The following is a 103,859-nucleotide window of genomic DNA, read 5'->3' as shown; positions in this document are numbered from 1 at the left end:
TTCATCCTTTTGTATGTGGACATCTTATCCAGTTTTCACAAAACCATTTGTCAAAGAGATTGTCCTTTCCCCTATTGAATGGTCTTGGCACTCATGTGGAAAATCAACTGACCATATCAATTAATATACAACAAAGGAGGCAAGAATATACACTGGAGAAAAGATAGTCTCTTCAATAAGTGCTGCTGGGGAAACTGGACAGCTGCATTTAAAATAATGAAATCAGAACATTCTCTAATACCATACACAAAAATAACTCAAAATGGATTAAAACCTAAATGTAACACTGGATGCTATAAAACTCCTAGAGGAAAACATAGGCAGAACACTCTTTGACATAAGCCACAGCTTTATTTTTTTGGATCCATCTCCTAGAAAATGAAAACAAAAATAAACAAATGAGACCTAATTAAACACATACACTTTTGCACAGCAAAGGAAACCATAAACAAAATGAAAAGACAACCTATGGAATAGGAGAAAATATTTGCAAACAATGTGACTGACAAAGGATTATTTTCCAAAATATGAAAACAACTTCCAAGCTCAATATAAAAAATGAGCAGAAGACCTAAATAGACATTTCTCCAAAGACCATCTCCCAGATGGTCAACAGGCACATGAAAACATGCTCAAACTCACTAATTATTAGAGAACTGAAAATCACAAATACAATGAGCATGGTACCACTTCATACTGGCCAGAATTGCCATCATCAAAAAGTCTACAAATAATAAATGTTGTTATCATCTGCTAGTTCCACTTGTACTCCCCAAGGACAGAGTTGTAAGCAGAAATTCAAGGAATTCAACAGAATGCTTAAAAAACATTCTGAATATGATTAGTTTTCCTTTAGGGAAACCTCAGTTTTCTGAATTTTTCAAATGAGAATTAAATCTATTAAATATTATCCTGGTTTTTCACTACCAATAAATGTCAGATTTTCTGTTATTGTCAAAAAACAAATAAAAGGAAGCAAAAAACAAAAAATAAATGCTGGAGAGGGTGTGGAGAAATGAGAACTCTCCTGCACTGTTGGTGGGAATAAAAAGTGGTGTGGCCACTATGGAGAACAGCATGGAAGTTCCTTTAAAAGCTGAAAGTAGAGTTATCATACGGGGCTTCCCAGGTGGCTCAGAGGTAAAGAATCTGCCTGCAATGCAGGAGATGCGGGTTTGATTCCTGGGTTGAGAAGATCCCCTGGAGGAGGGCATGGCAACCCATTCCAGTATTCTTTCCTGGAGAATCCCATGGACAGAGGAGCTTGGCAGGCTACAGTCCATAGGGTCAGAAAGAACTGGACATGACTGAAGCAACTGAGCACACATGCATGCACACAGAGTTACCACATGATCCAGCAATCCCACTCCTGGGAGTATATTTGGAAAAGATGAAAACTCTAAATCTGAAAAGATACATGCACCCCAATGTTCATAGTAGCACTATTATTACAGTAACCAAGACATAAATAACAAGCAACATAAATGTTGATATATATGGAATGGAATATTACTTGGTCATGAAAATGAATGAAATAGTGCCATTTGCAGCAACATGGATGGACCTAGGATTATCCTACTAGTGAAGTCATAGAAAGACAAATATCATTATATCACTTAGATGTGGACTCTAAAAAATGATAGAAATGTATTTACAAAACAGAAGTAGATTACAGACAAAGAAAACAAACTTATGGTTACAAGAAGAGAAAGGGAGGGGAAGAATAAATTAGGCACCTGGGATTAACAGATATACCCTACTATACATAAAATAAACAGTAAGAACCTACTATATAGAACAGGGAACTATATTCAATATCTTATAATAATCTATAATGGAAAAGAATCTGAAAAAGAATATATATGTATATATTGTACACTGTTCTGAGTAGCATGGTGAAATCTCAGAATATATATGTTTATACATGTAGCATAATACCCTCAAGGTCCATCCATGTTGTCACAAATGGCAGGATTTCAACCTTTTTTGTGACTGAGTAGTATTCCATTGTATATATATTCAACATCTTCCTTATCCATTCATACATTGATGGACACTTAGTTTGGCTACTGTAAATGATGTTGCAGTGAACACGGGGGTGCTTGTACCTTTTCAAATTAGTGTTTCTGTCCCATTCAGAAAATACCCAGAAGTGGAATAGCTGGGTCACTTGGTAGTTCTGTTGGTATTTTCTTACATTTTCTGTCTCTTTGTTGAGGTTCTTACTGTGTTTGTCCATTCTTTTCCTGAGTTTGGTAAGCATCTTTATGTCCATTACTTTGAACTCTTTATGAGGTAGACTGCTTATCTCCATTTCGTTTAGTGCTTTTTCTGAGATTTTGTCATGTTCTTTTTATTGGAACAATCTCTGTTTCTTCTTTTGCTCAACTCTCTGCGTTTGTTTCAGAGAGGGCAATGGCACCCCACTCCAGTACTTTTGCCTGGAAAATCCCATGGGCAGAGGAGCCTGGTAGGCTGCAGTCCATGGGGTCACGAAGAGCCAGACACGACTGAGCGACTTCACTTTCACTTTTCACTTTCATGCATTGGAGAAAGAAATGGCAACCCACTCCAGTGTTCTTGCCTGGAGAATCCCAGGGACGGGGGAGCCTGGTGGGCTGCCATCTATGGGGTCGCACAGAGTCGGACACAACTGAAGCGACGCAGCAGCAGCAGTAGCTGCGTTTGTTTCTATGCATTAGTAAATTGGTTACCTCTCACAATCTTGAAGGAATGGCCTTACGTAGATGTCTGTGGGGCCCAGAAGTTCAGTCCCACCTGGTCACCAGAGCCAGGCACTCAAGGGATGTCCCCTATGTGGGTTGCTTGCACCCTCCTGTTGTGCCAGGGCTATGGTTACACATAAGCCCTTCAAGAGTGGGTTTCTGTTCTCTGTAGTTTTACAGTTTTCCTGGATTATTACCCATTTGTTTTCAAAGCCAGGACTTTGAGGGTCTTTTCTTTCCTGTGCAGGATCAGAGTTAGAGTGCCTGGTGTGGAGCTCAGATCCCTTACTCCTCAGGAAAAATAAAGAATTTCTGCTATTTTGCTATTTGTTTTCTATATGTCTTAAAGCTTTTTTATCCCTCATTTCCCTTTGTGTTTGGTTGATTTTGTGTAGTGACACATTTAGGTTCCCTTCTCATTTCCTTTTGTGTACATTCTATAGATATTTTCTTAGTGGTTACCATGGGGAAGACATTTAACATCCTAAAGTTATAATAATCTAATTTAAATTGATATCAATGTAACTTAAATGGCATGTAAAAACTCTACTTCTATATAGCCCTGTCCTCCATCTTTGTTACAAATGAAAAATGCAATAATACTGGCCTATACATTTACCTCTGTAGCTATCTTTGTGTTGTTCATTATTTCTTCATATGGCTTTGAGTTATGCTCTAGTCTTTTTTCATTTCAGCCTGAAGGATGAGTTTTAGCATTTCTTGTAGGACAGGTTTACTAGTAATAAACTCTCTCAGTTTTTGCTTATCTGGAAATATCTTAATTTCTACCCCTTTTTGAATGATAGTTTGACCACATATAGGATTCTTGCTTGACAGTTTTTTTCTTTCAGCACTGTGAATAGATAACCTCATTGTCTTCTGGCCTTCATGGCTTCTGAAGAGAAATAGGCTGAAATCTTATTGAGGCTTTCATGCACATTATGAGTCACTTCTTTTGGTGATATTTCAAAATTCTCTCTTTGGCTTTGTATTTTGACCATTTGACTATAATGTGTATCAGTGTGGATCGCATGAATTTACCATGCTTGGAAGTTGTTAGCTTCTTGGTGTTTATATAGATTCATGTCTTTCATTAAATTTTGGAGGTTATCGGTCATTTATTATTTCTTTAAATGTTTTTTATTCCCTTTTCTTTCTCTTCCTTCCATCCAGGAATCCCATTTTTCATATGTTAGTATGACTGATAGTGTCTCATCAGTTTCTTAGGCTCTATTAATTTTTTTTCATTCTTTTTCTGCTTTTCAGAATGGATAATACGAATTAATCTATCTTCAATTTCACTGATTCTTCTTCCTCAAATCTTGCTAAAAACTCTCTTCTCTAGTGAAATTTTTCAGTTATTGTACTTTTCAACTCCAGAAGTTTTTTGATTCTTTTTATAATTTATATCTCTTTATTGATATTCTCTGCTTTATGTGACATTGTTCTACTGTTTCCTTTACTTCTTTGTTCTTGGTTTCCTTAAGTTCTTTGGGCATATTTAACACAGTTGATTTAAAGTCTTAAACTGTCTAGTCTTGGTCTCAGCTCCTTTAGTGACAGTTTCTATTAATTTCTCTTTTTTTCCTGTGAATGTGCCATTCTTTCTTTGCCTGTCTTGTAATTTTTGCTGAGAATTGGATATTTTGAATGTTACAATATGGTAACTTTTGAAATATGATTGTTCCCCTTCCTCAGGGTGTATCTTTGCTCCCTATTGTGGCTTGTGTTTGTTTAATAACATTTCTAAACTATTTTGTAAAATCTCTACATTAGTGCCCCCATGGCACCCCACTCCAGTACTCTTGCCTGGAAAATCCATGGATGGAGGAGCCTGGTGGGCTGCAGTCCATGGGGTTGCTAAGAGTCAGACACAACTGAGCGACTTCATTTTCACTTTTCTCTTTCATACATTGGAGAAGGAAATGGCAACCCACTCCAGTGTTCTTCCCTGGAGAATCCCAGGGACAGCGGAGCCTGGTGGGCTGCCATCTATGGGGTCGCACAGAGTCAGACAAACCTGAAGCGATTTAGCAGCAGCAGCAGCATGCTAAGTTTCATTTTGCATGGTTTCAGCTACCCATAATCAGCCATGATCTGAAAATATTAAATGGAAAATTCCAGAAATAAACAATTTATAGGTTTTAAATTACACACTGTTCTGAGTTCAGTTCAGTTCAGTCACTCAGTCGTATCCAACTCTTTGTGACCCCATGAACCACAGCATGCCAGGCCTCCCTGTCCATTACCAACTCCCGGAGTCTACCCAAACCCATGTCCATCGAGTCAGTGATGCCATCCAGCCATCTCATCCTCTGTCATCCCCTTCTCCTCCTGCCCTCAATCTTTCCCACCATCAGGGTCTTTTCCAATGAGTCACCTCTTCGCATCAGGTGTCCAAAGTATTGGAGTTTCAGCTTCAACATCAGTCCTTCCAATGAACACCCAGGACTGATCTCCTTTAGGATGGACTGGTTGGCTGTCCTTGCGATCCAAGGGACTCTCAAGACTCTTTTCCAACACTACAGTTGTTCAAAAGCATCAATTCTTCTGTGCTCAGCTTTCTTTATAGTCCAACTCTCACATCCATACATGACCACTGGAAAAACCATAGCCTTGACTAGATGGACCTTTTTGGCAAAGTAATGTCTCTGCTTTTTAATATGCTGTCTAGGTTGGTCATAACTTTCCTTCCAAGGAGTAAGCATCTTTTAATTTCATGGCTGCAATCACCATCTACAGTGATTTTGGAGCCCAGAAAAATAAAGTCAGCCACTGTTTCCACTGGTTCCTCATCTATTTGCCATGGAGTGATGGGACCGGATGCCATGATCCTAGTTTTCTGAATGTTGAGCTTTAAGCCAACTTTTCTCTTTCACTTTCATCAAGAGGCTCTCTCTCTTCTTCACTTTCTGCCCTAAGGGTGGTATCATCTGCATATCTGAGGTTATTGATATTTCTCCCGGCAATCTTGATTCCAGCTTGCGCTTCCTACAGCCTAGCGTTTGTCATGATGTTCTCTGCATATAAGTTAAATAAGCAGGGTGACAATATACAGCCTTGACCTATTCCTGTACCTATTTGGAACCAGTCTGTTGTTTCATGTCCAGTTCTAACTGTTGCTTCCTGACCTGCACATAGGTTTCTCAAGAGGCAGGTCATGACGTCTGGTATTCCCACCTCTTCCAGAATCTTCCATAGTTTATTGTGATCCACACAGTCAAAGGCTTTGGCATAGTCAATAAAGCAGAAATAGATGTTTTTCTGGAACTCTCTTGCTTTTTCCATGATCCAGCAGATGTTGGCAATTTGATCTCTGGTTCCTCTGCCTTTTCTAAAACCAGTTTGAACATCAGGAAGTTCATGGTTCACATATTGCTGAAGCCTGGCTTGGAGAGTTTTAAGTATTACTTTACTAGTGTGTGAGATGAGTGCAATTGTGCGGTAGTCTGAGCATTCTTTGGCATTGCCTTTCTTTGGGATAAGAATGAAAACTGACCTTTTCCAGTCCTGTGGCCACTGCTGAGTTTTCCAAATTTGCTGGCATATTGAGTGCAGCACTTTCACAGCATCATCTTTCAGGATTTGAAATAGCTCAACTGGAATTCCATCACCTCCACTAATTTTGTTCATAGTGATGCTTTCTAAGGCCCACTTGACTTCACATTCCAGGATGTCTGGCTCTAGGGGAGTGTTCACACCACTGTGATTATCTGGGTCGTGAAGATCTTTTTTGTACAGTTCTTCTGTGTATTCTTGCCATCTCTTCTTAATATCTTCTGCTTCTGTTAGGTTCCTACCATTTCTGTCCTTTATTGTGCCCATCTTTGCATGAAATATTCCCTTGGTATTTCTAATTTTCTTAAAGAGATCTCTAGTCTTTCCCATTCTGTTGTTTTCCTCTATTTCTTTGCATTGATCGCTGAGGAAGGCTTTCTTATCTCTCCTTGCTATTCTTTGGAATTCTGCATTCAGATGCTTCTCCTTTGCTTTTCGCTTCTCTTCTTTTCACAGCTATTCGTAAGGCCTCCTCAGATAGCCATTCTGTTTTTTTGCATTTCTTTTTCTTGGGGATGGTCTTGATTCCTGTCTCCTGTACAATGTCACGAACCTCATTCCATAGCTCATCAGGCACTCTATCAGATCTAGTTCCTAAAATCTATTTCTCACTTCTACTGTGTAGTCATAAGGGGTTTGATTTAGGTCATACCTGAATGGTCTAGTGGTTTTCTCCACTTTCTTCAATTTCAGTCGGAATTTGGCAATAAGGAGTTCATGATCTGAGCCACAGTTAGCTCCCGGTCTTGTTTTTGCTGACTGTATAGAGCTTCTCCATCTTTGGCTGCAAAGAATAAAATCAATCTGATTTTGGTGTCGATCATCTTGTGATGTCCATGTGTAGAGTCTTCCCTTGTGTTGCTGGAAAAGGGTGTTTGCTATGACCAGTGTGTTCTCTTGGCAGAATTCTATTAACCTTTGCCCTGCTTCATTCTGTACTCCAAGGCCAAATTTGCCTGTTACTCCAGGTGTTTCTTGACTTCCTACTTTTGCATTCCAGTCCCCTATAATGAAAAGGACATCTTTTTTGTGTGTTAGTTCTAGAAGGTCTTGTAGGTCTTCATAGATCTATTCAACTTCAGCTTCTTCAATGTTACTGGTCGGGGCATAGACTTGAATTACGTGATGTTTTGCCTTGGAAACAAAGAGAGATCATTCTGTTGTTTTTGAGATTGCATCCAAGTACTGCATTTCGGACTCTTTTGTTGACTCTGATGGCTACTCCATTTCTTCTAAGGGATTCCTGTGCCTAATTTATAAATTAAACTTTATCATAAATATGTATGTATAGGAAAAAACATAGTATATATAGGATTTCGTCACTAGGGGTCTTGGAACATATCCTTCATAGGTATGGGGGGAACTACTGTAGTGTGTAATGTGGCCAGTCAGGTTTGTATTCCATTAACTGAGTGGTCAACTAGTATTCTGACAGAATTTGCTTAATTGTTTGGAGTCAAGAAAAGAAATACAGAAAGGAAAAAAGAGAAAAAAAAAGTACTCTCCCAATGTTTGTAGATTGGCTATGTGTTTGGGGACTGTATAAATGCTTAGCCACTACATTTAGAACTCTGCCTTAACTGTCGGTTCCTGTTTGCACAAATCCTGAAGATCAGGTAGAGGTGAAAGCTTAGATCTTCTCATGGTCTTTTTTGAACATGAGTCCAGCTGTTGGTATACATGTAGCTTTCTCAATTCGCTGGTATATATGAGAACTGTTGGAACATTTCCTTTCTGAACTTCTTTTTTCCAGGCTTTTCAAGCTATTTCCTATCCCTACTGTCATCCCTTTCCCTGGGCTACTCCAGATAACACTTTTGCTTTTAAATGCTTTTGGCAAAAGCCACCGAGGAAGCCATGGGAATGCTCTAATTCAGGTGAAATAAAGTCAGGTCCTTATACCAGACAGCCACTAGTCAGGTTGAAACAAACAATCACGATATTTGGGAAAGAAAGAAAGTGAAGTCGCTCAGTTTTGTCCAACTCTGCAGCCCTATGGACTGTAGCCCACCAGGACCCTCCATCCATGGAATTTTCCAGGCAAGAGTACTGGGGTGGGTTGCCATTTCCTTCTCCAGGGGATCTTCCTGACACAGGGATCAAACCTGGGTCTCCCATATTGCAGGCAGATGCTTTACCATCTGAGCCACCAGGGAAACCCATAATGTTTGGAACAAGGTGTGTATTGCTCATTCTGGCAATATCAACCTGAGCCAAGAGTGCAGGACGTCATTCTTCATTGCCACCACTGACCTGGGGAGTGAAGAGTTGGTAGGCAGGTGATTGAAAGCACCAGAGCACTCTTACTGCAATGTAGCCACTTTTTTCTTCACTAAACTTTCCACTGCTTGTTGTATTTTTTAATTAGATTCTAGAATTCTGCAAAACTTGACAGATTTTGATGTCTTATTTCTTTTTGTGTAGATACAACCCTGGAGTTCCCTATTCTGCCATTTTTGGTGATGTCACTCAACAGCTACAGTTGCTACAAACTTTTGTTTCCAGAGTTCTTATAAAGTTGATTTTGACAGTGTTTGACAATTTGCTTTTTTGTGAAGGGAAGGATTTTTGACGTTTCCTAATCTGCCATTTTTTCACAGATGTAACTCAAACACAGGATTTATGTTTTAATCAAGAGAAATTGCCCATCTCAGTATTTTATCTCAACAGAGAATCATTGCTAGAAGGACACAGGGTCTGGCTACTCTGACTTCTGCATGGGCCTCGTCTTGGTTCTCACCTCCAGTATTTTCACTGGAGGAAACTCTGTCTTATAGAAGATAGGCCTTATTAAAGTGACCAGCAGCAGTTCTATTAGAGTAATCCCAACATCTTTAAAGTGATTGTTTAGTTTTTCTTCTCTTTTTCTTTCCATTAGCACATTTTCTTCCTTGCACTTTTCTGTATTTTCTGATTTATTTTTGCAATTAATATGCATGTTAATAATAATCAGAAAAAACAATTGAGCTTTTTAAAAATCAGGTGAATATCTTGTTTCACAAATGGAATAAAAGAAATTTAACTAATATTAATAAGAAAAAAAATCCAAGTTCCTTACTAAAGCTTATAAACAAGTTACATTTTTCAATTCTCTTTTCACCTGAAGAAAAATATAAATAGTTGCAATATAAGTTTATTATATTATACTGTTTTAGAATTAATAGACTAATAATACTTCTGCCTTTATTTAGGTCATAGTGGCTACACACCTGAAGGAATGTGGGTTGGACTAATATTCAGTAAGCATTCTTCAATGTATAACCTATTGGAATTATATTTAACTCAATGCTCAGATTAAAAACAATTTTTTTTTCATGGATCACAGTCAGGTTTAGAATAAGCCAACAAGCATTCAGGGTTTCTCTTTTTCCCAGATATTTTCAGTAAAACCTCATTTCCTCCCATAATTACATGCACATTCACATACACAGACATAGTTACATAAGCATAGATATACATTTACTTACTTTTACATAATAAAAAATCATCTCAAGAGTATATTTCTGTCTCTGCCCTACATTCAGATCCATTTCTGTGTGGCTAAGCAAAACCAAATTTAACTTCAGCTCCTGTTGCCTTGGCCTAGAGTTACAGTTGAATCTCACTTCTCAAGGCCTGCACTATAAGGAAGAAACTTTTTTAAAAGGAAGGAACGAAGAAGGGGAGGGAGGAAGTAGAAGAGAGATTGTCCCAGTCTTTGAATATTTACTCTATTTTGAGGATGGAGCAACTTTGCTAGGAAAATTACCCAAATAAGATAGGCATCCTGGGAATAAATTTGCTGTTGTTCAGTTGCTCAGTCATGTCTGACTCTTTTGCAACCCCATGAACTGTATAGCCCACTAGGTTCCTCTGACCATGGGATTCTCCAGGAAAGAGTACTGCAGTGGGTTGCCATGCCCTCCTCCAGGGGATCTTCCTGACCCAGGGATCAAACTCCTATCTCCTGCTTTGGCAGGCAGATTCTTTACCACTGTACCACCTGGGAAGCCTATATAATATATACCCCTCACATAATATATAACTATATAGCATACAAATTAGAAAAATGAACATCTCTGAAGAAACATGGGCAAAGCATTTAAGTAGGTGGTCAATATGTAAAAAAAAAATTATTCAACTTTATTCTTGTTAATTACCTATGGATATGTAAATAGTTTCAACCTTTCTGGAAAACAGTTTGCCAACTTTGTTAAGAGCCTTAAAATGTTCAAACTTTTTGACTTAGTCTAAGTCCACTTCAGAATAACTACCCTAAACAGTTTACCTGAAGTGCACACAATATTTTATGGGCAAAGATGTTCTTCACTGGGTTATTTGTAATAGGAAGTAAGTGAAAAAGATCTAAATGTGCAACATTTGGGGGATATTGTGATGAGCTTTATGATCCCTACATACTATGAAGCCATTCAAACATATTGAAGAAGAGTGTAGCATGACAATCAAGATAATAGTTTTTGGAGACATCTGAATTCAAGTTTAAGCACCATCACTGGATGTGTGACTTTAGGCAAATCACTTAACAGTCTTTCTAAGCCCTACTTTTCTCATCTGTAAAACAGGGGCAATAACAGTTCTAACCCATAGGAACTCTGTGAGTACTGAATGAGATTATTCATGTGTCTAGCACAGTGCCTGGCAGATAGCTTAGTAAACAATAACTCACAATAACTCTTAGGATGTAGGTTCTCATAGATGAGAAAATGGGAGCAGAGAGAGAATGGGTCACTTATCCAAAGCCACACAGCTAGTATGTAGTGACCTGGGATTCAAATACAGAAAGCTTGACTTCAAAAACCCATGTTCATAACCACAACAGTAAAATGTTAGTTGTTATTTATGCCTTTATTGCTACTGCTGCTTAATGACATGGGAAAATGCTTATGGAAAAATGCTGAGTAAAAAACTAGAATACAAAATTATATGTGTAGTATATTTTTCTTCAAAATTTTTGTTTTTATACATAAACATGCATGGATAAAAGACTGGAAGAAAAATACCCCAATATATTAAAATGATTGTCTTTTGAGTGAAATGTTCAGAACAATCCTGGCACATAGAAAATGTAGAGTATTATCATTAGGATCATTTGTTTTGATGTTCTAAGATATAAGAAATGGTCTAGATGTGAATTTAGTTTGTATTTTTCCTGCTCAGGACTCACACTTCCTGAGTCAGAATTCACATCATTAATTCATCAGTTCTAGAACACTCTTACCCATTACTTCTTTGAATATTACTTTTTTCCCCATTTGTCCTCTTTGTCTCTTTACCTCTTTCATATTTTTAATTCTTTATCTCTCTGTGTTATATTTTGTACATCTGTATTCCAGTTTACCACTTTTTCTCTTTAACTGTGCCCAATCTATGGTTTAATCTATTCATTGAGTTTTTAATATTAAAACTTTTTTTGAACTTGTAGAATTCTCTTTCAAAATTATTTGATCTTTTTAAAAAAATTTCTTGTTCTTTTCTCATTTTTCCCCTTTTCCTCCTCTTATTTTTTAAAAAATTTTAAGTATTTTTTGGTCACACTCTGAGGCATGTGGGATCTTTGTCCCCAGACCTAGGATCCAACCATTCCCCTTGCGGTGCAGAGTCTTAACCACTGGACCACCAAGGAAGTCCCTTGCTCCTCTTATTTAGTCATCAGAATTTACCCAATCTACCTTGCAATTACATTTCTAACTTAATCTATCAGGTCCCTACTTTCAGTCTTACCCTTTTTTGGACTTTGTCACTGGTGTGATTGTAATCTTCCTACAAGAAGATTGAAATACTTCAGGAATACTTTAGAGGTTCACCGTCACCTTCAAATTAAAATCTAGCGTAGGGACAATGCTGTGAGTTTTAATGTATCTACTTTTCAATTTTTCCAACTGCTTTAATTTTTTGGAAAAAATTTAATCATTCAAGAACACACAAAAACATGTACATGGGGTCCACATTCTCCCGTTTTCCTCACAGTCCAGTATGGCTTGGTATGGCATTGTCTTTATTTAAATTTTTTACATTTTTGTTCATCATGGATTTTTGCACTAATTTTTAAACTATTACATTATTTATTCTGATCACTGAGTTTTTTGGCATCCCTTTAAATTTTGCACACAAGGTGAATGTCTTACTTACCCCACCCTTATCCCATCCCTATTTGATGTCTTTAGATATATAAATAATCCATTTGTAACTAATGGGCATCTGAAATTATTGTAGCTGATATAGGATTTTTATTCCTAGAAGTTGTTTCTATCACCTCTCTGCTTCTTAGTATACATTTCAGAGTTCTGAAGTGGGGAGAAATTCTATCTTTAAAATAGTATTTATTTTTAATAGGGAATATAGTCACATGATTCAAAATTCAAAAGGCACAGAGAAAAGATACATAGTAAAAAGTCTCCCTGTCACTCCTACCTTCTAACCATCCAGTTCCTCTCCCTGAAAACAATGTTAACAATATCCTTCTTCCCTGGTGCCTGAGACAGTAAACAATCTGCCTGCAATGCAGGAGACCTGGGTTCGATCTCTGGGTCAGGAAGATCCTCTGAAGAAGGGAATGACTACCCACTCCATTATTCCTTCCTGGGAAATCCCATGGACAGAGGAACCTGATGGGCTACAAAGGGGTTGCAAAGAGTCGGACATGACTGAGCGACTAAAACTTTCACTTTCAAGAGATAATTTATGCTTATTCAAACAAATGTGTACATCTATTTTAATCCCCCCTTTTGCACAAATTGCAGCATATTGTGACTTGAATCTTGCTGCTTTAATTTAACAATATGTATTGGAGCTCATTCCATATCAATATATAAAGTGGTTCCTCATTTTGTACATGGTAAGTGTTATCTGTAGGATGAATTCTTAGAAGTCAGACTTCTGGAATAGATTTAGTAGTGTTAATCGCTCAGTCATGTTTGATTCTTTTCGACCCCACAGACTGTAGCCTGCCAGGCTCTTAGGTCCGTGGGGATTGTCCAGGCGAGAACACTGGAGTGGGTTGTCATGCCCTCCTCCAGGGGATCTTCCCAACCCAGGGATCGAACCCAGGTCTCCCATGTTGCAGGCAGATTCTTTACCATCTGCACCACCAGAGAAGGTAATTAGTCCTTTGTTGAAATTTTTCAAATATTTATTCCCCATTTGTTTTCCTGTTAACTTTGCTTATGGAAGCTTTTGCTGTTCAGATATTTTTTTATGTAGAAAAAATTAATAATCTTTTCTTTTTTGGCTTGTGAGTTTTGTGTGAACTGGGGAAGCCCACTAAAGAATAAAGACCAAGAGAGAGCTTGTTAATCACCTTATCAGTAAGGAAGAGAATATGAATCAGAGTTGACTGTTAAAACTTGTAAAATTCTGAACCTTTGCAATTACCCATATTTATTCTGTGTGTTGTCCCATGGCTATTCTCCCATGGTAATTCAAAGCAAAACTCTTAATATCTATAAGAAAACCCTTAAGATGTGCTTGTCTTATGGAGAATGGGGTGAAATAGGAATAATAACTAATCTGATGGGGAAAAGAACCTCAAAGTGTTGGCAGTTTTAAGAAAAAAAAAAAAGAAGAAGAAAATAAAGCATCCCTGGAATCTGCCTGAGGGAATGGAAAAAAAATGCTTGAAAAGAAGGGATCAACTCTTTCGACCTGGTGGTGTATGCAGCCAAACAATGATGCATAGGTGTTCAGAAAAGCAACTAGGCCATGCTGATGTTTCTTTTGTAGTATCAAGGTACATCCAGCAATATCATGACCACCTGAGATTTTTAATTTGAATAATACTGTTTTAGTGCACAGGTCAGTCATGTTATGTAGCAAATGGTTTAAGCTATAAGGAAATAACTATAGGTCCGAAGTTTGTTGTTGTTTAGTCACTAAGTCGTGTCCAACTCTTTGCGACCCCGTGGACTGTAGCCCTCCAGACTCTGTCCATGGGACTCTCCAGGCAAGAATACTGGCATGGGTTGCCATTTCCCACTCCAGGGGATCTTCCAACCTATGGATTGACCCCACGTCTCCTGCATTGGCAGATTATTTCTTTAACACTGAACCACCTGGGAAGCCCCAGGTCTGAAGTACAGTTTAACAGTAGGCTCTCTATGTCCACAGGTTCTGCTTCTGTGGATTTTAACCAACTGCAGATTGAAAATATTTCGGAAAAAATCCAAAAATTCCAAAAAGCAAAACTTTTAATTTCCTGCACTCTGGCAATTATTTACATAGCACTTACCTTGTATTGTGCATTATACATTATCTAGAGATAATTTAAAGTATATAGGAGGATGTGTATAAATTATATGCAAATACTACATTTTCTATAAGGGACTTGAACACCTGGAGATTTTACTTTCTGCAGGAGTGGGGGTGTGTGTCCTGGAACCAATACCCCTGGAGGGATGCCTTTATGGCTGACTCTTCAACCTCTTCTTTTTCTTTTTCCTTGTTGTATTTCTACTCATTCTTCCTTATCAGAATACAGAGTTAAAACTCAACTAGTATATTTTTTCCTCTTAGCTTGCTTCTAACTTTTCCTTTGAAAAGTTTACTTGTCCCTTAAATTTGGGGGCAGAGAGAAATTCCATGGGTTACCCAGACATTGAGAATGACCATTTGTATAACTTGCTTCCTGTAAGGTAAGTTCTATTATCCTCCTCTCTTCCCAGTCATTTTTGCACCCCTTTGAATCCCAAGGCATCATCTCATTGGCATATTTTTCTATCCCCTACCTCTTTCCCTATCATGCTCTCTACTTTACTCCAGTTTTCTCCTCTCACAGCTCTCATATTTCTAAAATGTGCCCTCTTGTCCATCCCCACTTTCACTCTGAATTCAATCCTCCAGCCTCTTGCCTGAACTAGCAAAATAAATACACTTACTATTCTCCCAGTCTTAATCCAACTACCACAGAGCTGCAAAAATGATCTTTCTAAATGTATATAAGAGGGTAAGGGGAGGATTTTCATTTATTCTAAGCAATTCTATATTGTTTGAAACTTTTAAAACCATGCATTTAGTACTTCTGTCATGAAACAAGCACAAATATCATATTATTCCACTTTAAAATTTTCCAACAGCTATCCAATGGTTGCAAGATAAAACTCAAACTTAACATTACAGTCTCCTTTAGCTCTATCACTTCATCAACGAGCTTCACAAAGTGACGCCTTGCTTTTCTCTTTTTCTCCCAGACAACAACTCTGCTAGGTTATCAAAGATGCTCAGTTCTGGGACTTCCCTGGTGGTCCAGTGGCTAAAACTCTGCATTCCTAATGCAGGGAGCCCAGGTTCCATCCCTGGTTGGGGAGCTAAGATCCTGCATGCCACTCACCACAGCCAAAAAATAAAAAATAATTAAAATTGTAAAAAGATGCTCAGTTCTGAATAATAATATCTAAAGTATCTACAGTGTGTCAAGCACTTTACATATAATCTCATTTTTCAACCCTGTAAGGCAGGCATTACCATCTAATTTTTTTTTTAATGAAGAAACTGAGGATCCAAGGTTAAGTGACTTCCCCAATGGGACACAGGTACTGGCCGAGGTAAGATTTGAACCCAGTTCTGCCTAATTCTAAAACTTAGGCTCTTTCCACTCTTCCATGCTATTTCTAGAATGAAATGTTCCCAGCATTCTGGCCCCATCATCTAGAGGAACATTACTTCTTATCTTTAACACTTTAGGAGGCAGCTTAGTATAGTATTTCAGACTATGAGCTCGAGGCAAACTGCTGCTGCTGCTGCTGCTTCAGTCGTGTCCGACTCTGTGCGACCCCAGAGACAGCAGCCCACCAGGCTCCCCCATCCCTGGGATTCTCCAGGCAAGAACACTGGAGTGGGTTGCCATTTCCTTCTCCAACGCATAAAAGTGAAAAGTGAAAGTGAAGTCACTCAGTCGTGTCTGACTCCCAGCGACCCCATGGACTGCAGCCTACCAGGCTCCTCCGTCCATGGGATTCTCCAGGCAAGAGCACTGGAGTGGGGTGCCATTGCCTTCTCTGAGGCAAACTACCTGGGTTCAAATCCTAGCCCTACAACCAACTAACTGTGTAACCTTGAATAAGGCAATTTCTCCAAACTTCAGCTTTTCCATCTGTAAAATGAGTACAATAGATCTTCTCACTCAGAATTGTTTTTAAAAGATGATCCAATATAAAATACTTAGTACAATGTGTGGCAAATAGTATGCATAACTTCAATAAAGCATAGCTATTATTATCATTATACTGCAGGTTCATCTCAAAATTCTGTTGTCCCTTTTGTTCATCTAGAATTCCTGGTCAGTACATCTGAATCCTGATTTGCCATACCCTAATTGTCCCTTCTATGCATTTCTGTGTAGCGTAATTATATTGTATAGGCTTTCCTTTTTGAGTGATTTTTCCAAGACATAGCTCTAGATACACTAATTTTAATTCATACATTAAACAGCTAATTGCTCAAATGCTGCTCACTTGTTAGGGTGTTAAGAATGCAATGATTTAATTGTCAAGTTGCTTTAGCATTTCTTATATAAATGCTAACAATAGTAATTCTTGTATTGCAGCATTCACATTTTTTTGCCCTGTGTGTAGTTCTACTTGCTTGTCTTCATAGTGGAACCTCAGGATGGCCAGAGTAACCTCCTCGTGTGTATTCTAATCTGCTCTTCTGTTGGCTCACTTTCTGTGTCAGGTATTAAGTTTGGACATTGCCTTGAAGTGAAAATCGCTCAGTCATGTCTGACTTTTTGCGACCCTTTCTTTTAGGGAAGCCAATCACAAAACCAGCCCTGGGCTGGATACTATTTGTCTTGTGCTTTGTATAAGCATTCAGATAAACTATCTGAACAGGGCCTTGGGTATTTTCAGTAACTATGCAGTCATTCCATGTAGTATTTCCTTTTCCCTACTGCTGTCATGACCTCTTTTCAAGAAATGGTAGCCTATGGCCCTCAACAACTTTAGTGGTACCTCCTGTGGCTTCATTTCCACAGCTCTTGGCCATTTTTCCTATATACCTTTTAAGATATTCCTTTTGGTCCATACCTATTGTCTTTTGTGAATGAAGTGAAAGTCACTCAGTTGTGTCCAACTCTTTTGTGACGCCATGGACTATATCCTCTGTCCGTGGGATTTCCCAGGCCAGAATACTGTAGTGAGTTGCCATTCCCTTCTCCAGGGGGATCTTCCTGACCCAGGGGTCAAACCCAGGTCTCCTGCATTACAAGCAGGTTCTTTACCATCTGAGCCACCAGGGAAGCCCCTATTGTCTATGATCAATAAATCTAAACAATACCCTTACTCCTCCATGGAATGAAAATGAAAGTTACCAGACTTTTTTTCCACCAATCTCTTTTGAGTCCAGCAAAATGACAACAAAAAAATGAGGCTGAGAGTATAAGGAACCTTAAAAGAAGCCCTACTGGGAGGACTGAATTAAAATCTCCCTAGGCCCAAGTTTTGTACTAAGGGAAAATGGATTAAAAAAGGGCTGTCGACTGCTTTCCATGTAAAGGCTATTTTACATGGGGTTTACTGAATTGTTTAACTCATACTCCTCATGATTTGTTAGCATAAATACCAAGTTCTTGCTTGATTTCCGTGTATCAGTTATCCCTGATGCTCATTCCTGTGCAAGGGCCTTAGGGATAGTATGGTTCCAGTTTTCACAGTATGCTTGGGTAGACCCTAGAGACAGTGCCTTAGTCACCAGGGGGAGCTGCTGCACAGGGAGGGGGAGGAGTCAAGAAGGCCTCCAGATACCCCCACCACCAGAGCAGCTTTGTGTTTCTATTTTATATCTTAAGATTCCTTTTCGCTTAAGGAAAAGTCTACTAATCCAGTCCTCTTGTTTTACAGTTGAGGTTTGAATTTTCTACCCTCAATATTTGAAATGAGGACTTTGATGTCATTACGGCTGACAGTACCCTTTCTATCAAGGTTCTGAAATAAATTTCTGAGACTGACAAACAAGAGCTCAAATTGTTGCTCTTGGACTTAACCTCCAAGAGGATGTGGGCAAATGGTCTACTTTTTCTTTCCCCTTGTGTCTAGCAGCAGCGAACATATACTTGGTGCTCAAGTGTACTGCCTGAATATGACAGACCCACTTTCTTACTATGTATGTTAGCTGAGCAAGCAATACTACTTTGTAAGAACAGACAAACTGGTTTGTGTCCAAAGGTAATGAAGAATAAGAAATATTGATACAGTAAAATAAGAAATGATACAGTAAAAAAAATACATGTGTATGGTAGTTGTTCAGTCGTGTCCGACTCTTTGTGACCCTATGGACTGTAGCCCACCAGGCTCCTCTGTCCATGGAATTCTTCAGGCAAGAATACTGGAGTGGTTTGCCATTCCTTCCTCCAGTGGGACACGGACATGAACTTGGGCAAATTCCAGGAGACTGTGAGGGATAGGGAGGCCTGGCATACTGCAGTCCATGGGGTTACATAGAATCACAACTTAGTGACTGAACAACAACAAAAAAAGATCAGTACACGTCCCCAGGCCCCATCTTCAATCAGTCTCTGATGTATTTCTTACTATCCTGCATTGGCTCAGACAGTAAAGCGTCTGCCTGCAACGCAGGAGACCCGGGTTCGATTCCTGGGTCAGGAAGATCCCCTGGAGAAGGAAATGGCAATCCACTCCAGCACTCTTGCCTGGAAAATCCCATGGACGGAGGAGCCTGATAGGCTACAGTCCATGGGGTCGCAAAGAGTCGGACACGACTGAGCGACTTCACTTTACTCACTTTTCCTTCAGCCACACTGACTTTCAGATTCTTCTACTACACTGGTGTTCCCTCCTTAGGGCCTTTGGACTTGGCATCACCCTTACCTGAAATGTTCTTCTCTCAGATACCTACATGGCTTGGTTACTTAGTTCTTTCAGGTCTCTGCTGAAAGGTCACCTCCCCCAGGAGGCCTTCTCCTACCATCTTTAGCTAAAATAACAATGCCCCACAAACATTCCTTGACACTCTTACTCTGCTTCTTCTGCATGGCACTCTATATTGACACATGGATGTGTTTGTGGCCTGTCTCCCCTCACGAAAACAGAAGCTACATGAAGGCGGGGACTATTTCTGAGCACTGCTGACATCCTGGTCCCCAAAACGGTATGTGGCAGAATAAGTACTTAAATGTTTATTTTATTGTGTTTTCTAGAGTTTTCAAACTTTCCTTGTAGTGCCTATATGGTGGGAAGTTAAGCAGGGACTAGAGGCTTCTAGAAATGTGTATTTCCCAATCTTCATGGATTGGCACTAGAGGCTCCCAGCAAGAGTTCCAATTTAGGTCTACATTCCATTCCACTAGGATGTGAAGTAAGAGGAATGGAATCCAGTCTCGAGAATCTCTTCCACTACACTCAGGGAACTGACCATCAGTACTGAACTCCTTCCCCTCCATCTCATTTCAAAGTCCTCTTTTCTCTCAGAAAGGTCAGGGGTTGCTGTAATACCGTGCCATAACTTGCACAGAACAGGTACCCAGGCTGACTACATTTCAGCCTTGGAACCAGCCCACTTGGATCCAAATCTCTCCAGGGTGCAGGTGATAATCAGAATAGAAAGCCTTCTCAGTCACAGACTTGAATCTTGTAGCCTTTATTTCAGTCATTAAAAGACGCAGTAAATGGAAACTACACTGATTTACATTAGGCATGCACCTCGACCTGATACTGCTGTTAGTTTCTGACTGGTCCAAATCTTAATTTTTTTCATTGAGGCACATCGTTAAAATTTTTTGAACCCTGATACACAGGGTAAGTTAACTTCTTCCTTGTGGCAGTTTAGTATGAAAATTACGTTCACTGGCTAGATTCCTTTAACTAAAGGCCTCTAGACTCTCAGGCAACCTGTACTAGCTCGAGATCATATGTCATATAGATATTTAAGTGAATCATGGTATAAGGGAGACAGAGAATCTAGAAAGTTGAAATATATTTTTTCCAGCACTGATAATTAAACACTGGATAAGGAGGCCTACAGTTGAGTACCAAATTACTCTTCCCCTACTGCTGCCATTTCTGAGAGACACAAAGATGTATACTGATCTCCCCAAAAATCTGAAATGAATCCACACAAATAACAGATTATTACCTATCTGGTCCCAGTATCAAATTATAGAGCAATTCCACTATTAAAATTATAGGAAGCAGTTAATGGGACTACAAGAAAAGCATCATCCCACAACAGCAATATGCATCTAGTAGAGTTTTTCATTCATCTGTCAATTGTTTCACAAGATTAGCATTAAAAAAACACAACCCCAAATACATCTGACCCTCAAATCCCCCACATCAAAAATTGGTCTTTGTTCATTCTCAGATGACAAGATGTCCCAAGAGTGACAAAGGTGGGGGCCAACTCCCCCATAGCCTTTTCTTCAACTACCCCATCAACTGCTCTTCATCTCTTGAACTACCTTCCTTTTCCAAAGAGGTAATGCTGAGGTCAGTCAGAAAGGCTTTCTGAGAAGACTGGCTTGGATTTCTGCGTCTGTTCCAGTCGATTCAAGATGAATTGGCTTGTGTCAATGAAGCGCTCAACGCAGTTCACAAAACAGGCCTCAGCCCGACTGTCCAACTTTGGCCCAGGCTTGTCCATGCACTTTTCCTGCTCAGGACAAGATACAGAATCACAAAGGGAACTTGGCAAAAAAAAAAAAAAGGAGGTGGAGCTTCTTGTTGCTTAGAGGAAAAACTTCACCTAAAAACAGTATCTGATATGTTAATCACAGTTCACATTCAGCAGTTTACTGTGTGGCAATTTTCCACAGCCTTAAATTCTTACAGCAACCCTATGGAACAGATTCAGTTTATTATTAATCTTCATTTTACAAAGAGGGAAGCTGTGGCACAGAGATAGTAAGTCAGAAAATGATGGTGCTGAGATATTACAGAGCAAGACAAATGACAAAATGCAAGGAAAATACTAGGGAAGTTAACCCTTTGCTGAATTTGGTTACAACTCTACAATGCTGCTTACATTAAATGCCTTTAAACTAACTGCGGGATAAATGGGTGAAAGGACAGATCATTGCAGCAAGACACCATAAAAGCTACCAAAGGAAAAAAAAATATTTATGACTGGAGATTCTATAATATCTACTTAAGCCAGAGGCTCTTGAATCCTCTCTCTCAAGACGAATGGAAAATTGTATGAATTTTCCTAAAGTGCCCACTGCTTTCAGATTCTTAAAGGAGTCTTGAACCACACGACTGCCTGGTCCAAATGTAACGAACCAGATATTTAAAAGAATCAAACCGCTCTAGTTCAAGGCAGATGGGAGCTAAGTAATCATTTGTTGAGGGTCAGAGTCCAGCGATACCATAAGTTTATAGTTCAAATGAATTTCGTTCATTATTCTGTTGTGTACACAAGCCTCAGTCTTTCCACTTCCAAGGAAATTTATCTTTGGCTTCTGAATTCTGTGAATTTTGTATGTCAAGGCAGAGTAGTTATGCTGTCCTTGGCAGCCAGAGAACACTTTGATTCCAAGCTGCAAATAAATGCCTTCTACCCTTTTGCCAAAGTCCCCTAACAGGGCATACTCAGTTCCTCAACCTTCAGACCTGAAACGGCTTGGTATTACACAACAATCCAACAAGAAGGCAAAAAAGTGTGTATGTTGGTAGAGATTACTCCACTTTTTTGGTTCGTGGGTTAGAGTCACTCCTCGGCAGGGACGGTTAGAGCAACTAAGTAATTACGGCAAACTCTGAGGAGTGCAGGGATGGGAGATTCACTGATTCTCTGGGACTCAGGATACCAAACATTAAATACCAATAGTGGGGGCGCTCATCAGTCCTGGTGACCAGCACTAGGTAGCTTCAACCTTGAATGCCTACAGTTCTGGTTGAGACAACAGCATAAATCTTCTACAATACCCAATCCTCTGCACTAAAAAAGCTGAGGTCCGGAGCGACACCCCCCTGAGAAGCGGAGTCACCCTTTTCCCCTCCCGGCTTGGCCTGAGGAACCTAAGGAAACCAAGGGGTTCTGCCGGGTCCTGTCCCTTCCCCGAATTCTAGACGTCGGGGCGAGTGCGCGAGGCAAGGACAGGCAAGTAGGTACAGTGGCCAGGTCCCAGCCCCAGGCTCCTCACCCAACAAAGTTCCGTCATCTGGTGCACCAGCTGCTGGAAGCGCTGCTTCTGAGTCTCCACCTCAATGAAATGCTGCAGCTGCGGGTCTACCGAGCCCAAACCCGCCGCGGAGGAAGACGAGGAGGAATCCATCCCAGCGCGGTCACGCGTGCGGAGACGAACTCCACACCAACTCACCGACCTTCACGTGTCTCCGCGGCGGAACCGGAACCACAACCCGCTGCCTCTGGGACCGCCCCGCGCGCGCACTGCGCGGGCGCGGGGCCCTGTGCGGGGGCCCGCCCCCGCCCCCACCCCGTCTCGGGCTCTGGGCTCTACTCCAGCTGTCCACGCGCCTCGCTCCGCCCTGTACGCGACCCTGCGGCGGCGCCGTGTCTGCGACCGGAGGTCTCAGGACTGTCCGCCCAGCTCCGTGGCGCTGTTGAGACGTTATTTCAAAAAGAAAGGTTAAAAAAAGGAAGTTACTTCGGACCATGTGGCCCGTTCGCTACCGGCCCAACAGCCCCGCCCCAGTCGGGTTCCAAATTGACCCACGCTTTCCCCGCTGCCGCGCTGGTGCTCGGCAGGGACTGCTGGGTCCGTAGCTTTGCTGTCCTGGGCCCCTGGCTCTAGTTCTTTAATGGAATTTACCCCGCCTGACGTAGCAAAAAGTGGCGCTGGCAGATTTTGTCTTCACCTGTCAGATTTATTCCGATGGTATCTAATGCCTACCGCATGCCAGGGTGTGAGCTCTGGTTTGTGATCGCTGTCTGTGATTCAGATGCTTCCCTGGGGGTTCAGCGGTAAAGCATCACCCTGCAATACAACGGACCATCTACAAGGCAGGAGACGAGGGTTTGATCCCTGGGTCAGGAAGATCCCCTGGATTAGGAAATGGCAACCCACTCCAGTATTCTTGCCTGGAAAATTTCATGGGCTGAAGGGCCTGGCAGGCGACAGTCCATGGGGTCGCAAGAGTTGAACACGACTTAGCAACAAAACCACCACCACCACCACCACCACCACCTGATTCAGAAGCAGAATCTACCAAGAGCCAGAGGGCCTAAAGGGGCTTCCCTGATGGCTCAGATGGTAAAGAAACTGCCTGCAATGCAGGAGACCTGGGTTCCATCCCTGGGTGGATAAGATCCCCTGGAGAAGGGCATGGCAACCCACTCCAGTATTCTTGCCTGGAGAATTCCAGGGGCAGAGGAGCCTGGGGCTACAGTCCCTCCTATCGCAAAGAATCAGATACAACTGAGCGACTAACACAGAGGGATTAAATGTGGAGAATCCCATGGAGTTCCGAAAGTAGAAATGTGACACACCAATCCCACACAGCAGTTTCCCGGAACACTGAGATAGGGCGCTTCCAGAAGGCTGCATGATTAATCGAAATAGCAAGAAACCTTCATGCTTTCCAGTAATTTTATTTTATCAAAACACCCTCCCCTTCCATTTTTATGACACCATTTTATTCCTGCCAAGTTCTACCTCCCCCCCCCCAGCTCTATTGCCTACCCAAAGAGCTGTTGGACCCCCATTGTGAGGCTATTTACATCCCTCCCTCCCTCCAAATGATTCAATCCCACATTCAGTCTGTTTTAATACTTTTGGGAAATTTCCTCTCTGGGGGAAAATACCAGGCACAAAAATTCCTTGGCCTTTGCTCAGAAGGTATTAATAGTATCCCAGGGAAGAGATAGAAAGGCATTCCTATATATGGAGAGGGGCCTCTGTGTATTCAGCAAGGGCACAAAGGGCCTGGGATTTCCTCAGAGAAAGTGAAATTGAGATTGTGGAGGAGAGGAGTATAACCAAGAAGCTTATTGGTGAGCTCAGGACTCTTCATCCATGACATCTAGAATGTTGCTCAGAAGAATTTTGAAAGTGGGACGTTCATCTGCTTTCTAAAACCAAAGAAAAAAATGGAGCGTTATAGTGGGCTAGAGTCCAGAATTCAAGGGAAACACAATGAGTAAACAGCAAATGTTTATGAAATTTATGCTATATGCCCAGTAGCATACCCTGTGGATTATCCAAAAAAAGAGAAAGAGGAGAAATAGAAGTATTCCATAAAGTGCTTGTGCACTTTAAATCTTTAGTAAATCGGGTTATTAATGTGGGGAGGAAATTTTGAAAATTATTCTTACAAACACTGATTGAAACTAAAGCCAAATTCATTACACCAATGCATTCTTATTTTGGACCCTCAAGTGGCTACCAAACAAATTTAAGTGGTTGACTGAACTGAAATCCTATAAGCTGTGATAATTTTTGTTTGGTCTCAACCATCCTAAAGCCAAAGTTAACAAAGGAACGAACATGTCAAGAGCAGGAGCTGCTTCACTGGGCAGGCATCCTAAGCACCTGGGACCTCTTATTACTACCATCTGGCCTCCAGACTAAGGCCTTTTGTGACAGCCATGGTCCATAAGCCTCTGAGGTATTTAGTGATTCAAGATATATTCATGCAAGAAAAGTCTCAATCCATCAGAACCCAAAAGTCATCAACTTATTGTTCCTTTGAATCTGTGATTCTCAAACCTGAGTATCAGAATTTCCTGGGAAGTTTAAAAAAATATACCTGAGGCCCACTCTAGACATACCTAGTCAGAATCTCTGGAGGTAAGGCCCAGTCATCTGTAGTTTTAAGAGTTCCACAGAGATTCTGATGTGATTCCAGTTTCATGACTATATTAACAGGCTGTGGAGAAAGTGCCTATCTGAAATACTTAACTAGCAGAGTGAGGATGTGCTAGTTGGGAGGGAGCAGCAGAGTCAGTTACCCTCAATCCTGCCCAGCACAGGAGAGAGAAGGGAAATTGCTCATAGGGTTCTCCCTTTCGCCACACTTTCTTTGACCTGAGTCATTTGTCAAAGGGAAAAGAGCCATGCTCTGATCCAAATGCCTACTTTTCACCCCACAAAGATGGCTCCAGATTCACATACGTGTTTGCTAGACACTGTCAGTCTTTCCCTGTTACTAATGGGGCAGAACTAAGAGCTGAGCACTCATTTCCTACTAGAGATTTAGTTTGCCAAATTAAGGTTGCCAAGGATCTATTGAAAATGGTGTAGGTACCCGTGAAGAACCCAAGGTGAGAGCAGCAAAGGATTTTAATAATAGTGGGACAGGCTCTTTATTTTCAAAATACCACATCTACCCACATATCCCATAATGCACTGTATTTAAAAAAAAAAAAAAGAAAAACCACGAGAACTACCTATTTTAGTTCCCTTTCAGGTGTTAGCATGTAAAAAAAAATCTCATTTAGGACCACAGCCAGAGAAAGGGTGCAGTTAGTAAAGCAGAAGAAAGGGCCAATGACTCCCAAAGGAATGAACACAAATTTTAATTAGTTTTCTTTTTTAATGTCCATACACTTGTCTGAATGCCTCTGGCTGCCTACTTATGCTAGGTGACATGGCCCCATGACACCCCTCTCCCTAAAGCCGAGATGGTATTGGAGTAACACCACCCTATGGCAGAAAGTGAAGAGGAACTAAAAAGCCTCTTGATGAAAGTGAAAGAGGAAAGTGAAAAAGTTGGCTTAAAGCTCAGCATTCAGAAAACTAAGATCATGGCATCTGGTCCCATCACTTCATGGGAAATAGATGGGGAAACAGTGACAGACTTTATTTTTGGGGGGCTCCAAAATCACTGCAGATGGTAACTGCAGCCATGAAATTAAAAGACTTACTCCTTGGAAGGAAAGTTATGACCAACCTAGATAGCATATTAAAAAGCAGAGACATTACTTTGTCAACAAAGGTCCACCTAGTCAAGGCTATGGTTTTTCCAGTGGTCATGTATGGATGTGAGAGTTGGACTGTGAAGAAAGCTGAGTGCCAAAAAATTGATGCTTTTGAACTGTGGTGTTGGAGAAGACTCTTGAGAGTCCCTTGGACTGCAAGGAGATCCAACCAGTCTATTCTAAAGGAAATCAGTCCTGGGTGTTCATTGGAAGGACTGATGCTAAAGCTGAAACTCCAATACTTTGGGCACTTCATGCGAAGAGTTGACTCATTGGAAAAGACTCTGATGCTGGGAGGGATTGGAGGCAGGAGGAGAAGGAGACGACAGAGGATGAGATGGCTGGATGGCATCACTGACTCGACAGACATGAGTTTGAGTGAACTCCGGGAGTTGGTGATGGACAGGGAGGCCTGGCATGCTGCAATTCATGGGGTCGCAAAGAGTCGCACATGACTGAGCGACTGAACTGAACTGAATGATCCTCTAGTGAGAATTGGAGTGGGCCTGGAAAAACTTCTGGTCATGAAAGGATTGGGATGTAGGCTGGGGTTTGAGAATGTGTACAGCTATCTGTGTGTGCTCAGTTGCTATATGGCGAGGGAGAGTAGGGTGTCGGTGCTTGGTCAGGTACATGGGAAAGTACGTTCAAGGAAATAATTTAAGAGGTCCCACTAAAACACTTACCTCATGCCAGCAGCTGTACATGATGGCATATACCCTCTCCGAAGCAAGATGAGGCCTGTAGAGACGTAGGCCTTGGGCAATGTGTTCAGCTGTTTCACTGTTAGTAAATCTCTCATATGGCATCTTCCCCAGAGAGTAAATTTCCCACATCAGCACCCCTAGACAATGAAAAAACAAAATGTGTTGTTTCTGGGTAAGAGGGATCCTAGTGTTCCTAGATCAACTTCAAACATTACATTCAGGTGGTTCCACCCCCCACCCCACCCCTGGGCTTTTTAAAAATTTTGTTCAAACTTCTGCTATAGTACTGAGTACACTGGAGGTAATCAGGATTGCCCTGGACCATTAGTTCCTCTAGGAGAGAGACAGCATCTTATTTGTCTTTGTGGTTATAGAGTCTGGCAGAGTCCCTGGTACATAATTAGTATTCAGAAGCTGTGGAATACTGAATGAATTGTTTGTTTCCCTCAATAGATTCTAAGTTCTAAGAAGGCAGGAATCGTGTCTACTTTACTGTTTTTAATCCCCAGAAACCCCTGTGGTGCCCGATTCCCTAAGGATTAGATGAATGAAAGCAAGAACAAATAACAGTCTCTCTGTGCAGGTTGCAGAGTGTGAACTTCCCAACAGCATTCCTTTTCCTTTGAGCTGTATAATCCATGTAATCGTATCCACTCACCAAAAGCCCAAATGTCAGATTTGCTGCTGAACTTGCTGTACATAAGAACTTCTGGTGGAGACCACCGGACAGGAAATTTGGAACCTACTGAGCTTGTATATTCATCATCCAGAACATACCTGCAAGGGATTCAGGACTTGTTGCTGTTACAATTTGGAGAGTTTGATATTTGATTCAATTTTCTTGGCAGAGCCATAAGAGTTGCACAAATACTTCAGGCTAAATACTACAGTGTCTTTTACAAATGCCATTACTAACATATTCCTGTTTTCATATCCAACTTAGCTTTCCTGATTGACAGTATAGATACAGCAAGGATGAAGTGGCATAAGGTTTAATAGGTATTCCCTTCCCTCTTTTCTCTTTTCCCATCCTTCCCTTCCTTCAATTCTGCAGTCAACAATGGCAATTAGGCTCATTAGGAAAGGAGACAGAGTAAAGTCAACAGGATTAACAGAATAAGACAGAGTATCGGGGAAATTAGCTTTTTAAAAAAAGAGCAAAGGAGAAAGGAGAAGAGAGGGCTATAACAATAAAACAGACGGATGAAAAGTGACTTAAACCATTCAGAGAAAGAAAAGGTATAGAAAGATGGTGGAAAAAACTAGAATTATAGGGGGAAAGGGAGACGATTAAAAGTTACAGTGTCACCTCACATTTGTACTGTGCCAGTTTTACTTTTAAAGGGAAAGGTGAAAAAGACTGCACTCACCTGGACAGGCCAAAGTCAGATACTTTAACAACTCCTTGATCATTAACCAAACAGTTTCGAGCTGCCTGTAGTGCAACAGATACCAGTGAGACTCTGTCCTTGGTGCACAGGTTAAGGGCACAAAGCTTCTGCCCACCAGGGGAGGGAAGCCTCATCTCCTTTATCTAGAGACACCTTCCCACCTAACAGGAGTCAGCTGATGCCACTGAAGAATTTTGATATGCTTCCATCACATATAGAGCAACCCCCATAATAAGTAAAGTCATAAGTAAAGCACTGAGGACTTGCAGCATGATTTCACTCACATTGATAATTCCATGACAACCCTTCGTGCATTGAAATGTCGAGAGAATTAAGGGAGGACGGAAGGCAAGTGTGTTTTGTTTTCTGCTTTTCTACCAACAGGACTAGGGCTATTTCCGCCTTGGCATGGCTGAAATAAACATGCCCCGGGAGGCCAGGCAGGGGAAGTGATAGAGTGAAGTGGGTAGGTGGAGATGTCAGATAAGTGTCTGGTCTAAGGGAGGTCAGCCACTTTCCTGTGAGCAGCTAGACCATCTTGTAATACCAGGCCCATATTTTATAGGCCGACAGTTAAGATGGCCTATGAGAATATGGGTCTGATGATACAAGATGATGTCAATTTTCATGAGAAGCTGTAAATTCAGTTCTTTAATGTGAAATGTTTTTAAGTGTTTGCTAACTAATATATTAATATAACATTGAAAAATGCACCAACAGACACCCAGTTTGTGATTCTCATATAACCAGAATGATGGTTCTGTGCTAAAAAGCAGTTTCATTAGGATGAGGGCTGCCCTTCTGCCCCTGGAGGACTCCTACCATTTCCTTGTCATAGTAGGAGGGGCTGGGAGTGAGCATTCCAGCTCCCACTGTGGCAGAACTTATGGTGTTGAGGCTGGAGTTCCTTGACCGGCTGACCACTGGGCTAGAGGCTCACCAAACTTTTAGTATTTTCTAGATAAAACTGAAATCACGGCTCCAGCCACCTTCCTCAGCCATGGATGATATGTCTTCCTGTGCTACTTCCACCCCCTCATCCCTCGGACCCAGACCAAGCCTTCTGAGATCCTACCAGGTCTCGGTGGAGGAACTGCTTAGACTCTAGGTATTCCATGGCTTCACAGACATCCTTGCACATCTCCAGCAGCTGCTGAGTCTGGAAGCGGTGGCGCATCTCCCTCAGGTAGTTCAGGAGGCAGCCATTGGCCATGTACTCAGTGATGATGAAGATGGGGCGCTGTTTCGTGCAGACGCCATACAACTGCACCAGCTTCTCATGGGAAAGATTCCTACAGGAGAGGCAATGAACCAGTCCTCCCTTTCTGACTCTGAATATCATTCAGAAAGGAACTGAGGAGGAAAGGAGTTGGCCTTGGAGTAGAGTGTCAAATGAGAAATCATAATAACCTTTTTCCTACCCTAAACTCTGAAAGCGCCTAACATGTGAGGGTGAACCAGGATTTGGAGCCATCGATAGAACAGGAAACAAGTCCAGGGAACAAGTCCAGGGCTGAGTGAACACTAAGGGTACATTAGAATGTCTTCCTTTTGAAAGTCTCATTCTCTACATTTACCCTCAAATGCTATCAAGATGATACCCACCTATGAGCAATACTATTCTCCATCAGTATCAAAGAGAAATGAGTACCTTAGCAAGTTAGGACTCACACCAATCAAAGGTTGACCTCAGGCCCAGGTCCCAAATCTCCCTTATTATAAATCACCCTAAACCACAGTGGGAACCATCCTTGTAATTCCTAGACTGGATGGAGAGTTGAGTTTGGACTGTAACTCACATCATGACTTTGGCTTCTTCAATGAACTCATCCTCAGACATGGAGCCTTCTTTGATCATCTTGATGGCCACATCATACTGGCCCCTCCACTTCCCGTACTTCACTACTCCAAATTGTCCAGTCCCCAGCTCCTTCAAGAAGGTCAAGTCCTTTGGGTCGATTTCCCATGATCCTATAATGACAACGCCTTGATGTGATTCTTTGAGTCATGTATGTATAATTTCTACAATAGATTAGAATCCCTACTGTGGGTAGAAATAGACAAGCAGTAAAAGGGAAATTCTCAGGGGTACTAATTCATCTTTGCTCAGGTAAATCTCAGGGACAGGGGATTACTGGTTGAAGGAGTCTGGGAATTTTTGGTACAAGTCAGGCATAGAGCAAGAAGATCAACTAGACAACTTTAAAAAATCCCTTTATGATATTTTCCCCACAATTGAAAAAAAAAAACAAACCTTTATGAATCTATGTTTTTGCAGTCTCAGTAGGAGCCACCAGAGGGAGAAAACTCATTAGATAACTTTGATTTGGCTCTGTCTTAACATGTTATTGGAGAAGGAAATGGCAACCCACTCCAGTGTTCTTGCCTGGAGAATCCCAGGGACAGGGGAGCCTGGTGGGCTGCTGTCTATGGGGTCACACAGAGTCGGACACGACTGAAGTGACTTAGCATAGCATAGCATAACACATTATTGACTGGGAGATTTTTGCAGAAACTAACGCCTCCGGCATTTATAGGTGTTAACATTTATAATGTGTTAACATTCCTTGTGGCAGCTGGGATGGAACACTGCACTGCAAGAATGATTGGATGGCGAGGTCTGGTTGGGTCTGCCAGATGTAGTAGTGCTTGCAACTGGCTGGTCCACCCTGCCCTAGAGAAATAAGCACTTACCGTATCCCAGGCCTGCAGTGGAAGGTGCATTCTTGTTTTGTTGAGACACTGGATATTTGAGCCTAGATATGAGTCCTAAAACACACAGAGAGGGTCATGCTGCTGGTGCAGAGCAGGGAGTGAGATGCCTTGCACACTTAATGCCTCACACTTTCAGTATTCATCTTTCTAGTACATCTTGAATCCCAAAAGATTGCCATGAACCTGAATTTTTCTGGAAGTTTCTCTTCTTATAAATGTTTTTCAGGGACAAAAAAAATAAAATGCTAACTGAAGTATGCTCCCCAGCTAAATATATCCCCACCTCCCAGTCCAGGCTTAACTCACATCCTCCTTCTCCGTTTGATACTGAAAAGTATAATTGGAACCCCATTAAATGACAGCCTTGATACTGCCTTGCCTGGACATGGTGGACAGCTGCAAGCCTTCTTGATGAAGCTTTTCCCATGTATTCATGTTCTCCCCAATCTCCCAGTTTTTAGAATGTCTACACTGCTTAGAAATTCTCTTCTGATGTTTTTGAACCTGTATGTTCTTTAAGGGCAAGAACCTAAAGTAATAGTTTTTTGTGTTCTCTAGTAACAAGAAAATTATGGAGTAGACACTAGTTCAATGAATATTGCTGATTGATTAATTACCAGTCTCTTCTATGTCCTTCCTTAGCACTGAGCATCAATCACCAAATAGGAAGTCAGTCCCTACTGGGTGTAAGGTCTGCCTTTGACCACCTCTTCGCTTGACCTCAATCCAGCATCACAGGGGTTCATTTTCACAGCTAAGTCTCACTACCCTATGAGGCTTAATGTTTCACCCAACCACCTTGTCCTAAATTCCTTCTCTTGCTACTTGTCACACCCTTCTTCTCTGGTTTCCCTGGTACTTACCAGCAGAGTTATGCTGATGGTAGTTAATGAGCTCAGGGATAGTGCTGAAAAGGTGCTTCTCAGCCAGGTAATACTGGCTCTGAGGTGTGGAACACACGACATAGTGGCGTATCACCCCTTGAGGTTCCCTGAAGAAGTGGACGCTGAGTCAGCAACTCGGAAACAAGGGCCCAAAGGACCCAAGAAGTGAAGTGAGGTGAGTTTTGAGTTTAAGCGACAGAGGAAATGGGAGAAGCACTTCATTAAGGAACTGTTGGATGGGTGCCCCTGTTCTTTGTCCCCAGAGCCTTAAAACAGTAACACTCACCCTGTAGATTTCGCAAACACAGACACGGTATATTTTCCAGCTTTGCTGGAGTCTCTAACAATGAAGCCTCCTTCTTTACCCTGAAAAGATGGGAAAAGAAGCTGACCATCAGGAGGAAATGGCACTGCCACCAGCATCCCAACTGCCCAAACCCAAGACAAAATAGAAACCCTGATTTCACTGCCAAGTTCCACATTTGAGCTGCAGCCTCATTGCTTTTGACCCTGCAAAGTATAATTGGGACCCCATAAAATGAGAGCCTTGACACTGCCTTGCCTGGAGGTGCAGACAGCAGCAAGCCCTCAATTCAGGATCCTTGCTTGAAGTGCAAAGAGACTGCCATTTACTTGTGGTCACACACTTACCTCTTGCTTCAACAGTTGCTCAGCTTGACTCCGAGTCATGTGCTTGGAATACCACCTGGAAAGGGAGAGTGCTTGGCTGACTTCTAGGCCATGGCCTGAGTGGCTTGTTAAGAGTGCTGTCTGTGGCTCACCCATGCCATTGAGTCAGTCAGTTCACTCAACTGCTATTTACTGAGTGCCTATCATGTGCACAGCACACTATATCCCTTTCCCAAAGCCTGCTTGTTGCTGAAGAATTGTGGAAATGGAGAGCAAGTGGCAGAAGTTTGCAGGGAACAGATGAGGGTCAGGGCCTTCGAAGACAACCCACTTCCGTGATTCAGGAGAATGGGCAACCAGAACAGTTTGCCTTTTTTCACCCTTTCAGGTGTTTCCTATCAGGCTGTGTTTTCCTTTCAGTAGTTCTTCGGATTTGGAGAGGAGGGGGTATGGTGACCTCTCCAGCTTCCATCAACAGGATGTTTGGGATAAGGGTAAGATGTAGGCACTATCACTTGAACTGGTGGCATCATCTGACCCAGTTGATGCTGATTTTAATAAGTATCTTGATATCAAAATTTTGTTGAAAATATGAAAAATGTTTATACTGTATTGTGAAGATTCTGTGCTGGGAACATAAGCATACTCACTCATACATTTCTATGGAGTCCTCTGCTTCAGTTACATAGTTACTAGGGATGTAGCCTTCCTGCCTGTAGAGGAGACAACAGGGTTGATCATCCAAAACTCCCCAATCTGGGTGAGAGACAGATTTGGTTACCTTGTATCCTGGGGCTCAGAACCAGTCTCAAATGATGGTATATAAAATGTCCTGCCCTCAAAGAGGATCATGTTGCCAATGCACAGCTAGGCCAGTGAAGTGTGTAGCTTCTGCACTTGCAGCACTGATTACATATGCTCCACAACACGTGGGCTCAGGGAGGGGGCCACGTGCAGAGCTGTGCTCTGGGAAGTACTTGGAGGGAGAGCATATTCCCTTTGATGTGGGAAGAACAATTTCTGATCAGGATACTGAGTAGTGGAGTTATGATGCAGGATTTTGCATGTGTGTATAGTAGGTGGGCGGAGAAGGCAATGGCATCCCACTCCAGTATTCTTGCCTGGAAAATCCCATGGACAGAGGAGCCTGGTAGGCTGCAGTCCATGGGGTCGCTAGGAGTCGGACACAACTGAGCGACTTCACTTTCACTTTTCACTTTCATGCACTGGAGAAGGAAATGGCAACCTACTCCAGTGTTCTCTCCTGGAGAATCCCAGGGACAGGGGAGCCTGGTAGGCTGCCGTCTATGGGGTCGCACAGAGTTGGAAGTGACTTAGCAGTAGCAGAGTAGGTGGGAGGGATTCCCTGGCAGCTCAGCTGGTAAAGAATCCACCTGCAATGCAGGAGACCCTGGTTTGATTCTTGGGTCGGGAAGATCCCCTGGAGAAGGGATAGGCTACCCACTCCAGTGTTCTTGGGCTTCTCTGGTGGCTCAAATGGTAAAGAATCTGCCCACAATCTGGGAGACCTGGGTTCAATCTCTGGGTTGGGAAGATCCCCTGGAGGAGGGCACCCCACTTCAGTATTCTTGGCTGGAGAATCCCCATGGACAGAGGAGCCTGGTGGGCTACAGTCCATGGGGTCACAAAGAGTCAGACACGACTGAGTGACTAAGCACAAAGTAGATGCATACAAGGCTCAGGGAGAGCGGACATGAACTCACCCATTTTTATCCCGGGCACGCCACCAGGGTAAGTTGCTCTCCTCCAGGATAAAATACTCATTGCCCTTATGCAGCTGTAGATCATTTGCATTCATTGGCATGTAGTCATAAAGGGCTACAACTTTTTTCAGCTCACTTGTCGAGACAGGTGCTGCTGTTGGCTCAGGGGGCAGTGGCTTTTTTAAGATCTGTGTTGTTAGGGAAAAACAGTTGGGGAGATTGGCTAGATATCAGGCACTCTCCTATTGTTCCCCAACCATTCTAACCCAAATCAGGCAAAATAAAAGGTTTATTCAACATTCAACTCAACAACCATTTTTAAGCACCCCTGCAGGGTCTCTCAGCATGGAATGCGCATCAGAACCATCTTGAGGGCAGTTAATAATCCCAACACCCAAGCAGTTTCAAAAGACCAATTATGTCAAAATCTCTGAGGGTTGGACCCAGGCATCAGTGTTCATAAAGCTTCTTGGGCAAAAACCGTGTACAGCCACCATCTGGAAAACTAGCACTAAACTAGTACATGGACCCACTAAGTGGTTCTGAATCTTCTTTTCTTTGTTTGTAAAATGAACATAATGAGAATTCCTGCCTTGCTTACCTACAATATATGAGAAAAGCCTTTCTAGACCTCCAAAAGTAACACTCAAAATCAAGTTTTAAAGTAATATATTAGTGGTAAAATCAAGATATTGGGTATATGGGCATTCAGTTTTTTGGGGGGGCATTCACTGTTAAAAATTTTCAATTTTATGTTTGAAAATATTTTTCATTTAAAAAAATCAGGCTTTGTTTTGTTCTAAACAAGTGATTTGATTAAATGGTTGCCAAGAGCTTCCTAATAAGCCTCTGTCTCTCCACCGAAGAGGAAGTCCTACTTAGAAGGCCAAATCCCCTATCTCAAGAAGAATACCAGTTTACACTGCCATATCCCAGGGAGAATTCTAAGACTCTGGTCTGTTTTCTGGGTGTGACTAAGTTTCCATTGAAGCAGCACCCAATTTCCCTGTATACCTGGTCCTCCTCAGGTGTGGGAGGAAGAGGCTTTTTTGTCTTGCGGTGAGAACTCCCAGGTTTTAAGCCTGCAAAGTAAGAAACCAGTGATAATAGCTACAGAGTGCATATATGGGAAGGGCCCAGGGACAGGTTTGGTCAGGAACTTTACTCTTGTATTTGGTGCCTTCACATAAGTTATGAAAAGTCTTGATGGCTACAGCCCAGTGCTAGTTTTCCCAGCTAGAAAGAACAGAGCATCAGCTGGATTTTGGTTCCCACCCATCCCCTCTCCCAGGCTCCTTTGTACACTGGCCAAAATGTACAAACCTGGGTTTGCTAGAACCCTGAGAAAGTGATGGATATGGTCAAAGGAGGGAGAGATTATACTGATCAGATCTCTTACTTCCATTTCTGTTCTCCAAAATTTGGCAGCCCATAGCATTTTTGGCTGTCTGAGAGCAGCAGAGATACTGCCCGTCAATCCAGAAGCAAGGGTGGTATTTCTGTACCAGATCACTGTTGTACCGGATTACTGTAAGAGGAGAAAAGAGAGAGAGAGAGGTGACATTTGACTTGTGGGAGAAGCTACCATAGGCATGTTTTCCTCTTTGAGTATAGTGATGAGCTTCAGACAACTGCCCCGTCCTCAGCCACCCTGAAGGGAAGCAAACACAGGACCAGTTGGCTCACGTGGAGAGTTTCTGTGTCATTCTCTTCAGTGGTTCTGTTACGATGACTATCTCCCAACCAGTGACTAAAGCGATAAGAATATCTGATGTCTCCAGAGGCCCAGAACAAAATATGTTATCTATGGTTTCCCGGCAGCCATTACAATCTTCCTGTAAAGCAGGTGTTGACTCTGGTGGTCTTTCCCAGAAAAGGGAAACAATGTGACAAGCCAGCTCTCACTCCAGCTCTCAATATACCAATGCCTCAGCTTCTGGAGTGCTCTTTGAGAGCTATTTATCTTCGTGAAAACTCCTGCCTCGTACTTTCTGTGTTCAGAAAACAGTCAACAGAACACAGCTCAGGATCAAAGGAAGGTGATTTTGTCTCTAGAATAAACATAGTTCAGTCTTCCTAGGGCCACTGAGGTGGGTTGAGTTCCTTGAGGGAGACAAACACAGCAGTTCTATTTCCCTCACAGGTTTGTGAGGCCCAAAAGATCTCTCAGAAAAGACAACAGGGTGGGTTTCAGATAAGAGGAATTCATTTTATAGTTTTTAATACTGTGGTATTGCAAGAATTTTAACCAGAAGTTGATTAGACAAGTCATCCTGGGATCCTGTTGCCAGGTGACAGAGAAGCAAAGGCAAAGGAAATAACTGACAATAGCTAGCCTTGGGCCAAAGATCTAGGCTAGCCTAAGAATATGCATATTTGAGGACATACTCATTTCAGCATTTGATGCTAAAAAGAAGCCCTGCATAACTTTTTTTAAAAGATAAAAATAAAAACAAAATAAAACCTTCCTTTGTAGAGATCACCTTAAGTCCTTAAGAGCTTGCTAGCCACACTCTACTCATTCAAGACTTTGGAGGAGGCCTAGAAGCTACTGGTGGCCAGGTGCATTTTACAGGCAAATGAAGAAAAAGTGCTGTCTCTCTTTTTTTTAAAGTGCCATCTTGATGCTTTTCTAAACATGGATTTGAAGACTTCTAACCAGTATCTCCTGCCCACACACTCACCCCTCACTTTTTCAGCATATCCCTTCACCATTGCACCAAATGCAAAGTGGTGGGAGCTGATCAGATGGAGTGCAAGCTAAAAGGGGCTACATTGTCTGTAGAGGATTTTAAAACAATAATAAAGCCAACCAAAAGTCTGTAGGCCTTCTATTATCTTTATTGCCAAATTCAGACTTAAATTGAAGAAAGCAGGGAAAACCACTAGACCATTCAGGTATGACTTAAATCAAATCTCTAATGATTATACAGTGAAAGTGAGAAATAGATTTAAGGGCCTAGATCTGATAGACAGAATACCTGATGAACTACAGACAGAGAGGTTCGTGACATTGTACAGGAGGCAGGGAGCAAGACCATCCCCCAAGAAAAAGAAATGCAAAAAAAGCGAAATGGCTGTCTGAGGAGGCCTTACAAATAGCTGTGAAAAGAAGAGAAGCAAAAAGCAAAGGAGAAAAGGAAAGATATACCCATTTGAATGAAGAGTTTCAAAGAATAGCAAGGAGAGATCAGAAAGCCTTCCTCAGTGATCAGTGCAAGGAAATAGAGGATAACAATAGAAGGGGAAAGACTAGAGCTCTTGTCAAGAAAATTAGAGATACCAAGGGAACATTTCATGCAAAGATGGGCACAATAAAGGACAGAAATGGTAGGAACCTAACAGAAGCAGAAGATATTAAGAAGAGGTGGCAAGAATACACAGAAAAACTGTACAAAAAGATCTTCATGACCCAGATAATCACGATGGTGTGATCACTCACCTAGAGCCAGACATCCTGGAATGTGAAGTCAAGTGGGCCTTAGGAAGCATCACTCCGAACAAAGCTAGTGGAGGTGATGGAATTCCAGTTGAGCTATTTCAAATCCTAAAAGATGATGCTGTGAAAGTGCTGCACTCAATATGCCAACAAATTTGCAAAACTCAGCAGTGGCCACAGGACTGGAAAAGGTCAGTTTTCATTCCAATCCCGAAGAAAGGCAATGCCAAAGAATGCTCAAACTACTGCACAATTGCACTCATCTCACATGCTAGTAAAGTAATACTCAAACTTCTCCAAGCTAGGCTTCAGTAATACGTGAACCGTGAACTTCCAGATGTCCAAGCTGGTTTTACAAAAGGCAGAGGAACAAGAGATCAAATTGCCAACATCCAACATCATCATTTTGGATGATCGAAAAAGCAAGAGAGTTCCAGAAAAACATCTATTTCTGCTTTATTGACTATGCCAATGCCTTTGACTGTATGGATCACAATAAACTGTGGAAAATTCTGAAAGAGATGGGAATACCAGATCACCTGACCTGCCTCTTTAGAAATCTGAATTCATGTCAGGAAGCAACAGTTAGAACTGGACGTGGAACAACAGACTGGTTCCAAATAGGAAAAGGAGTACGTCAAGGCTGTATACTGTCACCATACTTATTTAACTTATATGCAGAGTACATCATGTGAAATGCCGGGCTGAATGAAGCACAAGCTAGAATCAAGATTGCTAAGAGAAATGTCAACAACCTCAGATATGCAGATGACACCATCTTTATGGCAGAAAGTGAAGAAGAACTAAAGAGCCTCTTGATGAAAGTGAAAGAGAAAGTTGGCTTAAAGCTCAACATTCAGAAAACGAAGATCATGGCATCTGGTCCCATCACTTCATGGCAAATAGATGGGGAAACAATGGAAACAGTGGCAGACTTTATTTTGGGGGGCTCCAAAATCACTGCAGATTGTGATTGCAGCCATGAAATTAAAAGACACTTGCTCCTTGAAAGAAAAGCTATGACCAACTATACAGCATATTAAAAAGCAGAGACATTACTTTGTCAACAAATGTCTGTCTAGTCAAGGTTATGGTTTTTCCAGTAGTCATGTATGGATGTGAGAGTTGCACTGTAAAGAAAGCTGAGTGCCGAAGAATTGATGCTTTTGAACTGTGGTGTTGGAGAAGACTCTTGAGAGTCCCTTGGACTGCAGGGAGATCAACTAGTCCATCCTAAAGGAAATCAGTCCTGAATATTCACTGGAAGGACTGATGTTGAAGCTGAAACTCCAATACTTTGGCCACTTGATGCGAAGAGCTGACTCATTTGAAAAGACCCTGATGCTGGGAAAGATTGAAGGCGGGAGGAGAAGGGGACAACAGAGGATGAGATGGCTGGATGGCATCACCGACTCAATGGGCATGAGTTTGAGTAAATTTCAGGAGTTGGTGATGGACAGGGAGGCTGGGTGTGCTGCAGTCCATGGGGTTGCAAAGAGTTGGACACGACTGAGAAACTGAACTGAACTGAACTCTAGCAATTCTGAACAATGTTTCAGATACTCTTCCTAGCTAGAACTGATTACTCCTACCCTCTGCCCGCCCCACCCTTCCCTTGTGCCACGCCCATCACTGAGGGATTTGAAGAACCTTGGGTGCAGGCTTCGGCACCAGTAGACATTTCAAAATTCTTAATCAACAACTAGCTGCTCTGATAAATTAAGCTATCCTAATATGCTAATGAGAGGCTATAGGACTTCCTACCCCCCTACCTCCAGCACAGTCATTAAGAACCCACCCTACATTTCCAAATAATTAAGAGGTCCCTTGAAGATGACACTCTTCTTCTGTTGGTTAATGCAGAGCTTGTATTTCCAACTACTTAGAATTGCAAAGGCAGTGTCTGTTACAAACTGAATGTTTGTGTCCCCCTAAATTCATATATTGTCACCCTGCTTATTTAACTTATATGCAGAGTACATTATGAGAAACACTGGACTGGAAGAAACACAGGCTGGAATCAAGATTGCCGGGAGAAATATCAGTAACCTCAGATATGCAGATGACACCACCCTTATGGCAGAAAGTGAAGAGGAACGAAAAAGCCCCTTGATGAAAGTGAAAGTGGAGAGTGAAAAAGTTGGCTTAAAGCTCAACATTCAGAAAACGAAGATCATGGCATCTGGTCCTGTCACTTCATGGGAAATAGATGGTGAAACAGTGGAAACAGTGGCAGACTTTATTTTTGGGGGCTCCAAAATCACCGCAGATGGTGACTGCAGCCATGAAACTAAAAGATGCTTACTCCTTGGAAGAAAAATTATGACCAACCTAGGTAGCATATTCAAAAGCAGAGACATTACTTTGCCAACAAAGGTCTGTCTAGTCAAGGCTGTGGTTTTTCCAGTGGTCATGTATGGATGTGAGAGTTGGACTGTGAAGAAGGCTGAGCACTGAAGAATTGCTGATTTTGAACTGTGGTGTTGGAGAAGACTCTTGAGAGTCCCTTGGACTTCAAGGAGATCCAACCAGTCCTTCTGAAGGAGATCAGCCCTGGGATTTCTTTGGAAGGAATGATGCTAAAGCTGAAACTCCAGTACTTTGGCCACCTCATGCAAAGAGTTGACTCATTGGAAAAGACTCTGATGCTGGGAGGGATTGGGGGCAGGAGGAGAAGGGGACGACAGAGGATGAGATGGCTGGATGGCATCACTGACTCGATGGACGTGAGTCTGAGTGAACTCCGGGAGTTGGTGAGGGACAGGGAGGCCTGGCATGCTGCGATTCATGGGGTCACAAAGAGTTGGACACGACTGAGCGACTGAACTGAACTGAACTGAAATTCATATAATGATGCCCCCCCCATGTGATATTAGGAGATGTGGCCTTAGGAACGTACTCAGGTCATGAGAGTGGAACCTCAAGATGAGATTGAAGTGAACTAAAGAAGTGAAGTCACTCAGTCATGTCCAACTCTTTGCAACCTCATGGACTATAGCTTACCAGGCTCCATCCATGGGATTTTCCAGGCAAGAATACTGGAGTGGGTTGCCATTTCCTTCTCCAGAGGATCTTCTTGACCCAGGGATCGAATCTGGGTCTCCCGCATTGCAGGCAGACACTTTACCATCTGAGCCACCAAGATGAGATTAGTACCCTTATAAGAAGAGACTGGAGAGAAATTCTTTCTATCTGCCATATGAGAACCAGTGAGAAAAGTGACCAGTCAGCAAGCCAGGTAGAAAGTTCTCACCAGCAACCAAACTGGCCAACACCTTGGTCTTGGACTCCCCAGCTTCCAAAACTGTGAGAAATAAATGTTTGTTGTTTAAGTCACTTGATCTATGATATTTTGTTGTGGCATCCCAAGCTGATTATGACAGCATCCAAGTGGGAGAACTAGGAGAAAACTGCTTACTTCACCAGTGCATGGAGCCAGGAAACACTAATGGTTGATGCACATTCCAAGTATATCATGGACTGATCTCTCATATCCATTTTTATCAGGATAATGGCTCAAATTCTGTTTGGGGCATAAGTGATTGATTACCCTCCGTATACATCATTGGAGTTTCACAAATGTCACTCATTCGTTTTGGTGAGGTCAGGTCTTTTGCTCATTTTTGAAGCTACAGTTAGGATAGGCTCTATTGAGCTTGACCAAATGAAGACAAGTGTCTGTGGTGCTGTAATACTGAAGTGTCCACTGCCATGTTCAAGGAAATGGAAGGAGAGAGCTCAGGGCTCAAGGATACAAGGTTTGCATGAAAAGTACCACTGAAAAGAGATGGCAGTTTAATATGAGATACCTGGCATCCTACTTTTTAAATTGAGGTATGAATGTGAATGTTTTAGTCACTCAGTCATGTCCAACTCTTTGCAACTACATGTAGTCTGCCAGGCTTCTCTGTCCATGGGATTTTCCAGGCAAGATACTGGAGTGGGTTGCCATTTCCTTCTCCAGGGGATCTTCCCAACCCAGAGGTAGAACCCAGGTCTCCTGCACTGCAGGCAGTTTTTTTTTTTTTTTTTTAACCATCCGAGCCACCAGGGAAGCCCTTGAAGTATAGCTTACATATAAATATATAAATTGAGGTATAGCTAATATATGATAAAACATGCAATCTGAGGTATCCATCTAGCCACATTTGTGTAAAACCATTTAACCACCACTCAGATCCAGTACCTCAGAAGGCTCCCTTGTGCCTTTTCACAGCCAATACTGCTACAGAGGTAGCCTGTATACCATGAGGCTCCCTTCTCATGTTAGTGATTTGCAATTGGTGCATTTTACTCCAGAGTGGGATAACATCACTACAGTGGGATTTTACAGTTTCCAGAGTATCTCATTATTGGCATTGCCAGCATCTGGGGCTATTCTGAGATCTTTAGGATTTGCATCTAAATCTCCCAACAACTGTGGTGTTTGTTGCAAGGCAGCTACTTTGGGGCTTGTCAGCCCAAGTAGATTCTGGAGTAAATGAAAAAAAAAAATGCTTTCAGTAAAACACAAGGGAAGAGGAGGCAAAATTGAACCAATGAACCAACTGAAGTAGTAGTGGTTTCTGTTTGTTTTGGTTTTGTTTTTACTGCTGGAATTTTACTTACCTATGAAACTTTAATAGCAGGGCATAATCAACATAGTAAGGTTAATATGAGAGTCAATAAAACAAATTTACATGTTGAATAGTCTTATCCTCAGTCATTACTCATAAATTGAATATAGTGGGCACTCTATATATTTTTGAGCTAACCTACAACTGGTTTTGAAATTGGTGTTTGAAGTGTTAAAGGAATTACTAACTTATACATACCACATTTTTTCCCTTTTGGTTCTCGCTCATCTAGTATGTCCCACCTTCCCCTATATCCAAACTAAATCCTAGCTGCCCATCAGTGTGGATTCCAAGTTGGTGGTGGTTGTTCTGCAGAAAAATCATTTAACACATCTATTCGTTGGCCGCCTTCTGTGTGCAAGGCGATGTATAAGGTACTGTGGAGAGAACCAAAGAAGTACAAATATATATGCCCTTTGGAACTCCAGCTCAGCCTCTGCGTGTATTTCTCTGCCTTGGAGGTGGCATCTTGGTTTAGAGCACAGACTTTGGAGCTTGAGTTCAAAGCCTGACCATGCCACTTACTAACTGAGTGCCTTTGGGCCAGTTACTTAACATCCTACACCTCTTTTTTTTTTTTTTTTTGGTCTCTAAAATGAGGATGGTGAAATTAACTGCCTCATGTAGCTGATAGGAAGAAGAAATCAGTTAACGTACATAAAGGACTTAAGATCTTGGATCATAATAAGCATTACTGAAGTGTTTGCACATTTTGTACCCTCAAGGCTAAAGGTGACCTCTTCAAAACATGCCAGGAACTGAACTACGTGGTGCAAGATATTGCCTATTTGTAATGTCCACATGGCCTTACTCTTAAAATATCTTGCAGCCAATTACAGGTGCAATTTCTGGGCTTGAGAACCAGGCAGCACAAAACTCTGCAATGAATTTAGGCTTTAGCGTCAAATAGACTTAGGGATGTAGTAAGAACCCAGGCTCCACTCACTAGCTATGTGCCCTTGAGCAACTTACTTAACCTCTTAGAGCTCAGTTCCCTCATCTGTAATTAGGGGTATAATACATACTAAATAAGCTTATTGACAGGATTAAATGTGCTAGTATGTTTGAAGCACTTGGCATAGAGCCTGGTACAGAGTTAATGCTCATTAGGTGTTAGTTGTTTTTAGCCCAAGGTTGCTGTGAGAATTAAATGAGATAATGATTACAAGATATCTAGCTTAGTGTCTGGCACACAAAAAGAACAAAGTAAATGACCCCTCTGTTTCTTTCTCCTCTTTTGGCTCGAAAGATCTGGTGATTTTTGTATTGGCCAATCAGACTTGCATTCAAGGGACTGAACAAAGCTGGTGTAGTCAACCACCAAATATCAGAATCTACATGTTTATTAAGACAAAGGGCTGTCATGCAATAACCGAACCATGCTGTTATCAGTCTGCCATCCTTCCTGTTTCTCTAGGCAGCCTTTCCTGATGTCAACTCAACCAGTTAATCTCTCAGTCACTTGACATGTGGCTATATATACACACAAATATGTGTGCATGCATCCTGTACTGTAAGCATTTACAGTCGAGTTTATTTGAGCACACTATATGGTCTATGTGAAAAACTGAACTATGTTTAATTGAGGTCCTCACAAAGCAAGGAACAGAAAATAGCTCTTTGGAAAATATTTACCAACAATGAAAAGATGTACAGTGCTTTCTTGTACAGTGCTTTACAGTTGCCGTGTGCTTTCACATACATTACCTCCCAGAGGAAGGTACCATGGACATCATTATTATTATCATCATTATTATCATCATCATTATTAACATCATCATCATCATCATCATCATCATCATTTTTCTCTTTCAGAAAAAGAACTTGAACCTCAAAGAAGCTTATTGGCCTACTTACCAGAGGTCACCCAGCTTATCAGTGGTAGAAGAAGACTTGGAACCAGGGTCTTTACTCTGTCCCTAAGCACTCTCACTATCATATATTAATTTTTTGGGAACCAGATATTTCATATCTATGATTCAAAATATTGAAATAACCATTGAGTGCCATACCACACCACTATTGTAAATTGGTGTAAAGAATGGGACCTTTTTATAAGTAGGGAAATGGAGGAGCCTATAATTACAGAATTGCATTAAAGAGACAGTGGTAGAACTGGGTTGAAACTCTTAGTCTAGCACCTGATCTTTCATCAAATATGGAGGAATACTATTGTCAGTTGTATCACTAATATTGAAGAAAATGAAATATTTCTTGCCCCCCTTCTCCTTTCTCATTCTCTCCCTCCTTCCCTTTCCCCCCTTTCTTTTTTCACCTCCCTTCTTGCATCCCTTCTTTTTTCTTCTCTCCTTCTCCCTCTCTCCTTTCCTCCCTGTCCCCATTTTCTTTCCTTCTTTCTTTCTCTATCTTTTTCTCCCTCTCTCTCAATTTCTCTCTTTCCTTCCTCCCTCCCTCCCTTTGGAAACTAGTTTATTTTCCAAGTAATTCTCACCATTTTTGAGCTGGTGAATCCAACGCTTCCTTAGTTCTTCGGTTGGGGAGAAGACATAGAGAGGCCCTTCATCATATACAACCTGGGGCAATGGACACACAGACTTCAGCAGTTAGGAGTTAGAAAAAAAATTAAGACCTTGAAGGAACTAATCTTAAGCTACAACTTTGTATAATGACAGTAGAATACAAAAAGGCAGGATCTTCAGTGAGCAGTGGGGCTGGTGTCATGCGAAGAATTCCTGAACAATTCATATCCAAGGATGTAGGATTAAGAAACTCTTAGCTTTGTGAGTTCTCCTAGGTCCTCCTGAATTGTGTTTCAATTTGTGTGTAAAATTAGTTCATAATCTTTGTGTTTATCCAATGAAAGATATTTTATGATCTTATTAAACTTTGTATAGAAGATAATTGAAGTAATGATTTATATAACAAATCTTGATTAGTACATATGAATTATAAACTTCATCAATATGAGGAAAATTTTAACTCATGGCTAATTTTCCCCCCAATGCCTAGTGGCATCCCCTAGCCAATATTAGCCAAAATAAACTAAGTTTGGAATTACAGACCTACTTCAAAAAGAGTGAAGTATATTAAGCATCATCATCAAATCAGTCAGTAGTTTTTGAACACTACACATGTACAAGACTTTGTGCTAGGTGTTATGGAGATGTACAAAACATATAAAACATGGTTTCAACCCTCACAGATTTAGTAGACGTCACGGTAGGTTCTAAAGTCAAATGTAAATTAATTTTGAATTATCTGCTATTTACCATTATCCACCAGGCCAGTCACAACATCAACTTAGTGAAAAACAATGGTAGCAAAAACTGTGTCTAAAACACCTCTCCCTTTACAGGTTTTGTAAACTTTGTTATAGTCAGGGACATGAACAAGATCCTTTTACATTTTTTCTTTTTGCTTGTTAGTCTTGCTGTGCTCATAAATCCATGACAGAAAGCCCCCTCCCCTGAGACTTTCCACTTCCTTTTCTGGCTTTCACTGTTGCAGAGACTGCTTTATTCACGGTATGAAGCCTACAGAGTTCTAAGGACATAAGCAAACCAAATCAGAGATTGACTGAATCTGAAGCTCTTGCTCTCTCTGATGGCTTACATTGCATCTGTCAAACAGATGTCTATGTGGCTCTTCAGTTATCCCAGACTTGAATAGAATTTAAGTTTATATGTAAATCTAATAAGGCTTCCCCACACTGAACTTCCTAATACTACTCCTTCCCTCCCCTTTTCTGTCTTTTCAACCCACATGACCACCATTAGATAGATAGGCAGAACCAGAAGGAAGTGAAATGCTCACTCAACAAACAGCATCTTTCTCAACACAGTTATCATAGACAAGACACACCATAATAGAATTAGTGCCATTATGGATTCTCTTTGAGGTGTAAAGAGTAAAAGAAACTATGTTTGACTGGGAAATAGAAAAGCAAACACCCTCAGCCTATGCCATCCCTAATGATTACATTACAGGTCCCCTTGTGAGCTGATGAGAGAAAATACCTCACCTGGAAGGGGTAAGGGAACCTTTCAATAATTGAGATCTGCTCAGTTTCACTGGACTCTTCTCCCCTTCTCTGCAATGACAGAAAAAATCATAGTTATTGGTTGATGCATTACTCTTTTCTGGATTTCCTTAGGTACTGGGAGTCTTTTGCAGTGGTTCCACAAGACTATCCTGCATGGACAATACTAATCCTTAGTGATGGCTTCCTATATTCCAGTGGGGACACATAGCCATAGGATCCAGCACACCCTCATTCAAAAAAATCTCAAATTACTGAGGAAAGGGAGGTTACTCAATAAATGATGCTGGGACAAACATTTAACCACTAATATTGGCAGAGGTAGGAGAATAGTTAAGGTAGCTATTTCACACCATACACCAGAGTAAATTCTCGATGGATTCAAGAGCTTATGAAAGAAATGAAACTATGAATAACAGAAAAAAGTGAATATTTATATAATTTTGTGAGAGGCAAGGCCTTTCTGATATAATGCTAAAAGTTAGAACCATTGAGAGGAGGATGAGCTAATTTGATGACATAGACTTTAAAACCTAGTATGGTTTAAAAAAAAATTCAAAGATAAATGAAAAACTGGAAAAATATTTTCAACATATAAAGTTAATATATCTAGATCTCTTAAAAAGTACTAGGAATAAGGTAAATATTTCAATAGAAAAAAGGGCCAAAAATTCAACAGGCAATTCACAAATGGAAAAAGTATAAATGAGCTGTGGATGTATAATTGAGTAGCAAAAAAAATGAGAAAATAAGTCAGCAACTAAATATTTAAAAATTAAATCATTTTTGGCTTTCAAATTAGCAAATATTTAAATTATCTGGTGTTGAAAAGAATGTAGAGGAATAGATACTCTCATATTCAGCTTGTGGGAATATATAATATTCAAATTCTACTTCTACAAAATAGAATAAAACTATAAAAATAACCAAAGTGTACAGATTTCATTAAGAAAAGAACAAAATATTACTCCTAGGAAGTCATTATAAAGAATAACAAAGATACATAAAGATGTATGCAAGAATGTTCCCCTCAACATGATTTCTGATATAAAATAATTGGAAACAATTTAAATGTCTAGTAATAGGAGACTGGTTGAACAAATTAGAATATATCCACGATAGGGAACACTATATAGTCATTAAAATCATATTATTAAAGATTACCTATTGTCCTGGGGAAAATTTTAAATGTAAATGGCAAAGCAAGGTGTTTAGTATGATTCTGTGTTTTAAATATGTAACATACATATTAGTGTGAGTGTATGTGTTGTTAATGGAGAAAAACATCAGTAAGTCCGTACATGAGCATGTTAATACTTGTTTTAGCTGACTAATGAGATTATGCATAATTTTATCTTCTTTATGTGCTTTCTTTGTATTTTGCAGAGTTTCTGTAATAAACATGCATTTACTCTTGTCATCAGAAAAAAATCGTATTTAAAAAATCAGGAAACCAGTAGATTTTATGTCCTCAGGGAAATGAGAGAAGCAGTGAGAATCTCAAGACTCAGAGCCCTGGGGTTCTGGCTTGCAGACTAATTCAAGTCTGTAAATCTGATTCTGGTGACTGAGGGAGTAAAACCAATCATCTCTGATCAGCTTGAACACTTGATGTGATATCATCTTAAAATTGGTGTCACAAGTTTTCCAGTTAAGTGAGTTGTTCTGCATCTGGGGAAAAAGACGTTGAGACTCAGCATAACCAATATGTGGTGGAGTGAAGAGCATATTGGTATAAGGGACCTTTATGTGTCCCACACTGCACAATATCACCAGTTTATTTACAGAGAATTGAAGTGTTCCAAGTTTCTGAACTCTACCCCACCCCCTATGCCTGGTTCTAACAATGGTCTCTTCTCACCGGAATCTGTCTTTCAGGGGGAGGATTTTTCTCAGGAACCACTGTTTCAACGCAGGTGATCTTCTCAACATCTATTGAACCCTTCTTACTGCCTCTTCTCTGATAAAGAGAATGAGGAAGAAATGGAGAAAGGTTAAGAGCGATTAAGCAACCAGATGATTAGATTTTGCTATTTCATCATTCAACATAGTGAGGTGACACCCACACTCTGTATCAGGACCTGTCATTTTGAAAAAATGAACAGACAAACCAAACCCAAACAACTTCCAGATCTATTAACCTGATCTTTTTTGACTACCAGATGGAGAGCAAATACTATAGAAGAGTGGTTGACTTTGTGTGCTTTTTTTTAACATAAAAAAATAAGGAAACAATTTCCAACTCTTGGATTTCATTCTCAACAATCATTTAATGAGTGCTCACCAACTTCGAAAATCCATGGTAAGATTTCCCTGATAGCTTCTTAGCACCTTTGAATTTTTGTTCCAGTATGACTTCCCAGTTCTGGGTTAGGAAATACTTTGCTGAGTTTGAAGTGTACTTAGGTCCCTTCCATCCTGCTCCACCCCCAACTCCAACCAAAAAGGATCTACATCCTCACCACGGCAGATTTAAGGCCAAGTCCTTAAAACTCAGGTTTCACAGCAGAGAAACTTACCCCGCGTTCAAAGTCATACTCATAGTAGGAAAGTTTTTGCACGGTTAAGAGAAAGAGGCGCTTCTTGAAATTTAAAGGTGATGTTTTCTTTTTCTGCTGGGATCGCTTCAGAAAGATGCTCTCCAGTATCACTGTAGCCATCGCTTCTTTCTGCAGCTCACTGGGTGCTATTGATAATGAAAGTTCTTGAGGACCCAGCACATTGATCCTCCTCATCCCTCCTGGTTCCCCCTCAGCCTAGCCACCTACTTTCAAATAGAATAGAAATGTTCAAAGCTAACAAAGAACCATCTTACCTTGACATCCTCCTTCCATAACCCTCATTTCTGCCAGTTTTCAGGTATAATGGATGCACACTGAATTGGGGTGATTGGTTCTACATCATGAGTTCATATAAACTGGGTTCTTGCATAAGTCAATGGAGTGCTCTGGATATCAATGACATGTACCCTGTGCTTGGTAATGTCTAGAAGCAACTCTACCCTAACGACCCTTTTACTAAATGTGCAGACTCTGTGAACAATAAAAAGTTTTGGTGCAGCTGTTGGCCCCAATATCCCCAGAAGGTATAATGCAGGTGCCAGAACTCCACTGAGGCAGATATTGGACTTTCAGTTCCCAGTTTCCTAGACAGTGAGTGTAATTTTTCATACCTTGTCCCACTGGGGTCTGTAACCAAGGGGTCTAATAAGGATATGGAGGCTGCACCTGCAGTTGTGGACATATACTAACTGCCACCCAACCGATTTTGCCCATCCTTTGTAGCTCTGGCTGAGCTTTGTTCTAAAATTGAAAAACAATTTTTGAGAGGCAGTTGTTTTGCTTGGTTTTTGCTTTTCCCTTCCTTTTTGCTTAGATTCATTCTTTCAGATAGGATCATCAACTCAGAGATGCCGTCTTTAATCATTTATGAAAAGTAACTTGTTTAGTCTCTCCAAACTTAACAATAATTCAGAAAGATTCAGTTTGGGTAACTGAAACATACAAAGGCAAAGAAAGTTACACAGTCATCCTTGGCTTTTTTAAAAAAATTCAAACAAAACACACAGTTATTCACTTAAATGCACTATCTTGTAATACTAATCCACAACTTTCATTAGAAAGATAAAGTGAAGACATAAATACTGACACAAAAACAGAGCACTAAAAAATTCTGAAAAAAAATCGCCAAATGATCAGCCCCTTCCCCATCCAGTTTTGTTGGAGGTAAGCTCTTTTCCTGAAGGGGATAGATTTTGTTTTGTTTTAACTAAATTCCTTATGCTTTTGGTGGCAGAATAAAGTCAGTAGTTTTTTCCTACTTGACAAGCATAAGTTACTTCTCACACGAGGAAAGCAAGGGAATGGTTTGTATCGAAGTCTGAGGCTATCCACACCATTATTTTGCTCTTTCTTGTGGTGTAGACAGTTCTATTATTGTACTAAGGAGACAAAAATAGATTACAGGAACACCAGGGATGTTCAGAATGATCACTTTGCTACTTGTTCATCATCTGGATGCCACTGTTCTCTGGTGATAGATTTGTTCAACTTTTTATAAATGATCTTTTGAGAAAATTGGGCCAAGGAGTACACTTTTCCCTACACCTTGCCACGCAGCTCTCTTCCCTGATTCCCAGGTTTAAATCATCTCTCACAGGACTGACAAACTGATTAGAGTTGTAGCCTTCAGATCCAGCTCAATCCCCAAAGAGATTTCTTGTAACATTAAGATTTTTCATTTACTCAGAAGTAGTGATAACCAACTAATAATGGTCGGCTCTCAGGTACTACCAACTCATCGAGATCCTGTACTAATATCATGTTTGTTCCCATGGTGAATCCCAATTAAGTACCTATTCACAACCAAAGATTCAACTTAGAAAAAAGAAAGTAATACCCTAAAGAAATCAAGTAACATGACCAGTAAATTGGATCATCTGAACAAACCACGTCCAGCTGCTCCTCTTTTAGCTGAGTAAAGCACACCCTTCATTTTACCTTTAGGTTTGTTGCAAGCTCTTGGTGAATACACTCCCTGTTCGGACACAGCATCTGCTTCAGCCTTGGCCTCTCCTCTTATTTCCCATAAGACAGGTCCTTCTGGAAGCTGCCTCTGTTCTTTTTGTTTTTCAGAACAAATCCAGTTTGTACAAGAGGAAGCCTTCCTCTCTTTCAAGTATCTGTGTTGGGGTAGGGTTTAGAGCTGGTCTAAGTATGAGGAAGTAAGCCTCTCACTAGCCATCGCCCCTCTGAGCGTGGAGTGAAATGGCCTCTACCTGTAGATCACTGAGCTGGAGGACTGCTGGGATTTCCACGACCCGATTGCTCCCTCTTCGATTGTTTCCCCCTATTCCTTGTGATCCATTCAAGACACACATGGTTTGACAATGTGGTAGCTCTTCTTTAGTCACCACTGGTCCATTAATGGTGAAAGGAGAGGCATCTGCTTTTATATCTTCCTGAAGGTTGGTGTGTAATGGACACTTTGCTTTAGAGGATAGTTGCAGCTTCTTTGGGTACTTATTATGGAAAGTCCTAATTTTTTTCTAACAATTTCAGCAGCCCACAGAGTCAACTGACCACAAAAGATGCACAGTGAGGGCTGACCCTGCACCTCACTCAAGTGGTGGGGGTGGGGTGGAAACGGAAGTGACATGAATGTTACACACACACACACACACACACACACACACACACTTCATATAGGAAAAGAAAGAGGAGAAAAAAGAATAGACACACATGGCTCTTATTTAAAACATAAAGTTACAGTGTTATGATATTCTCTTTATTAATCTACAGATGCAGGATTTTCACATGGCCATGTTGTACGGCCTCTAGTCTCTCTATGGAGCTGCTGCTGCTGCTGCTGCTAAGTTGTGTCAGTTGTGTCTGACTCTGCGACCCCATAGACGACAGCCCACCAGGCTCCCCCGTCCCTGGGATTCTCCAGGGAAGAACACTGGAGTGGGCTACCATTTCCTTCTCCAGTGCATGAAAGTGAAAAGTGAAAGTGAAGTCGCTCAGTTGTGTCTGACCCTCAGCAACCCCATGGACTACAGCCCACCAGGCTCCTCCGTCCATGGGATTTTCCAGGCAAGAGTACTGGAGTGGGGTGCCATTGCCTTCTCCGCCCTATGGAGCAGTAGAATTCAAAAAGAGAATGCTTAGTAGTAAGAGTTCAGCCATTTTACAAACCGCCCTATGCCAAGGAATTAATATAAATAGCACTTGCAGAATTGGTAAAGTAAACCACCTTTGATTCCTATCTTTGCTGATTATTAGGGACAACATCAGAGCAAAAATCAGAAAACGGCTCAGCCTGACTATGATTAGGAAAGGTCTTAGAAGATGCTAGTTAGAAACAGTCAGTCATAGTTCAAATAACTACTAAGACAGAAATATCCAGTAAGCTGCATTTTGTGTTTATTTCTCCTTTAAAGCATTACTTAATTGCCCAGCAAGATTCTAGCCATTCCCTTTTCTCCCCAGGGGAATGGGAGGAAACTCCTGCTTCTCTTAGTGCAGTCCATCATCAGACATTTTGCACACATTCTTTCATTTACTCGTTATGACAAACAGGAAAGCAAGATTCACGGAGGTTATGTGACTTGCCTGGATCTATCTATTTGTGACTCCACACCCTTGCTGTTTCTGTTGTACCTCATTGCCTCCCAGAGGAAATTTTGTTTTTTGCCTTTAGTTAAGTGTGATGTCATTCACCTCAGCACTCTGTCACTGCCCTTGCTGCTGCTGCTGCATCGCTTCAGTCCTGCCCAACTCTGTGCGACCCCGTACACCGCAGCCAACCAGGCTCCCCCGTCCCTGGGATTCTCCAGGCAAAAACACTGGAGTGGGTTGCCATTTCCTTCTCCAGTGCATGAAAGTGAAAAGTGAAAGTGAAGTCGCTCAGTCGTGTCCGACTCTAGCGACCCCATGGACTGCAGCCTACCAGGCTCCTCCGTCCATGGGATTTTCTAGGCAAAAGTACTGGAGTGGGGTGCCATTGCCTTCTCCAGTCACTGCCCTTGGCTATCATCAAAGAGCACTGGGGACAGAACCCTCTCCATCTTCTAAGAACATTAGACAAAGGAGGAAATGGTGCTAAGTGTGGGGATAAGTAAGAAAGAATTCAGGATCCAGGGGCACTTTCCTCTGCAATATTCCTCTACACATGAAAGGATGGTCTGTCCTATTTAACTGACGACAGTACTTTTTCCCACATGAGGACTCTTCTCAGTGCCACCAGGGTTTTCTTACGTTTTCCTTTAAATCCTCTCTAAGGAGATCTTGTTTAACTGGTCGATTTTTAGATTCACCAGCTGTTTTTTCCTTCAGGATTTTTCATTGTTAAAGGGATAAAAGCATAGAGTTTAGGCGGAATACCAACTGTTTGTTCTAGGGTTGTTATTGCTTACTCTGCATATAAAACTTTGTTTGAATGTACTTTCTTTTATATTATGAAATATTGCAAATAGGCAGAAAGAAAAGAGAATAACATTACACTCATTTTGTCAGAAAGAAAAGAGAATAACATTACACTCATTTGCTCACCATTAGCTTAATAGAATCCTAACATTGTGCCACTTTGTTTCTGTTTTTTTTTTAAGAACTAGAATACTATCCATACAGTCAAAACTCCCTTGTGTGCTCGTCCACAGTTTTAGTCCCCTCCCTCCCTACAGGCTACTAATATCTGGAATTTAGCAATCAGCATTCCTAGGCATGTTTTTATATTATTACTATGTAATAGGTAATAGTAGGTAATATTACTATTACTAATATTACTATTACTATGTAATAGGTAATAGTAGGTATTACTATGTAATAGGTAATACTAAGTAAGTATGCAAAAGAGATATTTAGCATTGGTTTACACGTTTCACATTTGAATTTATGTGTTACATACTCTTTAGCAACTTGCTTTTTTTCTCAATGTAACATTTTATGATTTTTTTTTTTACCTTGGCAGCTCTAGTTCATACATTTTAATTCATTTTGATATGTATCAAGTATTCTATTTGATGAATACATCACATTTATCCATTCTCCTATTGATGGATACTTAGGTTATTTGTTTTCAATTATAAAGAATGCTACCATGAACATTCTTGTACCTGTGGTCATAGTTTTCCACTCTCAGAATGAATCCTCAGTTACTAAGCCAAAGTGGCAAACCCAGTCCAGCTTGTGTGTTGGACTGTGCACTTCATGTAATCCCTTGTTCTTTTTTTAGTTCAATCTTCCTGAGCGTTTTCTATGAAATTTGGTAGAATTATCAGTGGCCTCTAAGTAGAGTAGAGTATATCTGATAGGCCTACTAAAAATCTCTTCTCAGGTCCAAGAAGCATCTCTCAGGTTTTGATTGAGATTTTGATTGAGAATTTCCCCATCTTGGAACCAGAAGAGAAGTTGTCATTAAAATATCATACCCAGGGAATCGCAACCGTTAAAGAGGCCTCACCGCACAAAGGGGCGTCCCGGCGGTAATCGGTTAAAAAAAAAAAAAAATCATACCCATAGCAACAAAGAGCCATAATTACTCTTATTAAGTCCTCAAGAAGGTCTGTTCAGGTCCCAGTGAAAGCTAATTATTTGATGATGTTTCAGGGTCATTGCTACAGGTGACCAAATTTTTGATGAAGACTTCCAGCAAAATCAGTTTTCTGGCTGCTGGCTAACCTAGGAAATTCTCATCTACTGCAATCATTTCTAAGAGGTCTCAGCACTCTGGTTCTTCTTCAGCATTTCATGTTGTTAACATTGTACAATTTTCTTCTATGGTTTTGGACACTTCTGGGTCTCTGTCAGCTCTTCTGCCCTGCACTAGACACAATAGATTCCGGCCAAGTGATGAAAGGAGAGCCAGATAACCAATCTGCAAGTTTACCTTGAGCAACAGGTTGGTGGTGATCCTTTCAGCATTGCTCCTTTGCCCTGAGGGTGACTGCTAGCATGTCCGTCTTTCACTCTGGATTTGTGTGACCCTTTGGCCTTCTTTTTCAATTTAGCTTTTGTTTTCCCTGGTTTAAATATATTATTTTTCCCTCAATATCACAGTAAAACAAGTTCATTACAGAAAACATTTTAAGTACAGGGATCACCAGTTACAAGCTCATTATCCAGACACATTAATCTTTAGGCATGTTTCCTTCCATTGTTTTTCTCTGTGTTTTTCTGACTATATTTGAGATCATATTGCACCTAATATTTATAGTTTGCTTATTTTTCTTATCCTTATACTTAGATACTTATTACCTAAGCAGCAGCAGCAGCAGCATTACCTAAGTATCCATCCATCCATCCATTCACCCAACATATGTTGTCCACAAAATATCTAAAGTTCTTGTTTAACATTATTCCAGATGTTTTCCCATGTTGTTAGGATCTCTATATAAACATCATATGCTGAGTCAAAAAGTTTGTGCCTTTTACATTTTGAAATATATTGACAAAATAGTTTCCAGAAACACTGTAACTGATTTTCACTCCAAATAGCAGTTTTGGAGAACCTGTTTTTCCATACTTTTGTCTCTTTTCCGCTCCACTTCTAATCAGTTTCTTTTTATTCTGTTTCTATTACAGATAAATTGTAGGAAGGAGCTCATAGACTATAATTCATTTTCATTTTGGGGATGCAGGGCAGCCAGAATAGCTTCTCCTGGAAGTTCAGCTAACTGATGTTACCCCTAGGGCATGTGGTAATTGCTCACAGAGAGGGAGGTGGAAAGCCTGGGATTAAGGCTTTTGCTTTTCAAATGCTCTCCCAACACCCTCAGCCAGTGCACATGAACCTCCAGAGAAACCGAAAGTCACACGTGGCCCATTTGTTTCAGGGTCCTCAGAGCATTTCTCTCTCCCCCTCCCCCTGATGGCTTCATTTGCATAACCCAGCAGTTTTGGAGTGAATTAGGTCAAGGTCTGTCTCTAACTTCTTACTGAGCACTGCCTCCCTGAAAATTCTACGTCACTCTTATTCCCAGGTCCTAGCCATCGGATATTGGCATGGCATCCACGGCAAAAAGCAGCAGGCGTCTGATGACTCTTTGGAGAACATTCAGACTGGTTTTCAAAAGCCATGTCTTCCCCTTATACCTAAGTCACTTCCTGGTATGGGTCTAGTCCGCTGAAAGGAAACTCTCTATAGGAAATTTGCTCGAATGGAAATAGTAAATCATACTGATGATAATTTTAAATTGCACCCAGACCCTAGAAGTGGATGGAAAGTTGCACTAGTTCTCACCATGAGGAGTTTACAAAAGATTCTAAACAAACACATCGCTAGCCATAAGCCACAGGAATTTGGACTTGAAAGCGAGTAGACAGTTTAAGTAGTCTGAAGGGGTCAGAATAGACCAGTAGGGCTAATGCTAAGGGATTCCATTTCAGTAGAATGCTTTAGATTATTTAGGGTATTTGCATCTTGTGGCTTATTTGGTAGGTGACATTTTTTATCAAATAATTGAGGCTCCAAGAGGCCGTAGCACCCTTGGTCAGAGGCTTGGCTTGCAAAATGAGGGAAGGAGCAGAAGCAGCATGTAACTAATAGCACAGAAGATAACCCCTGAGCTGTACAGAGCCCTGCCTCTGGGCTTTGCTGCTGCCCTACCTTCAGAAACAAACAACACGAGACAGAGACTTGGGAGCTTGGAGAGCAGGGTGACCGGGAAACTGGACTGGAATTCCATTTGGAGGTCCCACACTCACCCAAGGATGTCTTGGTCAGGGCCAGCAAGCGTCCCTTTTATTCTAGACACCACGTATTTGTTCTAGGCAGGCCCTCTGGGGACCCTGACAGGTCTCAGGCAGAATACAAATAATAGCAAACACTGAGATAGGCCCACTGACTATTGCTGGGCCCCATTTTAACTACTTTACATAGGATAACACACTGCCCATGACAATCCTATAGGGAAGGCACTAGGCAAGTAGGGAGAAAGGGCAAAGGGAAAACAGCAGGGGAAGAAAGGGGCAAGAAGAATTCACTGAGATTCCCCACGAATTTATTAAGCACTGACTCTGTTCCGGGTTGGTAATGAACAAAATAAAGGAGGGGATAAAGAAGAGGGAATACAGGTAGAGAAAGGAGAAGGAGGAAGAGGAGGAGAAGGGGGAGACAGATGGAGAGGAGAGGAAAGGAGAAAAGCAAATGATGGAGCCTAGAAATAAAGAGAGCCGTGCACATGGCAGGCAATGGTAATAGGAAAAAGCTTCCCCGCGACCTCAGGGGTTGGCCACACTGTCTGGGCCGTGAGGCTGAGGCTGACTTCTGGCCCAGTCTCTTACCCACTGTTACCACGAGGTTGGCACACACAGTCCTTCCAACAAGGCAGCTCTGATCCCAGCAATACTGGCCCAGTGCAGCCAGAGGCTTTCCACTCTGGTTGACCCTGTCCGTAGCTTACAGAGCTCAAAAGCATATGCGTTTTGACCAGTTTTTTTAGACAATCTTCCTCTTAAAAATTTCTTTTTCCAAAGGTCTCATTGGCACAAGGATCCATTTGGGGTCTTCTGGCAATATTACCCAAACAGTTTATTTTTATCCTGGCTTATTTAGCCATGGGCATGAAAGCTTACTTTTCTGCCAAATTGTGCAGAGTTGCCTCTTTCCAACATCTGCTACCTGTTCAGATGGTCACCTCATGTCACTTTTTTTTCTTCTTGTCTCCACCCAACTATGACCTCCCGAGAAAGGACCCTTCCAGCCTTTTCTGATTACCAGAAGGGACTACCAGGGCCTTGGGCTATGACACTCCCAGCCTCCATCAGCCTCCTCCGGCCTCAGACTACGTGGCACCAGCCACGCTTTCTCTCTGACCTTCAAGGTCCTAACCTTCAAGGTCCTAGGAAAGGCAGTTGCTGCTGCTGTCCAGCCCTTGCCATGCCCCGGACCCACCTCAGTTCTGACTTTAATGCAGGCAGCTCCCCGGATGCATTGAGATGCCGGGACTTGGAAGTTGGGACTCGATGTCAGAAGACACTGGCCCTGGAGACATATTCTTACAGTCCAGAGAGGAAGGACAGTCTGAGCAAACCCCACCCTTTCACAGCCACTCAGTTCCCTTTTTTTGTTTCCTGACTTAAACCAATGTCTTTTTTTTTTTTCTTCTTCTCAGCAGCATGGTATCTGGTTCCCTGCTGCTGTCCTTATTCCACCCACCCCCCCAGCAGTCCCCGCCCTTCATTTGCTTGGGACCTCTGACAGTACTAGTTGAGTCTGCTCTGAAAGAACTCTTCTCTACTTGACTGGGGCCACTGAGACTCTAGACCGGGCTGGGTTAAGCAGACACGTCCTCAGGCCAACCTCCCCAACGTAAAGGGACGACATCACTAAAGGACCATTGGGATGGTCAACACAGGGAGCGGAGACTTCCAGAAAAGAGGAGAAATGCAGATCTGTGGAGACAAAACAAAGGGACTGGAGAGGGAGGGTGTCTTTATCTTCTTTTGTCCTCTAAGGCAGAGACTCGAGGCCACACAGTTAAACTTGACAATGAAGGATGGAGACGATTGATGAAGGGACCCCAAAGTACAGATCCTGACAGAGGTAGAGACAAGACTTCCCCCTGCTGAGTCATTTTCTAAGAAAGCATTTTTTTTTCCTACAGATAAAAATGTCTGAGGGTAAGCCCACACACTGACATGTGTCCTTCCCATTTTCTGTGGATGTTGATTTTCTCCATTTTAGATTCAGCCTCGGGGATTAACTCTTCATTTACAATTTTCTCTTTTGTCTCATAAAAGACAACTAGATGTGTTGCTTGAAATCTAAATGTTTCCTCAGCTACCTTCTAGCTCACGTTCTAGCAGAGATCGTCTCCAGGAGGGCTCTCCTAGGACATGCAGATAGTACTGGCTATAGACCATGATGGCCAAAGAGCCCCGGGTGACTGATCTGCTTGCCCATCTTGATATATCAGCCACTGCCATATTTACTTGTCCTAGACTCTGATGCTGGGAGGGATTGGGGGCAGGAGGAGAAGGGGACGACAGAGGATGAGATGGCTGGATGGCATCACTGACTCGATGGACGTGAGTCTGGGTGAATTCCGGGAGTTGGTGATGGACAGGGAGGCCTTGTGTGCTGCAATTTATGGGGTCGCAAAGAGTCGGACACGACTGAGCGACTGAACTGAACTGAACTTAACTGAGGCGCCATATGTGGGGCTTCCCTGGTAGCTTAGCTGGTAAAGAATCTGCCTGCAATGCAAGAGACCTGTGTTCGATCCCTGGGTTGGGAAGATTGCCTGGAGGAGGGCATGGCAACCCACTACAGTATCCTTGCCTGGAGAATCCCCATGGACAGAGGAGCCTGGTGGGCTACAGTCCGTGTGGTTGCAAAGAGTTAGACACGACTGAGTGACTAAGCACAGCACAGCACAGGTGCTATATGTAGAAACAGATCATAAATCCCACTAGACATCTGTCAGAATTTTTAAGGGAACAAGACATTTTTCAAAAGTATTTGTAGGCTAGTTGACTAGTTAATCCTCAGATCCACACAAGATAAAGGGGCAGCCAGTATTGCACGATGTATTTTATTGACAATTTCTATCCTTTCACTAGTCACCTCTGAATAGCTGCTCCAGGGGTCTGCCTGAGGGTTGGTCACAGACACTCACTTTCCCTCACTCTGCCCATGTGCATTCCCCTCACACACTTGTCCAGGTGACAGAAGGAGTGCACCCAAAACAGTGCCAATGTCTAGATGTAGGTAAGTGAACAAGTCACATACACTGTGAGGCCAGGCTACATCTAGGAGTCCTGTGTTCAATTCTGAGTTCCTCATCTTAAGGGAAATCAATGAGCAGGATAATGTTCAAACCAGAGACCAGGATTGGTGAAGGAATCTAAACCAAAGCTATGCCACATGAGGTGTGATAGAAAGAACTAAAGTCCATTAGACTAAGAGAGGCCATGTCCATGGTCTTCATATTTCCATGTTGCTAATGTCAGAAATCTCTAGAAACACCTTGAAGGCCAGTAACACTGCATAAGAGCCTGAGGAGAAGAAGGAAATGCTCTGAGCCTATAGACTGGCTGTTGGGCAAAGAAACTTTTGGGAAATGTTGGTAGGCAGTGGTAATGTTTTTATCTCATTCCCAGACACTGTTCAACAAAATAGAGCTGATCAGAGAGTCAGCTCTAGACTCATGGGTGTTCCTGGAGGGTAATGCAAGCATGAGATGCCAGGCTGTCAAGGTTCCTTAGCCTCTAATCTAGCGACACCTCCTCCTGGGTCCCTGCCAATTCTGTCTCTTCATCATTCTCTGTAGATGCTCCTGCTGCGCCTTGTGATGTCATGGTGAGGTACAAAGCTGTGGTCTTGAAACTACCCGGGATCAAATTCCAGCTCCATATAATAACCACTGGTGTGACTTTGGGTAATGTCATACCATTAAATCAACTTTAATGTCTCATGCCTGTTTTTCTCACCTGTTAAATACTAATAAAGGTATATATCACCTGGGTTGTTAGGATAAAAGCAGGTAGTATGTGAAGTAGTTAGGAAAATGCCTGGCGTATAATAAGTGTTCAATAGATGTTAGCTATTATAATTATGACCAACCTAGACAGCATATTAAAAAGCAGAGACATTACTTTGTAACAAAGGTCCATCTAGTCAAGGCTATGGTTTTTCTAGTGGTCATGTATGGATGTGAGAGTTGGACTACAAAGAAAGCTGAGCGCTGAAGAATTGATGCTTTTGAACTGTGGGGTTGGAGAAGACTCTTGAGAGTCCCTTGGACTGCAAGGAGATCCAACCAGTCCATCCTAAAGGAGATCAGTCCTGGGTGTTCATTGGAAGGACTGATGCTGAAGCTGAAACTCTAATACTTTGGCCACCTGATGTGAAGAGCTGACTCATTGGAAAAGACCCTGATGCTGGGAAAGATTGAGGGCAGGAGGAAAAGGGGATGACAAAGGATGAGATGGTTGGATGGCATCATGGACTCAATGGACATGGGTTTGGGTGGACTCCAGGAGTTGGTGATGGACAGGGAGGCCTGACATGCTGCGGTTCATGGGGTCACAAAGAGTCGGACACAACTGAGTGACTGAATTGATTGATTATAATTACCAGGCCACAACAATCATATTATATTATGGTAAAGGAACCCAAGCTCTGGAGTCAGATCACCTGTGTTTGTACCCTGGTTCTACTAAATACTACTGTATGTGCTAAGTCCCTTCAGTCGTGTCCAATTCTTTGAGATCCCATGGACTGTTAGAGACCCCTGCCAGGCTCCTCTGTCAATGGGATTCTCCAGGCAAGAATACTGGAGTGGGTTGCCATTTCCTCCTCCAGACTAAATACTATCAGCATCAAGCAAATTGTTTAACACCCTATGGCCTCAGTTTCCTGTACTGTAAAATGGGAATAATAGTATCAAATACCTCCTAGAATTGCTGTGAGAATTTTATGGGACAATTCACTTAAAATGCCCAGAACCCTTCAGTCTTTCTCTGATGGACTCTCTTGAAACCTGGCACATGCCTTCTGCCAGGTGTGCAGAGAAGTGAGCTGCTGGATATGTTCTATCTTTTGGCCTGGTTATTGCTGTTGTTGGAGCTGAACAATTTCATCCTCACTTTGCAGAACCTAGGGCAGCCAACTTGCTCCCTAAACAAATGGGGGCTGTTTAATGCTGAGCACTGTTCCTTTCTTACAAAGTATTTAGTCTGTAATTATACATTTATGAGGGCTTCCCACGTGGCCCAGTGGTAAAGAACCCACCTGCCAATGCAGAGACCTAAGAGACTGCCTGTTTGATTCCTGGGTTGGGAAGATGCCCTGGAGTGGTGCATGGAAACCCATTCCAGTATTCTTGCTTGGAGAATCCCATGGACAGAGGAACCTGGCAGGCTACAGTACATAGGGTGGCAAAGAGTTGGACACCTGAAGCAACTAAGCCTGCCCGCCCTCCGCTAGAATGGTGCCCAACACAGAATAGGCATTCAATAAACATTTGTTGAATGCAACAACTAGCGATGTGATAGATGAACTAGAGCACTGGCTCCCTGTAAGCCTTCAGTGAACCGACAGTTCACTGAAAGATGTTGTTCCCAGTGACCTCGAAGTGAAGGTGGAGGGCTCGTCCAGTTCACTCTGGTCCTGGCTTCCCTCGGGGATAGGCACATGGAAGCCAGACGATCTGGAAGCACTGCTTCCTTCACTTAACGCTGCTACGCAGCAGTATCCGCCAAAAGTGAGGAAGTGAGGAAAAGTTGCAAAGCTGGAGTGGGGCGAGAGGAAGTTGAAGAGAGTGGATCAGCCTCAGCCGGAGCTCTTCTTTAAGCTTGCGCCTGCAGCTCTGAGTTGAGTCCTCTCAGACGCCAGAGGGAGGTGTGCACAGAGCCTGAGACTCTATGGTTGTTCCCACCGACTCCCATGAGGAAGCGCGACAAGAAACCTCCTATATACTTCCGTTTCCGGCCCGGTCTCTTTCTTTCTGTGCTGGTATCGCTCTCGCAAACATGGTAGGACCTTGGAGTGGGGTCTGGTAACATCCAGTTTAATCCTTGCCTCTCTGTTGATGGTGTTGTCTCGGGATGCGTCCGGGCTCCTGCGTGGACTCGTTGTACCAAAGGAACACAGTGTTGCCAGGGTCGAGCCCAAAGGGACTGAGCTTCGGGGCCAGGAATTGAAGTGATGAGATCTAAGGGGTAGACTTAGGCAGCGGTAGAGGGAATATGTTTTTGTTTTAGTTTGGGACTCGGCAGAGGCCGCTATACTTGAAGTACATGGGGCTAGACCACCTTATAGTCAGTGTTGTATGTTGGCGAGGAGTTTGAAAGTCCTCGTGGGATGCCGTAGCTTCAGCTGGGTCGGGTTGGGCTTTGTGCCGGTGGTCTGATATCACTGTATGTTCTCAACGGTTTATTTACTAGGTGAACGTTCCAAAAACCCGCCGGACTTTCTGTAAGAAGTGTGGGAAGCACCAGCCCCACAAAGTGACACAGTACAAGAAGGGCAAGGATTCTCTGTATGCCCAGGGTAAGATGGTTTGTACGTGATTTGGTTTTAATGCGGTATTTGTGTAGTAATAGAATACGCGAGCCCAGTCTCCCTTCCCTTTCTCATTTGGGCATTGATATTTCTGCTGGAAAGTCCAAGATACAATCGATGAGAAGACTTTTTCACATGTCTGTTCTGATTGGTTATGTTTGATAAACCCTGACAAATACCTTGCATTCTCCCAGGAAAGCGGCGTTATGACAGGAAACAGAGTGGCTATGGTGGGCAGACTAAGCCGATTTTCCGGAAAAAGGTTCGTAATAATTACTGTTTGATATGCTTTTCTCACTGACCGTGGCAGAGACTTTACATTTGTTTTTAGCCCACACACATCTAGAGTATAGGTGTGTGTTTTTATAGTTTCAGTGAAGTTACCTCAGTTACCAGTGGAGACATCTAGTAGCTGGGAGTGCAGTCCAGGTCTTACTGCAGAGTACAGTATTGCACTGCCTCACTGTTTTTTATATTTTTTGTCCTCCTCTTTGTGAAGAGGCAAACATCAAGGAATGAGACCTGCTTTCCTAAGGACTGAAGTTTGAGTACAACTGTAAATCCTTTCCTTTGTCCTGTTCTTATCTGTTGTCATGTCCTAAGGAGTCCTTACGCTTGCAGTAAGAATCTTTCTCTTATTTTGTGTTTCAGTTCTGTTCAGAAGCCTGAAGTCAGCTACTTACCTGATGAAGTCTTAAAAGTTCTTTAAAATAGCCATTTAGGTCTGCCACTGACTTCCTAAATAACCTGTGGTTCTCAGTCTGAGTTTCTGTTCCGATTTGTCTACCCCTTAAAGTACACAATGCTTGGAGCATAGCCTTCCCACAAACAGCATTTCTTTTGGCACTTAGCTCCTCATTCAGCCTGGTTCCAGAAAGTATTCAGGAATGATTTCAGTGTTCATTTAGATACAGTAAATGGTTTGATCTCAAGGTGGTAATTTCCATTTCCACATTTGGATAGCTTGTTTAGGAGATGGGGACATTGCATCTATGTTTTTGCCCTTTTCAGAACTGCAAACTAGTAACAATAGAATCTGACTACAGGAGCAGGCTTTAAAAGTTGAGTATTTGTGGGAAGTGTACTTTCTGAGTTACATAATATCATATAAAATCTCGATGTAATTGTTAGTAGTCTCTGAAGAGTAGATTTAAGGTGAAGATCGTCAGTCGTGTCTCTGCGACCCCATGGACTGTGGCCTACCAGGCTCCTCTGTCCATGGGATTTTCCAGGCAATAGTACTGGAGTGGAGGGACCTTCCCGATCCAGGGATCGAATCCGGGTCTCCCACATTGTAGACGGACGCTTAACCGTCTGAGCCACCAGGGAAGTCCCAAATTAATACTTATTAACCTTGTTTATTGGGTTGCAAACGCTGTTTGAAGTATAGTTGCATGGACTCAGTTGACCCATTTTTGCCTGTGGAGAATACTTAACTGCTAAAAGGCCAAGGTGGTATGATGAGGGCCCATTTGATAAGAAAGCCTCTATGGTATTTGATTTGAATGGAGAACTTGATTTCAAGTAGTAATGCCACTATTTTCTCTTACATCTGTCGTGGTCCAGGTGTGGGTTGGAAAAGAATTTCAAGACATGAGACAGAATGAGTGGGAAATAAAGTTTATTAGAATGGGAGACACTGTTAGAACAGCAGGCTAGCTCAAGGGAGAACTGACGTTGAACAGGGGTCCTTAGTCCACTTTTATACTCAGGGTACAAGGAGTGGGATAGGGGTCTTGTGGGTCATTTGCTGATTGGATGAGGCATGTATACTGGGTAGGGGGAAGAGTAAGGCAAATACCTTCTCCCTATGGGGTAGGAAGGGAAACAGTTTATACTGCTCAGGAGGAACTGAAATCCATTAATAGTTACAACATGGAGGGAAGGATGATAAGGGTTTTGTTTTTCTGTTTCTGCGTTCCAAGACCCTCCTTGGGTCACCACAGCATCTACTTACTTTCACAATTGTCACAACTCTTAAAATTTGCAGAGCTTTGCTTTATGTAGTACTTGACCCAGCATAGTCATATTTTTGAAGAAGGATTTTCTGCAGGATTTATGAAGGCTTTGAGTTATTTTTCCAGGCTAAAACTACAAAGAAGATTGTACTGAGGCTTGAATGTGTTGAGCCCAACTGTAGATCAAAGAGAATGCTGGCTATTAAGAGATGCAAGCATTTTGAGCTGGGAGGTGATAAGAAGAGAAAGGTATGTAATTATGGGGTGAAAGGTGCAATCTTTTCTATATGGTTTTGTAATGTTGAAAGAAAAGAAAGTGAACTCACTCAGTCATGTCCAACTCTTTGCAACCCCATGGACTGTAGCCTAGCAGGCTCCTCCATCCATGGGATTTTCCAGGCAAGAATACGGGAGTGGGTTGCCATTTCCTTTTCCAGGAGATCTTCCTGACCCAGAGATTGAACCTGGGTCTCCCGCATTGTAGGCAGATGCTTTACCATCTGAGCTACCAGGGAAGATGTTGAGAGGTATTGGAATGTTGAGAGGTGAAGATTTCTGCCTACTCATTTTTTGTGGCCCCTCATTAAGATCAGTCATTCCTCTCAATATAACAAAGATCCATAGATTTTGGAGTTTTAATGTAAGAAGGGGGAAATGAAAAGACTGGTTTTTAATTAGGGATGGTGATCCTTTTAGGAATAGACACTATTCTTGATGGAGTAAAGATTCTTCACAAAATATAAAAACTCACTTTTTTTTCCTGTTCTATTGCAGGGCCAAGTGATCCAGTTTTGAGCTTCATATTTTGTTTTATTATGAAGACAATAAAAATGCCATCAATAAAATCCTCTTATTTATGCTTGATGGTTTTGGATTCTTGACTCATTAGTAGTTCAATCTGACTGGTTGAACTCACATCAGATGCTGTGATGGGTTTGGTACTTTCAGCACTTATTGTTAAAAAGCTGTTACTGGTTATCATGGAATATAAGTAGAGACCTGAAACTTTGCTCATAGGACAAGATTAGTACCAATTATGTCCATATTGAATATGGGGTTCACCAGGCATGACATAATTTGTCTCACATGTTTACTACTAAGTAGCCTGCCAGGCTCCTCTCTTGTCCATGGGATTCTCCAGGCAAGAAAACTGGAATGGGTTGCCATTTCCTTCCCCAGGGAATCTTTCCAACCCAGGGATTGAATCCCAGTCTCCTGCTTGGCAGGTGGATTCGTTACCACTGCACCACCAGGGAAGCCCTTATATGTATTAGACTTACTCTCATCCCACCTAAACTTCCTCAAATTTTAAAGTAGATAAAAAAGTTATTTTAATCAGTGGAATCTATGGGGAATGACCTATTCACGTTGTAAAATGCCTAACAGTTGGAATCCTCTGTATGCTTTTGTATTCCTCATTCTTGTGCAGCAAAACTGGAGGTGAAGCAAAAAAGCTTTGGTAACTGGAGATGGAGGTGTTTCCTTCCAAATTAGTTTCTGGTTTCTGTGGATGAATTAAGTCTTGGATTTGCAAATTCTATTCCAATTTTATTAACTGACAATTTTAGTTAATAGTCCTCGAGTTTTATGAAAAAAAGTTGCACCTGACAGCCCAAGAATTGTTACAACATGCACATTGTGTTTTGCCTTTTGTACTGTCCTGCATTCATGATGGGTGAGCTGAATAGCTTTTTTGCTTATGTGGGAAAAGGGTAATGGTAAAAGGGGAAGTGGAGAAGGGGCAGGCCTGAAGCATTAGGTTGGTCTTTAGGTAAACCAATGAGAGGAAAAGGAAGGTTGGAAATCCTCCAACGACTCATTCCTCCATACCCCAATTTGAAGTTCATTGCCTCACTGTGGGACCTCAAGATAAGGCAATCCATCTTAGAGCGGAGGGGGTCTTCTGTCCAGATGTTTGGTATTTTAGGTCATAATGTACCAACTGTTGTTGGTGAAAGAAAGCCATTTGCATTTGTTGGACCTAGATTATAAAAACAACTGTTTCTAGATTTAGAAAGTTAAGTGTGTGTGTAGGGGTGTTTCCTGACAAGATTCTCCCATAAAAATTCAGTAATGTGGTCTGTTGGATTGCCTCCCACGTGGCATAGTGAGTGGTAAAGAACCCACCTTTGCAGGAGACGTACTAGACACTGGTTCGATCCTTGGGATGGGAGTATCCCCTGGAGGAGGGCATAGCAACCCATTCCAGTATTCTTGCCTGGAGAATCCCAAGGACAGAGGAGCCTGGTGGGGTATAGTCCACAGGGTTGCAAAGAGTAGTACACAACTGAAGCAAATGAGTACACATGCATGGGTTGCCTCTAAATCATCCATTATGAAGGGTATTCCTGCTAGGTTTTTTTTTTCCCTTCAACTGAGAAAGTATATTCTCTTTCAGTTCATTTCAATCACTCAGTTGTGTCTGACCCTGCGACCCCATGGACTGCAGCATGCCAGGTTTCCCTGCCCTTCACTATTCCCAGAGTTTGCTCAAACTCATGTCCATTGAGTTGGTGATGCCATCCTACCATCTCATCCTCTGTCGCCCCCTTGTCCTGCCTTCAGTCTTTCCCAGCATCAGGGTATTTTCCAATGAGTTGGCTCTTTCTTTGCATCAGGTGGCCAAAGTACTGGCCTTTAGGCTAAGAATTAGTGCCATCCAAGTAAGTAGCGATGTAAGGGTTAAAAAGTGAAAGTCGCTCAGTTGTGTCCAACGTTTTGGCACTCTGTGGACTATACAGTCCATGGGATTCTCCAGGCCAGAATACTGGAGTGGATAGCTGTTCCCTTCTCCAGGAGATCTTCCCAGCCCAGGGATCGAACCCAGGTCTCCTGCACTGCAGGTGGATTCTTTACCAGCTGAGCCACCTGGGAAGTCCAAGAATGCTGGAGTGGGCAGCCTATCCCTTCTCCAGGGGATCTTCCGACCCAGGAATTGAACTGGGGTCTCCCCGCATTGTAGGTGGATTCGTCACCAGTTGAGCCACCAGCCTTGGTTTAAATTCCTGGCTGTAATTTACAGTGATTAAGTACCTGCATCAGGGTTGTTGTGAGGTCAGTACACCTTGTGCATCTAGAATAGTGCCTGGTCTGTAGTTCCAATACAGGCAACAGATAAAAAGGTAGTCACCAGTTTTTTGGTTTTCCAGTGCACATAGAACTCAACATTTATACTGTAATCTATTAAATATTAGCAATAGCATTATGTTTAAAACAACAGATGCATTAAAAATACTTTATTGCGGAGGAGCCGGCGTGCTGAGCCCCGGCCGCCGGCCCAGCATGGGTGTCTCCCGCGGGCCCGCCGCTGGCCGGGGCTAGGGCCGGATGGGGCCGCGGGATATAAAATTAAAAAAAAAAAAACTTTATTGCTAACTAGCATCTAAATCTTAAGTGAGTCAATATTTTTTGCCATAGTAAATCACAATCACCATGATAAATACAATAATAGTGAAAAAGGTTGAAATATTGCGGGAATTACCAAAATGTGACACAGAGACATGAAGTGAGTAAATGCTGTTGGAAAAATAGGGTCAACAGACTTGTGACAGACGCAGGGTTGCCACAAACTTTAAATTTGTGAAAAAAACAACCCCAAACCCCCACAGTATTTGTTAAATGCAACGAAATGATGTATGTCTGTTAATTATTATTTTACTTATTAATATTACTAAGCTATTCTTTCTCAGCTATTCATATCTGGTTCGAAGGCTTCTCCCCAAAATGTTTTCAGATGGCTCAAATGTGGAAAATCTTACTCAAGGAAATAAAAACAGCTGAAGATGGACAAAAGCAGGGTAGTCACTTGTAAAGGAAGCTTTTTAATGCAGTCTAGCTTGCAATCTCAAAAATGACAGAATGACCTCTGTTCATTTCCAAGGCAAACCATTCAATATCACAGTAATAATCCAAGTCTATGCCCCAACCAACAATGCTGAAGAGGCTGAAGTTGAATGGTTCTACGAAGACCTACAAGACCTTCTAGAATTAACACGCCCAAAAGATGTCCCTTTCATTATATGGGACTGGAATGCAAAAGCAGGAAGTCAAAAGATGCCTGGAGTAACAGGCAAATTTGGCCTTACAGAATGAAGCAGGGCAAAGGCTAACAGTTTTGCCAAGAGAACACACTGGTCATAACAAACACCCTCTTCCAACAACACAAGAGAAGACTACACATGGACATAACCAGATGGTCAGTACAGAAATCAGATTGATTATATTCTTTACAGCCAAAGATGGAGAGGCTCTATACAGTCAGCAAAAACAAGACGGGAGCTGACTGGCTCAGATGAACACCTTATTGACAAATTTAGACTTAAGTTGAAAGTAAGGAAAACCACTAGACCATTCAGGTATGACCTAAATAAAATTTTTTACAATTATACAGTGGAAGTGACAAATAGATTCAAGGGATTATACCTGATAGAGTGCCAGAAGAACTATGGATGGAGGTTTGTGACATTGTACAGAAGGCAGTGATCAAGACCATCTCCAAGAAAAAGAAATGCAAAAAGGCAAAATGGTTGTCTGAGGAGGACTTACAAATATCTGAGAAAAGAAAAGAAGCTAAAGGCAAAGGAGAAAAGGAAAGATATACCCATTTGAATGCAGAATTCCAAAGAATAGCAAGGAGAGAGAAAGCCTTCCTCAGCGATCAATGCAAAGAAATAGAGGAAAACAACAGAATGGGAAAGACTAGAGATCTCTTCAAGAAAATTAGAGATACAAAGGGAACATTTCATGTAAAGATGGGCACAATAAAGGACAGAAATGGTATGTACCTAACAGAAGCAGAATATACTAAGAAGAGGTGGCAAGAATACACAGAAGAACTGTACAAAAAAGATCTTCATGACCCAGATAATCATGACGATGTAATCACTCACCTAGAGCCAGACATCCTGGAATGAGAAGTCAACAGGGCCTTAGGAAGCAACACTACGAATAAAGCTAGTCGAGGTGATGGAATTCCAGATGAGCTATTTCAAATCCTAAAAGATGATGCTGTGAAAGTGCAGCACTCAATATGCCAGCAAATTTGGAAAACTCAGCAGTGGCCACAGGACTGGAAAAGGTCAGTTTTCATTCCAATCCCAAAGAAAGCCAATGCCAAAGAATGTTCAAACTACAGCACAGTTGCACTCATCTCACACACAAGCAAAATAATGCTCAAAATCCTCCAAGCCAGGTTTCAACAGTATGTGAACCATGAACTTCCAGGTGTTCAAGCTGGATTTAGAAAAGCCAGAGCAACCAGAGATCAAATTGCCAACATCTGCTGGATCATCAGAAAAGCAAGGGAGTTTCAGAAAAACATCTACTTCTGTTTTATTGACTATACCAAAGCCTTTGACTGTGTGGATCACAATAAACTGTGGAAAATTCTAAAAGAGATGGGAATACCAGACCATCTGATCTGCCTCCTGAGAAATCTGTATGCAGGTCAAGAAGCAACAGTTAGAACTAGACATGGAACAACAGACTGGTCCCAAATTGGGAAAGGAGTACGTCAAGGCTGTATGTTGTCACCCTGCTTATTTAACTTATATGCAGAGTACATCATGTGAAATGCTGGGCTGGATGAAGCATAAACTGGAATCAAGATTGCTGGGAGAAATATCAATAACCTCAGATATGCAAATGACACTACCCTTATGGCAGAAAGCAAAGAAAACCTGAAGAGCCCCTGGATGAAAGTGAAAGAGGAGTGAAAAAGTTGGCTTAAAACTCAACATTCAGAAAACTAAGATGGCATCTGGTCCCATCACCTCATGGCAAATAGATGGGGAAACAATGGAAACAGTGACAGGCTTTTATTTTGGGGGGCTCCAAAATCACTGCAGATGGTGACTGCAGCCATGAAATTAAAAGATGCTTGCTCTGGAAGAAAAGCTATGACCAACCTAGACACCATATTAAAAAGCAGAGACATTACTTTGCCAACGAAGTCTAGTCAAAGCTATGGTTTTTCCAGTAGTCATGTATGGATGTGAGTGTTGGACTATAAAGAAAGCTGAGTGCTGAAGAATTGATGCCTTTGAACTGTGGGGTTGGAGAAGACTCTTGAGAGTCCCTTGGACTGCAAGGAGATCCAACCAGTCCATACTAAAGGAAATCAGTCCTGAATATTCATTGGAAAGACTAATGCTGAAGCTCCTATACGTTGGCCACCTGATGCAAAGAGCTGACTCATTGGAAAAGACCCTGATGCTGGGAAAGATTGAAGGCGAGAGGAGAAGGACGACAGAGGATGAGATGGTTGGATGGTATCACCCACTCAATGGACATGAGTTTGAGTAAGCTCCTGGAGTTGGTGATGGACAGGGAAGCCTGGCATGCTGCAGTCCATGGGGTCACAAAAAGTCAGACAAAACTGAGTGACTGAACTGAGCTGAGCTTGTTGTTTCTAGCCTAAGCAAAACCGTGCCTGTGGGATTTATTTGAGTTTTTAAAGTTGAAGTCCATTCATAAATCCCAAGCTTCCTCTTCTCAGGCAGGAGTTCTGTGATCAGGCAGTTGGGATTGCAGGCCAGTCCTCGACCCAAGGAAGTAACAGAGATGGTGTAAGAACGAGGTCCACCAATCTCTTGCAGGTTTACTATAGCCACAGCCCATGCTAAGTTCAAGAGAGGGCGTTCCCACATCTCAAAGTTGTCCTCCTGAAAAGCAAGCAAGGAAAAGAGTTGTGATAGTTTGGTAACTAGCAATAAGCTGCCATATTATTTGTGGCATTATGTCTTAGAATTATCGAGCACTTCTAGAGAAAAGTAGCACAAAGGAGCCTCATTACTGATTATGATATCAACATTAAAAAATGCCTTCTTAAAAGATCAGTGCATATCCTCCATAAAGTAACACATTTCAGTCCAAGACAAACTTGGTACTTGACTATTAAACCATCTTAAAATACACACCCCAAATAAACATTTGGATGAATTGTAAACGATAAAGCAAGAGAAGATGTTCCTGGCCAATTCCTACTTTTTCCCATAGAACATTATTTACTATACCTTTCTAAGCCAGTAACCCTGTTTGCCTAAGCGGTCCTGGTTGATGGCAATTACATCCTTATCCTGAAGAAGGGCTTTGGCTTCAGGGCTGATGTGTCGGAGATCATTGGACATGAGTAACGGAGCCGCCATGATAGCCCAGAGGGCCATCTGAGTTATTTGCTGATCCCGGCTGAGGCCAAAGTTGCCAATCACCAACTGGGACAAAGAATGAAGTAAGAATTCAAGCGAGATAAAACATTCTTAAAGTTACCTAGACACAGAGAAGGCAATGGCACCCCACTCCAGTACTCTTGCTTGGAAAATTCCATGGACGGAGGAGCCTGGTGGGCTGCAGTCCATGGGGTCACTAAGAGTCGGACACGACTGAGCGACTTCACTTTCACTTTTCACTTTCATGCATTGGAGAAGGAAATGGCAACCCACTCCAGTGTTCTTGCCTGGAGAATCCCAGGGATGGGGGAGCCTGGTGGGCTGCCGTCTATGAGGTTGCACAGAGTCGGGCACGACTGAAGCGACTTAGCAGCAGCATAGAGACAAGTCACCTTCCAGGGCATCCTGCTCTGATTACTCTCACATAAAGCCTCCTCCCAGGAACTTCTCCCTTCTGATTTATCCTGGGTGTCAAGTAGGAAGGAAACAGGTCCACTTCAGGAGCTTGAACCAGAGGGCTCAGGTTCTTACCATATCTGGGTCATTCCAACCTCCTGGTCCTGCAACAGGAACAATTATCTTCTGGTTAGAAGATGTCCAGTCCAAGGTTTTCCTTATACTTTCCCAAGAATCATAAATGTCAGCAAAATTTCTCCAGTGATTGCAGTACTCTCGGATTTCTGTGTAATTGGGCTGTGAAAACAGAGAGAACTCTTCTGTTTACTTTCTACTAACATTCTTGTGATAGGAAAACAATCATGTTTTTAAAAGGCACTTGTAGCCTCCTTAGTTTACAGATTAAAGGTCTCTATGAGGACAGCTAAATCCTTATCATTAATATAATGGAGTTTCATTATAAGACGTTTGCTTCAGAAGTAGGCTATATAACTTACAATGGTTCTAACAGTGTTTTTGCTGGAAATTTAGCAAACAGTAACTAGGTGCAGCAGTCCCCCCTTACGTGCGGGGGATGCATTCTAAGACTCCGAGTGGATGCCTGAAACCACAGATAGTACTAAACTCTATTATATGTACTACCTTTTTTTCCTATACAGATACCAGTGGGTGGGTAGCGTATACAGCATGCATATGCTGGACAAAAAGGATGATTCATGTTCCAGGTGGGATAGAGTGAGATGGCGTAAGACTTTATCACAATACTCAGAATGCGTACAATTTAAAACTTATTAATTGTTTATTTCTGGAATTTTGCATTTAATACTTTGGACTGTGGTTGACCTTTGGTAACCAAAGCCGTGGAAAGCAAAACTGTGGGATGGGGGGGACTACTGTATTGGGATTATGGAGGATTTTAATTTTTTCTATACTTCACGGTCAAATTTTTCCAAAATGCACATGTATTACTTTTATAATCAGAAGCAAATACAGTGATTTCCTAATATGATACTATAAATCAACTATCCTTCAATTAAAAAATAACTAAAATAATCTTAATAAGTAAAAGTTCCAAATTACACAGGACTCAGCCAGCAGATGATAAGGCAATTTGAATCCCAGGCATATAATTTGTTATGTTTAATTAGAAATAAAAGTTTGTAGATAGGCAGGTGGGCTATCTGAGGTTTAAGATGTTTAGAAAGAGGTTAGAGAATTTTGCAGAGATTAGAAGGAGGTAACGGATTCATTCTATAAGTAATTACTCAACACTTACCATAAGGTAGGGATACACTGATAAAGTCAGAAAAGGTCCCTGCCCTCCTGAAGCTTACATTTTAATGGAGGAGACAGACAATAGGTAAATCAACAAATAATTCCATATAATGTTAAGCTCATAGAAGGAAATTGAATAGGTTAACATGATAATGAAGTGGGCTGATTCAGGATATATTTTGTAGGCAGTACTAAAAGGATTGCTGCAGATAGGTTGTGAACCATGAGACAAAAATGAACAATCAAAGATGACTGGCTTCTCAGTTGATGGTGACTTAGTCTCCAGTTACAGCAGTGGGGATGGTGAGAAGTGGATGGATCCTGGGAGAAATGGCAGGATGAGACTGTTAAGTAAGGCTGGACTTTGACAGGGACCTTCGTCTCCTTTGCTCTTGAGTTCTGAAAATCTATCAGCAAGGCTCTACTGGATTCTGGGCTCACTATCTCACCTTAAAGATGGGCCACACATAAAGGGGCCACTCACAGGAATACACAATGCTTCTGCCAGTCCTGTTCAGGGCCAAGGACATTTGCTTATAACCTGTATGAGAAAACAATGTGTAAAATAAAGAAAGGGATTTCCAGCTGGGACTGTATATTTTTAATAGAAGCTGCCTGGAAGGGCCACGTTTCTATTTTAAACCAGCAGCACAGAGAGGTGACTGTTCTGTGCTTACACTGTGTGTAGTGCCAGCCAGACTGCTGGGATTGTTCTGAGGAGAGAGTGCAGGATGGTGGCTATATTGAAGAAGGGCAGGAAGGGAGATGTTCTTCTCTCTGTGACTGTTTGACATCTGGGATTCTTTTCCCAGTGATGGACAGAGAGTTAAGAATTATCTGGAGTCAACTCAGAGCTCTCTTACATGAAAAGTTCACGGCATTAGCTGTGGTTGGGCACATGTGGCTTTTACATGCATCAATGAATAAATGTATGGACAAGCTGAAAGAAGAGGCAGGAACTCTGGCACACAGAGAATCATTATTTCCAGTGTTGTGACTGGATATTTCCAAAGTGAGGAGTAGTTCTTTGGATGCTTAGCTACCTTGTCCTCAAAGTTCTGCTTTTTGCTCTTGGCTAAATCTTGTGGATGAAACATACCCTCTGCCAAATGTTGTATACTGTCACAGTAACAACCATCAAATTTTAGCAGATCTACTCCCCAGTCAGCGAAGGTCTGGGCATCAATGTCATAGTATCCAAAACTCCCAGGGAAGCCTGCGCAGGTTTTATTTCCAACATCTGCATAAATCCCTAGCTTCAGTCCTTTGCTATGAACCTGAAATGAGAGAAAAGAGTCACCTCGCTAGAAGGGCAATCATGAAATAGAGAGAACCACTTCAGGCTGGAGGCAGAGACCAGTACACTTCACCAGGTAGATACCGGGGGGCTTTCCCCTGCCCCCCAGCCCATAAAATTATTCAGATTAGTTTGTCAGGAGATAAAGAGCAAAGACCCCAGTTCTGCTGAGTTCAAACTATACCTGTAACAATAGCATAGAACTGATGTGAAAGCTGTCAGTTGCTCTGATCTTCGTTTGACGGGATCTTAAAAGTTACATTTTCAGGGCAATGATAGATTTATCTGGACAAAGACTCTTTCCTTGACTGAACCTTAGGCACCTCTAAACCCCCTCTCAAGCAGGCCTCTACCTTAGCTTACCCTGTCTAGTTTTAGTAAGAATCCTGCAAACTCACCCTCCCCTCTCCACCTTTTAATATCTGATCAAATTCCTTATGCCCCACCCTTAATGTCTAAGTCCTTGGCTTGCTTCCCCTCCTCCTGATATCTCCTCTTAGTAATTGTTCATCCACTGACCCCCACAATCTGGCTATTTAAAACCCCACTCATCTTTGGTGTATTTTGGATTGAACTTGGCTCTTTCCCCTATTACAACAGTACTGAATTGTACTCAGTATCTGTCTTCACTGCCTTAAACTAGTGTTCGGCTCCATTACTCCTTAACAATCTCTAGAACATATTCCTTCTATCTTCTAAAGTTGTAATCTATAGTACAATTGTGATAACTGCTCAAAATTTATATGGAAATATATGCATGCATGTCAAGAACCAAGTTCCTTTTTTCTCCTAGAGAATTCAGTAGTTTCAGCAAAAAGAGAACTTCTCCAAGATGGGCCTCAAGAACTGTTGTGAAACACAGATCTGCTGATGGGATGAAAATCCCACCCAATAAGCCTTACAATTTGGATAGTAACAGCTATTTTACTTTCCAAGTGTTTTGAGCAAGATTATGTATAGAAATGCTTATAGTCACCTGAATGAAAAAGAGAATTACCCATACACTCACATAATCAGCCAGGCGGTGGATCCCACCAGGAAAGCGTTTAGGGTCTGCCTGAAGTCTGCCTTTTGAATCTCTTTCCGGAGCCATCCAACAGTCATCAATGCAGATGTACTCATAACCTACATCCTTCCAGCCATCTGAGGCCATGATCTCAGCTATCTGCAGGAAGAGCTTCTCGCTGAAAGACAAATTCCAAGAATCATTACAATTCATTAGACAAATGCTTGGGTACTCTGATTTATTAGGCATCTCAAGGTTTTGCAATTTATTTTTCAACCGGTTATAATTTGGTAGTAATTACAACCAATGAGGGTAAAATGGACTGGCCCTTTTTCTTCTCACTCCTTCCCCTTCTACGCCTAAGAACCCCAAACAGTTAAAAGAGGAATGAGAAATACATGAAACTGAAAAGGCTATTAGAACTAAGAAGACAGTTCAGTAAAGTAAAACTACAAAGTTAACATAATCAGTAGCTTCTTCAGATATCACCAATAACCTATTCAGAGAAAAAGACACCATTCACAAGAGCAACCAAAAAACCAACAGACAAAACCTAAAATACCCAGAAGTAATTTTAAAACTAAGTGCAGGGCTCATTTGAATAAACTATGATGTTTACAAATAGCTAAGAAGAGAAGCAAAAGGCAAAGGAGAAAAGGAAAGATATACCCATTTGAATGCAGAGTTCCAAAGAACAGCAAGGAGAGATAAGAAAGCCTTCCTCAGTGATCAATGCAAAGAAATAGAGGAAAACAATAGAATGGAAAAGACTAGAGATCTCTTCAAGAATTTGAAATATGTATAATATAAAACATGAAACGAGTTGATGCACGATGCACGACCCTGATGCTGAGAAAGATTGAAGACGGGAGGAGAAGGGGACGACAGAGGATGAGATGGTTGGATGGCATCACCCAGTCAATGGACATGAATTTGAGTAAACTTCGGGAGTCGGTGATGGACAGGGAGGCCTAGCGTGCTGGAGTCCATGGGGTCACAAAGAGTCGGACGCAACTGAGCAACTGAACTGACTGACTGATGATGTTCCAATTTATGAGAATAAATGGAGATACATTATTTTGTTCTTGAATAGGAAAACTCAGTATTAAAAAAAAGCAAACTCTCCCTGTACACTTCTAGACATTTACTAAAACCTTTAACTAATCCCCAAAGGACTTTTTTAAGGAAGTTTGCAACATGACTCAAAAATGTCACCTCAAAAGTTATATACATGAATAGTCTACCAAAGATAAATGAAGCTGGTGCTGTACTATTAGCATTAGAATACACAGATAAATAGAATCAAAGAGGAAGTTCAAAAAAAGAGATCCTTCAAGCCATTTGATATCATAAAATTTAGTACATATTAAATATAATATTGCTTATAGGTGAACAAAGTCCAGCTGGATTAAAGATTTAAATACTTAAAAAACCCATAAAAAATGCTAGTAGAAAATATAAATTTTGTATTCCATTTTATATTCAGATAGGAAAGAACTTTCTTTGCATGATACCAGAGCCAGAAATCATAAAGGAAGAACCTAGTGTTTGATACATAAATATCAAAACTAACATATAGCAAGAACCACTGTTTTGGGAATTCCTTAGTGGTCCAGTCGTTAGGGCTCTGAGCTTTCACTGCCAAGGGCCTAGGTTGGATCTCTGGTTGGGGAACTAAGATCCCACAAGCTGTGCGAAATTGTCCAAAAAAAGAACCACTGAATTCACAACTTACGGTAGACCCCAAACAAATAAAAACCAAAAAGTAAACGAAATAACCCCCAACACTCCAATTGAAAAATTTGGAACAAACAAGCAGCACAGAAAAGAAATCATGCAAACAAACAGCCAATTTAACTTATTAAAAGATATTCAACTTTATCAGTAATCAAATAAATGAAAATAAAAACACCTACCAGATTGGCAAATTTCAGAAGAATAACAAAAATGCAGTGTTGGCCAGACTGGGGGGGAAAACAGGAACTCATACACAAGTGTGAGTCACTCAGTCCTACCTCTTTGTAACCCCATGGACTGTAGCCCACCAGGTTTCTCTGTCCATGGAATTCTCCAGGCAAGAATACTGGAGTGGGTAGTCATTCCCTTCCCCGAGGGATCTTCCCAACCCAGGGACTGAAACCCAGGTCTTCTGCATTGCAGGCAGATTGTTTACCTTCTGAGCCACCACAGAAGCCCACATGGTTGTTGGGAAGGTGCATTTGTAAAACTTTGGGGGAGGACAGTTTGATATGAAACAAAATGAGCATACCCTTGGACCCAGGATTTAGATTTCTAAGGAAAAAAAAATCAGATGATGTACAAGGGTGGTTATTAGTACGCTTTGTTCATAATAATGAAAAATTGAAGATGAGTAGTCATGAACAGGAGATTGTTTAAATAAAGCATGGCTAATACATACAATCTGCACTTATGAAACTCCCATTCTGTGCCAAGCACTCACTCTTCAATTTACAAAGGGATCATCAGTTTGCCCAAGATCACCTGGCAAAGTAATAATAAGCTAGAATTTGAACCCAGGCAGACAGACTTCAGAGTCTTGTTAACTGCTCGAGACATAAATGTGATCTCATTTTTATTGAAAAACACTTTAAAGCCAATTAACTCTGTCATGTTTGACCAACATCTGTAAAGACATTCAAAGGAATAACTTATGGCCACTGGGATGTACCATGATCGCTACTTATAGAGGGGCCTCTGCACCAAGGGTGTCTTTATTATGTTTTTAAACAATATCTATCAGTGATTCTTAACCTTTTCTAGATGGAGATCTATTTGAGAATCTGAACAAAGCTCAAGATCCTCTCTCCAGAAAAACACATATACTCACATTTGCAGATTTGCATTAATTTCCCCATAGATTCCAGGCTAAGAACATTCCTTGCCTGTGCCCTCACTCAGTCGTGTCCGACTCTTCGTGACCCTATGGACTGTAGCCCGACAAGCTCCTCTGTCCATGCGATTCTCCAGGCAAGAATACTGGAGTGGGTTGCCCTTTCCTCCTCCAGGGGATCTTCCTGACCCAGGGATTGAACCCGTGTCTCTGTTCTTTATCACTAGTGCCACCTAGGAAGCCGTGGTAAAGAATCCGCCTGCCAATTAGGAGACGCAACAGACGCAGGTTACATCCCTGGGTCAGAAAGATCCCCTGGAGGAGGAAAGGGCACCCCACTCCAGTATTCTTGCATGGAAAATTCCATGGGCAGAGGAGCCTGGCAGGCTTCAGTCTACTGGCTCGCAGAGAGTCAGACGCGTGGGCTGAGCATGAGCATAGGATAAGAACATTCCTTCCATATGCCTAATTGAGGGGGTTTGGTATTGCACTGTGCAATAACCCTTCAGATGGGTTATCTAGTTGAAAGTCGACCTGTGTGAGATAAGAACTGTTTTGCAGAGCACCAGAGTTGGTTCCCTGAGGTAAGAGTTGCTTTCCCAATCTGCAGACAAAGGATGTGTGGGTCTGATAGGATCAATACTTGTCTTATCCACTAAAGATCCTCCGCATAACCTTCCAACCAGAGGCCATACCCAAGGGCTATGGGGTGGGGAGATCTAGGAGACACTATGGTCTCTCTAAATTCCCTCAAATTAGAGCCAAGGAACCCGTGACTCCAAAAGGAGAAGAAATGACACGCGTCTTAGTCCTGTCTCTCCTACTCACCACAGCTGTTCTCAGTACTAGTCCCAGCAGAGACAGAGCTGCTGCTGCTAAGTCACTTCAGTCGTGTCTGACTCTGTGCGACCCCATAGACGGCAGCCCACCGGGCTCCCCTGTCCCTGGGATTCTCCAGGCAAGAACACTGGAGTGGGTTGCCATTTCCTTCTGCAATGCATGCAAGTGAAAAGTGAAAGTGAAGTCGCTCAGTCCTGTCCGACTCTTAGCGACCCCATGGACTGCAGCCTACCAGGCTCCTCCGTCCATGGGATTTTCCGGGCAAGAGTACTGGAGTGGGGTGCCACTGCCTTCTCCAAAGACAGAGCAGTAGCTTTCAATAAGGGTCTGAACGAACTGGATGCTAAATGAAGAAAGACCTTAGGTGGGTGAACAGGCAGAAAGAAGTGGAGAAGCAGAAGTCGCTGGCCAGACTCCTACCCCAAGGGGTCCCATGGAGAAAATCTAGAGCTAGTCCCCATCCAGCGGTCACAGAGAAAATTCAGGGCTAGTCCCCATCCAGGGCAGTTTGCTGGGGATAAAAAAGCAGCAGTGATAGGGGAGCTCTCCCTCCGGCTCAAAATTTTCTCGCTGAGACCCTCCATCCTTCCAAACACATCCAGACAAATATACGGAAAGGCGAAGAGAAGAAGGTACCCAATATCTCTGATACCTGATACAGGAATCCGGCTCTTCTTGGCAGTTCACGTTGCACATGAAGCGCTCCCAGTGCAGCCAGCCCATGGTAGGGGTCATCGCCAAGCCGTTGTCCAGGCCCCAAGCCCTAGGGAGCCCGTAGGGAGCCAGGACCTGGAAGCAAAAGGCCAGCACGCAGCCCAGCCGCAGGACTCTGCTCACCGGTTTCATCGTCGCTGTCATCATACAGCACAGATTTCCAAGAGTCACCTGGGGTTTTAAATTTAACCTACGGGGGTAAAAAGGCGGAGACGGTCCGCAGAACCCGCTTTGGTCCCCATCACCAATCACTGGTGAGTAATTAAGCCGTGACGTGACTGTTTCTCCAGCAACTGGGATGGTTATCCCCAGAGGCTGACCAATGACCAGTCACAGAAGACGCACCGCCACCAACCACTCTCTCTCTTTCTGAATGTCGACCCGCCCTATTTTTATACCAGAAGGAAGTGCAGCACTTTAATGATCCGGGGTTAGAGCCTAGCGGTGCTCACGTGATCGAGATCTCACATGACGTAGATCCTCACGTGACCTATCGCTTACGTGAGCAGAAGTAGTTCTGGTCGTCGTCTACCGTCTCGCTATAAGCCGTTTGAGGGAAGAAAGAGGAAAATTATCCGGTATCGTTAGAGGTTGGTGTGTGGGTGGGAACCGGGGACCCGGGGGTGGTGATGATGCAGACCAAAGCGGGGTCCGCGGGCCGCCTCCGCCTTTTTCGTTCCTGCTTTCCCCTCCCCCGCTCCCCCTTCCCCCATCTCAGTGCCGGGAAGCCGCCTTTGCTGCGCCTGGTGGGGAAATGGTGGACGCTCGTGACTGTCTGTGTTTTTGTATATCTGTCTGTCTGGGCGGGTCTCAAAGGACCCTTAAGAGAAACCGTAAGCTGAAAAACATTGGAAAACCACGTCCCCGAATTAGGAAAAACAGATCTTGAGTCCAGTGGTCTGAATGCTAGTCCACCCATTCAGGCACCCAGTTTCCAGTGCCTGATTGTCTGTAGGGAGAGGCACCAAGCGAATTTGATCTGTAGAGTCACATCTAGGCAAATACTGCGTGCCTGACCGCGGCGCCCAATGAATGTTTTTACTGAATTAAATATTTAAATAACGTTTATTTTTCCGGCTTTTAACAAGCTACATGTTCAATTTTTGGACTTTGGAAAAATAACGGTATGCTATAAATTGAAAAAAATACACGTAATTCATCACTCGCAGATAACTACTCAGCATTTCGGTCTGTAAAACGTCTGTATATAACACGCACATAAATGCACAAATTCTTAACTCACAAATGGAATCCGGGTTCCTACTTCAGGCAACAGAGTCCTCGTGGCCTTCCCAGGAGACACAGTGATGAAGCAGAACCTCCGTGTCCCCACACGGGATGTTAAGGCCTAGAGGGCTATAGGGACATTAAATGGAATGGGTCGTCCAAGAGTTAAGGCAAGCAAAAAACCAGTGTGTAAATCTGTCACTCAGACCTGAAAATGATCTATAGGAAGACAGCACTGCACATGCATTGTTCCAGGCACATCTTAGGGAGTTCGTGAATGTTGACTTGAATCTTTGGTGTAGTATTAGGGACTAAGTACACTTTGTACTTTCTTTCCAAGAGGCCCACTGTTCCCAGACCATGTCAGATAAGCCATACACATACAAAAATAGAAATTTTTATCAAATTTGCTATACGAAATATAACAAAAGTAAACATTTTAATTTGTTTTCTGGTTTTTTTTTTTTTTTTTTTGCTGAAATAAAATTTCTCTCTATAGAAAATTAGGAATGCACAAAAGAATTGAAAAAAGTTGAAAAAACCATAAACTTACTACTCAGAGTAGCCTCTATTAACATGTGACAAATTCCCCATGCATGTACTTTCCTAACTTTTAAAAGAATTCCAATTACAATGATTTTTTAAAATTAAACTATTTAGAAGTATATAGGGTAAAAAGTGAAATTCCTCTACATTCTTGCTACCCTATAGTGCTCCTTTTCTCAAAATACAACTTAACGTGCTTCCAGAACTTCTCTGCATTTACATACATATAGATGTGCCTGCTTATATTTTAAAATAAGTAGGTTCATACTATACATTATCCCTTCATTTAATTTAATTTGGAAATCTTCCAGGGTCAGGGAAGATTTTAAAAAAAATACAGCTACATGGCTTTCTGTTTTAAGGCTAAAGTATAATTCACTGTCATTCCCCTATTAATGGATAATTAGGTTTCTAATTTTCTGCCATCACTAACAATGCAACAGTGAACATTTGTGAGTATTTCTGTTGACCAGGTTCCTGGAAGGAATTCTAGCATGGTCGAAGGATATGTGAACATATATCTTTCTCACAGTTGTGGTTATAAAACAGTTATGATCTTAGGTCACTTAAGATTATAGCATAAGTAGTTTCTTATGTTATTCGATTTCCAATTTTTAAAGTGGGTAATATTTCATCTTTCTTAGTAAAATATCTTTCAAAAATATTTAGCTCCATAAACCTTTGTCTGAATTTCAGATCTTCTTAGGGCATATAACCAGAAGTTACATGTAGCAAAAGGCATGACATATATCCAAATTGCTTTCCAGAGATACTGCATCAACTTTCACTGCTCTGGGAATATATTAGTTTGGGAACCCTGAATATCAGTATCAACTTATCCTTCCTATTTTACTTTCACTGTGGTGATGGATGAAAAATGGCAATTAATTGTAGTTTTAACTTGTATTTCTGGTGATTGATGAGGATTGAACATTTCCCAGACTCTTCTGTATCTTCACATCTGTATTTCCCATACATTTAATCTGTTACCAAGTCTCCCAGAGTCCACTGCTTTGAATGCATAGATCATTATCTTGCCTCTCCCCCCTTTTAAAAAGTATCTTGCCTCCCCCCACCTTTTAAAAGTGCCATTGCCTTATATAAATACCTTAACATATCTCTAACAGAGCTCTAGCTGCTCTTGGTAGTGTCACCCCCACCCCCTCTCTTTGAGCGTCACACTGTTGCCATGGTGATCTTTCTGAAAGGTTCTGACTACTTGACTCTCCTCCCCTCACTTTCCTTCTTCTCCTTCCTCCCCTCACTTCTCTCTCCTTAGCTCCCTGCCCGCCTCTCTCCTCCCCTCAGTGCCCCATGTAAAACCCTTAAAAGGCCTCTAGCCTTTGTCTGATAAGACCTCCTGGATGAATACCTTGCCAGCCGTATCTCCTGCCTTGCCTCCTCCTATTTTATGCTCCATCATAATTTTTAGAATTTGTGGATCCCTGAGCCGGTTAGTCCTTTTCACTTAACTATTGTACGCTGATAGAATTGAGCAGTCAGTCCCTGCTTTATAACACCCTTTCACCCTGTCCATAGTTATGTCATAGTAGAGAAATGTTTATTTGCCCATTTTGTCTTCAGTGCAGATGCACAGTGCCTCTGTAGGACCACGAGTCATTTCTGGGCTCATTGATCCTTATATGCCAGAACCTGGTACTGGATCTGGCAACTGAACAACGTAAAATGAAGATGTAAATTCTCTGTAGTGTCTTTTTTCCATTTATCTCTTTGGCCTTAATATTTACTTGATTTTTTTTAATTTGTATGAGTTTTTCAATATAATAAAGATAGTAATGTATTTGTTGTAGTTATCTTGTTTGTTGTTTGTTTTTTATGTTTAATCTTACTTTTGATGTAATGAAGTTTTCCATTTTTATATAATCAGATGTAGCTGTCTTTTATGTCTTGATGTCTCTCACTGATTTAGTTGCCATTCATTTTGTGTATCTTTTCATCTTTTGTATATCTTTCCTGACTTTGTGTTTATATATGATGAATGTGGAAAACTTAGAACATACAGAAGTAGCCAAAGAAAACATTCCCTGAAACAAAGTTCCCATAATCTTACCACCCAGAAATAGCCACCATTAATGGTATCCAGCACATAAAATAGGTATCAAATAGTTGTTGAATGAATGAATGAGTTAGAAATTTGGTGAAGTCTTTCTGTTATACAAGTGTCTTAAGAAAAAGCTATCAGTGTAATTTTCTATTAATAGTTTGCTTTTTCTCTCTTAACCATATTATGAACATTTTTCCATGACAGTAGTCTTAATTTTTTTTCAGCTATACCAAAATTACATTGAACCGAACCTGCCAGCAAGAATTCAACAGCCACCATGATGCTGAGCACAGAAGGCAGGGAGGGGTTCGTGGTGAAGGTCAGGGGCCTGCCCTGGTCCTGCTCAGCTGATGAAGTGATGCGCTTCTTCTCCGATTGTAAAATCCAAAATGGCACATCAGGTATTCGTTTCATCTACACCAGAGAAGGCAGACCAAGTGGTGAAGCATTTGTCGAACTTGAGTCTGAAGATGAAGTGAAATTGGCTCTGAAGAAGGACAGAGAAACCATGGGACACAGATATGTTGAAGTATTCAAGTCCAACAGTGTTGAAATGGATTGGGTGTTGAAGCACACAGGTCCGAATAGTCCTGATACTGCCAATGATGGCTTCGTCCGGCTTAGAGGACTCCCATTTGGCTGTAGCAAGGAAGAGATTGTTCAGTTCTTTTCAGGGTTGGAAATTGTGCCAAATGGGATGACACTGCCGGTGGACTTTCAGGGGCGGAGCACAGGGGAGGCCTTTGTGCAATTTGCTTCGCAGGAGATAGCTGAAAAGGCCTTAAAGAAACACAAGGAAAGAATAGGGCACCGGTACATTGAAATCTTCAAGAGTAGCCGAGCTGAAGTCCGAACCCATTATGACCCCCCTCGAAAGCTCATGGCTATGCAGCGGCCAGGTCCCTATGACAGGCCAGGGGCTGGCAGAGGGTATAATAGCATTGGCAGAGGGGCTGGTTTTGAAAGGATGAGGAGGGGTGCCTATGGTGGAGGGTATGGAGGCTATGACGACTATGGTGGCTATAATGATGGATATGGCTTTGGATCTGATAGATTTGGAAGAGACCTGAATTACTGTTTTTCAGGAATGTCTGATCATAGATATGGAGATGGTGGGTCCAGTTTTCAGAGCACCACAGGGCACTGTGTACACATGAGGGGATTACCTTACAGAGCCACTGAGAATGATATTTACAATTTCTTCTCACCTCTTAATCCCATGAGAGTACACATTGAAATTGGACCTGATGGCAGAGTTACTGGTGAGGCAGATGTTGAATTTGCTACTCATGAAGATGCTGTGGCAGCTATGGCAAAAGACAAAGCTAACATGCAACACAGATACGTGGAGCTCTTCTTGAATTCTACCGCAGGCACGAGTGGGGGAGCCTATGATCACAGCTACGTAGAACTCTTTTTGAATTCTACAGCCGGGGCAAGTGGTGGAGCTTATGGTAGCCAAATGATGGGAGGCATGGGCATATCCAACCAGTCTAGTTACGGAGGTCCTGCCAGTCAGCAGCTGAGTGGTGGTTACGGAGGTGGATATGGTGGTCAGAGTAGTATGAGTGGATATGACCAAGTTCTGCAGGAAAACTCCAGTGACTATCAATCAAACCTCGCTTAGGCAGAGAAGGAGTACCAAACAACAACAGAAGTAACAGCAGTGCATTTATGGGAGTTAACTAGAATAGGAATGGTGTCAGGCATATCCAGTATGATTGGTACATGGGAATTATCATTGATTCTGATCACTCTTGGTCAGCTAGCTTCCTTTTCTTTTTCCTTTCATTCCTTTCATTCCTTTCTCTTTCCCTCCCTCTTACCCTCCCTCCCTCCCTCTTTCTTTGTTTCTTTTTCTCTCTTTTTTTTTAAGAAACAAAAATTAAGTTTAACAGTTTTGCATTACAGGCTTGTAATTCATGCTTACTGTAAAGTGGAAGTCAGGATTGTTTTAAAACTTCAAGCTCAGTAATTTTGAACACTGAAACATTCACTTAGGATGTAATAACAAAGTTCAGTATTGACCATAACTGTTAAAACAACTTTCAGCTTTCTTCAAGTTAGTTATGTTATAGGAGTGTACTTAAGCAGTAAGCGTATTTAGGTTAAAGCAATTTCACTTATGTTAAATGTTGCTCTTATACCATGATACATTGAAAACTTTGGATGCATGTTGAGAAACATGCTTTTCTGTAAAAACTCAAATATAGGAGCTGTGTCTACGATTTCAAGTGAAAACATTTGGCATGTTTGTTAATTCTAGCTTTTTGGTTTAATATCCTGTAAGGCACGTGAGTGTACACTTTTAATTTTTTTTTAAAAAAAGCTCTGGGACAATTTTGAGATGTAATACCAATACTTTTAGGAGTTTGGTCATGTTGTTTGTATGAAATTCTGAGGCTTTGATTTAAATCTTTCCTTGTATTGTGATTTCCATTAGATGTATTGTACTAAGTGAAACTTGTTAAATAAATCTTCCTTTTAAAAACTGGAAAAATCTTGTACAGCTTCATTTTTATTACATTCTGTCTTACAAGCCATTTCTTTTATACAGTCCTCTGCTGGTGGAATTTAAATTGGTTTTAATTTTAATTATTATAAATATATCTTCAAATCTTTATGCATACATCGTTGCACATTATTTATTTCTAAGATATATTCCTAGAAGTGGAATTGCTTTGTCAAAGGTCCACACATTTTTGAGACTTCTGATTTATATTGCCAGAAAGATTATGGTACTTTGTGTTTCCACTAGGAGTGTATTTTTAAAAATTTAGCATCCTCATATGAATGAATCCTCATAGGATTCCCATAGCATCCTCAATGAAGCACATTTTTCTCCTTGATCTTGGCCAGTTTGTTAGTTGAAAGTTGTATCCCATTATTATTTTACTTTGTCTTCCTTAGACTAATACTGAGATGGAGCATCTTTGTGTTTGTTTCTATGTTTATCCTCATCACATCCACAGGACTATTGAGCTACTCTGGAGACATTGTACTTTTTCAAGGCAGCATGCTCCAAAATTCAAAGAAGTAAAGACCAATAAATAATCCTCTTCCTTTCATTTAACTGTCAGTTCAGAAGATCTGAGACACCTTTATATGTTTAAAAGAAGAAGTAGACCTATGTTACAGAAACAATTCCGTGTCCTCCATGAATTCGTTAATAGTCTCTGAACACTCTTTAAGGTATTTTTTTTAATTGGAGGATAATTGCTTTACAAGTTGTGTTGATTTCTGCTGTACAATGAGATGAATCAGCTCTTTAAGGTTTTTAAGGGGGCATTTAAAGCTTGTTTTAAATCATTGGTTCTCAAACTTTAGTATGCGCCAGAATCATCTTATGGGGCTTGTTAAAACGTTGGTTACTGGGGCCCACTCTTAAGATTGAAATTCAGTAGTTCGGGGGTGGTGTTCGAGAATATGCTGATGTGGCTGGTCTCAAGACCATGTTTTGTGCTTCATCATAGTTCTCTAATGGCTACAAGCCTATAAACCCTAAAATGCAACTCTAAGAAGCTGCTTGCTCCCTGATTTTTGATTGCCTCCCCCACTATCCTGTATCAAGTAGTTTAAACTTTCTATGAAAGTATAAATTGCATATGGCTATTGATAATACTTTGCATCTCCCGTGAGGACTTTGAAAACCTGTGACATCTGAGGTTACCTTACACTTCTGCCCATATCATAGTGGTCATTAACCATTACACTTCTGGATGCCCTCAGGCCAATACCAGTTGCACCTGAACTTTGATAGATGTTTTTGTAGATTTCCTGCCTAGCCTGGAAATCCTTGGTCTGTTTAGAGCTTGAGCCCAGAGAAACGCTCTGAAGTCGGAAGCAACTACCAAATTGGTATTACCTGATTCCATTTTTGAATCAGGACACTTGAATAGGACACTATTTATTGAAAACCATGCTGAGGATACAGTGGGTAGTGATTTGAAATTCTTCAATGACTTCTGCTGCTACTGCTGCTAAGTCGCTTCAGTCGTGTCTGACTCTGTGCGACCCCATAGATGGCAGCCCACCAGGCTCCCCGTCCCTGGGATTCTCCAGGCAAGAACACTGGAGTGGGTTGCCATTTCCTTCTCCAATGCATGAAAGTGAAAAGTGAAAGGGAAGTAGCTCAGTCATGTCCGACTCTTAGCGACCCCATGGACTGCAGCCTACCAGGCTCCTCCACCCATGGGATTTTCCAGGCAAGAGTACTGGAGTGGGGTGCCATTGCCTTCTGCCATTGTCTTCTCAATGACTTCTAATTTCTGTCAAAGTTGCCAAGAAAGCAAGATACCATTTCAACTCATGTCATACCAAGCCAGTTATTTACTTTGCCCTCCTAAGGCTTTCAGGAGGCTTTTTTCAGAGGGTTCACAAGTAGGAGTTTTTGCTTTCCAGGCTGCTCATTTTCCAGAACATTCTCTTAGTATAAGCAAAGATTCTTCAGTTAGCCACTAGATGTCACCAAACCCCAGGATAGCCTTGGCTGATCCCAGCCCACCCCACCTCAACCACCCTGTGAATTGATACACAATTGCACTGTAAGTTTTATCTACAAATCAAGGTCTTTTCCTTCAGGGAAAATTCTGTCAGCAAAAATGAGGATTTCTCCAAGCTGAGCCTCGAGGACTGTTGCAAAACAGCTGCTGATGGAAAGAAATTCCATTTGCTGTGTGTGATACCAGGGTGAGATTGTCACAAGGGCCATTTCACAACTTGCTCCCACATTGATCAAAATTCGGTCTTGTGAATGTAAAAAAAAAAAAAAAAAACCCACACATGTGCATGGGGTCACAAGCTTAGCGTGGTGCAAGACCTCATTTGGGAAAAGAGGGTGTTTAAGCCTGGAGCTTCTGTAGAAATGCTTTTTCCAAGAGTCCTTTTTCTCCCTCCCTCCCTCCTTTCACAGGGCTCATTTGTCAAGCACGCATGTCATCACGTCAAGGCCATCCCCACTTTAGAGATGAGAAAACTGAGTCTCTAGGAGAGTAAGAATCAACTTTGTCTTTAGTGAAGAAGCAGGATGCTGGAGGGAGAGGAAATGACGTCTGGCCAGGGAAAGAGAAGGAAATGTCTCGGATCCTCAAGGGATGATGTAAGGGTGGTCTTGCCCTGGGACGTGAGTCAGGAGGGTGGCGCTGACCAGCGCTGGGTCCAGCGGCTCCTCTATATCTCCCCAGACTGCAGTCCCCTTTCCACACGGCTTAGCCCGCCGAGTGACGGTGAGAGGATCAGGTAGGGGCCCCTCTGGAAGACAAAGAAAGAATTTGGAAAGAATTCATTGTTCCTTCTCACCGTCTGCTTTCCAGAGACCCTGGACACTCCCCATCCAACCCCCTGGTGTATTTCCTTTCCCAAGAGGTATAGGGAAGAGGTCTGGCCCTGGCCGTTCTGGGATAAGCACGGGCCTTGTATGAGGGGGCGTGGTTAGCGCGATGACTGACAGTTGGTGGCTTCCAGGAGGAAGAAACTTCTGGAGTCTCCCTGCCCATCTCTGAGAGGGGTGAAAACTACTTTGGTAACCATCTGCTGCTGCTGCTGCTACTAAGTCACTTCAGTCGTGTCCGACTCTGTGCGACCCCATAGATGCCAGCCCACCAGGCTCCCCGGTCCTTGGGATTCTCCAGGCAAGAACACTGGAGTGGATTGCCATTCTAGGGCATGCTAAATCCGGCCCCCCATAGATGAAAAAATTAAATCATAGTCAATTTAAGAAAGAAATGGGCATTTTTATTGAACCAACCTGAGGATTATAACCTGGATGACCAGCTCTTAAAGAACTTTGAGCACTGCTCCAAAGAGGTGAAGGGGAAGATTTCAGAGAAACAAAGAGCGAGAGCTGTGAGTTTCAGGTTTATTTGGAGATATTGAAGACTATAGCTCTGGAGATGGCTTCTCAGAAAGTTCTGAGGAACTGCTCCCAAGAGGTAAGGGGGGAGGTCAATATGTATAAGCACAACACAGCACGACAAAGGTTAGTGACTTCAGTGAGTAATGACTCAATTCTTGTAGAAGCAGGTGGTGAATGACCTTCTTTAGTTGGCGTGGAAGTGAAAGTATTAGTCGCTCAGTACTGTCCGACTCTTTGAGACCCCATGGACTGTGGCCCACCAGCTTTCTCTGTCCATGGAATTCTCCAGGCAAGAATACTGGAGTGGTAGCCATTTCTTTCTCCAGGGGATCTTTACAAACTGAGCCACAAGGGAAGCCCTTCTTTAGTTGGCAGTGCCCCATTATTGTCAGCATATGCACAAAGTTTCAGATCAGATCAGTTGCTCAGTCGTGTCCAACTCTTTGCGACCCCATGAATCGCAGCATGCCAGGCCTCCCTGTCCCTCACCAACTCCCGGAGTTCACTGAGACTCACGTCCATCGAGTCAGTGATGCCATTCAGCCATCTCATCCTCTGTCATCCCTTTCTCCTCTTGCCCCCAATCCCCCCCAGCATCAGAGTCTTTTCCAATGAGTCAACTCTTCGCATGAGGTGGCCAAAGTACTGGAGTTTCAGCTTTAGCATCATTCCTTCCAAAGAAAACCCAGGGCTGATCTCCTTCAGAATGGACTGGTTGGATCTCCTTGCAGTCCAAGGGACTCTCAAGAGTCTTCTCCAACACCACAGTTCAAAAGCATCAATTCTTGGGCACTCAGCTTTCTTCACAGTCCAACTCTCACATCCATACGTGACCACTGGAAAAACCATAACCTTGACTAGACGAACCTTTGTTGGCAAAGTAATGTCTCTGCTTTTGAATATGCTATCTATGTTGGTCATAACTTTCCTTCCAAGGAGTAAGCGTCTTTTAATTTCATGGCTGCAGTCACCATCTGCCGTGATTTTGGAGCCCAGAAAAATAAAGTCTGACACTGTTTCCACTGTTTCACCATCTATTCCCCATGAAGTGATGGGACCGGATGCCATGATCTTCGTTTTCTGAATGTTGAGCTTTAAGCAAACTTTTTCACTCTTCTCTTTCACTTTCATCAAGAGGCTTTTGAGTTCCTCTTCACTTTCTGCCATAAGGGTGGTGTCATCTGCATATCTGAGGTTATTGATATTTCTCCCGGCAATCTTGAGTCCAGCTTGTGTTTCTTCCAGTCCAGCATTTCTCATGATGTACTCTGCATATAAGTTAAATAAACAAGGTGACAATATACGGCCTTGATGTACTCCTTTTCCTATTTGGAATCAGTCTGTTGTTCCATGTCCAGTTCTAACTGTTGCTTCCTGACCTGCATACAAATTTCTCAAGAGGCAGATCAGGTGGTCTGGTATTCCCATCTCTTTCAGAATTTTCCAGGTTTATGGTGATTCACACAGTCAAAGGCTTTGGCATAGTCAATAAAGCAGAAATAGATGTTTTTCTGGAACTCTCTTGCTTTTTTGATGATCCAGCAGATGTTGGCAATTTGATCTCTGGTTCCTCTGCCTTTTCTAAAACCAGCTTGAACATCTAGAAGTTCACGGTTCACATATTGCTGAAGCCTGGCTTGGAGAATTTTGAGCATTACTTTACTAGTGTGTGAGATGAGTGCAATTGTGTGGTAGTTTGAGCATTCTTTGGCATTGCCTTTCTTTGGGATTGGAATGAAAACTGACCTTTTCCAGTCCTGTGGCCATTGCTGAGTTTTCCAAATTTGCTGGCATATTAAGTGCAGGCATTTTATGACCATTTAGCATTCCACACTATGAGGAATGTTAATTCCCAGGTCAGGTGAGGATTTCATTGATAAGCCATGCAATGTACTAGTCTGTTCTGGTCGAGGAAATGGTTCCCTCTTGTTGCTTAGTCTCATATCTAGAGTTACACTAGAGTTACACTATTACAATCATTGATCTTATAGAACTATATTTGGTCAAATATTCCAAGTTACCTAGCCATCATTATTTTTATTGGAGGTTCAATCATACTTTGGTAATGCAAAAAACAATAGTTTTGTAAAATAGGCAGACTACAAGTAATATAACTAATAACATTGTGTTTTTCTGCTTGTTTATTTTTTGGCCATACCATGTGGCTTGTGGAATCTTAGTTCCCTGACCAGGTATTGAACCTGCAAACTCAGCAATGAAATCATGGATTCGGAACCCCTAGACTACCAGGGAATTCCTAGCTAGTAACATTAATAGGGTTATAAGTACATACTTATATAAGAACTTTGATTAAGTGTGGCCCAGTATATCCCCAGGTCTGTTCCATACCAATCTCTATCTTCAAGGTAATGATTATTTTGGCATTGCCCATAAGGCACCCAGCTCAATTACCTAGTGTCATTAGGCTGATTATCCTTCGTATGATTCATTTGTTCCTAACATTGGGGGCTGTAAACTTAGATGATCGTAACCTGATGTTAATCATATTAATCTATTCCATAACTGAAGAAGGTTATATTCTTTGATTGAAATTTAGCTAGTTTCTCTGACTGAGCTTGAGTAACTTTAAAAGAAAAGTCATTTATGGTCACGCTCAGAGCAAGTATGATTGATTGGCCAAGGGAGGGAATCCCATCTACTAATTATCAATACTGGCCAAAACAGAACTATAACTTCTTTCTTCTAGAATAAATTTCCTAAGGGCCGTCCAATTAGAGTCTTGGAGAGGATAAATCCATCAAGGTAACCCAGAAGTATTGGATGTAGCTAAGTGTGGGATCGAGGATCTATGGAAAACAGGCAAGGAGAGGGAAGAATGAATTCTTATCAGATTCTTTCTTTGTCCTCCAGAGGCACCCCTACCTGACCCTCTCCCTACCACTCAGTGGGCTAGCTGTGGGGAAAGGGGACTGAAGTCTGGAGAGCGATAGAGGAACAGCTAGAAAAAACATTGATTTATGCAAAAGTCCAAGAAATTGAACTTGGGCAAACTCTGGGAGATAGTGAGGGACAGGGAGGCCTGGCGTGCTAGAGTCCATGGGGGCCAAAGAGTTGGACACAACTTAGTGACAAAGCAGCAACAATCAAGAAATTAAGAAAGCACTGTAAATATACAGGTCAGGTCCAGTACCTTGGGATAGTTTTCTGCTTCTGATATCATCTTCTCATCATGATATGGGTGTAGTTCCTCCTATGTCGGAGCATTGGTTTAAGGTGATTTTGAGATCAGCAGTCTTCTGTACAGACCAGTCCCATGCAGGAGCACTTTCTAAGTGAGAAATATGAATCCAGAGTCAATTCCATTCAGTTTTGCTGTGTATGAGTTAGTTAAGAGAATCTGAAAAGGGTCCTTCCTTCTAGGTTGGAGGCAGTCCTTTAAATGGTATCTTTTCCAGTATGCATAATATCCTAGTTGCAGGTCATGAGGCATCTGATCTTTATTCCAAGATAGATTACTATGATAAGTTCAGAAAGAAACTTATTATAGGGTATCCTTTTAGTAATTTAATTAAACTTTATAATAGTATAACACTGCAACAAGGAGTCATCTAGGAAGGGAGTCTTAGTCAGTGAATGCCAAACCTCAGGGGCCTCCCTGATGGCTCAGTAGTAAACAATCCATCTGCCAGTGCAGAAGACTTGGATTTGATCCCTGGGTTGGGAAGATTCCCCTGGAGAAGGAAATGGCAACCCACTCCAGTATTCTTGCCTGGGAAATCCCATAGACAGAGGAGCCTGGTGGGCTACAGTCTATGCGGTCACAAAAGAGACATGACTTAGCGACTAAAACAGCAACAACAACCAAACCTCAGCGCTAGAACTTAATATCCACAAAAGTGTATTATTTTTAAAATTTAAAAAAAAATTGAAGTGTAGTCATTTACAATGTTGTACCTATCTCTGCTGTACAGCAAAATGACTCAGTTATACACGTATGTATATTCTTTTCTTAATATTCTTTTCCATTATGGTTTATCACAGAATATTCAATATAGTTCCCTGTTCTATACATTAAGACTTTGTTGTTTACCCATTCAAAATGTAATAGTTCTCATCTACCCACCCCAAACTCCCAAACTTGCAGTCCATCCTTCCCTCAGCCCTTTCTTGGCAATCATCAGTCTGTTCTCCGTGTCTATTTCTGTTTTGTGGATAAGTTCATTTGTGTCGTATTTTAGATTACACATATGTGGTATCATATAGTATTTTTCTTTTTCTGACTTACTTCACTTAGTATGATAATTTCTAGTTGCATCCATGTTGCTGCAAATGGCAGTATTTCATTCTTTTTAATGGCTGAGTAGTATTCCATTATATATATATCTTTATCCACTCATCTGTCTATAGACATATAGATTGTTTCCATGTTTTGGCTATTGAGAACAGTGCTGCTGTGAACACAGGGGTGCATGTATCTTTTTGAATTATAGTTTTGGCCGAGTATATTCCTAGGAGTGAGATTGCTGGATAATATGGTAATTTTATTTTTAGTTTTATGAGGAACCTCCATACTGTTTTTTCCATAGTGGATGTACCAACGTACATTTCCACTACATCCTCTCCAGCATTTGTTATTTGTAGACTTTTTGATATGGACCATTTTTAAAGTCTATTGAACTTGTTACAATATTGTTTCTGTTTTATGTTTTGTTTGTTTTTGGCCAGCATGTGGGATCTTAGATCCTTGGCCAGGGATCAAACCTGTATTCCCTGCTTTGGAAGGTGACGTCTTAACCACTGGACCATGAGGGAAGTCCATGTTATTTGTAAACTTTTCATTGATGGCCATTCTGACTGATGTGAGGTAGTACCTCACTGTAGTTTTGATTTGCATTTCTCTTATAATTTGCGATGTTGAGCATCTTTTCATGTGCCTACTGGCCATTTGTATGCCTTCTTTGGAGAAATGTCTATTAAGGTCTTCTGCCCATTTTTCATTTGGGTTGTTTGATTTTTGTTGAGTTGTACGAGTTGTAAGTCCTTGTCTGTCACATCATTTGCAAATATTTTCTCCAATTCCATAGGGTTGTCTTTCCATTTTTAATGGTTTTCTTTGCTGTGTAAAAGCTTGTAAGTTTGATTAGGTACCATTTGTTTATTTTATTTTTTTCTATTGCCTCAGGAGACTAACCTAAGAAAACATTCGTATGATTTATGTCAAAGAATGTTTACAAAGCTGTATTATTGAAACATAATTTTTTCTGTCTAAAATTACCCTTATTTCTACTAACTATAGCTAAATTAAGACTATTTTATGTGTAAAATAAGTCTGATTTCGATAATCTTGGCTTGATTATTTACATAAGTGATTGAGCATACAGAGTTTTTCAAAAAACTGGCTTTGCTGGAACTTTTCATAATCTTAGATTCAAATTTCAAAAGGCCTTCAGGCCAGGAAAGCCATGGCATGGACTTGTGATCAGTTATCACCTTCAGTATCTATAGACTTGGATGACTTCCTCTCTTTTTGAGGTCCCCAAGATATTTTGAAATTCTTTCATCTGTCAGTAGGTGGCCTTTCTTAAGCCTGATAACAGCCTGTTAAGGCTGTTGGAAACCTAAGAATTTCCAATTTATGGAGGGATCATTCAGAGAGAAAAGATAAATTTTACAATTCTGCTTTTGTGTGTACGTGTGCTCAGTCATGTCTGACTTTTGCAACCCCGTGGACTGTAGTCTGCCAGGCTCCTCTGTCCTTGGGATTTCCCAGGCAAGAATACTGGAGTGGGTGCCATTTCCTTGTCCATGGGATCTTCCCTACCCAGGGATCTTGTGTCTCCTATATTGGCAGGCATATTCTTTATCGTTAGTGCTACCTGGGAATCAATTCTGCTTACAAAGGTATTAATATAGGGCTTCCCTGATGGCTCAGACAGTAAAGAATCCACCTGCAATGCAGGAGACTTGGGTTCAATCCATGGGTTGGGAAGATCCTCTGGAAAAGGGAATGGCAACACACTCCAGTATTCTTGTCTGGGAAATTCCATGGACAGAGGACCCTGGTGGGCTACAGTTCATGGGGTTGCAAAGAGTCAGACATGATTGAGTGACTAGTGCTTTCACTTTTTTTTTTTGTAATTAGCTTAAGGAGAAAGGTTTCCTTATGTCTGGAGAACACAGATTAGAAGCCAATAATATTTCAGACCAAAAAATCCCATAAAGTTATAACCATATTTATCAGTTCACTCAGTCATATGCAGCTAATTCTTTATCTTTTGTTAACAGTTTTACAAAACCATCAGGTTTCCATTGAGTCAGTTCAGTCACTCAGTCATGTCCAGTTCTTTGCAACCCCATGGACTTCAGCACGCCAGGCTTCCCTGTCTACCTCCAACTCCCAGAGTTTACTCAAACTCATGTCCATCGAGTCGGTGATGCCATCCAACCATCTCATCCTCTGTCATCCCCTTCTCCTCCCTCCTTCAATCTTGCCCAGCATCAGGGTCTTTTCTAGTGAGTCAGTTCTTCACATCAGATGGCCAAAGTATTGGAGCTTCAGCTTCAGCATCAGTCCTTCCAATGAATATTCAGGACTAATCTCCTTTAGGATGGACTGGTTGGGTCTCCTTGCAGTCCAAGGAACTTTCAAGAATCTTCTCTAACATCACAGTTCAAAAGCATCAATTCTTCGGTGCTCAGCTTTCTTTATAGTCCAACTCTCACATCCATACATGACTACTGGAAAAACCATAGACATTTGACTAGACAGACCTTTTTTGGCAAAGTAATGTCTCTGCTTTTTAATATGCTGTCTAGGTTGATCATAGCTTTCCTTCCAAGGAGCAAGTGTCTTTTAATTTCATGGCGGCAGTCACCATCTGCAGTGATTTTGGAGCTCCCCAAAATAAAGTCTTTCACTGTTTCCATTGTTTCCCCATCTATTTGTCATGAAGTGATGGGACCAGATGCCATGATCTTAGTTTTCTGAATGTTGGATTTTAAGCCAACTTTTTCACTCTCCTCTTTCACTTTCATCAAGAGGCTCTTTAGTTCTTCTTCACTTCCATTAAATTCTAATGGGTTTCCATTAGAATTATTTAATTTCTTATCCAATTCAGTGGTATGATCTGAAATTTGTTGGAACATACTTGTCAAAAAGTCCTTTCTATGAATCTTCTTGAAGATGAAGCTTTTTTGCAAAGGCATCAGAGTAGTCTAATGGGTTTCCATTAGAATTATTTAATTTCTTATCCAATTCAGTGGTATGATCTGAAATTTGTTGAAACATACTTGTCAAAAAGTCCCTTCTATGAATCTTCTTGAAGATGAAGCTTTTTTGCAAAGGCATCAGAGTAGTCTAATGGGTTTCCATTAGAATTATTTAATTTCTTATCCAATTCAGTGGTATGATCTGAAATTTGTTGGAACATACTTGTCAAAAAGTCCTTTCTATGAATCTTCTTGAAGATGAAGCTTTTTTGCAAAGGCATCAGAGTAGACAATAACTGTCAATGAATGACAGACTTAAAAAGGCACAGTTAAGGACCTGATTATTATTATTCAACCAACGAAGCAAGAATATGCAATGGAGAAAAGATAGTCTCTTCGGTAAGTAGTGTTGGCAAAGCTGGACAGTTGCATGTAAATCAAAGAATTTAGAACACTCTCTCACACCATACACAAAAATAAACTCAAAATGGCTCAATCTTTGTAGAGCCAGATAGCTACTGATATTTTTTACTTGACAAAGGGTATTTGAAATCAAGGACACGTCTTGGTATAAGGTTACTGCTATTTTTGAGGAACAGATACTTTAGTTAATGGTTTTTGTGCTTTTCTAAGGGCTTCCCTGCTGGCTCAGTGGTATTTGCTTGTAATGTATGAGACGCATGTTCGAGCTTGGGTTGAGAAGATCCCCTGGAGAAGGGAATGGCAAACCACCCCAGTATTCTTGCCTGGAGAATCCTATGGACTGAGGAACCTGGCAGGCTACAGTCCATGGGGTCACAGAGTTGAACACTACTGAAGTGAGCATGCATGCACGCATGCACATGTGCACGCGTGCTTTTCTAAATATAGGAAGATGCAATAAATTGGGTTCATAAAATTTTCTCTTGGAAATATCTAACTCTCTAAGGGCCAGTTTTGCCAGTTCTCCCAGTGAACAATGTGCCTCATCCTGAGCTTTGTCCTGAATTCACTTCAGGGTGTACTGTAGGTCAGTGACTTCAGTGGCTAATAACTTGATTCTTGTAGAACTGAATAGTGGGCAACATTGTTTTATGATTACCCTCCCCTTTGGTCTTCATTTTGACCAAAGTTTGGGAGGCATTTCATTTTGTCCCACAGAACTATGAATGCTCATTCCTAGGTCAGACCAGGATTTCATTGTTAGGTCACTCAATGTGCTATTCCTAGACTAGGCCCTGTTAACAGTAGCCAAAAGTCTCTGGACCACCTGTCTTACTAGACAGTTATCATCCAGGAAAAGATTCCCTCTTGTTGTTTCTTCCCATATCTAAAGTTACACTATTACAACCATTAACCTTACAGAACTATATTTGGTCAATTTTTTCAAGTAGCCTGGTCATCATTATTTTTATTGGAGGCTGTCATACATTTGGTAATGTAAGAAACAATAATCTTGTAAAATAGCATGTAAGTAATATAGCTAGTCAAGGCTATGGTTTTTCCAGTGTCATGTATGGATGTGAGAGTTGGACTGTGAAGAAGGCTGAGCGCCGAAGAATTGATGCTTTTGAACTGTGGTGTTGGAGAAGACTCTTGAGAGTCCCTTGGACTGCAAGGAGATCCAACCAGTCCATTCTGAAGGAGATCAGCCCTGGGATTTCTTTGGACGGAATGATGCTAAAGCTGAAACTCCAGTACTTTGGCCACCTCATGCGAAGAGTTGACTCATTGGAAAAGACTCTGATGCTGGGAGGGATTGGGGGTAGGAGAAGGGGACGACAGAGTATGGGATGTCTGGATGGCATCGCTGACTCGATGGACGTGAGTCTGAGTGAGCTCTGGGAGTTGGTGATGGACAGGGAGGCCTGGGTGCTGCAGTTCATGGGGTCACAAAGAGTCGGACACGACTGAGCGACTGAATTGAACTGAACTGAATATAGCTAGTAAGATTAATAAGTTAATAAGTAAATATTTAACTTAAGAACTTGCCCTAAATATGGCCCAGTATCTCTCCAGGTCCTATGACCAGTCTGTTCTGTACTATCTTTAAGGAAAGTGATATATTAGCATGTATACTGTACATAACATTCAGCAAAGATGACTACACATACAAGGTGAGTGGTGGGTCATTGAGACCCTTTACAGGATTGAGAAAGGAATGCTATTTTCTAAGGAGTTACATGGCTGGCATCAGAAGTAAAAAAATTGATCTTTATGACTGGGCAGGTATTTCTGCCACTGGCAAGATCTGGTTAACGTGGAAAGCAGATATATATTGGAGGGCAGGGAGGAGGCCAAATGAAAAAGAAAAGATTTTAACTTAACTTAAAATATGAATTTTTATTTCATCACCTGGGAACCTCCCTTCCCCTCCCAAGCCCCATTGGCTCCCTTTGGTCCAGCTGGGCACTAGAAGTAGGAGGCCCAAGGCTAAACCAGGCTACTGGCCAGGGAAGGAATGGCCCTGGAGCCTCCTTGGGGCCTCCTCCATGGGTCATCTTGGGCTGATCCCCTGGGGAGTTGTGCTTCTCGTGCCCAGCATTCCCCCACTCCAGGGCAGCCCAGAGAGCAGGTGGTGATCTATTTTTCTCTATGAAGAGCCCCTTGCTTGGGACACGATGGTGGTGGTGGTGGTGGTGGTTCAGTCACATCTGACTCTTTTTGGCCCCATGGACTGTAGCCTCCCCAGGCTCCTCAGTCCAAGGGATTTCCCAGGCAAAAATACTAGAATGAGTTGCCGTTTCCTCCTCCAGGGGATCTTCCCGATCCGAGGATTGAACATGGGCCTCCTCAATCTCCTGCATTGCAGGTGGATTCTTTATCAACTGAAACACCAGGGAAGCCGGCCTGGGACACAGTAGCATTCAAAATATGCTTATTTTCAGTTGAGTGTTGATTCAACTTTTATGTCTTGTGATTAACCCTCTTTCTTCTGTTCTAGAAGCTCCCACTGTTGACTGGCCAGGTGTCATAGCACCACACTGGAACTTTAAAATGTTCTGAAAACATCTTGGATCTTCTGCTTTCGTATTCCTCAACTCATATTATTGTCCTCTTTTTTTTGCATTTTTTTCTCTGCAAGAAAGCCTTAAGATATTCTACATCTTTCCTGAAATATTCTTTCATTCCTCAGTTCATATTGATTTGTTGTCTCCTAAATCTTTTTGAGCAAATAATGAAATACAGTTCATACTCGGTGGTTGTCAAATTATTTCACATGTGGTAGTTTTGATTTTTGCTTGGTAGTTAGGCTGCATTTTTTATCCTTAGGCAAACATGAGGGTCTTCAAAGTGCCTATGGGGTGGGGATGAGAAAGTGACTGCAAATGGGCATGAAAGGTTTTTTAGAGACATTTCATTAAATGTCCTAAGCTTAGATTGTGGTGATGGTTTGTATGACTCTAAATTTACTAAAAAAACATTGAATTATAGACAAAACAGGTGAACTTTATGAATATAAATTATACCTGAAATAAATATTTAAAATGCTTATGGAGTAATAAGTATACTGGAGATATGGTATGTTTTGTGGGGAGACTAACAGGAAGGGTAGGTCATAATGATAAAAATACAACTGCCTGAAGAATTGACAAAGACTCTCTCCTTGACCAAACTTTAACCAGGCTCTTCTAAGTCTCCTTTACAATTAGGCCTGGTTCTGGGACCCTATCCTGTGGTCATATCCTCAGGATGGCTCTCATAGTTTGAGCAAGAATCCTGCAAAGTCATCCCCCATCCTTGATATTTGATCATCTTGGCCTGCTTCTAGCAAGAATTTCATTGTCAGTTTAGTAAGAATCTCTCTCCCTTTCATGTCTCCTCTCAGTAGTTTTTCTATCCTCTGATTCTCTCACTCTATTCTTTGGCTATAAACCCCCACATGTCCTATTGTATTCAGAGTTGAGCCCAGTTCTATACTGAAGTCTCTTTTCCCCTATTGCAAGGTAAGGAATAAAATCTGTCTTTACTGCTTTTATCTGTTGTCTGGATCTGTTCCTCTTTGATAGAAGGCATTCTCAGACAGTGCTTCTAGTAGTATATATCAGTCTAACCTGCTGGACAGGGGGAAATATTTTTTAAAGACCAGCTAAAAATGCCTACTCATGCATTCACAAAATACTTATTGAGGGCCAACTTACTGCCAAGCATGTTGGATGCTGAGGAAACAGATGTGAGCAAAAATCATCTACAAGGTCTCTGTCTTCATGGAGCTCGTAGCTTAGTAGGGGAGCCAAATAGCATGCAAATATCTATACAACTGTGCACTTGCAGTAAGGATAAGTACAGGGAAGAGGGGGTCCATGATGCTATGAGGGCCTGTGAAATGGGGAGATTTGACTAGTCAAGGTTGTCAGGAATGTTGTTCTAAGAATGTTTATTGAGCTGAGAAGTCACAGAAGAATAGACTAATTGTATTGGAGCTGGAGGTTGAGGAGAAGGCTTAAGGCTGTGTGTTCAGAGAGAGCAGGCAGTAAAAGAGACTGAGAGAATGCCAGTACGGCTGGAGGCAAGAGGCAGTGAGAGAGCACTGGGGCCAATTCCCATCTGTCTATCCATCCACTGTTCATTCATTCAAAAAATATCTACTGCGTATTGATCATGTGCTAAACCTCATGTGAGGTGTGACTTTGACCCCAAAGTGGAACCATTTATTTTCCACAAAGCATGGACCCTACAGGGGCCTGAGTTAGGAGTGAACAGGTTTGGGGTTAAGGTAAGAAGTGGGGATGGAGTCTCAGATGGAAGAAAAGTCATATTTCTTGAGCATGGGTTGTGTCACTTCCATGGGAACCTGGGAAGCACATTAAACCCCAAGAGGATTCCTGAAGTTGGTGTGATCTCATCACCTAGACTCTCAGAGACATGCCGCTGCCTATCAACAGAAGGACATACTGTTTACCTAGCTGTCACCTCCCTCTGTCTCCCAAGGTCTTGGAATAATACTGTTGTCAGAAAGTTGTGAGTAAAATAAAAAATGTTATATAAGTGTACAGCTTCATTTGAGATGAAATTTAGAACTTAAAAGTCTAGAAAATAAAGCATGATGCATATTAACCACAACAAATAAGATCTTGAAATAAGTGGAAGAGACAAAAGATAACACTTGTATGCTGTTATCACTTGAAATAATATTCTTTTTGGCATTCTTATGCCAAAATATCCCTACCCCTGCTCCAACCAAAAGCACATTATCCAGGCTGGATTTCCTGACATTATTTGTAGAGTCCTGAGCTGGCATTCAATGCTTCCCACTCCATGGATCCAAAGTACATTTCCAGTCCTCTCTTCCAAGTCCTCTGTGCTCTTGGTAAACAACACCATTGTCTGTTTCCCTCAAGAGACTCTTGCCTTCTCCACACCCTTTTAAGATGCTAGAGTTCAATTTTCACAGGGTTTTGCTCTCCCACACATATGATGCCATTTCATTTTCAGATCAACCCCAGGAGGGGACACTGTTACTCTCATTTCAAAGAAGTAGAAACCAAGTATCAGGGAGGGGGAAGGACCAGTCTTAGTTTGGTAAAGAAACAGATTGCTGGAGAAAATGAAATTGTTCTTAGATTAAATGACAAAATGAATATGATCTTTAGTTTATACTCATGTTACATAATTGATGTTTATTATGAAGTCTGTGGCGGTGAAAGGAATTTGCCCCTTCCCATTTAGCTCAATTTCCAGATTCCTTGCCCCTGCTTGTATCTATTTTGTGGAGGAAGAGTGTCAAAGAGCAAGAATAGGAAATGTGCCAACCCTGGGGAGAAGAGTCTATACTTGGGTTGCAGCTACCAAGTAGGGGTGGTTAAGGCAAGTCACCTTTCTCCATGCAGAGTCCCTTCCCTGGCACACAGTAGGTGCTCAGTGTATGTTTATTCCCAGTTGACAAGTTGGCTTTATTGTTTATTGATTGTGATGACATACTTTCCTTCTGTTCTATAAGGTTTCTTTGTTGACTAGATCAAGGACAAATAGTTCACAAACTGTTACAGCATGCTCTTCAAATTTATAGAAGTGTATGTGAACTGGATAGGAAAATTTGCCACATAAAATGTCCAGTCTTCCATTTGTTCCCAGTTCAATATTTCTCAATTGATATTAGTTTACTTTTTTATTTTTGGTTAGAAAAACAATTTTATTCTATGCAGAATATACTGAAAATATTTAACCTCCTCTTTGAAACCACTTTTTCCTTCTCCAGCCACGCTGATTTCTTATCTCTTGGTTCTTTGGGGGCAGGCTTTAAGTCCCCCTTGGTTGGGTCTTATAGTTTCAGGTGTACTCATCTTGTTCATTCAGTTTTACCCCTAAGCAAATGCTATGGCTTCCACAAAAAACTGATTGAGTAATACATGAAGAAGAGCAGATATGTGATGTCTCTTATGGGGAGAATTGTTAAACAAAATCAGGGGACAAAAAGTGGCCACTTCATATATCATTTCCACTAATATATATGTTTGCCTTTTGAAGGGAGCAAATTATCATGAAGTCTTATTAGTTATCTATGGCTGCATAACTACTTGTTTCCAAATGTACCAGCTTAAAACAACAAAAATATATTGTCTCACATATTTCTGAGGGTCAGGAATCTGGGAGTGGCTATGTTGACACCAGGTCTCTCATGAGGTTGCAGATAAGATGTCAGTCAGGACTGCAGCTATTTGAAGGTTTGACCGCATTTGAAGGCTCTACTTCCAAGATGGTTCACGGGACTTACAAGATGTCTCAGTCCCTCACCATGTAGCTCTCTTCACAGAGTTGGTTGTGTGTCCTTATAACATGGCTACTGAC

The 103,859-nt window shown here is 41.7% G+C and overlaps 5 protein-coding genes across 6 annotated transcripts; 2 read left to right on the top strand and 3 right to left on the bottom strand.

The window, feature by feature from the left end:
* Positions 1-19,850: 19,850 nt before the first annotated feature.
* On the bottom strand, positions 19,851-22,607 carry TIMM8A (translocase of inner mitochondrial membrane 8A). The gene is made up of 2 exons (XM_061409215.1): positions 22,375-22,607; positions 19,851-20,882 (listed from the first exon to the last, which is right to left on the bottom strand). Exons 1-2 carry the CDS (start codon positions 22,504-22,506, stop codon positions 20,721-20,723), a joined length of 294 nt encoding a protein of 97 aa, XP_061265199.1. The 5' UTR covers positions 22,507-22,607; the 3' UTR covers positions 19,851-20,720.
* Positions 22,608-23,767: 1,160 nt separating this feature from the next.
* BTK (Bruton tyrosine kinase) lies at positions 23,768-57,761 on the bottom strand. The gene is made up of 19 exons (XM_061409214.1): positions 57,612-57,761; positions 48,737-48,903; positions 48,079-48,177; positions 46,200-46,268; positions 44,670-44,751; positions 35,562-35,690; positions 35,177-35,244; positions 34,163-34,350; positions 33,089-33,151; positions 32,460-32,514; positions 32,095-32,174; positions 31,788-31,915; positions 30,904-30,978; positions 30,009-30,180; positions 29,285-29,501; positions 28,189-28,253; positions 27,477-27,595; positions 26,798-26,955; positions 23,768-24,263 (listed from the first exon to the last, which is right to left on the bottom strand). Exons 2-19 carry the CDS (start codon positions 48,875-48,877, stop codon positions 24,192-24,194), a joined length of 1,980 nt encoding a protein of 659 aa, XP_061265198.1. The 5' UTR covers positions 48,878-48,903; positions 57,612-57,761; the 3' UTR covers positions 23,768-24,191.
* A 4,310-nt stretch (positions 57,762-62,071) lies between these two features.
* Positions 62,072-65,548, top strand: RPL36A (ribosomal protein L36a). The gene is made up of 5 exons (XM_061409213.1): positions 62,072-62,197; positions 62,609-62,714; positions 62,921-62,988; positions 64,811-64,933; positions 65,459-65,548. Exons 1-5 carry the CDS (start codon positions 62,087-62,089, stop codon positions 65,477-65,479), a joined length of 429 nt encoding a protein of 142 aa, XP_061265197.1. The 5' UTR covers positions 62,072-62,086; the 3' UTR covers positions 65,480-65,548.
* Positions 65,549-67,905: 2,357 nt separating this feature from the next.
* GLA (galactosidase alpha) lies at positions 67,906-80,631 on the bottom strand. Its single transcript, XM_061409212.1, has 7 exons — positions 80,168-80,631; positions 75,828-76,002; positions 74,621-74,798; positions 73,971-74,062; positions 72,382-72,543; positions 71,698-71,895; positions 67,906-71,346 (listed from the first exon to the last, which is right to left on the bottom strand). Exons 1-7 carry the CDS (start codon positions 80,374-80,376, stop codon positions 71,041-71,043), a joined length of 1,320 nt encoding a protein of 439 aa, XP_061265196.1. The 5' UTR covers positions 80,377-80,631; the 3' UTR covers positions 67,906-71,040.
* A 57-nt stretch (positions 80,632-80,688) lies between these two features.
* HNRNPH2 (heterogeneous nuclear ribonucleoprotein H2) lies at positions 80,689-85,939 on the top strand. 2 transcript variants are annotated; one of them, XM_061409210.1, is made up of 2 exons: positions 80,689-80,807; positions 84,292-85,939. In XM_061409210.1, the coding sequence occupies exon 2, from the start codon at positions 84,345-84,347 to the stop codon at positions 85,692-85,694; it is 1,350 nt and encodes a 449-aa protein (XP_061265194.1). In that variant the 5' UTR covers positions 80,689-80,807; positions 84,292-84,344; the 3' UTR covers positions 85,695-85,939. The 2 variants fall into 2 exon arrangements, with proteins under 2 accessions (XP_061265194.1, XP_061265193.1); XM_061409209.1 differs by having other exon boundaries at positions 80,690-80,819.
* The last annotated feature ends 17,920 nt before the right edge of the window (positions 85,940-103,859 follow it).

The sequence above is a fragment of the Bos javanicus genome, chromosome X (genome assembly GCF_032452875.1).
Source record: "Bos javanicus breed banteng chromosome X, ARS-OSU_banteng_1.0, whole genome shotgun sequence".
NCBI classification, from domain to species: Eukaryota; Metazoa; Chordata; class Mammalia; order Artiodactyla; family Bovidae; genus Bos; species Bos javanicus.
This window is presented reverse-complemented; position numbering and strand designations above follow the sequence as displayed.

Excerpts from the sequence above, each read along its gene's own strand:
- TIMM8A (XM_061409215.1), bottom strand. The coding sequence starts at position 22,506 with ATGGATTCCTCCTCGTCTTCCTCCGCGGCGGGTTTGGGCTCGGTAGAC. Across the intron at positions 20,883-22,374 it reads AGATGACGGAACTTTGTTGG|GAAAAGTGCATGGACAAGCC; the intron begins GTGAGGAGCCTG and ends TGTCCTGAGCAG.
- RPL36A (XM_061409213.1), top strand. The coding sequence starts at position 62,087 with ATGGTTGTTCCCACCGACTCCCATGAGGAAGCGCGACAAGAAACCTCC. Across the intron at positions 62,198-62,608 it reads GTATCGCTCTCGCAAACATG|GTGAACGTTCCAAAAACCCG; the intron begins GTAGGACCTTGG and ends TTTATTTACTAG. Across the intron at positions 62,715-62,920 it reads GGATTCTCTGTATGCCCAGG|GAAAGCGGCGTTATGACAGG; the intron begins GTAAGATGGTTT and ends GCATTCTCCCAG.
- GLA (XM_061409212.1), bottom strand. The coding sequence starts at position 80,376 with ATGATGACAGCGACGATGAAACCGGTGAGCAGAGTCCTGCGGCTGGGC. Across the intron at positions 74,799-75,827 it reads TCCACCGCCTGGCTGATTAT|GTTCATAGCAAAGGACTGAA; the intron begins GTGAGTGTATGG and ends CTCTCATTTCAG. Across the intron at positions 71,896-72,381 it reads GTTGGAATGACCCAGATATG|TTGGTGATTGGCAACTTTGG; the intron begins GTAAGAACCTGA and ends TCTTTGTCCCAG.
- HNRNPH2 (XM_061409210.1), top strand. The coding sequence starts at position 84,345 with ATGATGCTGAGCACAGAAGGCAGGGAGGGGTTCGTGGTGAAGGTCAGG.
- BTK (XM_061409214.1), bottom strand. The coding sequence starts at position 48,877 with ATGGCTACAGTGATACTGGAGAGCATCTTTCTGAAGCGATCCCAGCAG. Across the intron at positions 46,269-48,078 it reads CCCCTGAAAGACAGATTCCG|AGAAGGGGAGAAGAGTCCAG; the intron begins GTGAGAAGAGAC and ends CTGTCATTGCAG. Across the intron at positions 27,596-28,188 it reads TCTGACTTTGGCCTGTCCAG|GTATGTTCTGGATGATGAAT; the intron begins GTGAGTGCAGTC and ends AATCCCTTGCAG.